Consider the following 144,179-nt stretch of genomic DNA (forward strand, 5'->3'; position numbering starts at 1 on the left):
ACATCGTCTGTAAATGCAAGCCATTGCAGTCGTAAGTCACCCAGTGTGACCGGAAAGACCTCAGAAGCTTTCCATAAGGGATTGGTATCAGCAAGGTAAAGATTGAATAGGGTGGCTGCAAGATTGCAGCCTTGCTTGACACCGATCTTGGTAGGAATATGATCTGACAGGAGCCCTGCAGCATTAATCCGGACTCTAAAGTTGGTATTGTGATGCAGTAGGGAGATAAGAGCAACAATGTAAGATGGAATCCCATAAGCCAACATCTTTTCCCACAGGTGCCGTCTGATGACACTATCAAAGGCTGATGATAAGTCAAGGGCTGCCATATAGATAGGCCCAACGTAAGAGTGATGGGCTGAGGAGATGAGATGAGCTAGTATGGTAATGTTTAATTGTGTCCCCATGGCCTTTCTAAAGCCAAGCTGTGCTTTAGACAGAAAAGCCCCATAAAGATTTCCAATTCGTTAAGTATGAGTAAGGCAAAGATCTTTGCTGCTACATCAAAAGCGCAATAGGCCTAAAGTTGTTGGGCTCATCAATTGGTCCATTTTTTATGAAGAGGAATAATAATAGTATATAAGAAATATAATAGAGCTGAGCCATAAAAACGGAATTTTCTTGAAGTGAAATATATTCTGAAAGATTTGCAAAATGAACATCGCCCAAAAGAGCGGGTCGTCTTTTATCACACAAGATGGAAGTCCATCAGGCCTAGTAGCCTTAGAGAGTTTTAATTTGTGTATGGCCGAAATGATATCTTTTATGGACCATGGGCATACTGTCGGAATGTGATGGCGCAAAGTATCCACATCAAAGGGCGTATATTGCAGAGGTAGAATGTATTTAGATTTGAAGAAGATTTGCCAAGACAGGCCATCGATCCCTGTATCCAAAATAGAACGCAATGTTCCCATGGGCTGCCTCAAAATTGCCCATATATCTTGAGTTTTTTGTTTGCACAGCAGCTGCACCATCTGCTAATTGTCTTGTAGATGTTTCCGAAAAATATTTTTCTATAGCTCCATTTTATGGTGGGCAGTAATTTTTTTCTTGACCTGCATTTACGCCTCTAGGTTATAAGATGTAGCTTTAGCTTTTCTTATTTCACGATTTTTAGAGCTCTTAAGAAAGGCAATCGAGGAAAGATGAGCATGTATGTGCTGAGATCTGGGCAGAATGCAACAAGCTGCGATAGGCTACGCAGATGACCATTGATCATTTTCATATTCCATTCAACTATCCTCTCCATAAATTGAAAAGAACGAGCAGAATTGGAATCAACCCAGCGTTCACGATTTATTAAGTAGGCAAAGTCTCGGGTTCCAATGGATAGAAAATGCATATCTGTCCGTTTGCAACAAAGAAAGGAAAGGCATAAGTTGAAAGCTAGGTAGCCTATGGTGAATGACAGTCGATAATATCCTGTGATCATCCAAAAGGGGATTTGTAATACTCACAGGATCCATGAAGCCTGAAAGCAACCTAAAAACAGCCATGTAGTCAATCGAATAACAGGCTGCCCCTATTTGCCAAGTAATATAAGAGGAAGGTGAGGGTGGCAAAATAAAATGAATGTCCCTTTCTTCAAGGAACTGGGCCCATACGTGCCCCCTGGTAATGAATTGCTTATTGGAGGAGGATGAACTAGACCTCCTACGGGCAAGCTTGTCAGCCAAGAGAATGGCATGAAAATCGCCACCTATGATCATCTCAAATTCATCATAAAGTGCCATTGCATCAGAAAGAGCAGCGTTAAGGTCGAAAATTGTCATGTCTACAGTTAATAACTGGGAATTCCAGTATAGAGACGTGAGTAATAAATGCTTACAGGGAAAATATTCCAGGTGAAGTATAATGATCAAACAAAGATCAGATGAGTGAGAGTATTTAACAGAACATTGCATAGAGTTTTTAATTAGGATCGCTAGTCCTCCGGAAGGCCTCCCCACTGGCGCTCGTTTGGCAGGATGTATAAGGATGAAAATCCGACCAATTGAAAATCGGAAGGGCACATAGTTTCCTGTATGAGAATGATTGAAGTAATGTGGGGTGGCAAAAGCAATTAATGCCATGAGATAAGATTTTGTAGGCCACAGCAGTTCCAAGAAGCTAAGGAAAACAACAAGGGTTAAGAATTAGCAGCGGATTCCCCACCTTGCACGGCAGCTTTAATAAAGGGTTCAAGCCAGGCCAGACATTTTAGAGCACTGGCAAATGAAGTTAGTTGTTCAAGCATTTCGGTCTGAGTGTTAATGGAAGCAGCACCCTTATTGGAAGCTGTCACAGGTTCTTGTTTCGACTGAGGCATAAAGTCCAAGAAGAACCACGCGTCGTCCATAGAAAAGAAGACCTCCATCTCGAGACCGAGTAATTTCCGATCAGAAATGTGATCCAATAGAAGCTTTGTAATTATGTGTGATTGCGTTTGGCAAAGCATACAGTGATTGTTGTGGTTGGCGAGCTTGATCCATTCCACATCGCTGGAAACTAAATTACATAGAGATGGAATCTTAAAAAGTGTAGACATTAGGAATGAACGGTTTATTTGTGAATTGCCATTCAAAAGGGGATTGCTCAACCAACCTAAAATGGTTGTCATCTCATTTGGAATTTCCCTAAATGAGGGCGAAGCTCTCTTCCCAAAGGATATAAGCACAGTAGGTGTACCAGTAGTGGGGAGTTTGTGCGAATAAGGGAGTGTAGATGAAGTAAAAGAGCCATCTGGCATAGTAGACTGTGTGCCATTTACAGGATAATGCAATTAAATCGACGAGATACCAACTTTCTCTGTACTAAGTGAAGGCTGCGAGGAAGTTAGCAATTCGATATTCAATGGAGCAAGGGAGTGTATGCAACGTTCAGCAGAAGCACAGTCTCCAGATGACGCAGTATTTATAATGTTGTCTGAGTCAACAAGTAGTGAGGTAGTTGAGGCTGTTTTATTACCAGTAGTAGGAAAGAAATTGGACTTTTGGGATTGAACCAGCGATGTTTGAAGGCCAGTGTCATGGATAATTAACAGCGCTTACGAAGCTAGGCTTAGCTGTATGCTGGGAATCTGTGTTAGAGACGAGTTAGCCTAACAGAAAAACCCTTGGGGGCCATGGAACATATCAAAGGGCCTTCCTTTGATTTTATCTGAAGGACTATTTTGCTCTCTTCGTTTAACTGATTAAGGTTTAACACTTGATCCTCGAGAGAGATATTACAAAGCTTTTTGATGTTGAAAATGTGCCCTTTGGCTTTCTGAGGTGGTTGATTTTTGGATTTGATTTTGGGACCACTGACCCATTATAATTGATAGTAGTTTAGCAAGCATTCTTCTTTTTAAGGCTTTCTGAAAGGATTTGTTAGCTTTACGTTAATGTAAAGACTTGCGAGGTCAGGATTTCTTCTTGAGAGATGGAATTCTCTAAAGGCAACTCTTTAGCTTGTGCGATATTCACTTGCATGTCAAGTATGTCCATCAAAGCCGAGGGGCTGTCTGAGGTATCTGTAGCCGAGGTGTGATGGGCATCCATTAAATTCAATTCGGATTGGGGGACTAAGTTGGCCTTGTAGAGGATTTGTTCAATATAAAGCAGACGATCATGCTGCAGTTTTGCAACTTCCACAAGGTCAAAATCGGATGATTCCATCTGCATTTTTGAGGCTAAATTGGCCACTTGTGCTACGTAGGCAAAAGATTTGGGCTGCCTATGAAATGGAAGTAAATCATCGCAAGTTTGAGTGGATGCAATAGAAGAAGCTGTTTCTTTGTCATACTGGCACAAGGCAGTCTGGAATGCCAGAAGGGACCTTTCTGCACAATTAGCATGAAATTGATTACACGTGTCCAAGGCCAGTATGAAGCCTTCAATTTTGCACAGTTTAGTATTAGTAATTAGCAGTGCATCTTTTAATTCTCTTAAAGCGGTATGAGTGAAGTCATGGCTCTTATCAAGAAGATTCAGAATGCGTGTCAAAACAGGAAAGTTTTGAAATGCTTGTTCCGAAAGATTGTCCATATTGTTGTCATGCAGAGGAGGAGATGTGACTGGATGTAAGGATTCGAGGTAACAAGAAGCCTCTTTTGGCAAGTCCAAAGGAGAAGAATCATAGGCACCAGAGGGAGGTAGGTGAGCTGAAGCAAAAAATGAAGTTGGGGCAGACGGAGAACTTGCCGTCAAGGGTGCTGAAGGAGAAGTATTAGGTAAAAATGGTAATGAGAGAGATGCAGGGCAAACAGGGAGTGACAGTGTGCCTGATTTGTGAAAGTGGGCCTGTTCATGATGGTTTGTCATTTTAGAAATTGGCATTGAAGGACCCATAGACAGATGCCCCGTTTGTTGAGTTTGGACATAACAACCGGGGCAAGTAGAGAAGTATCAGACAGAGGGACAAAATGACCTTCTTCTAAGATGCCTGTGATTGCCGTTTCGAGTTTCAACATATCTGTGGATGGAAGAGTGAAACTTGAGTTGGGTATGTTTACCTCTTTGAGCGAGAACAAGCTCTGTGAGGAAGGTGGAGGACTTATCTCATTAGGAAGTTTGGCCATCACAGGTGCTGCTCCAGAATCTGGAGCTGATAGATTATCACCAAGTTTATTATCAACGTAATTGTCAAGATTTTCAAAGGACAGTGAAAGAAAAGAGCGCTTTCCTTGTAGGGGAATTGGTAGACCATTTGAGAAACTTGCTGTGGCAGCGGGAGGTGCAGCTTTAACAAGATGATCCCCCGAGCGCTTGCCACTTCTAAGGCTAATATCCATTATAAAGGGGGAAGGAGAAAAAAATCAAAAATAAGAGAAAAGGAAAGAATAAGAAAAAGGAAAGTAGAAAATTAAACATCAACCCGTGGCGATTCACAAAGAATTTGGCATATACTTCAGCGCAAAGCACCAGACGTGGGGGTCGTGGTTAGTGAGTAAGTAACAGCAAGACACAAAAGATATATTGTATGGCAGAATAGCAGAATTTCGGAAGAGAAAACAAAAAGAATGACTAAACCGTGCAAATGTTAATCTAACAAAAACTACACAAAGAACAGAAAGAAGCTGTTATAAAAAGGAGAGCAAGCGTGAAAGATAGCAGCACCAAGGGGCACAGAGGTGTAATAACGAGTAGTGCTCTTTCGGCTAATTACAATACTAGCAGCTTCTAGGAGATGTAGTCTGTTCAGTCGGGTGGTAATAACGCACCTTTATATGAGACTGAGCTGGCACTGGGGAAGTCAGCATATGTGGACTGACAACATAACAGACAACGAAAGTACACAATAAATGTCCCGGTAGTACCAGGAGCTAAAGCGTACCACAAGAGTAAACGCCAAGTCTAAATGCATGTACTGCACAAAGATGAAGCGGCGCAATGGCACTCCTCGTGTGTGAAAACAAGTAATGAGGGAAGGGAGCAAATTAGCAGAGCGTGCCCAGAGATAACGTTCTACATACAAAGAGAGAGGCAACTCAAAAATAAATACCAGCGTCTCACCAGCCTCTCATGCCTATCAGGCACTTCTGCTCGGGCGCACGTGGTTAGGGCGCGTGGCCAGTGTATTTTGAGGATACAGTTTGTAACAGGGGGCGTGGCCTGCAAATTAAATGTAAATATAGCTGTCAATTATAAGCCAACACAGTATTTACAAGGGAAATAGCAAAAAAGGTTGAATGACAAAGTCCATAGCAGCCTGTAGAGACTTCACCTTGTGTTGTAGTCCAATTGGGTTAGAAGCTGCAGGACGTGTCGAGGGGCAGCAGAGTAGATGTCAGGCTATCAGGCACTTCCTAGGCTCTTCCGCTCGGGCTCGCGCACTTAGGGCATGTGGCCACTGCCTTTTGAGGATGCAGTTCGTAACAGGGGGTGTGGCCTTGTGTTGTAGTCCAATAGGGTGAGAAGCTGCAGGACGTGTGCAGGGGCAGCAGAGTAGATGTCAGGCTATCAGGTACTTCTTAGGCGCTTCCGCTTGGGTGTGCAACCTTTATAGGTCAACCGATTTATATTGGTTGTGGTAGACCATGCTACCAGGTATCCTGTAGCAATACCTATGAGGACTGTAACTGCTCAGGCAGTTGCTAAGGCCCTACTTGGAATTTTTACCAGAGTAGGTTTTCCTAAAGAGGTTATCTCTGACAGTGGATCGCATTTTATGTCCCACTACATGCAGGCCATGTGGAAAAACTGTGAGTTACCTACAAGTTCTCAACAGCCTACCATCCCCAGAACAATTGATTGGAAGAGCATGATAAGTGCTTTAAAATAACCCTTTAGAAGATGTATGCATATAGAGAAGTCCCTCAGGATGGCGGTGGATACAGTCCCTTTGAGCTTCTCCATGGTCATCCGGTTAGAGGTCCATTGGCCCTAATCAAGGAGGGGTTGGAGAGTGCTCCTTCTCGAAGCCAGTGAGAGTCATTGACTATGTGTTAGGTCTCCAAAGGAGAATGACACACATGATAACAGGAGCTTCAGAAAACCTGAAAGCAGGCCAGGCTCTGGTGAAGCATTGACATGATCAGAAGGCCAACATGGTTGCGTTTACTCAAGAACAGCTAGTTCTTGTTATGGTGCCTACATGGCAGAGGGCCTTTCCGGACAAATGGATTGGACCCTTCAAGGTTGTGGGAAAACCTGTAGAGGTCAATTATTTGGTGGACTTAGGCAATCCTAAGGAGGCCCCAGGGTCTTTAACACCAACCGACTAAAGGCCTATGGGCCTCATTCTGAGATTGGAGGTAGTCATGGCGCTATTTGCGCTATGACTGCCTCCAATAACGGTACAGGCACCGGTCTCGTTCAATTGGGAATTACCGGTGTAGTCCGACCTTTGAGGGACTGGTAAGTCCCCATTGAAAAAGCCATTCCCCATTCCCATTTGAGCCCCCATAGGGCTTAATGGGAAGGGGAAAGGCGCTAATAACGGTACCATAATTTGCGGTACCATTATTAGCTCTGAAGTCCCTTAGCGGGTCCCATCCATAATGCCTGGTAAAACCAGGCGTTGAAGGAGGGACCTGCTAAGGGAACTCGTAGTTGGGCGGTAAGGTATTACCGGCACCGGTCTCCTTAATGGTGCCCGGTATCCCTTACGGCCCTACTCGTAATGAGGTCCTATGTCTCTAGACCAGACAGAGTATCTTTACTTTTAGCCTATGATCAGGAGGAGGAGGAGAGTGAGCCTCTACCTGACCTCCTCAGGGGACAACCTTTAGATGGAAAAATAGGAGTTCATCTCTCTTCTGATCTGACACTAGAACAACAGGAGGAGTGCATAGCTCTGTTAAATCAGTTTGCCCCTCTGTTTTCACTATCACCATGCAAGACCCCTTGGGGCCAGTATGAACTTCTCACTGGTGCCTGTTTCCCTGTTAAAAGCAGAGGTTACAGGATGTCAGACCATGTAAGAACCGGCATAAAGGAAGAGGTCAACAAGATGTTTGATCTCGGGGTAATATAGCCATCTACAAGTCCATGGTCTAGTCCAGTTGTGCTATTACCAAAGGCAGGATCCAAGGAGTTGAGATTCTGTGTGGAATATAGAGCCCTTAATGCATTCACCACGACTGATGCCCACCCTTTACCTAGGACAGATGAGCTGGTGGACAAACTTGGTTCAGCCAAGTACCTCAGTGCATTTCAGCTAACCTCAGGATATTGGCAAATAGCTCTTACTGGCCATGCCAAGGAGAAAACTGTATTTTCTACCCCAGGAGGCCTCTACCAGTTTAAGATTATGCTTTTTAGACAATAAAATGTACCTGCTACATTCTGAATGGGATGAGGGACTTCTGCATGGCATACTAGGATGAAATTGCAGTGTTCAGCCCCACTTGGGAAGAACATCTTGACAACCTGGGATGTGTAGTGCAGGCTGTTGAGCAGGCCCATCTGACCATAAAGGCAAGCAAGGGTCAAAGTGGTCAGAGTAAGTGGTCTACCTTGATTGGTCTTGAGGTAAGAGAAGGTGATATAAGGCCATTGCCTAGCAAAGTACAAGCTGTACAAGACTGGGCCACCCCTACTACTCATACCCAATTGAGAGCCTTTCTAGGTCTATCAGTTTACTATAGGAACTTCATTGAGAACTATCGGACCATAGCTTCTCCCTTGAATGTGATCTCCTCACCCAAATACCCCAAGAAGGTCAGGTGGAATGAGGAGTGCACTAAGATATTTGAAGGACTTAAGAAAGCCCTTTGTCAAGCTCCATTCCTGAGAGCTCCTGACTACAACCAATCCTTTATTGTACTATTGTACAAACAGATGCTTCCAGTACAGGACTAGATCAGTTCTGAGTCAGCTGGATGAGAAAGGCAGGGAACACCCTATCTGCTTCATCAGTAGGAAACTGAAGGACCCTGAAACAAGGTAGTCAACAATTGAATGCACATTTTTTGCAATTGTGTTGTCTTTGAAGAAGTTTGGACCATACTTGTATGGATCTACTTCTATTATTCAAACAGATCACCAACCCTTGAGATGGTTAATGCAGATGAAGGGGGAGAATCCTAAATCATTAAGATGCTGAATCAGCCTTCAGGGGTTTGATTTCTCTATAGAACACAAGTCAGGGTGTAATCACCAAAATGCTGATGGTCTCTCCAAAAAGTATGACCGACTGGAGTAAGGAGATTCATCCGGAAGTGGATTAAATCCTCCAGTTCCTTAGTCTGGGCGGGACAAGAGGTAGGGAGAATTCTCAGAACTGTGCTAATTCCCTTCTGCCTTAGAGGCCCCCAGCACTTTGGCTGGAATTTAGGACTTTTAATTTCTAGCCTGGAGAGTGTGAGACCTTTTTTTCCACTCTCTCATGTAGTTTTCATTGATTTGAGCAGTGTGTTTCCTTTGACTTTGGAGTCTGACAAATGCCATAGGCATCATCTTTTTACATTGTGTTGCACAGCACCTTCAGTGCAGTGACACAGGGAATTCTTCCAGATTTACCAAAGGTTTAAATACCTTCTCTTGGTTAAACTACTGTTTCCAAGAGCAGTGAAGTGAAATTGACTTTACTTACATTGTATAACTTTTTAAATCCAGCACACACTATCTTACAACAGGGTTCTGGAAGGGTTACTTAGTATCCCCTTTGTCTAGTTTCTCATGCAACATTTTTATGTTACCCTTTCTACAATTAATGCCTGGTGGCGGCGGTTTACAGTTCCTACCATTGTGTGTTTCTACCACGGGCTGCAATTGCAGCTGCAGTAAAGCACCCATGGGTGCCCATTTTATCAAATTTGCCTTGGTCTTCTTTTTTCTCCATTTCTTGTTAGAAAGTCCTTCTTGAGATTTACTCCATGTGCCAAACCAGGTTTGGTCCCTTTGTTCAGTTTGTCTTTGGCGGGTTTCACTGCTGAAGCCTGCCTCTGGCTCCAGCGTGTCTGGAAGGGCAGGAAGTGAGGGAGGTCCCCGAAACCCCCTGTGCTTAATCCCCTTGGTTACAGGAATGCACCCAAAGGTGATTGGCTGACTGGCTGTCCTTGGAGGACAGACACCTGGCTGTGTGAGTGACAGCTAGGCTGCAAATGAATTGGAGAAACATGCACAAAAGGCAAGGATTGTTGCTTGAAAGGCAGAGTCGACCACTGGACAAAGGAATTTGTAGAAGAGCTTGGAAGAGACGCTTGCTGCAACTCCAGGACTGTTGGTTTGCCCAGTTGTCAGGGGCAGGATTGGCCATGGACCAAGTACTGTTTGGGCTGTGGGGCCAGAGACCATGAAGAAACCCATGTCCAGAAGGATACAGTATTATACAAGGCTGCTGTGCCCTTTCTGTAGACAAATTGCACTTAAAAACTACAAATCCCAGAATTTGACTCCCCGGGACTACATTTCCCAGCATGCTTCGCGGGCCCGCGAGCCAATGGGAAGCCGCGCTGGGTGTGGCACGTGAACGCGCATGCCCAAGGCACGGGGCTTGTGCTTAAGAAACCGAGGAGAGAGGACGTGTGCCCAGCAGCTCCACGGAATTCACACGCGAGGGGCCTAGAGCCTCCGGAGCAGCGATCCGGCACCTCGCTTCAAAGAGATAAGTACCGCTCAGCCCAAGCAGTTCCTGGGATTCATGGGGAAAGCGCAGGGGGCATTTCCCAAACCCTCCAGAGCCCCTGCGCCACCACATAGAAGCTAAGTGGGCGGGTTTTCAGGGAAGAATCATAGTATTGGTTACTACTTCAGTGAATGTGTGAAGATAAAGATAGACTGTTTATTGTTTGATGTTTCACGTGTTTTCGTCTCGTGGAACGTATGTCGGGAAGGCCCATGAGACGGAAGTGCATCATTTAAAACACTCGGTCTGAAGGAAGACCGTGTTTGGGCAAACCGCAGACTTTGGGAGTTAAAGGCCACTCGAGAATCTCGAATGCACAGAGTGTTGGATGTGTGTAGAATGTATTTGGGAGTGTGAGTGACCGACAGAACTAGAAAGCATATGCTAATGCTTGTCCTTTGTTTTCTTTTAGTTTGCACCTGATCCTCAGACTTCAAGGACGTGGCACAGGATTTAACAGCCTTTGCAGGACAGGACTTAAAGACTGAAGCAAAAGCTAAGTGTGGTAGTGCATGGAACTATGCTCATGAAAATGTAAATGGGCTCACGCCAGTAATTGTTTTTCACCAGTGAAAGTGGGGTATAACTTTGTGTTCAAAGGAACATGTGCATGTTTTGTTTAGAAGAGAAATGTGAAGGGGAACACCTTTACGTGTAAAGGTGTTAAGGCAGTTACAACAGCCAGTTTAAGGAAAAGTGTGCAGTCATCATTTATCCTAAAATCCCCAGTCCCATCCATAACCTCTCCCTAACCCTCAATCCGGTTACCCTAAAATCCCTCTACCTATCCACTCATCGAGACCCTAACCCTCCTTCCCCTCTCTGGTCAAAGAGGTCTGTGTAAGCCTTGACTTGCAGACACTGAGACCATAGAGGGGGTGGTTGGTTCTGCATCGCTCCTACGCCTTGGACCTGGGTATCCCGACACCAGTGAAGCCCTGCTTCATTGCTGAAGCTCTGAATTTGCCTCAACTAAAGAAGCCATACAATGGACGACTTCTCCTCTTGGGTTGGTGGGACAAACCGACCCCAAAGAGAACTTGTCTGGACATCCTCTCGGAGCTGGCTATACTTCCATGAAGCCGGACTGAGCAAGCATGAGCCACCTCAACAGAGTGCTGGACCCAGGGTGCGAGGACAGTCCATAAGGTATCCGAGAAATGCAGTGGTGCTATTGGTGAGAGCCGCAAGAAGCTGAAACCGCAAAGTGCTGCTGATCTGAAGTTTGCCCATTGCCGCCGCAAACCTTCAATTCGTAGTGCAGTAGTCCCCAGATGTCCTCCTCATCTTCCCATGACTGAGGATCAGAAACAACTGGATCTGCAGACCTACAACTGGATCAGAAACCAGCTGAAACCAATTTCTTCAAACCAAAGGTACTGTAAAACCAAGGCATTGATAAACTCTTGTTTTGTAGCCTTGCTACCTCTCAGTTGAGACTTATCTGGGTTGCCGTTGCAGAGTTGCTTGCAGCTTTGCCCGTCACAAGCCTCCCAGCTTGTGGCCCTACAGTGATTTCATTTTCTACAAAGATGTCTAAAACATTGTGCAAGACTTTTCTACCTTCCTGCAAGAAGTGCTTCAGCTCACCTAGACTTTTGCACAATTGACATTGGTGGTCCTGGTCCTCTGACTTTGTGCTTTAACTATCCCTCAACAAGAGTCACACATCAGATAACTTGTGTAGCTGTGAAAGGGTTAATTTACTTTGCATTGGAGGGTTCAAAGAGTACTTACCTGCTGAAGAATATTTGTTAACCATTGTTTTATTCCCTCATCTTTTCCTTTTGACACTAACCTCAGTATTGCTCTAAATGTGCCAGTGATATATTAATGTCCACAGTGTCCTAGTTATTTAAGTCACCTCAGGCTGTAGGAATTCTCTGTGTGCCATCCTAAATGGGTATCTACTGATTTATTGAAACTGATAGTGTGTAGTTCTGTAGTATATTATTGTGTGATGATATTGTTGCTCCCTTATAAAGAAGGCTTTTTCAACTTACTGCTTAATTAATAAATAATTGCTTAATCAAGACACCTTGAGAGTAAGTGTTTATTTGGATAATTGTCACTGTGAATTTCTGTGTTATAACCCTAGAGCTCACATTGAAACCTCTTGAGATAAGCCCGGCTGCTCAGTCACTCTACCAACCTGTGTAGTACATGCTTAGACCAAAGATTGGGTTAACTATTGCCAAGATGGCAAGGCTGGTGCAGTATCCCACAGGGTACTGCATACAATCTTGCCTAACATGGCTCTTATCTTGGCACAGATGGAGAGTCTGTATTGCCTTTGGAGCAGACGACAGGCCAGTTTGTCAGAGTATGAGCCTGAAGTTTGCCACTTCCATTCTGATGCTCTGCACTTTCGTTTCAGGGCACCAAGATAGGAATCGTACTAGGTGTTGTGCTTAGAGGGAGGTTTCAGGCAGAGCCTCATGACTGGGGCAAGAATGTGAAGAGTATGGGTGATGAAAAGGTGGAGGATGCTAAAGGTAGAGTCAGAAGTAGAACCAGAGGTAGGCGGTGAGCTGGGATGAAGGTGGAAGCGAAGGCAGCAGCTGACACTCATTTCATTGGGCGGATGTTAGCAGACGACATTGTCAGGGCTTTTACCGGGGGCAGTCAGAGGGCCAGAGGGACCCAGGTAGGAGGAGAGGAGAGAATGGTCTGACCAGGAGAGAGGGGTAACTAGTGGGGGGAGAGAGAGAGGATGGAGTGTCTGCGCTCGTCCAGCATGTGGCCAGCTGAGTGGGTTGGCCCAGACGGGAGAATGGAGAGGGAAAGCGAGGTGCAGAGGCCAGTGAAGATTATGGATGCAGAGCCGGGGAAGTTCAGTTGGATGTTGAAATCATGCAGGAGGAGGAGGTTGGAGGTGGATGGAAGTAATAAAGAGCAGAAATCAGTCCATTCAGAGAGGAACAGACTGGTGGTGCTTGGAGGCTGGTAAATGGTAGCAACGGTTAGGGTGGAGATGGGAGAGATGCCCAACTTGAAACCAGGCTTTCAAAGGAAGAGTAGAGCTGGGTGTGTAAGATGGAAGTGGGAACCCACTAATGGAAGATCAAGGCAAACCCCCCACCAGTGCAGTGAGGTTGAGGCTTGGTGATGATCTTGAAGCCATCAGGGATTAGGGAGTCAAAGCAGTGACTGAGCTGGCACTGAACCATGTCTCTGTAGGAGCGAGAATGTCAAGGTCAATGTCTTCAAAAAGGAGGCAGATGTCAGTGGAGTGTTGTCTGAGCGGAAGTTTAGAGTCACCAGGTGGAGAAGGTCTGTGCCTTTGAAGAGTTTATGAGGTGGTGTACAGGGGTGTGGTACACCAGTCAGAGCAGGGAGAGAGAAAGAGTAGAAGGGGGAGATGCAGGAGAAGGACAGAAGTTAATGAAAGAAGGCAAGATCCGATCAAAGAGAAGGAGGGGTGTTGTGGACCGTGTACAAGGATAGTGCCTGTCTGATAGACATTAGCAAAGCAACATGAGGATGAGTAGTCGGCCAAGAGGACTTCCTACTTTGGGCCACCATTAATGGTAGATGTGGAGGAGTGAGAGTTGAAATGAGATGGGGGGTCCAAAGATCTGGAGAGGAGACAGAGAAGAGGATATCATTGAAACCCTTTCTAGATGAGGCGGTGACATATGTGTCTGTGATGGGAAGTCCAGGGTTTGCACTCAAGATTTTGTGTTTTGTTTAACCAGACTTTGTGAGAGAGTGGGGATATGAAATAGTGTAGCAGTTAGAGAAAATAGAAGGGATGGAGAGAGCCATCGGGGTGGCAGAGGATATTTGAAGAATGAAAGAGGAGTAGCTGCACAGCACAGTTCTAGCTGAACTCACTAGTTGACCGAGTAGAAGTAGCCACAAAGTCAAAATGCAAACAGAAAGGAATAGAATTTCAACAGACAAGAGGTTCACAGATGTAAAGAGTAAAACACACCTAGATTTTTTTTTATGAAAAGGAGGCACACATGGAATGCAAGAGGCTCACGGATATGAAGAGTGAAACACACCTAGATTCATGTTTTTGAAAATGAGGCACAAATGCAATGCAAGAGGCTCACAAATTTAAAGAGTAAAACACACCTAGATTTGTTTTTTTTTAAAAAGGAGGCACAAATGAAGTGAGAGATTATGTAGGTTAGTTGAGGTGAGGAAGGCAGGGTACAAAGGCATGGTAGACAGTTCAGAAGAGGTTAGTGGAGGAGTTCAGCCAAACTCACTAATGGAGGCAGCATAGATGTGAAAGGATCCAATAACATGGAGAAGCAGTAATTAGTCTGGAGGCTGAGTCATAGTTTGAAAAGGGATAAGGCTCAGACAGGGGCCTTGGAAGTGGGCCTTGGGACGGGGGTTGGCGTTAGCCTGCCGGCAATCCTGATTGTCCCTAATGTTTTACAGCCCTCAAGGCGACAAACCCACCAAGGCACTCCGGTGCTGAAGTGGTGGCGGCCATGTTAGAGCTTACAGAACAGCCATTGCAAGGTCTGATAATGAGATGAAGTGCCCAAGATGTAAAATTTGCATCAATTTGCAATTGTAATGAATTAAAAAGGATTGCCTTTAAAAATAAATTCAAATGCTGGTGAAATTCGGCATTTGTGCTTCTCAAACACCTGTCCGCCCCAGTATTCGCTGGCCACGTATTCCACATATTCAATACTGAAAAATGCAATGGGATCAAACAAAGTCAGCGACTTGGTCTCTTAAATTTGTATTTGTATTTGTATTTGTTTTATTTGTATAGCGCAGACCAGGCACAAGGGCAACTGGGTGCATATTTTAGTGGAGCATTACATTACAGGTAGTAGAGCATTACATTACAGGTAGGACATATCATCACAGTAGTCCCAACAAATTGTAAACAAAGTATGCAATTGACATTACAAATCAAGGCAACAAACAGAACGGAGCAAAGCAGGATTAGGTTCCGCATGGCCCGTCCAAAAACAGAGGAGCGGTTGTTAGTGGGATGTAGCTAACCAAAGCTTGGTTTTGTGTTTGAATTGGTTAAATGAAGGTAGCGTTCTGATCGTGAGTGGTACGGTGTTCCAAAACTTGGCTGCCACGACATGGAAGCTGGCGCCCCCGGCAGAGTGAAGCTTGAATCTAGGGATCGCAAGACCTTGGGTTTGTGCAGATCTGAGTACTCGTGCTGGTGTATATTGAGTGAATCGCGAGGCTAAGTATGAGGGGGCCTGGTGGTTGATGCATTTGTATGTGAGGGCCAGTGCTTTCAGAGAGATCCTTTGGGTGACTGAAAGCTAGTTGAGGTTCTTCCTGGTTTCTGAAATGTGGGCAGATCGGGGGATGTTAAGGGCTGCTCTAATGGCATTGTTTTGGGTCGTCTGAAGTTTGTTAAGATTGCCATGGTTAGTGCCTTGGTACAGTGCATTGCAGTAGTCCAATTTAGACATAACCAAGGTGCTGGCCAGGGTAATGCAGTTCTGGGCAATAAGGAATGGGCGACAGGCTGAAATCAATTTGCATGTGTATGCAGACACAGCGGCCATTGAGTTAGTTTGTCTGGTGAGTGTCAAGGAGGCATCCAGGTATATACCCATATACCCAGAGTTTTGGTTTCTTTAGATACTTTAATCAAATTGCCGTCAATGTTAAAGGAGCCAAACAGGGGACTCAGTTTGTTAAGTCTCTGTTGCGTGACTAAAATGAGAAGCTCAGTCTTGTCATTGTTGAGGCACAGCTCGTGCTGGGCCATCCAGGCTTGTATGACAAGGTAAATGTCATTAAGGGTTTTAGAGTCAGCAATGTAGTCACTCGTGATGGGTATGAGTATCTGGGTGTCATCAGCGTAATTCATGTAGGTGACACCCAGATAGTCAAGCACATCAAATAAAGGTTCGGTGAAGACATTGTAGAGAGTTGGGGAGACACAGGACCCTAGCGGGACTCCACAGGGGACTGGTGTGGGATTGGCCGACGCAGTAGGGGAGAAAACTCTCATGTGCCTATTGTCGAGGAATGACCTAATCCAGTTGGATGCATTGTCAGAGAAGTGGGCCGCTGACTTCAAGTGCCGACATAGTATTTGGTGATTGACCAAGTCAAAGGCAGCGGATAAGTCCAGAAGTAGTAGAAGGGCCAGTTTGCCGTTGTCTTTAAGGTCCTCAATTTGAGTTTTGAGATCAAGTAAAGCTGTTTCAGTCCCATGCTTAGGTCTGAAGCCAGATTGTCTTGAGCCGAGGAGGTTATTGGTTTCTAAGTAATTCTGAATCTGCAGGTATGCTGCTCTGTCAAGTATTTTGAGTAGGAAAGGTACGGTGGTAATCGGTCTGTAATTAGTTGGTGTTTCAGGGTATAGGGTTGTTTTTTTTAGGAGAGGGATAACCTATGCGTCCTTTAAGTTGTTGGGTACCTTACCAGTTAGGAATGAAGAGTTAATGAAGGTGGTTATAAAAGGAATGAGGTCATGTGCTGCTTCCTTGATGACGGGTGCTGGGCAGGAGTCACCTTGGCAGTTAGAGGGTTTTAAATTGCGAATTATGTTTTCGACCTCAAGGATGGTTAGTGGGGTGAAACTGAAGGGGGTGTGAGTAAATGAGGCCGTCGGAGTATTGGGAGGTTTAGTAGGGGGGTTGGTGAGTAGGGTAGTTTGTTTGGCGTTGATTTTCGATTGCAGGGTGGTGATTTTGTTGAGGAGAGCGTTTTGGATGTTGTTACACCAGTTACTGTCTTTGGTGCAGGTGTCGGGCGCAGGGGATGGGGATTCCAATTCTTTAAGGATTTTAAATAACTCCTTTGTGTTAGATTCCGCTTGAAAGATGTGTTGGTTGTAAGTCTCCTTTTTAGCTTGTAGTATCGCTTCCTTGTAGTTGTAGGTGGTGATGATGAGACGATCTTTGTTAGAGTCACATGAGTGGCTCTTCCAAAGTGATTCAGCCTTACGTTTTTCTTTGCGTAAAGTTCTTAACTGCGGGGTGAACCAGGAGTTCAAATGGGCTTGTTGTTTGGATTTCCGTAATTTGAGCTGTGCTATATTGTCAGTGGCTTTGAGCAATGTTTGATTGAAGATATCTACTAAGACTGTGGGTTCGTTATGTTGGGACACGCATTTGTTCAGGATAGGAAGGATAAGAGGGAGGAGTTTATCCTTGGTGATGTCTTTTTTATTCCTAGTGGGAATGGCTGGAGCTATCGTAGGAGTGATGTGAGGGTTGGTCGCTGGTAGGTGGAAGATGATGATGTGGTGGTCAGACCAGGCACAAGCGTGGTTGGAACTTATGGAGGTGTTGCAATTAAGGTCAGTAATCCAATCAAGCATCCTGCCCATAATATGGGTAGGTTCGTCAATGCGTTGTTTGAAGCCTAAATTAGCTAATGAGGTAGCGACCTCAGAGGACGAGTGATCCTTGGTGTAGAGAAGGCCCAGGTTAAGGTCACCTAGAAGCAATATCTGAGAGTTAGGTTTGGTATTGACGGTAAGAATGGCCGTGATCTCATCTATGAAGGGGCCAAGTGGTCTTGGAGGTCTATAAATAAGGTGGAGAGTAGCAGTGTTAGTTGGAGATAGGGTAAGTTTCACGGAGAGGGATTCTGCAGAGCTGAGCTCAGTGTTGGGGATGATTCTAAGTGTGATGTTATTTCTGTGTATGAATGCGACTCCGCCTCCTTTGGATGTTGATTGTCGGTCAGCTCTAATGATAGAGTAACCGTTGGGGATGGCGAGGGCAAGGAGTGGGCCAGAGGCTGCTTGTAGCCAAGTTTCAGTAATGGCTATAAAATCAAGGTTTTGAGTGGTGATGAGGTTGGAGATGTCCAGCGCGTGGGCCGTGATAGATCTAGCGTTAATGAGGGCACCCTTGAGTTCTTTGGCGGGAATGGTGCTGAGTGATGGTAGTGTCTTCTGTGTAGTAGTGGTGTTGAGTGTGTGCTGTGTGCCAGAGGTGCGAGGGGCACGAGGCAGTCTGGATCCAAGTCTAAGGTTCCTGAATTGGAGTGTACACGGTTGATTGGGTGTAGGTTTGGTGGCAAAGTGTTGGAGCCAGAGGGCAGGGTCATTGAGGTATGGGTTGCTAAGGGGCATTGTGTGATAGTGTAGGGTGGAGTGACGATGGTCGGTCTTAGCAGTGCTAGGAGTGGAGGGACAGAGCAATGTGGCAATGATGAACCCTACGATGGTAGCAAGAATAGGGTGGCTTGCAGTTGGCAATGGCCGCATATCGTGATCCAGGTGTCCTAACCGTCTGTGCGATGGGATAGGAGTGCACTGGAAGGTACGTAGAGGGGTTCTGCGCTGGGCCGAGGTGGGATCAGCTAGGAGATGGCAGTCCAGGTACAATTTGCTAGGTAAGTACATGTGCAAGAATGTAGTCGATGACTAAAGGCAGAGGTTCAGCTAATCTGACTAGGTGGGTACGTGTGCAAAATGCAATCAATGACTCAAAGGCAGAGGTTCAGCTAATCTGACTAGGTAGGTACATGTGCAAAATGCAATCAATGACTCAAAGGCGGACTAGGTAGGTACATGTGCAAAATGCAATCAATGACTCAAAGGCAGAGGTTCAGCTAATCTGACTAGGTAGGTACATGTGCAAAATGCAATCAATGACTCAAAGGCAGAGGTTCAGCTAATCTGACTAGGTAGGTACATGTGCAAAATGCAATCAATGACTCAAAGGCAGAGGTTCAGCTAATCTGACTAGGTAGGTACATGTGCAAAATGCAATCAAAGACTCAAAGGCGGACTAGGTAGTTACATGTGCAAAATGCAATCAAAGACTCAAAGGCAATGGTTCAGCTAATCTGACTAGGTAGGTACATGTGCAAAATGCAACCAATGACTCAATGGCGATGGTTCTGCTAGTCTGGCTAAGTGAATGCAGCAAGTAGCGAGCAGTTGGATTAACGTCGAGCGCTATGCAAATATTGAGCATGGAGGATGGTGTGGGTACATATGAGCATTTAGAAGGGGCGGTGAATCGTAACTAGAATGAAAATAAAAAGGTGATACTAAATTGGTGAGTGTGCTCCCACACGGAATGCGGTGAGCGTCCTTAATATCCAGTCTGTGCGACTAGGGCGTCCGGCAGGATGACTACAGACATATTAGGTACTACTAGGTTAGTGCAGTGAAGAGTCTTACCGCGTTTCTTTTTAGGTGAGCAAGTCCCGTACGTGTTCTGCGGTCAGTAGTGCATCAGCAGCCGGGAGAGCGTGTACTGAGGAGCTGCTGCGGAGCAGTATCCAGCGCCGTAGCGGACCAGTGCGGACAGGGGCAGACAGGAAGTTCCCTTGGACACGGTGTGCCTTAGAGGAGGTGGGCCGGCTTCCGCCTCCGGCTCGCCTCCGAGCCTATAGGCACGCGTGTGCTCTGGTTGCCTAGCAAACAGAATAAACAAAAGGCGCGCTTAGGATGCGGCCGCCATTTTAGGAGCAGGAAATGTTGCGGCTTCGGCGGCGGTCCCTCGTGAGTCTGCGGGGCATCTGGCCTGATGGTATTGCCACAAAGCAGTGCAGCATAAATGTGGTGGCACAAAGTAGAGATGCAGGAAGCTTACTTATCATGGCAGTCGGCGATCGTGAGGGAACAAGGCAGCATCAGCGGCATGTTGAGCTGCTCGGTCGAGTATAGCCTCCAGCTCTAGAGGGATGAGCAGGCACGGCTGCTAGTGCAGCAGGGCTCCAGCTTTTTCCAGCCGTCCCCACGCCCGTGCCCCGTCTCCTCCTGCCTGAAGCTGTCTTCGCTCTTATTAATTTAAAAGAGCAATGTTGCCGAGTGCAACTCATCATTTAAACTAGGACTGTGTGTATCAAGTCAATGGATCCAGATTTGTTCAAGTCTATATAATCGAGATGTCATAGAAAAACTAAAGCGGTCCAGTTTGAGCTGGTCAATAACAAACCATTTAATATCATCTGAGCCATGGATATGTCCTATAAAGTGCTGGAGCAGGGGAGCAGAGACCACAGCATTTATGATGCTTCTACGGTGCTCGCTGATTCTCATTGAGATTTCCCTGGTGGTCATACCAAAATATATCAATTGCCAAGAGCACAGAATGATGCATATAACATTCATCAAATTACATGCAGTAAAATTCCTTAACTGCCAATATGAATGCACTGTCTACAAACCCTGTTCTTTTCTTAGTGTACATACAAACCACACAGTTTCAACATGGGTGTAGGGCCTTAACTCCAGTTCTAGAGATCTGTTCAACTGCTGAAAGCGTGGTTTGTTATTAGGGGTAGTCGTGAGTGGAAAAGAGTGCCCCTGACATTGAAGCCAAGGTTTAGAGCAAGTGGCATTTGAGTTATGCATCCAGACCTAGTGACTAAACGCCAATGTTTCGTGACCAATTGGCAGATTTTGTTGGTGTGTGGAGAGAAAGTTCTTACGTACACTACCATGTCTGTCAGTTTTTGGGAATCCCTGGGAGCCAAAAGCATTTCCCGATTTCATATAGCATTGCCACTTTGTTATGTTGGTTGCAAATGGGTTGTTATTGTATACATAAAGTTCTTCGGACTCGGACAGGAATATTTTTTTCAGGTTGGAGGCAAATGTATTGCCTTTTCTCTGTGAGTACATATCCACTTCAAAGACAAAAACGTTGTTGGAAAGCACCAGCTTTATCCAAGCCACTATAATAGTAGTAAGTACCACATGTGGCACGCCTACTTCTTATAACGGTAAGAGCCTGATCCTGTGGTATATTTGTTTATAGGACAACAATATCATATGAAAATGGACCCATCCAGGTTTCTGGTGGTTGAAATAGCTGGCAGCCTAGCGCGGTGAAAAGCAATACTGGAAATTAGATCTTCCTTGGAAAATGGTCATCTTGGGAAGCAGGACAATCTTCAAACTGGTAGGGAGTTGACAGTGATCCTCTCAGCCTTTCTGAACTTTGTCCAACTGATTAGGGGATCAGCAGTCCTAATTTGGACAGACAATCTGGTTGCAGCATCATATGAGGTCAGCCGGGGAACTCAGTGCAGCTCTCTCAAACTGCCCATGTGTTAGACCCAACAACTTTCTCTCCCTCAATGTGACCTTTCTTACAGGGAAGCAAAATGGGCCTGTGGATCTACTGAGCAAGGTTTTTCAGATGGTAATAAGCCAATTCAGGGGGACAATTTTGACAAAATGACAATGTGTATCCAGTAGTACAAGGAGGAATGGATACATGGCCTACCCAGCCCTCACACTACTACAACCAATAGTGATACCAATCAAAGCTAAAACAGACATAGCTAGGAGATATACCTCATTTACATTTTGTGATAATGTGTCTAAGTGCAGGCTCCACTTTTATATGGGGTGTGAATCTGATCACAGTAGCAACCCAAACAGCAATGGCATAACCACCTAATATAACAGAATGTCCAACCAAGGTTCTATAAAAAAATACTTTAATTAAATACATGGTATGCAATATAACTGTAATGTAAAAACACTGCAAAATCTCACTCCTGTGAAAATAACACATACTATGCCAAATGTAGATGATGCAAGCACTATGGGTAAGGTAGTATTGGTGAAAGGAAATACATCACAAAAGTATCACCCAAAAAGATATGTCTTGGTTGAAAAAGGTTCAAATGGGTGGCTTAGCAGTCTTCAGGACCCAAAAGTAGACCAAGGGAAATGGGCCCTCACAACAATAACATTCTCAATTTTTGGTGGTTCGACAGCATTGAGGCAGGCCTTTCGATGCTGTAGATGTGGGTGGAACTAGGTTCAGATTTGGTAAATTGTGCTGCCAAGATGGGTATCAAGTCAATTTGAAGGTAAGCTCCATGCAGACCAAAGGCAGAATTTGACAATGCAGTCGAACAAAGGACCAGCTGGTTCAAGACATTGGTATCCGCTGGGTTGGGTTGACATGTAACATGATTCTTCCAGCTCTTTCAGTCAATGTCCAGATAATTCGATGCCTTGATCCTGATGTTAGCGTGAAAGAGGCAGCAGTTAAAAGCAATATACAGCAGAGAGATGTGTTCAGGCCAAACAGGTAACGTTCTTCGTCAGTTCAATGAATGCAGCAACAGTGGTTCGAAGAATGTTTGAAGTGGCAAAAGCAGCACAGAGGGTCTCTGTGTTTCAAAGGTGTTTGGACACAGTCCCTGGTTCTGGTGTTGTTCAACGCTGTAGAATTGAAGAAACTCAGCTGCTTTACTACTTCTGGTGTGCTGTGAGTCCCCACCTAGGAGCTAGTTAGCAAATGAAGGAGTCCTTCACCTCCTCTGAGGAGCCAGGATACCAGTGCAGCTGACAGAGAGGCAAGTGTTGGTCCAACAGCAGTTCACCTCCACGGCGTCCTGGTGGTGGGCAGGGGTGGGGAGAAGTGTAAACCTCTCACTTGGAACACCTGTCTCTGCATCTGGACTTTGAGAAGACTGCTCTGCGACACGGCCAGCGAATTCTTCCTGATGTCCTTGAAGGTCCAAAAGTGAATCAAGGAAGGAGGGGAGAGCTCTTCTTTTTAAAGGTCAAAGACCACCCAGGATTGCGCAAAAGCAAGCTTCCTTTAAGGACTGCAATCTCTTTTAAGGTAACAAGTGACATCTGCCTTCTGGCAACATGCCCAAAGTGCTTTGCTGCGTAGGAAGTGTAGGTGTAGGTGCAGGAAGGAAAAAAATGCCCAACAAAAAACAAATGGTGTAATGCTTCCTCTCTTCTGTTCTGCCTGACTGACTAATCCTGCTCCTTTCCCTGAGCCTGACCTTGAAAGGACAATTGGTATCAAACACTTTGGAGTAAGTCTGGCTATTTTGCTTAGGTTGTGCCCCTTGAAGCTTGTTTCCCAGAGAGCTTCTGCTGGGAACAGCCTTGCTTGAGAGACGTTTTCAGCTACCTCAGAGAGAATCAAAGAGAGGTCCAGTCTCCCTTCCCATTGCTCTGCTAACTGAGCAGAGACAGACCGTCTGACTAGAATAGATACAACTATTGCCTGACTGGCGCAAGCATCACAGTGCTGCCTTGTGCATTCTACAAATCACAGGTTGCTTTAAAACTGAGCAGAGCGAGACAGTCTGACTAGAATAGATACAACTATTGCCTGGCTGGTGCAAGCATCAAAGTGCTGCCTTGTGCATTCTACAAATCACAGGTTGCTTCAATAATTATGTGAACTACAAGTGTACATAGCACAACCTATGTATGTCTTAGATTTCAAAATGACCCTGACATGAAGGAGTCGTTAATCTTAATTATTATCATTTGGGATCAGAGGTACAGAGATAAATGCAATCTCTCTCTGCAGTGAATTTGCTGTCAGCTGCACCTGCCAAACAGGGCACATGTGAACTATGTACCTGCTCTGTGCCACTGAAGAGCTGGAGCGGAAGATCTAGGAGACTGATGTAGCACAACCCAGGTGCTTTTATCATGGAGTTTAATAAAAGGGGGGTCTGGTTAATACATCAAATGTATTAACAATTAGCTCTCCTTGGCTATATCTTAAAACAGGAAAACATAAAATAGAAACATATATTTTTGGTTGATATGCATCAGTGGTGGGGAGTCCCCTCTCACCAAAATCCTGCGCCTGCATGAACATGTTTTGCTTCTTATTCGTAACCTGTAAGTGAAAGCTTTGCATATTCTGTACTGCTGCGCCTGGCTACCTTCGGGTTTGGTGCGCATTATAAGTGAATAAAACAAACAAAAACAAATATAATTGCATTCTTGCAAAACTCAGTTTCTGGAAAAAGCTCCCATTTCATCATAGGTTAAATCCCTCAACAGGAAAGGAGCTTTTACCAGAAACTGAGTTTTGCCAGTTCAGCTGCTGTGGCTGCAGATCAGTGGGCTGCTCATCAGTTTAATGAAAAATAACAGGACACCCAGAAATACAAGTGTAATCCCAAGTAATTAGCCTGTAATAATGTTCTACCAGGGGGACCGGAAAATAGTATTAAGTCCCCAGTGGGTGGGTATCACAAGCTTAGTAAGACAAAAGTTGTGGGTGGTTTAACAATCAACAACCACCAAAGTTCTAAATTGTGTTGGAGCTGCAGGGAGGTCAGAAACTACAGAGGTGACGACAATTGCAAGTTTGGTACCATAGAGTACAGGCTACTAGCCTGAGCTACCATTGTGAGGAGGAAACATGAGGGTATCACTCTTTTTGTGTAGCGCTGTGTGCAGGTCTTAGAGTTACTGGCCCACAATTAAGCCTTCTCTAGACCAGCTTTTGGCAGTAATGACTGATCATTTAAGGTCAACTCTTAGGAGGGATTTTGGGATTCAGCATAGCATAGCACATCTTTGAATTGGGGGATATCCATAAAGTGAGGTTAACATTATGAGCTTGTCAGCAGTGGCAAAACATCCAGTATTTTGGAATGGTAGATATCTTAGCAGTCTGCGAAATTCTGGGCTCATGAATGATGTGGAAGGAACATTATTAATATGAGCTTATTAGTTTGGAGGATGAAGGAGTGCTAACACATGGTCCATCAATGATCTGCAAATGGTGTGTGTGTGCATTAGGATGTACAGGCAATTATCTGAACAGGCCCCTTGCATAATCATTGCTTAACAGCATCTTCAGTAAAACAGAGATACTCCCCTTGACCCCCTGTCCTCCTCACCCACCCAGTACATCAGGAAGTGCTATCCAGACTCTTGCACACATCGTTTTTGTGCCATCCAGGTTATTCTTTTACCTGCATCGCACACCATTTTGACAGGAATGACTTCCCTGCAGGGTTTCCAAGGTGAATATCATGTAGCATGTAAGCACTGCAGTAAAACAATAATTTGCCAGATAATGGACCAGATCAACTTGCCCACATGCTTGATTAAGGTGTAAACATTTCACCTGGTGCAGGAAAACCAAGAGGGGAGATATTGAGAAGGAGAGTCCTTCAGATGTATAATCGACTCACAAAAGCCAGTCATCCGCAGGGTTCCCCTCGCTTCCCTCGATCCTGGCTGCAGAATATATTCAATGAACCTAACTGAAATGTCACTGCAAGACACTTTTCATCTCATAAAAGGGGCTGTAGAGAATTGGACTGCGGAACATGCTGCACTAATCAAGCAGCTGGGAGAAACAGACGTGGGCTAGAAGGGTCACCAAATTTGATATACAGAGTATTTTGAAGGAAGAACTGTAAAAGGAACACCGTATGCATTCCATGACTTCTAATCCTCCTCATCTTTGGCTGTCCTCCCTATAGTGCGATCTACTCCCCTTGACACACTGCTCTCCAAACCTGACCATGACCATTGGCCTTTTCAACTTCACCTCATCACTCATGACATCTTCCCACAAAGGACTACTCCACAAAGTGCCAAACATGGGAACACATTTAACTAGCATTGCTTCCGGCACCCACCCTTGTGGATGCCAATGGAAGCTGACATTCCTCATCCCTTCCTTAAGGTTTCAAGGAAAAGGAATATGGGTGCACATTGACTGCTTGACTGCACAGTGAGAGACATTAATGTGGAGGACGAGCATGTCAGAGTCATAATCCTCAAACAGATAGCCGGCAGTCTATTCTGTTCTGTTCAAATAATTTCATAAAGATCAAGATATTCCTGTCTCTCAATTAAACGAACACCATTCTGTCCTTAGTCCACTCAAGAATCATTGGTAATCATACCCAGCACTTCAATAATAAGATACATTTTTCTTTAGGATTGGACAAAAAAATATTTTCATCCCTCATCAATCCGTGACAGTACCCTTTCCCCCCAAGGTTATATCTCACCCAACTGCATCCAGCAGACGTGTCTCCAGTATTCATGACCTCTCTATGGCTTTAGTGCTACAGATCAAAACAGCAGTCCCCCTAACTCTAAACACCCCCCAGGTTGCAAGCAATAAAGTCATATATGTGTCCATGCATTTGTGTATAGCAAAATACATGTTGAGGAAAAGATGTAAACGAAACGTAAAGCGAAAAGTAAAATTTGATGTGTGTTCTTTCTCTGCTGAAAAAAAGAAACAGTGCTCTGGAGCAGTTCAGTGCAGAGACTGTGCCCCACAACCCATGCATCATCCACAGGACAAAGGAAAACGCATTGCATTGATGTAGTAGCCTATGCTTGCAGACTCACGCTGCTCTGAGGTACCTATACCCATCACACCAGTCTTGCCACTCAAAACAGCTATAAAAGGAAATACCAGTGTACACCGTCTGTCTTCAGTAGGCACTGTCTGTTCAAAATGACAGAATACGAGTTTTGCTAATTATCATGAGGGCACAGTGAGGGCAGAACAGTGCATTTCCAATGTTACGTGGCTAAGGTGTATCTCATTGAGAGTTGTATAAGTAACATGTTGCACACCATCGGCAGGTGTGAAGATCCAACAACATTGAAAGAACAAGAGTGCTTACATGGAAAATGCAAAAATGTTGCATTACAGGTCAGTACAACAGGGCTCTACAATGAAGCTATTATATGGAAGCAGATATTGTGATATCTTAAACATTATATGGTGAAATGCAGTGCCTCTCTCCTTGTTAGAAGGTGCATAATTTGCCACTTCCACCAAACTGAGAAAACGATTTGCTGTTAGATTAGCTTTGTTGATGACACATGTGCCTGGAGAGACATTTTAAGCCTCCCTTACAGGCGAACTACTGCTAACAACAGATTAATCTTATGTAGAAGGGACTTTTCCTTCTCCACCTATATTATCATGGAGTCAACTGGAAAGGTATAATTACATCACACTGACGGTTGTTCTAGGTGCGTCTAACTATGGAATTGCAATCAAAAGTTGTATTTTTCTGGTCCATAGGAATACTCAGTTTGGATTTAGAAAATAATATAGACTATTGAAGTTTTGCAGGTTTAACAGATTTATCCTGAATACCATACCCACTGGGCATCTCTTCTTTATCATTTCTGGTAGCCCATTTCCCATTGGTAGCCCTGTTCTTATGGTTGACATCATCTAGCATCATCTAACATCATTTTCACTGATCAGAATATTAACCACTTTTATTGGAGTAGTCAAACAAGAAGTTATTTTTGAGCCATGAACAGGACAGATTTGGTATGTCACTTAGAGTTCCCTCCAACTGTGAAATTTAGTAATAGAACACACAATGAGGCCGCAGAGGGGGCATGCCTGACTGGGTTAAGGGGCTGTTTTGAACCGTCTCCCACCCACCTACGATGCGTTGACCTTAAGGATGTGCACATTGGACTAAATAAATGTGTTGTCCATTGGATGAGCGATCGTGTAAGAGAAAAGAAGCATACAGAATGATAATGGCATTGATTTGTTACTACCCTAAACACAGTATACTGAGTAAGAGACACATATGATTATTTATTTGAGGGTGGACAAAGGTGTGTTGGGAGGTTGATTGAAAAGAAAGGAATGTTGACAATTAGACCCAAGCTGGTGGCCCCCTCATATATCAGGTTGACATGCAGATCTTGATCTTTGGTGGATAACCAAAAAACATATTGGGTTCAAATTGTGAGAAAACCACAATCCCACAGTATGGTACCGCCTTAGCAGCCTCTTTGAAGGTCCATAGAAAATTGACTGGTATATAATAGAGGAATAGAGTGGGACATCCAGTACAGCACAGTAACCTACCCTCTGCATTAAAAAGTGCTTTGTTTTTCGCCACCGATATTATATTGCCTTTTGACTCTGTTGGAATAAATATCTTCTCATTCTCAGTTCTTTCTCATTTCATGGTAGGCTTCTGATGCCTCAAAACTAGTCTATTGATGATTCAGATCATTGATGGACCAAAGATTAGGACACCTTCATTCTCCCAACGAATCAATGCATACAAATAATTTCCCTCTGCAAAGGATGCTGCAGCTGTTTGTGGCTGTGCTATCGTAAATGCCTGATTTGACTCGCAAGTCTTTTATTTAAAGGTTTGAACCTGCACATACCCACAGGAAACCCTTATGTTGCTGGTCGGACAATGATAAAAGTAATGCAGTTTATGCTGGTGTCTCTCTGTCCACAGGCATTGCTGCTGTCCTTCCCAACACCTACATGGGATGCCAGAGTATGACAGAATGTGTGTCTCTTGTGCCAGGATTCCTGTTGTCCCTATGTTTCTGTCACTGCTGCCAGCAGTGTCTGTAATGCTGTTCACCTGCCTTCTCGCGTACCGTTCATCCTGTTTTAAACATGATTTATCCCCAGCTTTGCCTGCTTGAAATACAAAAGAGTTTTCTGATGGCAAAAAATAAAATATGTTTCCCCCCGAAACTGGGGCTTGAACTCAAGCCACTGGCACTTTAAACCTCTTTTGCATGATTTGTTTGTTTCTTTGTCCTGGAGAAGCAGGGCAAAGAATAATGGTACATAGAAAAAGAGATAGCCCAAGGTATGGACGAGTGCCATAGTAGTAAAAGCCAGGGAGACAGAGTGCAGCCCTGGATAGGGACGAGTGCATCGAGTGGGTGAGGCAGTAGCAGGGTAAGCAAATTGCAAGTGGCATGGAGACAGTCACCAGGTTGAGGAGGACTGATTGAAGTTATAAGTTGGTGCATTGCATGAGGCAGCATGATGGGAGTTGAGTGTCATGTGGAGGCTTGGATTGAAATGTTGGATTCGTGTGTAGAATGCCAATGAGAAGTGTTGTTGAAAAAGACCATTTAGCATACCTCTCTTATATCATGCATTATACGGGTGTCAACTGCCCTGGACTCAGTTCAAACTCATGGCAGGCCCATACCCTGGCCCGGTACCAGCAGGGAGGATAGGGGTGGGAGGATCCCACAAGGCCACCCCCTGCACCCCCTAGTAAAGTGCCCTTTGGTAGTGGTGTTAAACATGACTGGGAAGGAGGGAGGCAGAGCAGGCAGGGGTATTTTGCTCCTAACATACAGCAGCAACCTCACTGCAATTAGCATTTCTGAGGGACTACAATGCAGTAGGCCCGGACAGAATTTTGTTGTATGCCCTGGACAATGATTTATGCCCCACAGCCATGAAAGCACAAATGAAAAGCGAGATGAAGGGCCATTTACACCACTAAGTGAGGTATCTGACTCAAAAAGGCTGCCTACAACTATCTAGCAAGACCCTACAGCTCATTTTGATACAATGAACAATTTGGCAGTGTGGACACACTGTGTGTTGATATATACGTAGGCGCCGGCAAATTTTGGTCATTTGCACTGCGGGGTGCAACTTTAAGGGGCAAAAGGCGGCGTATGCTCTCCTTTATGCAAGAATGTCGGACATTGTTTATTTGTAATTGTAAACATCACCTGCCAAGCCGAGAATGGCAGCCAGCATTTACAATGGATTCCTATGGGGTCTGCCTGCTTTTTGTTGTTGCATAAAGCAGGCAGACCTTACAGGGATCTCCAGCATTTGCGACGGTATGAAAACCCATGCCAGCGCCAACGTTGAAGCATTTGTATGGCGGAGACAAAGGAGGGGGCAGAAATGCAAGTTGCGTTACGCCCCTCCCCTCCACCATACAAATTATTAAAAACGGGTGTCAATGTTAGCGGAAGGCATAAAAGCCTGTTATGCTTCCCATTAACGTTACGCTCCCATTGAACATAAGCCACCATACATTTTTAAATGCACTGTTCATCTTACCTACATTTCCAGGATCTCAGCTACAGGATAGCTATCTTCTAAAACCTAAAATCACAAATTGATTTCTGTAATTTAAAGTATGCTTATTTTTTGTGGGAATAGAACTGTTATTAAGAAAACACTAATTGGAATCCAAAAAGCAGAATGGATATGCTGCACTTTTCACTAGGTTATTCACCCTTTTAACTTTTTTTTATGCGACCTCAATTTATGTACATTTTTTATGTTTAATTCTAAATTCTAACCAGACTTAATGCAGATAATGTTTATATATGTAAACATACTTTTACTATGTGAGATTGTTTAACCTACTACAAAAATACATTCAAATATATATGATTTACAACTTTATATGCAAGTCGTTGAACTCCTGCGATCAGTTTTCCCACATTCAAATACAACATGCAACAAATGGTACAGATCAATTTCCCGAATTCTTAATGAATCAAGATAGGGTCTGATTGAAAAGTCCAATGCGTTTCGAATAATACAACTATTCTTCATCAGGGACATCAACCTTCCATGATTTCTGATTAATTCACCCCACTTCAAGTGTGGCATAGCTGAATTCCTAACGCTCCAACTTCCTAATGCAAACTACATTTCCAAGTATGGAGTTTCGTCAGTCAGCATTACTGCTCAGTTCCTATTGTTCTAACCTCTTAATGCATTCTAAACGGATCTTGCAGTTCCAAATATGAAGTTTCGTCAGTTTCAGAGATATGTAACCTTTAGGATGTAAAAGGGACATAGCGCAAGCTACACCTGTGCTGTGCATGTGACAGAACAGAACAGTTATTCCCATCATGCTTAATAAAATGGTTAACTGTATCAAGCAATCAATGACTGATGATGTTGCTTGCATGCCGATTTCTGCAGCAGGAGCATCAACTGACTGAGGGTCCTTACAAATTACATTTAAGGTGTATATTCTGCTGCATTTATTGAGTATAAGTGAACAAATAAGGTTGGTAATACAAAATATTTAATTCTGGAGGGGAGAGTGTTGTAAAATCAACAAGTGATAGATGCATGGCTTTACATTAAACATTACCACTGTAATTGCTCTAGGCACCCTTTGATGACATAATCCTTTGGTATCTCTGTGCCATTGCAGTAGGGAACCAGTAATCAGCAAAAGAGTCTTGGCTCTGCCACCAAACGAGCAGTCAGTCTCAGTTGCTATGCCATGTCCCCCTCTGAATTGGAACGCAAGCAACCGCAGGCTTCTTTAGGCACATTAGTGACAGGTCTAAGGCTGGTTTGCAAACAGTGGTCAAGAATGCTGACCAAAGAAATGCTGGTGGTTATGATTGATTCAGAGACTTAAATCCACACATTTATATGTTTTGACTGTTAGGTGTAAGTCAGAACTGTTGCATTGGAACACAGATAGGATGGGGATTAAATGTGTGGTGTGCTTGGTCATTTCCACCAACTGCCTGCCCCTCCCTGACATACCCTCCTGGGAAATCTTTGAGTAATTGTTCTCACAAAGTAACACCAAATGTTGTGCTGTATAGGGACTGTCCGTGTTATATCTAGCCATTCTTTTGAGTGTTTAATAACTTAAATGCCTCTATAAAGGAACTCCTGGTGTAAAACAAATCTTCTAAAAATGTGTGTCTATAGCCTGATCATTTATGAGCAATGTGTATGTTGTGCATCTGTTCCTTGCACTGGAGTCCTGTCTAAAACAAGCTATCGCAAAGCTAACAGTTTTGGGTTTGGGTTGCGTATAGGTATTAGACAGACATTTGATAGATAATTAGATCATATGCCCAGGCAAGCACAACAGTATCCAGCTGTAACTATCTCAAGGCCAGGTGGTACCCTTAAGGCGGTGCCTGGAAAATGCCTATTCCATCCTTACTCAAAAGCCCAAGCTGGTGGCTTATGTTTAAGTGAATGTGTTTATGCCCAGATGTGGGTGCCTTGTTTTCTATGCCTAGGGAATCAAGCTGCACCTCTCTGTTAGGCCCAACAGGGCACGACCTGAAAGGTTTCAAGGCTAAGTTGACAAGTAGGGCCCAGTTTCAGATCTTCTTCTCATGCATACTTAACAGTGCAGTTCTGACCATAAGAGAACATATCTTTGTCACTGTGGAAGCCTAGCCTGCCCTGCTAGAACTTTTCATGATTCATACTGATAAGTACTGGCTGGATAACCTCATCCTGTTTAAATAACTATTACCAGAGTTTGTATGCAAACAGAATGTATCATGTTTATTGTGGGTCGTACTTAGAAGTTATGTGCTGGGAGTTTGGTGTTTAGGCAATGCCAACATGGAAATGATTTACTCTGGGATCATATAAGTGACATGAGGCGGGGAGAGCGGTACAAGAGGATTGTTCCCATCCCCCAATAAACATTTGCCTCTCAGAAGATTCTTCATTAATAACTGGAAAAGAACACAAGAGTGGAACGTTTCCTATAATGTTGCTGGTAAGGTATAAAAGGAGCACATCTTTTAAACCTAAAAAGCAGTATTTAAATATTATCTGCAGAGTACAATCAGAGATAGATTGAACAGCCAGACAATGGGCAAATGCCCATGGGCCCAGCTGCTCTGCCTCTCTCCCCTGAACGGCAAACATCCAGGGCTGCACAGGCCCTCCCAGTGATGTATCGTCTAATGTGTCTCAGCAGCAGATTATTTACAACAAAAAGTGATTAGAGATGGGACTGGGTAACTATCAGTGATCATTGCTGTGGTACAATTTTCTTAAAATGATGTAATGTTTTAAAAAGCTATATAAGTGTGAATGTTGGGTGATTAGAAAGTTAGTAGTACAGAAGTCTCTGGGTGAAGCAATGACCATGGCATGCATTTCATTTCACTTTGTGTTTGTATGAGATTGTATTGTAAATTCTTATTTAGATTTTATTTACAATTTCAGCTCTTTGAGCCTTTGATGACAGCATAAAATATACAAGATAAAAACAATTAGTGTTAAACAGCAGTGCAATTGAAACACAGCAACAATCCTAAAAGATCTTAAATAATAACTGATCGATGCCATCCACCTAGTACAGCCCTTTTAATACAGCCCTTAGTACAGTATAGAATTGCATCATCATAGATTACATACTTTTAAGATTAAAACTAAGACTGGGGATCACTCTTGGCAAATGGGCAGAGTGTGGAAGGGCCAGAATAACACAGTGTTTCACATTCTCTGTCGCAGCCCCAAAATTACATTTTACAAAATACCACTCTGCCATCCGCACCCGCTGTCTCCTCTCCTCGGTGACTCCATCTCTGCTTCCCTTGGCTGGCTTCCCTTTCACTCCCAACTTAAATTTCAATTCCTCTACCTAGTCTTTAAATCTCTCCATGGTCTTGCTCCCCCTTATCTCTCCTCCCTCCTCTCTTTCTACACTCCCTCCCGCTCCCTTTGCTCTGCTGACCACTTCCTTCTCACTGTTCCTCCTTCCCCTTGTGCCACATCCGTTTCCGCTCCTTCCATCTCCTAGCCCCCCTACACTGGAACTCCTTACCTCTCTCACTCTGCTCTATTTCTACCTTTTCCTCATTCCGCACTTCCCTCAAATCTCTCCTTTCCATTCCCCGCCATGAAACCCCTCCCCCCTTTGTTCCCCCATCCCCCCTTGCCTTATCTCCTTGATCATCTCCCTCCCCTCCCGCCTCCCCCCATTCTCACCCTTCACCCCATCCGTTTCCCTCCTCTTCCCCTCCCCTCCCTCTCCCTCTCAGTTCTACTGCACTACTCTCCTTCTCCCCTTCAGTTAATTGCTCTACTTACTGTTTTGTTGGTCTGATTCTCAATTGTAAATTGCTTCTATCGTTACTGTTTTAAGGGTAATTGTCATATGTATCCTGTTGTTAAAATGTGCAGCGCTTTGGTGTACAGCGCTATATAAACTAAATAAATACAAATACAAAATTACCTACATCTTGAACGCTTATGCTCAGAGGCTACTGATCTTCTTTGCTCCAAGCCAAGACCCATAAATAAAAATTGCAGTTGATTTGGTGATGGTAATATCAATGTCCCCAAAAAGAAATGAAAGAATGGCGTTTGGGTTGTCTGGGAATCGTTCTCTTCTTACGCATGGAAGGATGTGGTACGACCTAAGGAGATCATAATTGTGACGTATGAGAATAAAATGTGAGAGATTTTCCATCACTTCCTAGCACATTTTGCATTTTGGGCTCCAATGACCATTTCATTAGTTAATGATAGAGGGTAGAGGTAGAATGTCAGATCTAGTGAGGGCAAAGAGACATCAAATCAGAGGATCAGCAAGCGTTGACAGATATAATTGATGGCCTCTCCCTGCCACAAATATGTCGGGCCAACATATATGGGCCCAAGGTGCCAACTCCGCCTCTCTCACCCTCCTTCATCTTGGGCTTCATTTAGTTTTTGCAGTAGAGGCCTATGCTGATCTAAAAGGGGATAATAATGATCCAGAATGTAGCTAAGACCCAGTTCTGTGAGGTCTCCTGACAATGTTTTCCTATATGGGCAAATGAGAGATGGAGAGAAATGTTCTTGCCATGCCAAGTCGACCAACTCATTTGCATGAGAGACCACCCTCTTAACAGCATATCTGGCCGGGCAGTCCATAATCCTTCTGGCCTGTTTCTTGAAACCAACATTTGCATAAAAAACAGCTGATGGGAAGCGTTTTGGTAGATACAGATGTTGCTTCCAAAGGTGATGTTCACAGATACTGACTTAGCAATGGACTTATCAAGACCCCATAGCTGCTCTTCGTAAGCAATGGTGGCTCTGAATGTCCCAAAAGAGAGTGTATTCATTTCAGGAGCTATATTATCCCTGTGTTTATGCACAAGGTTTATTATAACTCCCCCTGCTATAGATGCTTTTCTGGAAACAGACTCAATTTGGGTTTCCAGGAGAGATTTCAAGTGAATGCTATGCACAATTATGAACATCTATCCACCACTTCAATGGATTCCCCATCCAGCTAGTAGCTGGGCTTTGATTTGCGCCTGTGCAGGTTGTTGAGAACCATTACTTTGGATTTTGAGTTGTTCAGGATTAAATGGTTAACGGAGCAATAGGATGATACAGCATATAATTGTGCTCTGAGGACATTTGGTGTCCTGGCAAGGAGAAAAGAATCATTTGAATAGAGGAGCACAGCCACATACCTCCTTTCGATGCTGGGGCAAATGTCGGCATGACATTTATATATAAACAGAAAGGAATTGTGTATCGAATGAAAAAAGATATAAAAAATATGTAGATAAAAAAAACGATTTAAAGACCGCTCTGGTTGTTTTTCTAAATCAAATTGTCATGTCCCTGTCTCACACAAGAGCGCAATGGGGCTGAAAGGCACAGCCAGGTGAGGGAAGTCGGGGGATTGAGGTAAGTGTCATTGTGTGTGTGTGTGTGTGTGTGTGTATCTGTCTGGTGGTGTGGGAGAGGAGGGGGAATTTTTGTGGTGGGAAAGGGAGGTGGCGGGGGAGAGGGTAAAAGTGTGTTTGTGTGTGTGGATGATAGAAAGTTAGAGGGAATGTTTTTGGCTGGGAGGGGTGTTGCAGGGGTGAAATGGAGGAGTTTGGGGGGACAAAACCACCTGAATTCTATGAAATAAAGCAAACATGGGAGAGGGTGGTATCAAGGTGTTGACAGGATCTTCTTTCCATGGGGCCGAGGGTTTGGGAGTGTAATATTTCATCACTTGAAAGCCACGCAAAATCAACTGAAAGAAATGCGGAAATATCACATAGAACCAGAAACTGGTGTGAGCAGACAACCATGTGTGACACACACCTCACAATGTTTGAATTTTCTGCGTGAGTTGTCCCTGAGAACCAAACCCGATATTTGTTGTGGTTCTGTTATTTAGAGCTCTAATGATGTCATAGGACAAAGGATTGATATAATGTGGAAATCCCTGATCTAAATCCACTTTGAGCCCTGTCCAAAATTACATTTTCATCAATCTGGTTCAATTCTTCAAGTATAATATATGAACATTCTTTACAATCTATGACAATGAGATTCGCCGGTCAATAAGACGTAACCTTGTTTGTAGGCCCCTTCTTAAACGGTGAAATTATAGTTGAGTTAGACCATGATAATGGATATAACCCATTTCTGACAGAAATGGAACAAACACTCTAAAAATCTAAACCCCCCAGTCCTGTAGAAACTTAAAAACTTCAGCCGGAATCATGCTCAGGCCTGGCACTTTAACACTTGCCAGATGGTCAATGGACTTACGAATAGTGTCTTCTGTGAAGAGTCTGGTTTCGAATGTGCCAGTTTGGCTGACTACAGGATTTCGTATCCCAATGGGTAAGGAAGAGGACTCACTACTCTAAGCATCGGTCAGGTAAAATGTTTGACCTCGGGGCATGTGATCTCCACCCCTACACCCCCAAATATCTGCAAACAGTGGTTCACCCACCCTTCCTCTGTGATGTTTGTGTTTCCCTAGTCCCTTTAATACCGCTCTTCAGAAGGTTTTCAAGCCGCTCTCATTTGCTGTTCTTGCCAGGTTTTGCAGCTACGGTTCCAGAACGTTGTCTTTATTTGGGCAATAAGGGAGTTATATGTTTTCCTAATCATGCCAACCTCCACCACCCTGTCCCCTTTTGCCTGACCATAGATTGCAACATGCCGTTCAAATCTGCACATTCTTTATCAAACCAGCTCTCTTGTATTTGGTTACCCACGCTAGCAGCAAGGCAGTCAGTTGATCATACAACTCACCAATAGTCACACCAATAGGAAACCCAGACTCAGACGGTACCCCATGGGCACTGAAACTGTAATGAAGATCCCCATTTCCAACGGTCTGTTCGAAACCACTCAGATGTGATCTCCTCCAATCTAGGACCCCACCTCACTCTTACTTTATTTGACATGTTCCTTTCTGCCACTTGCTCTCAGGGCCCTTCCGGGTTACTTCTGTATTGAGGAATTTAGTTAAACAAAGAGCATTATGATAACTTTCCACCCATGGACAGATTACAAAATCATCACAGGAAGCCCATGTATTGATATTCATTCATTAATAATTAATCATTCATTTGTATGCTGGAACGTTTAGGCTTCCATTCAGGATGGGGAAAATAAAGCTATAATCATAGGGGGTTATTTAATGGAAACATGAAGAGTAAAGGCGATTTTGCATGTGTTTTACTATTTACTTTTCCGGTATTTGGTGGAAACAATTGAAATTGCATGGAGGGACCCTTGTGCAAACAAGTGCAAAGAGGACTGGTGACCTCTGTGAAATTTAGGATTCAAAACAAAATAGCCTGCTTAATCTTTTTCACCAACACGTTTCTACAGGTTGATTCATTATATCACTTGTGCATTTTTTAAGTAATCTGTATAAAACTGAGTATTACTTTAATGTATTCAAAACCTAGCTTCAACACATATGTCTACCAGCTTGAACAGGGAAGATGACTAACATTAAGGCTATGCTCAAATTCTGGCTTTACCACTTAACCAAAATGTATGATTCTGGGCAAATAATTTGCTCTCACTGTGCTTTACCAGCCAAAAGTAGCTGCCCCTAGTATAATCTATTCCAGAAACACCTCAAGCATGGTTTGATAAATGAGCAGCACTGGATTAGGGTCCCCCAAGGAAACACATCTATCTTTGGAAAATATAAGACTGCATTTATTGAACAAAATGGAGACATTCAACAGCAAATCAAAGCAAACATGTCAAATAGGAAGTCCTCATGGATACTTAAATACCATAAACAGTATACAACAGACAATAACATGTATCCCTCCTCCCTGCCATGCCATACCTGGAGCTATATCCAGATCCCAGAAACCCCTCAACCTGTACCATCTGCCTCCTAATCCAGCACCCTCCACCGTAGCTCTCTCACCTGCCTGCTAGAACTCCTTCCAACCCCCAAATCAGTTAAAATCTGCTGCAAAAATACAACACACATTACAATTTTGTTCTTCAAAAAATCCTTTTGTAAGAAATAAAATGTCCTATTCCTTGCTTCAGTATTCTGGAGAAGGGGGTTGCATTTCACATCAAGAGGACAGGATCACAAGCACATTTTCTGTGGCCTGCTGGGATTAGCCACTGTGTTCAGAGAGGTATTGTTGAGTGTATACCATCCGAGATTCAATAAGTACTGGCAGCCTTGTTGCTCAACCCTCACAAAAGAGGAAGAGGAGGCATCATCCTCGATTCTTCCCAGTAAGGCAGGTCAAGAAGGCATGGTGGGGGTTAGTGGCAGTGGTGGTAGTTGGGAAAGGTGGTCAGGCGGGGGCAGCTGGATGGTGACAAGGGTGAAAGGTGAAGGAGGAGTAGATAGAATAAAAAAGGGAGAGCAGATGGGAAGGTAAGGGAAGATTGGTAAATTGATGTTGCCACCCAATTTCTCTTGCTTCTCTTTCTCTCTGTACTGTCTTTATAGCTCACTAGCTGATATACTCTGTGTTGCCCAGGCTTTAATTCCCCTAAAGGTATAGGTAACTGTGCAGAATTTGGTGCAGATTGGTGGAGCTGTGTGGAATTGTATAGGGAATATATATACAAATCCACAAACCCACAAAACCACACCCACATTTTCACTTTTACTGAAATCCAGGGAAAGGGGTGGGGTGTCCAGATGTCATCCAGCCAGTAAAAGCCTGAGGGTTCCAAACACGTGACTGTGCAGAATTTGGTGCAGATTGGTAAAACGGTGTGGAATTGTCCAGGGAACATATGCAAAGCCACACAACCACACCTACATTTTCACTTTTGCTGAAATCTGGGGAAAGAGGTGGGGTGTCCATATGTCATGTAGCTAGTAATGTCCGGAGTTTCCTAACAGGTGAGTGTTCAGAATTTTGTGCAGATTGGTGAAATGGTGTAGACTTGTATAGGGAACATACGTGAAGCCACACATCCACAAACCCAGAGACGTTTGCCGAAAGATGGGGAAAGGGGTGAGGTGTCCAGATGTCATGTAGCTAATAATGTCCAGAGAGTCCCAACAGGTGACTGTGCACAATCTGATGCAGATTGGTGAAGCGGTGTGGAACTGAATAGGGAACATACGCAAAGCCACAAACCCATAAACCAAGAGACTTTTGCAGAAATCCAAGGAAGGGGGTGCGGTGTCCATATGTTGTATAGCCAGTAATGTGTGGAGAGTCCAGCCAGGTGACTGTACAAAATGTGGTGCAGATTGGTGAAACGGTGTGGAATTTTAGAGGGAACATATGTGAAGCCACAAACGGACAAACCCACACCCAAATGTTCACTTTTGTTGAAATCTGGGGAAAGGGGTGGGGTGTCCAGATGTCATGCAGCCAGTAATGTCCAGAGAGTACTAACAGGTGAATGTGCAAACTGTGGTGCAAATTGGTGAAACAATATTGAATTGTATAGGGAACATACACAAAACACAAACATACAAACTAACACCAAAATGTGCACGTTTGGGAATATCCAGGGGAAGCGGTGGATTTTCCAGATGCCATGTAGCCATTAATGTCAAGAGGGTCCTAACAGGTGACTGTGCAAAATTTGGTGCAGATTGGTGAAACAGTGTGGAATTGTATAGGGAGCATACATGAAGCCACAGACCCATTCATTTTCACTTTTATATATATATATATATATATATATATATATATATATATATATATATATATATATATATATATATATATATATATATAGAATTATAGCATGAAGTTAAAAAAGATACATAACTTTTGTTCTTATGACATGATTAACTGGGATTCACTTCTTAGGCTCTTGTTCAGGGTCTGCAGTAAACAGTTTTCATTTTTCGTTCTTTGGCAATAGTTTTCCGTATAGAGAAGGGGAGAGTGGACAGATGCTGAATTGTGTAGCAAATGGAGGGTGAAAGTAGTGTGGGAGTTTATGGAAGGCAGTAAAGGAGCAGACACATTTTCAAGAAGAGTAGAAGACTGTTTCAAATGGGGTACTGGACAGCATGTGATTTTGGAAGGGATGAGCATAGGAGAGCAGATTTCACACTTGAACAAATTGACTGATCCTGGGCAAATCACTTTATGTCAGGAAAAACTATTAAACATGGATCATTAGTTGTACTTGTAAAAGAGGTTAAGTACTGCCACTCTAAGCCCCACCCCCATGACCAGCCTACACAGGTCCCTCTATCGATCTTGCCCATGAAGCAATTTTTCTTAAATCTGATTCTGAGTGCAATCCTAACCAGCATCCTGATCAGACATTCAAGTAGTGTTAGGGGTAAGGGTCTTACACCTGGTGCTAAAAACCTGGGTTTGAATCCCGGCTCCTGCACCTTTTAAAGCAGACTGGACTAAATTGAAGGTTGGGAATGGATTTTTTCGGATCCGGGAAGACATGTTTTGCTGGATCACGGATCTAGGAAATCTGGCTCAATGTGTTTATGGTACTCTTACACCTACTCCCAGTGAAAATTGGACTCCCTGATCACAAACCTGGCCCATCAAGATGAAAATTCCCAGATCTGGGCCTGCCTGTACCCCTCTGACTTCAATGGCACATCAAAAGTCATCTCTTAACTAGAGTGCGTGATGGGCAACTCATTACATCCCCCTTTGACTTCTCTAACAAAAGTGGGACAACAGATTTGAGGTTTGTATTTTTGGAATGAGAAAGGAGGATGCAAAGTATTCTTGTTCAGCTGAGAATTGTGAACCCCTAGAGCTGGGGCCCTTAAAGACAAGGTAGCTACACTTAGAGATGGATGGGGATGCAGAACTTACTCATACCTCAATAATCAAACCGATTCAGGAAGTTGCAAAAATGAGTACTGTTTTATTAACAATGATCTAAAACAGGGAGTTACAACAGACATCAACGGGCGTTTGCTCGATTTCTCGCACTCAAAGCATTTCATGAAACAACAACATTCTTATACTAAAAATATGTCACTATTGACATCATGCCTATGTGGCAAATAAGAAAAACCTACTAGGGGATGTGATAGGCTTAAAGGGTACATCTAGGTATACGTTACGTACTGACGGGGGTTGTCATTGGGTCTCTGAGATGATGTGGACAACTAAACCCATCCCAAGATCAAGTCATCTTCTGACTAATACTTGACACACTATTGGCTGCACAAACTATAGAGCTCTTTGATATGTGGCCCTATATAATTGGTTGGCATGCTCGTACCCTTCTGGAATATTCCACTTGCTAGCAGCATGCAAGCTGCTACCCCAGGTGCTAGGAGGGTCGGCCTGGTCATGTCTTCCCACCCAATTAGCCCAACATCTATCATCACTCCTGTGGTCTTTCATTCAATTAGACTTTGAAATTGGCCTTGCAGAGGCTCACTGTGCCTAAGAATAAAAGGGAGTGTGGCATGCTCTTATCTTCTGGTTTCGGTGTAGCTCAACCCAAACTCTATTTCCATCTGACAATGTGACTGGAGACCACGTTTTTGAGCTTTTCGTTGCATAAAATACTAATAAATGATGAACTCTTGGCACCTTCAGTGTTTTTCCATGTCACCTCAAACAGAAGTTTGTTTCTTTCTCACGTTCATGTAGCTTCTTGACAGACAACCAGGCTCACAGTGGCCTTGACTCTTGGTGCTTGGCCAGCCATCCTTTCTTGAATTCACCTTCGCCATCAGATATTTTCAACTGCGCCACACTCATGCCCTTTCCATTCACGGGGTTCAAGTTTGCTAAAGTGCATTGTGGAACATCCAGATTGCATACATTCCAATGTGTGTACATAGGCGCATCGCTGCAATCTATTCACTATGTAGCCACCCTCAGGATTACTTTGTCTAATTGCGCCACAGCATCTGTACAATTGTAAAATGACTTTACATTTTCTTCAGTATTTCTTCGCATGGGCAATCTTCATTTCGATCTCAAAATGTTCCTTTACTTCGAAACCTGTAAGTGCTTTCAATCCAGCACTCCAACCAAGTCAATGCCTAGTATGGGATGCCCAATGGAAACCCTTATTTATATATTTTTATGTCAACGTTCTTTTAATTCTGGATGATGTACCCTTATATAACGCCCCTCTCTTTGAATCTCCTCGACTTCACTGAGCCAGGAAGAAGGATTGTTTTGCAAATTAAAAGATTTATTTGAAGAATTGAACAATATATAGATTACACTTTTACGAATATGAATAATATCTGAATATCGCACTTATTACTATGAACAATGATCAGCAATGGATAATATTACAATATCAACAATCTCTTTAATCAGTAGGAGCAGGAAAAATAATATATCAAAGAATACTTTGTATGGTTCAAGGAAATGCAATGATAGGAAAGAATGCAACACAGAAATAAAACTTGATATGACTTCAATCAAAATACAATATAATCCCTCTTACCCCCTGTTATTACTCGCTCCCCCCAGTATGCAATATGAAGAGGTGGAAGAGAGCACACAGGTTTCAGGAATAACAATCAATAATGCAGTTCAATCCTGATTCCCCCATCAAGCTTAGAAAGAACAGGAATGCTTTAAAAACAGGTCAATTGCTTTTAAATGTGGTATGAATTGAATGGGAAAATGCTAAAATGACTTTAACTCGCTAAAGGCGATTCAGCACTTGTGAGAGTGGCTTTGGATTTCTTCAGGTCAACACTAGCAATGATTGTAGAATGATTAGCAAATGGAAAACGAAATTCAGAAGTTGAAATCAAGAAACAGCTGTTTTTCTATGAAGTGAAATTGAGGAAAATGGAAAATGCATGGTTTGTTTGAAAGCTGCGGATGTTAGCTTCCAAATGACATTTAAATTACGTTTCTAGGACGTGCAGTTCAAAAGTTACAGAGGGTTTGATAAAGGTCGATTTTTCTCAATAAGTCAAGATTTCAAAATGAAAGATGCGCTGTTGAAGATTTGGAACAAAGCTTTCTTAACACTAATGAGTCTAAGGAGCCGCAAACTACACGACAGCCCAGCCACCTATCCAGAGGCGCCTCCGGATGGTTTCTGGCTGTACGAGACGATTGCCTTTCTCCAGAAAATATATATTAGCGCCAAGATGATTATCACTACAATTATCAAGGATTACGTGGAGGAGAGAAGAATTTAGGATAGACAAAATAGATTCAATAATGCAGTTATGGATATGTTTGAATGGTTGGATTGGGTTACTTAATACTAAGAGGTTAGTTATGGACAGTTCTACACTAAATACTTACAACTATGGCTTTGGAATGGAATGGGCCCGTCAAAGATCTGGTCAAAGGTTTGGACTTCACTCGCTACCGGACAGGTCTCAGGCACTGGGTTCTGCTCTCAGCAAGACCCTCTGGTCTGCGCGGCCTCTTGGACTGGATATGATGGGTTGTTTCTGGGTACAGCTCTGCTCTATGGGTCTGGATCTTGGTTCTAGCACGAGGTTCTTAGCTAGAACAGCAAAACAGCTCAGCCAGGCTGTTGAATGGATTAGGTTAGGCCCCGTGGAAGTTTAGGGGTTAGAATCAGGTTGCTTAAGATTCTGAAGGCCAGCTGAGAAGAGTTCAGCTTTTGGGATTGGGCCCGTCTGCTTCAAAGTTCTCGACTCTGGTTTCTGGATCTATGTCTGGAGCCTGGATCTTCCTGCAGGGTGCTTTGCCAAGGAATCAGTTGATGAGTCAGAAAGTGTGTGTGTGTCCTGTCTGTCCTCAGCAGTCCCTATTTATCCATTTCCAAAGTGGGTGGGGAGGCTGATTATCTATGCCCAACCCACTAAGGATCTGATAGGTCAGAGAATTTCCCCTCTCCTGATTTGAGACAGGAGCAGTGTGTCATATGTGTCAGAGTGGCACCATCTTTATGGTCCAAAGGAAATCCCTCCCTTTTGCTTTTACTTAGGAAATCTATTTTACCCACAAAACATTGCAGCTTAGTTTTAAACTGTGAACACATTTTTCATTTTAACAATCTCTAATTTTCATATTTTTGTCAGTTCAGTACACTTTGCTATAAGCATTTTTCTAAAACATACATTTACCCCAACTTCAATCCACATTTTCAGTCTGGCCCGCCCCCAGAGCTGGGCTGAGTCAGAGGGTCACATGGCGTGCCTTCCTGCCAGAGCAGTTGTTCTTCAGTTACACCCGAATTAGCATTTTCTATTCAGCCCAAGGAACTCAATTTTTCTTTCTCCGGGCAGCAGAGGAAATCTCCTCCCCTCCTGATTATATGCCAATGCGATATCCTCCTTTTGGTGGAAATGAACAAGGTGTGAGTTTCTCAGGGGAAGAAGGCCTCTTGGAAGTTTTAACTGCATCAGGTTACCTTCTGGTCAATTGTAACATAGTTCCTTGTGAAAATAAATACATTTATAAATTTAAAATAAGCAAACATATCTTTACTTCCAGTCTTTTTCAACATGAAAATCAATGTGTGGCACTCTTATATGGCATTTTGATGGAATTCTCTTCTTTGGCATATTTAAACACCAGTTCTCCTGTCAAAATTAGAGATCACCAGCACCTATCGGAGGCGAGTAACAGTACTGCACCCATTTTTGACAGCTTTCTTTCCATCAAGTATCTTTAAAAGAGGATTTTGTTCTGATAACATATGATTCTTGCTGACATTGTATTTATGTGGATTCTTGCAGTAGAATAATGTGGAACACCCAACAAGGAGGTTGGATCTTTTAGGTGGTTTGTGAGCCATGATTTTTGCACATTTTTGACAATCAAGAAAACGGATTTCCAAACAGCTCTATGTTTCTTTTTGGCAATCAGCATTGTTTTTTCAAGTGATTTCAGGCTACTTTGTGGGTAGCCCAATGGTGGGTTTTGGCAGTGGCCTCCTGTGTTACCACTGAAATAGGCAAAAGGGGATGGCGGCCTATTTTTCATATTTTTACTGCGCACTTTCTGGTGATTTTTAGCGAGCAGCATGCTTTTCGGCGGCCATTTCTAATGCTTCTGCTGCCAGCAATGCACAGTAATGTTGCAGGGCCTGGACTAGTTGGCTGAGACATCCCACACAGCTTATCCGCAGCATAGAATGTATATATTCTTTCTACATTTGTGTCTTTTCTGGGGGTGTCAGTTCTGTTTCATGTGACGTCAATAGTCTTCTTCTCATTCTTTTTCATACTTCTTCCATAACCTTTTCCAGAAGTCCATTACTTCTTCGTGAATGCATATAGGGTTTTCTCAGTGTACACCTTGTCTTGAGGATTCTTTGCAATATAGGCATCCTCACTGGTACTGCGCATGTCACAATTTCTGGCTACCAAAATATGGGCAACATGGGGACGGAGCTTCTGGTAGCGGTATTTGGCTCTTCCTCTTCAATTGCCTTGCATTTCAGTGCTGGATTGCCCTTGTGTGTGTGACAAAGACTAATATGCAAATGAATATTTTTCCTCCCTGAAGGGTGCCGTGAGCTAAAACATGGTTGTAGACGCTCCTGAGTGGAACACATTCCACACAAAAAGACATTTGACCCATGTTTGTTCTCAGTAGAGGGGCCACCCCAATCCTGTTCAATTTTTAAACACTTGGGTTTTCAGCCTAAGTAAGCCAGGGTAATACAGATGTGGACCCCTTGCTCACTGTGCTTTAGGGAGTCTCAACTTCACCTCACTGAGGCGGCCCAGCAATGCCAAAACATCTGTCTGGGGTTGCTGCTGGTATTCTTGTTCACAGGAAAATCACCTAGCATTTCGGTTTGGACTGCCCTTCTGGATGGGACGAAGACTGATACGCACATGGATATCTCTCCTCTGTGAAGGGTGCAGTGAGCTAAAACATGGTTGTAGACCCTCCTCAGTGGAAGAAGTTCCATAGAGCAGGGTATTTGACCCATGTTTTTTTTCTCAGTAGAGGGGCTCCCACACACCTTTTTAAGGTATCAGTTTTGTGATGAAGGTTTTTGGAGGACGGGTATAAGAAAAGTGTCTTTTGACTGGTTAGCTTGTGTTTGGCTCTGAGAGCCAAGTCAGGCCCCCTGGCTGAGATCTACCCATTAATCATTTGGCTCCTTCCCCTCTAGCATGCTTTCACTTTCTGCGTGTGGCTGCTGGATGTCTCTCTCTACCCTCCTGAGTCTGTGATATTCTCTCTCCTTTCCTCTAATTGGTGTGTTTCTTACCCTGTGTTTCTCTTCTGGCGATGTCTATGTAATAGTGTCCCTTAACATGCCCGTCAGTGATGCTATTTACTCCTGTCATCCTCATTCCATTCAATGCAGATGCAGTGCAAATATACCCAGCAGAGAATTCAACTGATTTTCACTGGATTCAATTAATTACTTATCTGCACTGGATGATTACACATGTGTTTGGGAACAAGCCCCCAAGTTGAAACACTATTTGTTGAGGCATAGCTACCATGGTTATGGGAAAATTGAATGATCTGCGCATATTGTGCTGGCTCTTTATAAACTCGCACACACTTGCATAATTTGTTATTTCTTTTTTTAATTCACTCTGTGTGGGATGGTGCTCAGATAAGTGAAATGGTTAAAGAGAAAAAACATCATGGTGAAGTTGGTGTTTGTGTGTGTCGTTAAGATATACTTTTAGAAACTGTTGCAGTCTTTGGTTATCAATATGGCCATGTGTTAACAGGTGCTATGCTAAGCATGGTATTTGTGTGAGAGATGGTCAAAATAAAGCATGAGCATGGAGGTGGTCTCAAAGAGACGTGTGGGCTCATAAGCTAGTGAGGTCCCACTCTGTTGGTGTATATGTGTATATACAGTAATACACCATGATGTGACCCATGCATGGGTCAAATACAACTACAAATACAGATGCATGGCTTCAGACAAAGATTGCCTATTCAATGCACATTGTGTGGTTTCACTAAGTGCTTTCATGTTCTACTTCTGTCAAGCCAGAAGAAGGACTCTTCTGTTGTCAAACACCAGAGATTCTGGGGTATACAAACTGGGCATGTTTCCATTTGATTATAAGCATACAACTATTATGGGTCTCATCCTTGTATCATGTTTTACAGATCCCACTTTTACACCATATGTGGCTAGCCAGAAGAAGGACTCAGACCAGAGTACAGTTGTAGTATATTATATATATTATTTAACTTAAATGAAAATGCCATTCTAGCCATATGCATACGAGGGGAGTTCCATTCCTACCAAACTATACTAAGGTGCTTGTCAACAGTCAAAATATAAAAAAAACAATCCTCTGTCCAAATGTATCCTCTAAACTGGCCCTAGCATAATATATATTAAAAAAAAAACAAGTAGGTAGTATGCCCTGCCTTCAGAGTTGTTCACCCCAAACAACCTCAGGCTTCCCTGAATCCATCCTGGTTCCGGATCCAAGGATTATTCATAGAAAATCATTTCCCCTGGTTTAACAGTTGTAGACCCTCTGTCAAAATTCTCAAGTTTATAAAACAACGTATCAAGATCTTGAAAGGACCACATGTCTAGGTTGCCTTAGGTGGAGGGATAGCTTCCTCATACCTCTCCACCACTTGGGTTGTTTTCTCCTCACTTGGTTCACATCTTGGGTGTCTCTGTGCTACCCTTGAATCTGTCCTTCACTTGGTTTATTGGGCCCATCTTATTTCCATGGGTTTCTCTGCCCCAATCAGTCACTTATCTCCCCACATTACTGGTAAACCCTCTTTTCATTTGCCTCTCTTTGTTCCCAGGAGTTTCTGTGAGCCGTTTGACTGCTTACAATATTCAGGTTTCTTGCATTCCTCTAACCATTCACGTTACTTGCTTCTTTCTCTCCCCAGGCCTTTATGCCCCTTCTGTGGATTTAGGGTAATCCTTCCTACTTCCACTTTTTCTTTCTGGTCTCATCGCCCCCTCCACTGTGAACAATCCAGGTAAATTATGTGATGTAGGGTTTGTCCCAGTGAGATCGTTTCTGCTCAGTAGCAGTGGAGTTTTTCACAGCTTTCTGGCCTTCCCATCTGGATATGAGCGTGTTTGTGTTCCTCTCGTTTTAGTGTTTCACTGTTCCTTGGCTGTCGCATTGCTAACGGACGATTTGTTCCACTGTTGAGTTCTGGCTTCAGCATTGTTTCTTTGGCACAGGGCCCGCCATATCATCTACATGGTTACGCCTCCAGGTAAGGCCGACTTCATTCTACCTTGGCCACGCTGACTCTGCACGGCTCTGTGGAATGCTCCTTCGCTCCTGCTTTTCTCTGCACCATAGCTGGCTCCACTGTGTAGCGTGGTTTCGCCCCTCAATGGCATGCTCACGCCTCTGCTTGTTGTTTCTTCTCCTCCATTCAAGGGTGAGTGTGCCTTTATTCTTGCTCCGTGACCAAAAAGTGGTGTGTTGGTTATGCTCAGCAGTGAAGCCCACTGAGAGACAAGCATTGTCTTGAACCAAACATCCAATGGTGCTTTCAGTATTGTTGTAACTCCCACAGCTGAATGAGACTTCAGTTTCTCTGATTGCAATGTATGCAGATAAAGCCTACAGTATAGAGAGGTACCCATGGGAATGGGAGTCCTTGTCCCCTTGAGTGGAGTCACTCCCAGTGAGGTCCCGTTTTTCCAAATGCCTAGGGAGGGTTTTGTTGAGTGAGCTCACGTTCATAGCCTCAAAGGGGGTGGCTTCCCACAGGGAAGAAAGGGCAAAGCCTCCAGATTTTCCACATACTGAATATGCAAATGAGTGCAGGCTGACAGGTAACTATTGCTTTTGGGGGTATATCACTGAAGGATGTTTACAATAATGCAATCTGTGGTCTGTGACCTTTCCAAGTACTTTCAATGTAAATCATTATCAAGATGCTTAGGCCGCCACTTTGAAGTTGGGGAGGATCTGAAATGTTATTTTTGTGTCCTGTTCTCTTTCGGTGGTCATTTTTTTTACAAAACTCTATAGAGTGTAAAAGTAAGGTGTACTCATGTCAGGCAGCATTTTCTTCATTTGCACAGCAGAGTGAAAATGAGGACTATTTGGCAGCAGGGACCTGCTACGCTGAAGTGTAAACGTACCAGGCCCTCAGCATCGAATTATGGACACTTGCAAAATGAGCCCCATTATTTCCCTTTTTTATTTGATTGGGTATTTATAAAGCACCTTCACAGAAAATGGTGTTTCAAGGTGTCACAAGACAAAAAAAGGTGGGGAAGGAAGGACAGGGAAGAAAACAATAATAATGGTCCTACTAGGCCTTGTGTCATTCGGATCCTGCAAGTGCAGTAACAAGAAGTACAAGAGGGAGGTGAGAGTGGAGAGGGGGAGTGCTGGTTGGGGCAGAAGAGATAATGATAGGGTGGGAGGAAAGTGCAGGCAGAGTGGAGGCATAAAGGGCAGGGGGGAGTAGGGGAAGAAGAGGGCCCCTGGAGCTAGGCAAGTGCTAAGGGGTTGCAAGGTGGGCAAGTGCCAGGGGATGCAGAGAGTGTAGGGGGTGAGGACCACATGCTAGGTGCAAGGATCCAACTCAGTATGGATGCACACCCCACCAGACTTGTGAGGGCATGGGGGCCCAGAGGGGCAAGTGCAGGTTTCGGGGGCAGGGAAGAAAAGAACAATAACGGTCCTACAAGGCCTTGTGTCACTTGGATTGTGCAAGTGCATTAACAAGAAGTGCAGGGAGAGAGGAGCGGGGAGGGGGAAGTGCTGGTTTGGGCAGAAGGGCTAATGATAGGGTGGGAGGAAAGTGTGGGCAGAGTGGAGGCGTAAACGGCAGGGGGGGAGGAGGCGAAGAAATGTATCCCTGGGGCTCGACAAGTGCTATGGGGAGCAAGGTGGGCATGTTCGATGGGATGCAGGGCATGCAGGGAGTGAGGACCACATGCTAGGTGTAAGGACCAGACTCATTAGGGATTCACACCCCACCAGGCTAGTCAGGGGAAGGGGGCCCAGAAAGGCAAGTGCAGGTTGGTGGGGGGTGGCAGAGAGACCAGTGTGCTGGGGTAGACTGGGTGAGGATGGCCTGGTGTCCTATAGGACTCCGAAGGGACCAGGTAGCCAGTCAATGCAACATAGGGGGGGCATTAGTAGGGGAGGGGGAGAGAGAAGGAAGAAGAGAAAAGGAGGGTCTTGAGAAGCTTCCCGAACTTAAGGAGATCAGGCTCAAGCCTGATAGGGGTAGGGAGGCCAATCCAGAGGGAGGCTCCTGCTAAGGAGAGAGATCTACCTCCCACTTTCTGCTTGGAAAAGAGTCTGATCTGAAGATAGTTGGAGACAGAAGACGAAGGGCTCTAGAAGGGAGGTATTTGGGGAGAGAGTTGGATGTAGCAGGATCCCAGAACCCAGAAAGCCTTGTGGATGATGCTGAGGGTCTTGAACTTGATCCTCGCAGCCACTGGGAGCCAGTGGAGAGATTTTAGGGCTGGGAGATGTGGTCCCTGGGCTTGAGCCAAGGATAAGTCTCACAGTCCTATTCTTGATTAGCTGATGGGCCGAAGGGAGGATAGAGGCAGATTGAGGAAGAAGCTGTTGCAGTAGTCCAGACAGGAGAGGACCAGAGCTATGGAGACATTGAGTTTCTGGGGATAGGTGAGGAAAGGGAGAATGCCTCTGAGGAGGTGCAACTGAAAGTTGGCCTACTTTGCAAGGTCGGAGATGTAAAGAAAGAAGGAGAGAGAGGAGTCAAAGATGATGCCTAGGTCTTAAGCTCACAAGATGGTGAGGAGAGGGGACCCATGGAGGGCAGCCAGAAAGAAGGGGGGGAGGAGAGTGCAGGGATACCAATGAGAATGATCTCAGTGTTACTGGCATTAAGGCAGAGATTGTTAGCAGTGCACCATACCTGAATAGCAGTCAGACATTCAGGAATGAGAGAGGAAGAAGATGAGGCAGTGGAGGGAAGCTTGAAGGAGAGCTCTTTGTCATCCACATAGCACTGGAAGTGAGGAGAGAAGGTGGAGATCAAGTGGGCCAGAGGGACAAGGTAGATGTTGAAGATCCACGGCGAGAGGATAGAATCACAATTTGAGAGCAAGTCTTACTGGGTGAACAGGAGAGCAGTTTTCATGTCTCTGGCTGCGCTGAACCCAGTCTGGTGATTGTGGAGACAACCAAGAGATCCAGTGTGGTGGATCAGTTGGGAGATGACCAACTTCTGCAAGAGTTTGCCGCAGAACGGGGTAATGGAGATAGGGCGGTAGTTAGCCAGGCAGGAAGGGTTGGCAGAAGATTTGTAAAGCAGTGGGTGCACAAGGGAGTGCTTGAGGGGTAGTGAGTAGGAGCGTGTGGCAAAGGAGTGACTGCAGAAATCAGCCAAGACTGGAGCAAGGGAGGCAACGTTGTCCTTGATAGTTGTGGAGGATCAGGGGAATACCAGTTTGGAGGAGACTTTTATAGAGAGGCCTTGTTTAGAAACCTCATCCAGTGCTATTGGCGAGAAAGAGGAGAGTTGGAGGGAAAGGGGGGATTCCTGAGAGTGGGTGAGGGAGGAGGTAGGGGAGAAGAGGAGAGTGAGGACAGGGTATCCTGTGTTTTGGTTGTAAGGTGGGAGGCCAGTGCAGTGCAGAAGGCCTGAGATGGCAGAGGAGAAGTGGAGACTGCAGTAAAATTGGTGAGTTCCTTGCAGATTTTGAACAGTTCATCCATGTTGTTGGTGGCTCCAGAGATGTAGGCTTGGATATGGGCCCTCTTCTTCAAGGGGATAGTCTGTACTGCCTTTGGAGCAGGCAGCAGGACAGTCTGTCAGTGGATGTCCTTGAAGGCAGCCACTTCCGTTCAGCAATTCTGCACTTGCATTTCAGAGAGGCTAGGTCGGAATCATACAAGTTGTTGTGCTTGGAGTCAGGAATCATGCAGATCCTCATGACATGGGAAAGGATGTCCTGGTTGTTGGAAATGGAGAGGTGAAGGTTAGCAAAGGCTGTGTCAGTGTGAGCATCAGTGGCAGAAGTGGGAGGGGGAATGAAAGTGGCTGCAAAAGCAGCAACTGACACTCACTTCATCGGTAAAATGACAGAGAAGGAGACTGGCAGTGCGGGCAGCGGCTTAGCTGGGGGACCCAGGAGATCCAGATGAGAGTACACGAGAGCATGGTCAGACCTGGAGAGAGGTGTAGTGAAAGTTTTGAAGATGGGGATGTCTGTTGACATGAGAGAATCCAAGGTGTGTCCGGCTGAGTGGGTTAGACTGGAGTGAAGAATGGTAAGTGAAATAGAGTCACAGAAGCTGCAGAAGAGCCCCAGAGCTTGTAAAATGAACAGCCCCATATCAGCCTGTGAGGATAAGGTCATTTCTCAGACATAACCCAATACAGCCATCTTTGGATAAAGACACACAAAGTGCAAGAAATAGAAGAAATAGAGACATGTGTTTCCCCATGGCCAGATGGGAGTGTTTATTCAGTCAACTATGGTATAAGCTGAAAAAGAGGAACATCTCAAGGCCCTCCTATCTAACATATATTTATAGCCAGAAGAGCATCACATATCAGTCCTGTTCTAACATGAATCTTACAACCAAATTGGTCAGGTTTCTATGAGTAAAATACAATGCCCTTTCTTATTGGGTAGAAATGCTTCCTGAAATGCATCATTATGTCCTCTTCCACTGCCCTCATACTCTACTGACCAGCATAACAATGTCTTTCCCATTTCAATGAGTCACAGAACTTGTTTTGTAACTTAGAGACTGAAATGCAGTTTTGAGATGATGTGGGCTGGCCAACCTGCCAAGGACATAAGAATGTATGTCACATTCTCATTGGATCATCTGTCTAGCTTACCTATTTCTCACTGCCAAGTCCATTTATAAAAAAGAATCTTGGGACACACTGTGTTTTCTGCTGTTTGATGCTGTCATGTTTGTGTGCCTGGGTCTGTTTGAGCAGACCCTCCATTTGACTACTTTCTCAAACCTGCCTAAACTACTATTTCCCTGGCTTCAACCATTCTAACTTCTACAAGGCATAATGCCTGTATTCATTTGTATTGCATGCTAAGGCATCCAATTTTAAATAAGATGAATATATGTTGCCATAGCATTTCTATGTTAATTAAATATATTCATATGTTATTCATGTTGAAGGCAAATGCATGCATTTTCCTATATATGTGTTTTCCTACATGAATGATTGCAGTGTAATATTCTTCATCTCTCTCGAATGTGTACATATGTACTCCTTTCACCTATTCTTGCCACTTTCAATTTACATGGTGTCTATTCCCTAATGCACCTGCAGGGCGGGGCATGGCCGCTGAGTGACATGTGCACCTGTCCATCACCAGAGAGGGGGGGGGGCAGTAGCATTTGGTCTACTCCTCTTCAAGCCTTTTTCGTCAGATGTTAAATGTATTCACTGGCTACCCAATCATTGGAACATTCAGTTTAAAGATTTCCCGGTACATAAAGGTATGCATAAACAATTATTCCCTTCATAGCCAGTCAGTTCCCAAAATCATTTCTGTTTGACTTGTCTAGGTCTGTTGGAAGTTGAAAGATCCAGATTTGTTAGAATCCTAGATGAACTATTTATCTACCAGGGGTCATATTTATTAAAGGTGTAAATTGCATGCATGGGACCAGCAACGTTATTGCATTCATGCATGTTGTTGGGTCCCTTGCATGAAACTTCCTACTTTTTCAAAGTAGATTGCAAAACTAGAGTGTAAACACAGGTGGAATTGCCTGAACTCAACAGTGTTATGCTTCGTGTGATGAAACATTGAATTTATACTGGCAAGTGATTCTTTGCAGACAGCATTCACAATGGATCCTTCTTAAATTATGTGCTAAAAATCAAGCAGATTCCATAGCAATCCATTGGACTAATGCTTGCTTAAGATTGTCATGTAGGCGTTAAACCATACAATCTCTGCATCATGTGCTCTTTCACATGTACCTTCTCCACCTCCAAAAGGCACTAAAATGTCCAACAGTGTAAAAGTAAGGTGTAAAAGAATAACACCTTGAATGTTTGCCTTACTTTTGAACTCCACCATTTGTAAAATTATCCCATCTGTCCTTTTCGGAAAAGTGGTGGCCATTCTTCATGTGCTCCACTTTCTGAATGCTAGCTTTGCCATGCTTTAAATCTTGGTAAGTTCCTTGGCTACCACTGGGTTCATATTTTCTTATTGGATCTTGAATTCTCATGTTTTCCTGATTGTTTTGTATCTTTTTTTGGCAGAAAGCTATGATGCCTCTCGGGCTGGAGGTTTAAGATTTCTATTTTTTTTTTTTGTTGTTGATTAAATGTGAGGCATTCCATTGTCTCTCGTTGATGTGCCAGTCATTTGAGGGCGGGGGATAGTCAGTGTTTGGAAAATGAATGCCACTCAGCTGTGGTTTCAAAAATGCCATCTCTGATCATATTCTGGAAATAGTGCAGAACGTGCAGTATCTAACTGTACACAGATGGTAGGGTGGCATACCCTCAGAATAAACAGCATTTAGGCATGTGAAACGGTTATCATGTGTTGTTTCAGAAATGCAGGGAACTTCCATTGTGGAGCAGTTTTTGTTAAGTACCAACCAATCTCCTTACATTATGGAAGTGTTGCCTTTAGTCCATTCTTCAGTATCCCTTTTCATAACATAAGAAAAGGGTTTGCATTTTGTAACAGAGCAAAAGATGTAGCAGGCCATGCGATATGGTCTTAGCTTCTCCACAAGATTCCTGCTTTTGAGGTTATGTTGTAGGCATAACTCTTGTGTGTGAGAGATAGTTTTTTTGTATAACCTAAAGGTACTAATAGGTTGAACATTTGGAGGAAGTGGAAATGTTTTAGGGCTCCCAAGAAGTCCTATAGGAATTGCATGGTTATACTTAATTGGTACAGTTCAAGCTATGTTTTTATTCATCTTGATGACATGATATTCATGTTCTAGGTACCATTTTAGGATGGTTTACTGGGTGTCATGCTAGTTTGCCTGGTGTGATCCAGTTAGCAGCCAGGATTCGAGAGATTTTATGAAGACTAGGTTATTGTCATCTGTGTGAGGTTGCCTCAGCATTGAGTAACACAGGTTGGTGGATAGAAAAGAGATGGGGGATAGTCAAGGTGCACATTTGATCAACCTCTGAAGGATTAAGTTACAAGTCGACTCTGCCATAATTAAATTGTGTGACTACAGGTTGCACACAGATGTCAGAGGTGAATGACTAATTAGTCTGAAAAAATGCATCCAGATATCCTTGGTTTGAAAACACCAGCCCGCACTATCGCTACACTGAAATCCCTATGCTGGCTCCAGATAAACAGTGAGGGGTCTGTTTTCAAACTTAGGGCTTGATTAACTCTGAATACTGAAGTCCATCTTGGAAAAAATAAATATTCAGGCATCATTCAAGCATAAACATTTAGGAGGTTAAGTCTTGGGTGTAGATGCGTTAGCTGTGTGGAAATAAATGTTACCAAATGAGGAAAGAACAATTTAGATGGGTGACATGAGTGAAGTCAGCGGGTGTTGAGGGAGAGTGAGAGTGAGAAGGGTAAGATGTAGGTTTAGGTATAGCTTGCAATTTCTGAACCTCTTCTGCATAAGGAAATCTTTCACTTCTATTGCCCATGCACCCATGCTGCCTGTCCTGCACTAAAACTAATTTTGTTCTGTTGGGGCCACGTTGGGTACTTGCAATAATCCTGCCTATTCATCAATAACTGTAATTGTTTCTTAACCAGTTCCTTCACCTCCCAGGCTACCCTTAAAGGTTTTAGCTTGCATGTTATCTGTATATTGATTGTTATTGCAAATGGGCAGTTGTGTGTCAGTGGAGGGTGTGGGATAGTCAGCTAGAGTGACCACATAACTACATGTCACTGAGATATCTTTTTTCCAGCCCATTTTTTGTCCTGGAAATAAGCCAGCTATCTGTAGGAATGGCAATGGCGGCTCAGGATTAACCCAGTGCTGCTTCATTACATGATATATAATAATATTCTGAAAAAGACTCTTGTGTTGTGCCCTGTAAGGGCTTGGATGTTCAAGTCCTTGCTTTGAACACACTTCATTTAGTAGTTTTGTACAATTGTTGCAGTTTTAGGTTCAGGCTTTAAAGCCATGTTTATAAGTACCAACATGCAAAGAGATAACTGGTTTCTAACATCACACCCGACATGCACTAATTTGAAATCTCTATAGTCTACCTTTTTGGTTGTACATTTGATAGTCACCCGCCTTAATCATTTGTTGATGGAGGTATGCATGATGTACACATTTTGTCACTATGATAGTTTGCCCCTGTCATATTGTGCCACAGTGATGTTATGCCTCACTGATAGTTTGCCACACTTTTGATTTGCGCTGTTATGTTCTGTTGCTGTGACAATGTGCCTTTGGGATGTTTTGCCTATGTGATATTTTGCCACTGTGATATTTTGCCACTGTGACATTTCACCTCATTGATAGTTTGCCACACTGATACTTTGCCATACTGGTAATCTGTCAAAGCAATGTTTTTTCTGCTGTGATATTGTGCCAATGTGATATTGTGCCTCACTGGTGTGCCACACTGATAGATTACCACACAGATAGTGTGCCAATACAGTTGTCAGCCACACTGATAGTTAACTGCTACAATGTTCTGCTGAGGTGATAGTTTGCCCCTGTGATATGGTGCCCCTTTGATATGGTACAGCTGTGTTATTGTGCTCCTGGGATATTGGGCCCCCTGTGAAACATTGTCACAGTGATATGCTCCCACCATGATAGGCTGCCATCCGAATAATCTGCCCTGTCAATAATGTGCCAATCTGACACATTTGATTACTGGTTGATTTAGAAATAAATTGACTACAACACCCTGTCCCAAATGGGGTGCTTTCCCACTGGGAAACTTGCCCACTTGGACACGTGTGCACTAGAATACTTGGCCACTTGGTTGCTGTGCCACTGGGTGGCTACTAATATTCTACGCTCCCATTTAACACAATAATAACTGTAATATCTGCCCATGCCAACAAGCTGCCACTGTAATGGTACTGGGCGCTGGCACAACCACCTATATAGACAACCAACCAAGGAAATACTGTATCACTCTTAATCTCACCCACTGGGTTACATTCCATTTGATCCTTTCAAAATACTAAAATGGACACTCTCCATCTTCATTAGTGGTGTTTTATATCTCATGATGGCAATGCTTGACAACCCAAAGTCACAAGAACTAAATTAGCCTTTATATAGCTTTGTGAATAATTCAGCATGGCCCAATGAGTAATTAAGAAAACATGTGTTTAAATATTATATTTGAAATAATGGTATATTTCAATGATACTCATTATTTTTTTCTGATTTGTGTCACCCCTACCCCACAATTCAAGTTGAAACTATAGGGATATTAAGTCATTCAACTGTTATTAATGTGCAAACATGCCCTTAATGTACCCTTTTCTGTGTACAGTATGCAAGGCTTTAAATAGTCACTCGATTTCAAATATTATCAAGCTAAACCTGTCCAAAGCAGATATTAGGGTTGCAATGAGTCACTTGGATATTTGGTATGTCTCCTGCTTCAAGTTCACAAGTCAGAGTACTTGGCCTGCATATTGTCCACACATGGATTTCCCCCCATAGTAATTGCTACTGTGCTTGGTCTAGTTTTTTCTAATAATCATTATGAAAATTGAAAATAGTTGGTCCTGCTATTGACTCTAGAGATTGCAGAACATGGCAGCTAAAGTCTAGCCAAATCTCTCCAGCTGATGCTCTGTGCACTGGAAGCAGGCTCTGCAGTGTATTCATTTCCAAGGAATGTTCATGGTCCATGAACAGTGAACAAATCGAAGCGATAACGTCTGAAAAAACAAGGTCATACACAACCCTATCCTTGTCTCAAGTTCCTTCGGCCCTCCATTACTGATGATATCATGGTGCTGGAGAATATGCCTGTTCTTGTCCTCCAGCTTTGGAATGAACTGCCGGTTCACATACCACAACACAGTGGATGAAGATCCCTGCCAAGTTCAAAGATCTAGACCCGGAAGTACTCTGCCCCACTCCTCCGCCCTCGCCCCAGCAACAGTTGTATCGGATCCATCAACAAGGGCAGCACCAAGAGACCATTAGAGGTACATGTTCATTACAAATGCCGAATACAATAGCATAACGTAACAAAAGGATGTCGCATTAAAAAGTCAAGCCAAATTACTGAACCACACTGAATTCCTACATACACGCTCAGTGGTTGCAAGCTCATCACGTGCATTTATTGTTGAAAACGTCCACGTAAGTGTCCACCCTGGCTGACAGTACCAGCCAGTGACGTTCACTATTCCGCTCTGCTTCTGGGGGTCTCTTTCTCTGTCTTCTTTGTCCGCTCCCTTGTTCACTATTCGTTATGTTACATTAAACCAGCTTTTTATTACACCTCTACAAGTAACAGCAAAGCATATGTTCAGCCGCAGGCACTTAAAACACAACATGGTTTTGATTGAGAGACAGCAGTCTCTGTGCACTCGCTGTTCAAAACGTAATTAGAATACGATACAAAACCCGCTGTGAAAACATGCATCCTGCAGTCTTGTTCAGAGTATACAGCCTTCGAGTGACGGTTCCCTCCGCCCGACGCTCATTCAGTGACGCAACGACGCAGCCTTCAGAGGCCCACCTGGAAAAGTTTGTGGAACATTCTCCCTTCACTGCTCCATGACGGAAAGTTTTCTGAGCTTGTCGTGCCTTGTAGGATCGATTAGCTCTGCAGGATTTAAAATTAATTTAATCTCCACAAAACGCTTAGAAGTGTTTCTGTGATGAAATTAGCGTGGAGCAGTGCTGTCATCCAAAAGCCCCAGAGTAAGGCTGTAATTCACATTGCATTAGCAAAAGGCAGCGTAACTGAAAGGTTTGTTCCAGGGAGACTTTCTCTGTGTAATGGCTGCTCCCCAAGCACCTCCTGGGATGCTGCTGCTGCAGTACAAAGCAAAGTGATTGTGAAGAAACAAAACAGCCAACCCCTGCTCGTTGCACTTTGTTTCACACCTGTATACATTGGTTTTTAACAGAAAGACAACTCCCCTTTTGAAGAGGGGAATGGTTTGTTCTGTGTTCTCTAGCCGTACATATACTTTCTATTAAGAGTGTGCCTTGCTGATGTTGGGTGCAGGCTTTCTTTTAGGCCATACTCCCTCTAAGATTCCAAGACATGAGGAATCTGTCCACAGTTACAAAAAACCCTTAGGGGCAGACCTTTTTAAAACAAAAAGATGTTTGATCTCGCTACATAGAGAGTTGTAGGAGGAGACTCCCTGTCAAGTGTCATCAAAGCAAAGCAAATAATCTACTGTCTCTTGAGTGGAATCATAACCTGTGCATCCGTCCCTTTGGACCCATCATATAGCATGTGCTGTGCCGCAGATTTATTTTCCACAACACATTAAAACCACATTGCACACATTAGTGGAAATAACTCTGAAGATGCAGAGACTGCTCCGTGTCCAACAACCTGCTTCCCCCTTTCCTTTCAAAAGTCCAGTGTAGGCCCAACTCTCCCAACCCTTTGCACCCGAGCCTCGCCTGCCCATGCAGGTGTTCCTGGACGGGGAGAGCGCCGTTTCTTTGGGGGAAGCTGAGCCCTTATTGTTACCCCCAGATGCCCCTGCCGCTTAGGCTCCCAAGGGGTGCTCGTCTGAGAAGAGCGAAGACCCTTCCGGCTTTCTCCTGGCTCATCCGGAGTCTGTCTCTTGTGCTTAGTCGCCCAAACACCACCACGCCACAGGTGGGTTACCACCAGCCGTGGCTCCCTCTTTTTCCTTATTATACATTTCCAGGAGTTTAGTGCATACATTCCAATAGAAGAGGTCCATCCCCATTGCCAACAGATGTACACCATCCTTTAGGTAATATTCCGGAGGATTCAAGTTAATCAGGCCGTGCCTGATCTGTACGAAACCTCTGCCCCTGCAGAATTTTGACATTGCACAATTCAATTTTCTTTTAGACTTCTCAACTGCTGCGTGGTTTTCTGCGCCTCTCCACTCCTGTCTCGGGATTATTTCCAACCAGATGATTTCCGTCTCTCCCAATTGCCCTGCCAGCGCCTGTAACGAGAACATCATTTCCCTCATCAAAGCCCCCCTCCCCAGGCTTGTCAAATCATTGCCTCCCAGATGTATGACCAATACGTCCTGTTTTTGCTGCTTACCCAGCAAGTTGCGCTTGTGCCCCTGCAGTTGTGCCCAATTCATCCCTGGCACCCTGTGCCACCAGATCCTGAACTTGCCGGCCGTTAACTCTTCCTGGTCCGCCGTCCAGCTTGCCCCAGTCCTAGACACAAATGAGTGTCCTATCACCCAGACGGATCTCCTTCTCCTCCGGGCTGGTGCTAATGGGATGAGAAGGCAGTCTGTCAACCTTACAGTTTCTCGGGTCTGATGTATCTCTTAAAACACCCAAACCTCCATCTCCCTATCTGCTTGATATCTTCCGCCCCCAGGCCCATGTCTGTGGTGGACGTGGCTGCCCCATCCTAAAGGAATGTGTCCCGAACACTCCTTCTGTTTCGCCAATTTTCCCCAGCGCCATGTCCGTGACCCTTCTAACCTGGAAGCGGCTCAAGGCGGACCCATCCCCGTGAATGAGAAGTGGAGTTCCCCCCCCTGACGGTGGCTTCTGCTCGAGGAAGGCCATCAGTGCCCTGACTGGGCATACTATGCTCCCTGCGATGGGTTGGAGAGACACTGTACACCCTTTCCCTTCCTGGTCGGTTTTAGACTTTTTTAGTAACATGCTTAACCGACCCTCTGTCATGCGTACATCACCTAATTGCAGAAACCCTGCTCCCTTGGCAACCCTGTTCTCCGGGACCAGTTTGAGCACCCTAAATGCCCCAAAGAAAGCTAGAGTGAAGGCCGCCCTGAACAAAACCACCTCATATTCATCATGGCAAATTTACCTTAAACATCCAACCAATCTATGCAGTTTAATGATGTCAATGGGCCGACTTTCATCAGGTTTTTTCACCTGCTTTGCCCAGCCTTTCATGGCCATTACAATGTAGTGTTCCTTTGTGGGGTCACCCTTACCATCCAATTTAGAATAAAGGGCGATTGCAGCCACGTTATAGGCCATCCATGCTCTGGTCTTCCCTGCCTGCCAGCCCAAGCCCACAAAGGCCCTTACCGGCAGCTCCCTCTGCCCTTCCAACAACACCTCCTCTTGGAATGCCAAGAACCGTTCCCAGCATGCCTTGTATCTTCTTGCCGTGCCTGGTGCTAGCGCTGTGTGAATCAGGGAACTCAGATTGCCCCAATCAGATCCCACCGCTGAGTTTTGAATGGGGTCATCACCTTGTTTGCTCCTGAACAACTCCCTCTGAACTTTTTTCCCTCATCAACCCCTTAAATGTACTCATGAGGGAACCGCACTCCTTGGTCCTTTGTTTGCCAATGAACAGAAAATCATCAAGGTAATGCAATATACCCCCCTCCTGAAACTCTTGCTTTACTGCGAACTCCAAGAAGGTGCTAAATGCCTCAAAATAAGCACAAGAAATGACGCACCCCATAGGAAAACATTTATCATAGAAGTACTGGTCCTGTACCTTGAAACCAAACAAGTGTTGACTCTCTTTGTGAATAGGCAATAAGCGGAACGCCGACTCATTGTCGCCCTTTCCCATCAGGGCCCCCTTCCCGGCCGCCCTCACCATTTCCACCGCATCATCAAAAGAGGCTTACTGCACTCGACACAACTCTACGGCTATGCCATCGTTCACTGATTCGTCTTCAGGAAAGGAGAGGTGGTGGATTAAGCGATACTCCCCCTCCTCCTTCTTAGGGACCAAACCTAAGGGAGATACCACCAAATTCTCCATTGGTCAACACGTGAATGGGCCAGCCACTCTCCCCAGTTTGACCTCTTTGTCTACCTTAAGCGCCACCATCTCCGGTATCCCCAATGCTGACCGCAAATTAAGTGCCTCCTTGCCCTTTTTAACCTCTGTGCATGGAATTCTGAAAACCACCTGAATCCTTCCCATAGCAGTTTTGCATCACCACTGTTGTGGTATGTATTTAACCAGGGAGTCATTGCCTGGAGGTTGACTGGTGTGGGAATACAATTTTTAATCACAATCTGAGGCACCTGCAGGTATGTACACGTTAACATGAGCGTTTTTCCATCATTCCCTCTTTCCTTTCTCTTTTTCTTTGGGGCTGCTCCTCCGCTTCCCTTCACTGGCTGAGGAGTTGCGCCTGTGCCCCTCCCCCGTCCATGCCTGAATCGGCATGTTTTGACAAAGGGGCAATCCCCCTCAGCATTAAAACTCGAGCATTCCGCTTGCTCCACCTGGTAGCTGGCTCGGCTGTTCCAGGAAGAGTGCCTGCGAAAGGACGCCCTCCCCCGTTGGGAGTAACCTCCTCTGCCCTTCCAGACTTGTGGTTTTTCCCCTTGGGCCTTGTCCCCCCTTCACTTGTGGGCACCATTTTATCTATGAATCCCCCGATGTCCATCCCATCCTAAGACAATGCTGGCCAGACTTGCATTTTTAGGCGAAAACCCCGGTCATACGCTAACCAACCTTTACCCCATGCTTCAAATACAGAATGTGGATATACTGTTCAAAAGCAGTCATTGACAATGCATCCTGAGGGTATCTCTCTAGCATAATTGTGTACATTTTGAATGCCTTTAGCCAGTTGTGTATAGTTGGTTCCACGTTGGGTTTCTCCCTGTCCCTCTTCTCCTTCTCTTTATACCGTCCCCCAAGGGTTCCATTCCCACTAAGTCTAAGATTTCAATAAATTCCTTCCTCCACACCTTCTCCTTGGTAGTCCCTGGTATGTGCCACACCAAGGAACTTACTGACACCCGGACTGGAGCGAAGCCTGGCATTGGTCTCCCATATTGTGTCATGTTGGGACCCCACAATCCGCCTTGCACGCCATTGGTGCTACTGACGGAGTTCACCCCAGGTTCTGCTGACCCTTGACCCCACCAGGCCCATCCCTGTGGTGTCCCTGCTAGTGCTGCACATTCTTAGGGCATTGTATTACCCCCCCCCCTAAGAAGTCTGAGTTATTCAATGCTGAGACCTGATTACCACTTAATAACTGACCATTTCCCCTGTTGCCCTATGCCTTCATATATTGCATGATCATTTCTTTCACTCCCTCTAAGGATGCAGGCCCATCTCCGTACACTGCCACCGGTCTGGCTGCAGGTGTGCTGGATGGACCACGGTTCCCTGGAGCCTCCACAGGTGTAGGTGCTGGTACGGCTACAACCACCTGTGCCCTTCCTTTGCCTCTTGGCCCAGTTGCTTTGGGCTTTTTGCCAGTTCTGGTCTGTTCCTTGCTTGCTCTGGCTTTCTGTGTCATGGTTCTTTTCCTCTTTGTGGCCGGCTCTTCTTCTGCTCCGCCCTGTCCCTCTGTTTCTTTTTCACCATCCGTCCATGCAATTCTCTCAACATTTCCTCGTTGTCAGGAAACATAAGAGGCGAGTCTGACCGCTGACTGGGCCCAGCTTGATCCTCCCCTGGCTGTGGGATCATGGCCTCCATCCAGTTGGGCCCGTGTTTGGCAGCAGCCAACCTGGCCATTGCCATGAAAGCCTCCCAATCCATGCTTGTATTGCCGCAAAAGCCATCATTATCCAGCTCCTGTTGTGCAAAACTATCACACGTGCAAAGCGTCCCCAGTGACAGCCTGTAGTGTCCCCAGCCGCTATTCGCTCAGTTATGGCAAAGCGAGCACCAGTTACCTTGGCAGGTGCTTGTGCAGGGTTATGGGAGCCCAAAAAAGGGGGGATCCACGTCAGTCCTTTGCCAGAGGGTGGCTGCACGGACAGGTTCCCCCATTGTCCTAGATCTCCTGAATTTGTGTCCTTGAATTGGCTAATACGGGGTTTGAACCCACGACCTTGTCCTTATTAGAACCACGCTCTGCCCAATTGAGCTATCTGTACCGCCAACTGGTTTGGCTGCCCAGCTGTGTCCTCACAGTGTTATCACCCAGGCAGGCCCGGGCCTTCTTCACCCTTAGGCCGGGTGGATTCGGTTCCGACAGGCACCGTGCGTTTCTCCCCTGCGACTGCTCCTGTGTCTGCCTCACGATCCATGCTCCCCTCCTGCTGCTGCTCCTTCCAAGCGACTGCGATGCCTGCCTGAGGGTATTTGTTGGCCGTACCTCACTTCTCAGAAACTCTGGCACCTCTGCTGGTCCTGTGTCGCTCCTTCCCGCTCTTCCTGTGCTGTTCGCTGCTCCGCTGTCACCTCAGTGTTCTGTCCGCCCGACAGGTGCTCCAGGCTCCCGAGCCGCGGCCTCACAGCTGGTCCCTCGGCTCGCCTTCCCTCCTCGTGGCTGCTCCTGCTCCTTTCCACGATGGCTGCTCCACGGCTTCCTCTGGTCCTGCAACGATACGAAAACGAGATCAAAACGAAATCCTCCTCCATGGTGCGGGTGGGCGTCCTTCTGCAGGGGCTGGATGCTACCTGCAGTAAGGAGCCCGCCCATTATAAAGGGGTATCCCTGCCCCTTTTCTTTGTTGCCCTTCGCTGGCTTTTTTGTTTTCCTGCCACGCTTTGGCCGGCTCCTCCCCCTTGTCCATGGGGGAGGGAGGAGGAGGATACCGCCCGGGTTATCGGGGTGCCTCCCCCATTTTCCTTACCTTTTCCGTCGTCACTGGCACATCGCCTATCATTAACACTCATCAAATGTGATGGCACATTTTAAGTTGGCCAAACACGCGTACATAGATGTTACCATTGTTCTTCATGCTCAGCTTAAACTATGGACCTTCTCTGTTTTGTTATTTACATTTTCGACTATCTTTAAAAATGTCACCGTTTTCCATTGTATTCATGATCTAGCACTTGCTGTTTACAATATTAGAAAATGCCCTGTTATGTGCCAGTTATAATGCTTACTGAAACAGTGTGCAAGATTATTTACTCTGCTGCCCTGTTGGACTCTTCTGGGACTCAGGGATGGAGAAACGGTTGGCCTCATCTCCCTGTGTTTCTAAAAACTATCTCCACCCTGTCATAGTTCAGCCACAATCTGACACTGGATGTGGTCAGCCTTCACGTTTCTTTTTGTCTGGGGTAGCACACCTGTTCTCATTTGCAATGGAACTATACACCTTAGGGATTGTTGTCATTTATACATTCCTTAGCTCTTTCTCAGATCTGTCCAATAAGATCTGCCAGAGATCCGTAAATTGTAAAGGGCCACCAGTGATACTGCAAATACAATATTAAAGTGTTGTTGGATTGCCAACTTACCCCCACCCCACATCTACCTCTCAACCTCCTTCCTTTCATTGTCAGTATGCTTCTCTTCTGCAACCAGCTGCAACACCATTCATGAGCAAACCGTACCTCCTCATCTCCTCAACCTTCATGTGCATACCTTCACACACGATTTAAGCATCCTTCTGAATTCATATGTATAATACTACCTCAACACTAGGTGAAGGAAGCAGGCTAGTATGGGGATTTGTGTTGGCTTGTGACTGTATGCACTGTGAGAGATGGGTTTTGGGATTTTTTGGAGGCACCTAGGTAGTCATTCAGGAGACAATGAGGGAATTTCCAGATCCCTTGATGAAGGTCTGACAAACACAGTTTGTTGGCCAACGGGTCATTGCCCTGACAAGAAAAGGTTTTAGCAGGACCAAGAGAGCTCATCACATTAGCATTTTAGAGCAAAAAGAGATTACTTATATTATTGCTGCGACAGGCAAAAGTCTTTGCATTTTGAAGTGGCAAGAGGATGCCTTTATTAAAAGTGCATGGACAGGTTACACCACAAACATTGGCCTTGTGGTGAGATTACAAATGGCTAGCCACAACTGAAAAGCCTCCATATCAAAAGTCAAAAGACTCACTAGTCCCTACCAAGGCTGTCATCATATGGTCTGTTTTCTTCAGTGATTCATTCTTGTGCTTGTAAACAGAGAATCTAAACAGCTACTTTGCTAATGTCTCCTCTGCTTTACTGCACAAGTCATTTAATTAGAAAATATAGCTTTTGTTACAGACTATTTAAACTGATTTACAGGGATAGGCATGGCATTGGTGCTCTAGGGGAAAAGGCTGGGGTAACATTTAACCAGTCCGATCCCATTGAGGCAGCAAATGCTCGTAGGTGGAACTGGGGAACCCACATATTTAGAGAGATAAGAAACGAAAAAGTGAAGATCCCTCTAAATGACCAATAACCCTTTCCTTTACCCTTTGGAATCTCTGCCTCACCAGCAATAATTAATCATTTATTATTTTGTTATTTTGTATATGTGTCAAGTTATTTTTACTTGGTCTTGCATTGGGAAGGCTGTCCGAAGAGGGGTTAAAAATGAGGAAGAGAATTAAATTGCCAACTTTACAGCTAGCTCACATCTGAAGACAGGATGGATTTTACAATGCATGCCCGCTTCTTAATCAGCAGACTACACTTTCATCCTTTGTCCACTCGAGAGTCATAGGAGATCAAACCCAGCACAGCAAGAATAGGATCAATCTACTTCTGAGGGTGGTGTTATAGCATGCTTTGTTCCACTGCAGCAGACCTTGCAAGCACCAGTACCCCTTCACTCATAGGCTCTGTTCGTCCATCTCCACCCACCACACAAGCTCATACCTTCAACACTTCTCCCCATTGGAGTCCTTTGCAGGAGTAGATTGAACTAAAATATAAAGTCACAATCTGGAACAATCTGTGCATAACAAAAAGTATTGTCTGTCTACCCTTTCAACTGATCATGGCAAAATACTGATTTTGGCAGATCCCATCGCCAAATTCACTTGAGGTAGACGAGCATTTGTTAACCAACAGAGGCTACACTAAGGACATATTTGAATTCAGACTAATAGCAGAGCCCGTCTACAGTATGAACGTCATAGAGTAGAACAACCACACAATCATTTGTTAAGTATAAATGATCAAACTGGGGTTTAACTGAATTTAATACATTGATCAAATTATTAGTGCTGAGCCACCCCAGTGAGCCAACCAGGCTCTGTTGAATATGTGCACCAATCAAACCAAAATCAGTGAAAAAAGGAAAGGCTGGACAACATCGCCATTTTGGCATCTATGAAGCGGGTAACAATTAAAGAATAGAAAATAAGCAAATCTTCAACAAAGTATAAAGTAATAATTATGTAGAGCTTCATGCTTTAATGATTGATGCTATTGAAATTGTGCCAGATGTGAACCAGTGCCTTATAAGGCTGGCTGTATGTGATGTAAAATATGTCTACATACCTGATCTTTGAAGTTAAATGGAACAACATTATATGGAAGGACAAAAGTACTAGACATATCTATTGATCATTTGAGATGTTCATGTATTAACAGTTAGACATTTTTATGGGCTTGAAAAGTATTCCCAGATAAATTGTGATATCTATAAAATATCAATAAACGAGTCTGGCAAATGGACTAAGTTATTGTCGCTTCAATGCATTATGGTGTTTGGATTTTCAATGTTGTTTTTTTTTAATGGCAATCTGTGCTTAAACATAAACGAAACACTCACTCTGCATTTTTCTGGTTTCAGGTTGGAGTAAAGTGATGTCTTGAATTATTATTTCTGTGTAATACCTGAGAGGACATGCCTTACTGCAAACAGGTGTGTGTGTGTGAGGGGGCTCACAGTGCCTCTCACAGAATGGACGAAGATATACACATTACTATTAAGGACATGCTTTTCTCTAGATGCATCCCTTCCATGCTGGTTTGATCATTACCTAAACACATCCTGCATGGGATGTGTTTGATAATTAGGAATCTCAAGGTAATTGACTTGCGCGACTTTGCAGTGTAGGATTTATTTATCCGTCCAGCTTTATGTTACTACTGTGTGCTAGGAACTATGCATTGTAGTTAGCTTGAGATTCCAACCAAGGGTTACCTAATCCATTGGGACATTCACCTTCCCTGAAGATTGATTGGACATTGGGCCCAATTCATGCAATTGTACGGTTCAACGTGACTTTGCATTGCTGAAAAGTGACTTTGCACTGCTGACAAAAACTGTACCAAGTGTATTTTTGCATTTTGGGCCTCATCACGGGTTGGGCTGTATTCCCGGCTGTAATACCGCCGACTGTAATAGCCCTAGCACCGACCGGTCCGGCTGTATTACCGCCGGATCACGAGTTGGGTGTTAACGGTAAATCCCCATTCCCCATTGGGTCCATTGGATTCAATGGGGTACTTTCTGCGCTAATTATGTGGGCTAATACAGCCGGCGGTAATACAGCCGAAAACAGGGGATTTTCACCTCCAGAGAAAGGCTGGAGGTAAAACAGCCCATTTAGCGCCCAACTCGTGAAAGGGCCAGCCCTTAAATGCAGCTGTAATACCGTTACCACTGCATTTAAGGGCAACAGCCCAACTCATGATGAGGCCCTTTAAAGTCATTGTATACTGCAAAAATGACTATGTACTGACTTTGCACAGACTTTGCACTGCAAACATACACTTCACAGTTCCATGAATCAGTGTTTGTGTCGGCAGTGCAAAGTCACTTTTCAGCAGTGCAAAGTCACTTTGATCCGTGCAAATTGTTCCATGAATTGGGCCCATTATCTTTGGATACACTACATATGCAGGTGAAGATTATCTAAAAATCAGATTCTGAGCTCCTAAAAGCACGGTCTGCCTCAGATTCAGCCAACTCATGGATGTGCCAAACTTATCTGAAAGCCATACACATCTTCTCTTTAAACATTCCAGAGCACTTCACAAATTCCCACTCCAAAACCAACACACCTTGGGCTCATTTAGATCTGAAAAGCAATTCTCCAAGTATTGATCTGCCAAAAGTCAATTGAGCTGATCATTCAGTTTGCTTTACAGACCAACCTGATACCATACTCAAGTCTTTACACAAGTCCATCTCCAACACCCTTGAATTGCTTACCCTGTAATACATGAAAAAGAAACCACATAGAAAAAGCTTACAATAAATGTTTTTGACAGGCACTCAAAAGTAAAGTTAGAAACCTGCAACTAGCTTGGATATCTTTTAAGAACAGAAAAAGACACTTTGGGCCTCATCAGAAGGTGTTTGGTGCGGTAGAAATGCAGTGGTAATAGTGCTACCGCTGCATTGCTGCACCACCCAATCACAGGTTTGGGGGAAAGTTGGAGGATTTTCCCTACAGCTACGAGCTGGGGGTGAATGCACTGACTTTCCACCCCATTTTGGTGTAGTTATCATGACACAGTTACCACCATGCTAGATGCGCCGAAAATGCCCCAATGAGTCATATGGTCTAAAACAATGGGGATTTACACGTCCACCACCACTTGTTATCTGATGCCAATACCGCCGGACCAAGTGTCGATAACGGTAATTGCGTTGAGCGTTTTTCTGGTGGATTTACTACGGGATACCACCCAAGGAGGCCCATTATCATATCAGGTTCAAGCTAGAGGTTATCTGAAAGCCAGCTGGCATATAAACACGGAATGCTTCTGTACCAAAATACAAAGTTTGTTTAACAAATCTGGAATAGCTTTCCAAAAGTGATAAGCTTTGTACAATCCGACTTCCGAAATGCACAACCTTACTCTGTCCCAAAACAGGCAAATGACCTAGAATAATAATATTCATACAAGACTACTACCATCAGTTTGAGAATACCAACCCACAGCAAACTCCCCCAAAGCAGTGATTCCAAATGTTTCCATATCATCCTTCGAAGAGCGTCCACCCACTACATGAGAAGATACTCACTTATTTGGTTGTTAGCATGAAAGTCATTAACAGGCCCGTTGTTAGCATGATCCCCATTCCCATTGAGCCCTATAGGGGCTCAAATGGGAATGGGGATGGACTTGGTCAGGGTTCCCTGAATGAGGAAATACCAGGCCCCCCAAGGTCAGAATGGCCCGGTATTTCCCCATTCAGGGAACCCGGACCCTAGTTTGGAGGAGCTACCTCCAAATTCGTAATGAGGCCCTATATCTCAACACTCACCCTGAATTATACTTGTAATGTAACTTCCTTCTGGGCAGCTTGACTCTTTGCAGTCATCAAATCACCCACTATCACTCCACTGGAAAAACAAAAGAATCTGTAATCATAAACCATTTGCCAATCTCCATTATGAAGCTTAGATCTAAGCACTCATGGGCAAAGTACAATGGAAGAATTGTACCCAAGACATCTTCCACGTTCATTTCCAAAATCTGGCTTTTTAACCTTTTGAAAAAAGAGTTGACTCCTCTATTCCTAGGGAAAGACAGTCCTGACTCCTTGGAGGAAGAACAACCCACTGTACTGATCCTGCCAGAGCTGACTGCCATTAGTATTTGATTGTCCGGGATACCTTATTGACCCAACTACAATTAACATAGACAATTCAGAACCTGACCCTTTCTGCAGAAAATCTTCCCAAGCGCAACCCTGTGAGTTTCTGTCAAACTACTTTCCTTTACCACATGCTGCCCTCAAGGGGCACCTTTATCCATTTGCTGTTCAATGCCAATATGATACCCTTAGCAACCTGAACCTTCAGCCGTGTGCCAACAATTCCAAGCTATTGGCCCAGTTGGATAATAAAATCAATACCAGCTCAATCTTCATCAGCACCTCAAAACTATCCAAAGTTGGATGGTAGACATGAACTCCTACTTAAACGGTTCCTACATCTATAGAGAGAATGAGGAGGACAAGTGGCTAGCCAGTCCATCCATAGCTTCTTGTGGTGATTAATAATTGTATCAGGTTGCAGAGAGTATGCTTTGATGATAGAGAAATACAGCAATGTTCCATTGAATTGTAGCAACCAAAGACGTTTCCTCAAAACATGGTGCACTCGCAAAGTGCTTAGCAATTTACTCATTAATGATTCAAAAGTAATTCTATGTAATGCATATTCTGTGGCATCCACATGAAAATACAAATACACTTTTTCAGCATCAAAACTGTTATAGTACATGGCACTTGACTAGAGATTGTTCTTTCGAATAAATGCTGAAGACAGCAGTTATTGAACATTTAGCCAAACGGTTAAAATATATATTGATGTGAAACTCATTTCGGCATCTGTACCTGTATAATCAATGACACATTAATATGTTTTGTATTACTTCTTGGGGGGTCTAATGTTTTGAGGAAACCTTTTCTGTTAAATAGTTTTCATCAACTCAAAGTTGTCCTCTGTCATGGCATGTGCCCAGGCTATACTTTAGAGAACCTGGATTAATCACCACTCCCCAGGATCTAGCCTGGAGTAAAGGGGAGTTCCCAGCAGGCAGGGCCACTTCTTGACACACCCCTATGGATGGATCAAATACGAGTCCACAAAGTGTACAAAATAGGGCAGGTCAAGGATTGATGAGTTCCGAATCCCCTCCCTGATTTATCAAACAGATTCCCCTTTGCATATAGCATATGAGAACTCTCTTGGAGTCTTATTGTGGTGTAGCAGATAACACAGACTACACTGTTAGTGGGATTGAAATCAAGAAAACACAATAGACAAAACAACAAAATAGGAATACCTATAGGACCCCAAAAACAATCTATGGTGTGGTTAAGAGGACTGTCGCGAGAATGCTGTGTTGCCGGATGACCCTTTCCTTCTATAGTGCGGCTGAGTGATGTCAGCATCATCAAGTTGATGAGTTTTTGAAGAAAGATACATTGGCCGTGTGACCAATGTCCTCCTACTTTCCATAGACATCAGAAAGAATGTCCCTGAAATGGACGCTGAGTCTGTAATATCATGCCCAGGGAGCCGCGACTATGCATGACCGGACCTCGGTTTGCCCGTCCTAGGTGCCAAGGAATAAAGTTGAGCTCTGTGCTAGTACGCTGGGAAGGTGCGCAAGCACCTATCATCCTGTTATTCCGTAAATATTTGCATTCCTATGGACCATACATGCTTTTTTATGATGCCACAGCATTTACAAGAGCATGGACATGTCCTGCTGGTGTAAATGCCAGAGTATATGTATGGTGGAGAGGAAGGGGAATTCAGCATTGTAAATTGCGATCCATGGACCCTTTCTGCCAAACACATGCTTAAAAATTAAGAGTAACGTAAATGCATAAATTGGCTTTTACGAAATTATTTTACATTACTCCAAACGTGAGCCCCACTGAGTATTGGTTATTGGTTGCGCATGCAAAATGTAATACTATTTATTCCATTTTATTTTTACGTTTGTGTAATTCCAGACCCACGGGTATCACAGCATTTGTACAGAAGAATAAAAGGTAAACAGACAATCAGGTAGTAAGGCAATAATCAATTCATTAAGTAGAGATGCCGATTCAGAGTGAATTGAGTCATACTTATTGAACAGTCAAGTTTTCAAAAGTCTCTTGAATGCAGGGTGTGAGAGTGTGTTCCTCAAATGAGGAGGAAGTGAGTTCCAGAGAGATGGAGCAGTGTTACTGAAGCTCACTCCTCCTGCTATGGTCAGTTGAAAACGTGGGACAGCTAGGGTGAGGTGGTTAGAGAATCGGAGGCAGCCACAGTGGAGTTTTCTTGCGATGTGGTTGTTCAGGTAGTGAGGGGCTTTGTTATATATGCAGCAGTGCACAATGGAGGATGTTTTGAAGTCAATCTGCACTTTTATCGGTAGTCAATGGACCTCACAACGAGTTGCAGATATTTGGTCAGATCTGCGGTGGCCCAGGCCACATGTAGGTCTTTGTTTTGTAGCAGCTGCAATTTAGCCAGGTTGGAGGCTGACGTTCCTTTAAAGAGCATGTTACAGTACTCAAGTTTGCTCAAGATGATGGACCTACAGGAGACCAGACAGTAGTTGGGGCTCAAGAAATGTCTGTTTAGTGATATGAGTTTTGCATTGTGGGCTGTTGAAGAGGGAAGGGCATTGACCTGCCTGGTCATAGATAGTTCGGCAACAAAGTAGACCCCCAGGGATTTGTCATGTTTAAGGACTTGGATGGTCGTACAATCAAGGAGGAGTAGGATGGATTGAGTGATTTAAGGCAGGAGGGGGAGCCCACAATGAGTGGCTCTGTCTTCTCATCATTTAGGCAGAGGTTGTGGGTAGCCATCCAGTTTTAGATAGTACTGAATATTTTATTGATAGTGTCAGAGTCACTAGAATATTTACCAATAATAGGGACACACATTTGCATGTTGTCCGCAAAGTTGGTGTTGGTGATCACCAGTGCATCAAGTATGCTGAAGAGGGGTTTGGTATAGGTGTTGTATAGTATTGGAGACAGACAGGAGCCTTGGGCGATGCCTACGGGGACAGGGATGGGATCAGCTGAGAGGTTGTTAATGAATACTCTGGAAATGCAATCGATAAGCAAGGATTTTATCAAACAGACTGCCTCAGGGGAGAAGTGGAAGAGGAATGAGAGGTTATAGCAGATCTGATTGTGGTCCACCAAGTCAAATGCCACTGACATGTCTTAAAAAGAGAAGGAGGGCGAGATTGCTAGAGTCTTTGATACTGTCAAGTTGCATTTTTATGTCAAGAAGAGCCGTTTCAGTAATGTGTTTCGGGCAGAAACCAGACAGTCTGGCGCCAAGGGGTGAGTGCTGTTGAAGGAATTGTTGGGATTGGAGGTTAGCAATATGATCTAGGATTATGAACAAAAAAGGTACTGTTGTAATGAGCCTGTAGCTGGTGGGTACTGCTGGGTCCAGAGAGGTTTTTGTTAGCAGTGGGGTGACCCAGGCTGCTTAAGTACTGATGGGTACTTCACAGGATTTAAAGGAGTTGACAAAATAAGTGATAATGGGGCTAAGAATCAGGGCACAGAGCTTTATAATGAAAGTGTGTCAGGAGTCTCGTTTACAGTTAGAAGGTTTAAAGGATTGGATGGTGTCTAGAACAGTGGCTTGGGTAACAGGGAGGAAGGAGAAGCATGGGTGCCACACATACAGGGTGTTAGGCTTACTCAGGTCAGGTTGCTCAAAGGAGTTTTGTGGAGTGGGTTTAGCAGCTAGTAAGGCTTTCTTGGCCGTAATTGTGCTGCATAAAAAGTTGATGGAGTGGGCGATTTGTATTGTGGTGCACCATACTTTTTTAGGTTTCGCCTTGGTGGGGGGATACCTGGATTTTCTAATTCTCACAGGATGGAGAATAATTCATTTGTGTTGGAGCTTGTGTTGGTGATTCTGTGGCCATAGGAGGCAGCTTTAGTGGAACAATATATGCCTTGTAGGCTTTAGAGGTGATGGCGAGGAGGGTGGCATTAATAGGGGTCAGTGTTTCTTGTGCAGATGTTCAATGGCTATTTTCTTCCTAAGGAGCGTGGTTAGTGCATCAGTCAACCAGATGTTGGTAGGCTATAGGTGTTTAAAGGTTTTGTTTTTTAGTGGGGCATGTTGATCAGGAGAGGCTAGGAGGCTCTGATGCTTATGGTTGGCGAGTGCATTAGGGCCCTTGCAATTGGAACGAGGTACTTCAAGGAGAGTGAGCAGGGTTGGCTTAAGAGTTTCGCGAGAGAGAGATTACGTGTGCCTCTGACCAGGATATGAGTTGGTGCTGAAGGGGTGCTGGTAGAGTGGTTAGTGTGATGAAGTTTAAATTCAACCAAGTGGTGATCATACCAGGGGACTAGGCTGATGTGAGGGATGTCGATAGTAGAATTGGTTATCAATATCCAATAAAGGGTGCGTCCTTTGACATGGCTGGGGACAGAAACAAGTGGTGTGAAGGTCAATGTCGTGAAACGCTTGGATTGCTGCCTCAGCTTTGTTATCCTCAGGATCATTGAACTCCAAGTTGAAATCACAAAGGATTATACATTTAGTGGCTTTTTTGAGGAAGGGAGAGATAAGAAGCGGAATATCAGAGTTGTGTGTGTTGGAGGTGTTTGGTTGTCGGTAGAGCAGGAGGATGTTGAATGAAGTCTGGGGGTTGGTTTTTACTTTTAGTAGTAGAGTTTCACACCCCATGATGGGAGGCAGAGGGAGGGTTCGGATGTGATGGCCAGATATGGCAATGAGGCTGACTCTGCCACCAATGACATTGGTCAGACCAAGTAGTTACAAGGTATGGCCATGCTGAGCATAGAGCTGGAGGCACTATGTAGTCAAGATTCAGTCAAGGCTAGTAAATCAATCTGGTTATTGGAGATCAGATCATTGATCTCTATAGCGTTGGGCACCCAAAGAGCATGCATTGATGAGGGCACAGTTGAGTGGCGTGTTCTGGGTATGTGAGGGAGAGGCCACTGGGTTAACTGGTAAGAAGGAGGTGGTGGGGAGGTGTTGGGGTGGTGGAGGCTGTGTGGTTTGGCTGGACAGTCTGTGTAGTCTGAACGTGGCTACTATAGGGTAGGAGAGTTATTGTAGGTCAAGGGAGTGCAAATAAGTTCAGGAGCACAGGTTGTAGTGTCTTTGGTGGCCCAAACAGGAGTAATATGGCAGTGGAGAGATAGTGGTGGAGGGATGGCCTCCACAAGAAAGGGCGTGGAGGGTGGCCTACTGTCACTAGTGGGGGGCCTGGCCAAGAAATTGGGGGTGGTGCAGTATCCCATTGATAGAGGGAAGGAATGGTGTGGGTTTGGGGTGGTGTGTCCCAATGTGACTCACTGGAGAAAGTGAAGTAATTGGTTACAGGTAGTGTGGCTGGTGGCAGAAGGAACGTGGTCTTGTGCTGCATGACATCTAGGCAGAGAGATCGTATGGGCTGTTTTCGTAGTGGTCCATCCATCACATTACAGTGCTGGTCAGGGCAATTAGGGGGGAGTGGTTCTGAGGTGGTGGGAGGGAGGAAGTGGAGGGCAGGATATGAGGGTCAGTTGTCATAGCCACAAGATAGTGGTGTGGCATAGGTAGGCAAATGGCGCACAAGTCAGCGCATAGACTGGGTGCAGCAGGTAACATGGCTGCTACTAGGAAGGGGAGGGAGGGATGCGTGAGAGGCTGGCAGCGGGTCTGGGTGAATGGGTCCCTGGGCTGCAAGGAGCATTGAAGGTAACTGTGGGGGGACATGATCGGATGGTGTTAGCATCATTGTAAACGCTAAAGAGAGTGATTTTCTTACCTCCCAGTAGGAGTGTGCAGGTAGGCACCACAAGGTAGGTAGGAGTTAGGATAGTGCAAAGCAGGATTTGCAGATGGTGGAAGTTGTTGCAGGACAATGGCATTCATGGGTTTAGACTGGCACAGGTACAGGTCCGGACAGGGCCAGAAAGGGGTTGCTGAAGGCCTTAGTGCATGGCCTTTGTGTGTGGCTGGAAAAACAGAATCAGAAAAACAAATGGAGAATCTTTTAGTTAGTTATCGTGTTGTCATGTAACACCAACCTCACAGAAATGTTTACTTTTTGTGTAAACATATCTGCTTGTATGAAGTGCAGTAACAATGTCTGCACTGAGAGCCTGGTGCCTGTAGCAGGCTTAACATCATGGGAAGACATTGTTGATGTTGTTAGTCTTTGGTTCATCTTGTCAGTACTGTGCGATTATCCAAGCATGAAAGTGTATACTTTCACAATCTGTACTACAACTCTATTTTAGAATCAGAGCACTGAAGTAGAGAATCAGGATATGGAAATACTGGAATATGACAAAAAACGGCTAACCATAACTATGCAGTATTAATCGAATTTCAGGAGGTGCCACAAAGCAATTCCACACTTCCAAAATATTTTCATATAAAAGAGATAAGGGGGGCGTGGCTTGGTGCCGATGGCGAGCGGTAGCTGATCTGCCGAGCTCCGGCCGAGACGCCGTTTCCTGATCCTTTTTCTCCGGCTCACGTGCGGCCCCAGCCCTTGCAGAGGGATGTGCGGTTGGGGGAAGCGGTTCTGCATCTGAATAACTATTCGGCCCGCCGAGTTGGACCCCCGGACGCAGCTGCGGCCCCAAAACGGCTCTTCCCCCTCCCGCTCTAGTCGGATCCAAGATGGCGCCTCGCATTGCATAGCGGAGCCTACGAGGGGTATCCCTCCCCCAACGGACTTCCAGGCCTGATGGGGAGAAGCGGAAGCACGAGAAAGTAAAACGACTCCCCCCGGTGCCGCCCGTCTGACAGAGGACTGGCCTGGCTCGGGTCACTCTACCGATCCAGCCCCACAAGAAAAGGCGCGCGGCTTCCCGCCCACCCTTACTCTTCTAAAACTCGCCTCTGTGGGCCGCACAACCAGACACCGGGGCAAAACACAGCTCACGGCCCGAAATTCGGCTAAGCAGAGGGCCCCACTAGCAACTCCGCAAGCGATCTATCCTTTGAGGCCTAGGACATCCGCAACCATCACCTCAAGATGGCCGCCAAGAATAAGTCCAGAGCCGCCACCATGGACTCCTTTGTTTCCGCTAAGGTGAAGACCCCCGCTCTGGCCGGGGCCGGCTCCTCTGAAGCCGCCCGGACGAGCGAGGGGGTGGCCGCCAATAACCACTCGCAGATACTTGATGCCATAGCCTCATTAAAAATGCACATTGACTCTAAGATCGACGAATTCAAAGTTGAAATTCAACTGATCCGCCAAGACGCTCGCAACTTAGCGGAGAGGGTTGCGACCGTCGAACAGTCGACGGAGGAAACATCCACAGCCACCACAGCCATGAATTCAGAAGTTGCCCTCCTGAAGAGGAAAGTTGCCTTCCTGGAGGAAAAGGCGGAGGAGGCCGAAGGTCGGGCCAGACGGAGCAACATCAGGATCCTGGGTGTCCCGGAGGGGAACGAGGGGGCAAATACCACATCCTTCGTTGAAACCCTTCTGCTGCAAGAAATAGGGGCCGGCAAACTGACCCAGGGATTCTCAGTCGAGAGGGCCCACAGATCCCTCCAGAGGCGCCCTCCCCCTGGATCGCACCCCAGACTTCTAATCGCTAAGATACTGAACTTTCAGGATAGAGAAACTATCTTACGGCGATCCAGGGAGGGGGGCCCCATCGAAAGAGGGGACTCCAAAATCTCTATCTATCCGGACTGCACGCAGAAGGTTCAGAGAGAGCGGAATTCATTTATCCCGATAAAAGCTAGGCTCCGACAACTGAACCTAAAATACAGATTGCTATATCCATCACGCCTCAGGGTCGTCTACAAAGAGCGGCTGGTATTCCTTGATAATCCAGAGGCAGCCAACATGTGGCTAGAGGATAATAACCTGGCGGATGGCAAGGACAACTCACGGAATGAGGCCCAACCCCCCCTGATCTCACAAGCGACCCCCAAGTAACAGTAAGAATCATTGTACATGACGCTGGAACACAGAAGGTAATCCAACTTCAGTTTTTCACTCGGAAACGGCCTCGCTCGGCTCCGCCGCCAGGCCCTCGCCCCACCCCCAGCGTAGAATTCACCCGGTCTAGGCACCCGCCTGACCCAGCTCGCGCCCGACTCCCGGATGGGCTCCGACGGCTCGAGAGCGCCTGAGCACCACGACAACGTTGTAGACGCTGGGCGCACCAGTTTGAGTTCTGTTATTAGTTTTATTAGTTCTACAGTCTTCACGCTTCTTTCGCCAACAAAGACCGAGATGGGTCCGGGACGTGACCCCGACGACTGGAACTTTGTGTCGTTCCCCCCGCAGCCCGCCTACGGAGGACTAAAGCAGAGCCGGACTCCGGAGACCGAGTCCCGCATTAAATCCGAAACTCAGACCCGATGGCGGCACAGTTCACTGTGATGACATGGAATGTGAGGGGTATGGGCTCATACCTCAGACGCAATCGTATACAATCCTATCTCAAGAGGAAGAAAGTATCGATTGCACTCCTTCAAGAGACTCACCTCACGACAGAGGCCATGTCCAAGATTGCAGACCGATGGGCTGGGACTGTGAGAGGGTCCCCCTATTCCAAATATGCCAGAGGGGTGCTAATATGGATAAGCCCGGATGTGCCCTTCCAGATGGAGGGGAGTGAACAAGATAAAGAAGGGAGATACGTAGTGATTTGGGGCACAATGGAACAGACCCCAGTCTGCTTGGTCAACTCCTACTTCCCACACCACGGAATACCGGCGTACCTCGCCACAATGATTACAAAGCTGATTCGGCACCGGGACCGCACCTTCATATGGGGAGGGGACTTCAATTGTGTTGCTGACGCAACCGCGGACAGATCGCTGCCCCCCCCACACCCGACCAACCTTGCTTCCCGTGCCCTGAGGGAAACTCTGGAGCAGCTCAATCTAGTGGACATCTGGAGGGAACATCATCCGGCTGACAGGATTTACTCCCACTACTCAGCCCCTCACGGAGTCCATACAAGAATTGACTACCTGTTCATCAACAAGGAGCTCGCCCCACATGCTGCAGCTACAGAGTACCTGGGGCGAATGATCTCCGACCACTCCCCACTGACCATGCTATGGCAGTTGAGGGGCCCCAGACCCCCGATCCCCATGTGGAGGATGCCGACTGCAGCACTTGAAGATCTCGAGTTCAGGGAAGACCTTGCCGAAAAATTGGAAGATTACCTGGAAATCAACATGGGGTCGGTATCCTCCTGGGGCACATTATGGGAAGCTATGAAGGTGGTGACCAGAGGTGAAATTATATCGAGAGCCGGTGGTACTCGCAGGCAATTGCAGAGAACGCTTGAAGCACAAGAAGCTGAGATCTCCCGGCTAGAGTCTGCTCACGACAACTCCACAGAGGCCGAGAACAAATTGAAGGAAGCCCGCGCAGAATGTCAACAAGCATGGGAAAGACTAGAGAAATTTGATTTCACCACACACACCACCCGATCCCACAAAGAATCGGATAAACCAGGGAGATTACTGGCCTGGCTCTGCAAGCGGGAACACCCCAAACACCTCCCAGTGGCGATACGGGACGCCGATGGGACATCCCACACGACCCAGCTGGGGATCAATGAAGCCTTTGCCAAACTTTACACCGAACTGTATGCTCACAAGACGCAAATTCCTACTGAAGACATTATAGACACACTTGAGGAGATAGAACTTCCCCGCATCTCACTCGAGCAGAGAGAGGAACTGGAGATGGAGATCACTCTTGAGGACGTACAAGGGGCGATCAGGTCCCTCTCTAACAACAAAGCCCCTGGTAGCGACGGCCTCCCACCTGAGTTTTACAAGGCGTATGAGTCCATCCTCACCCCAGTTCTCCACGAGGTCTACCAGGAGGCATACACGAATGGGATTCTCCCCAACACCATGAAAGAAACCATAATCGTCCCTATGCTCAAGCCGCACAAATCGCCCACGGATTGTGAGTCCTACCGCCCTCTGGCCATGCTAAACTACGATGCCAAGATCCTCACATCCATATTGGCTCGCAAGCTGGCCAGAGTGGTGGGATCCATCGTCCATGAAGACCAGAACGGATTTGTGCCTGGGCGCAACACCACTGCTAACCTCAGGAGGCTACAGCATGTAATGGCTGAAACATACGAGAGGGACGAGGACCTGGCGGTGTTGTCGCTCAATGCTATCAAGGCCTTCGACTCCATATACTGGGAATGGATCAGGGAGGTCCTGAGAAGATTTGGCTTCGGAGGGGGCTTCATCAGGTGGATCGAGGTCCTCTATAATTCCCCAATGGTGAGAGTGAAAACGGGAAGAACGGTATCAGCAGCCTGGGAAATACAAAGGGGAACGAGACAGGGGTGTCCGCTATCGCCCATGCTGTACATACTGGGCCTGGAACCGATTGCATTGTACTTCAGGCAGCAGCTTTTCGACGCTGGTATCAAGGTGGGCACTGTACACCACATAATATCTCTATACGCAGACGACGTCCTCCTTTACCTAAGCACTCCCGAGGTTAATGCACCGACAGCACTGGAGGTACTAGATAATTACGCGAAGTACTCGGGGATCCGATTCAGCAGAAGAAAGTCCTCTGCCTTTCCCCTGGCGGGCCTACGCAACATTCCAGAAAGCAAACTTCCAGTGATAGGACTAGGGTGGCAACTGGTCAAGTTCCGTTATCTGGGGATCAACGTAAGCCATAACCCGCTACTCACGCACGAACACAACACTGAGGTCGCCATCATGAGTCTTCGACGCTCTATAAAATTCTGGTCCAAGCTCCCATTGGCCATGGTGGGCAGGGCAGCGATAGTCAAGATGATCGTACTCCCCCGATTCCTATATTTCTTCGTGAACATTTGCCATTACGTTCGACCGCCCTTCTTCAAGAAGCTGGAGGCTATCATCAGGGACTTCCTTTGGGGCCCCCACAGGCACAAACTGTCACTATCTGTTCTCTCCCTGCCACATAAAGAGGGTGGAATAAAGCTGCCGGATCTCCAGTTATACGACCTGGCCGCCCAGCTGAGTCACATAACGAAATGGCTCTCAGACGAATCTTCGGCTGAGACGGAACTACTGAGGCAATCCTCGAACAATGTGATCCCCAAGGAGACCCTGTGGCATCCTACACGGCAATCCCTGGTCACCTCACAACTGATTGACCTGGGAAGGAAGATATGGGCCAGGTCCTGCTACATCAGGAGAGTACAACACCCATATTCTCCGGATAACCCCATCTTAGCAGACACCTGCCGAACGGATGCAGACCTCTCCACGGCAAGGAGGTGGGAAGAAGCTGGCATATACACATGGGGCGACATGTACGAGGAAGGGGAATTCAGGGACTTTGAATCTCTTAAGGCCGCCGAAGGAATACCCCCGGGCCAGTTCCTCTGGTACCACCGCCTTAAACAGACTGCCAAGAAACAGTGGACCGGCTGGCCGGAGGAACCCTCCCCTGACCCTCTACTTCAAGAAATGCATGACCTCTCGGATGGCTGGAAACCAGTCTCCAGGCTCTACAGCAGACTATGCGACAAACCTAACCCTAAAGGCAAAGATCTGAGAGCGAAATGGGAAGCGGACTTTGGGACCCCGATCACGGATAAAGAATGGGAGAGAGCGCTAATATTTCCCAAAAAAGTGTCCAGGAATACCAGATTCGGTCAGATTCAACTGAACGTCCTGTACAGGACATACATGACCCCGCATAGGGTCGCCTCCTTCAATAAGACATCCTCCCCTGCATGCCCATGGTGTGGGAACGATAAAGCGGACATGATCCACATGTTCTGGACTTGCACTAAGGCGATGACACTATGGTCCAAAGCCAAACAGACTTGCATGGACGCCGGAATGACGAGGTACAAATGGACCCCCGGCGAGTGCCTCCTGGGGAATTACCCCAGACCTAGCAAGTCCAAGCATGCTGTCAGACTAATGGACATCTCATGTATCCTGGCTAAGAGAACAATTGCAATGGCCTGGAAGACGCCGTCGGGCCCCAGGCATGAACGATGGCTCAAAGAACTCGAGAGATGGACAGTAGCAGAAACCAGGGCCTGGCAAGAAGGAATCACGTCAAGCGGCGAAGCCGAATGCGGCACCCTGGAATCATGGAAGGCCCTCCTCAGAGACATACGCTTCAGCGCCGACTACAAACCCCCCTGAAATCTCGCAGCATCACACTGACACTATCCCCTGATGCCAGCACTGGAGGGACAGCCCTCATATGCGACCCCCCCTGCATCCTGAAACTCTGGGTCGCAGGCCCTAACCCATCCATCTACTGTAAGTTCGCTGTAACATGAAGACTGTTGTTGATTTGTTTGTTCCCTCCCCCTCCCCTGTCCCCCTTGCACCGTCCCCTCCTTTGTTTGAACCACCGTTTGATTTCTCGTTGTATTGCACGTTTTTTTCCCACCAAAATCAATAAAATACGTTTTTAAAAAAAAATAAAAGAGATAAGAAAAAAATGATTTTTAGAGAGAATGGAGCTGTCTGTATTACTAAATTGAAAACATACCATAGTGCACAATACACACAAAGGTTGTCATCTTTTCTCATTATTTGGGTTTCAAAACCTCCGGTTGATTTTCTCCCTTTTCAATTCAAATTCAATCTGTTTTTCACTGAAATGAGAATTTCAGCACAAGCAGGTGTTTCCTTAAATGTGCATTAATATATCAAAATAGTCTTTTCCTTTAACAGTTGCTCACATGGCAGTAAGAAATGTGATGGTTGTTTTGCATGTAACATACACACTTGAAAACATTCCAATTGAGGAGTGGAGTGTGTGTGCAATGAGATTGTTGTCTATCGCATTTTGGTCGGCATTATACTGAAAATAAGATACTGAGGGGATACTTTTATATTAGGCAGAGTAGTAAACCAAGGGATAAAAGCAGTGTCAAGCATTTACAGCTTTATCTACTGCTGTGGCTCATTACCTTCTCTTTGACGGTAGACAAGGGGCATGCAGCAGAATGAACATATCACCAGTGCAAATTGTTATATGCCTGCATGAGATTGTCATTCCTATGAAATTCAACTCTGTTTAGCACGAGCTAAAAGTAAGCAGGTTCCATAAAGGCTGCCTGCTAAGTGTAATTTGCAGGCGATCGTATCAACATTTACAAAATGGATAGTAAAATCAAGCGTAAAGGTGGTTTCGCACTTTCTGCTCTTCCACTTAACACTCCATTTTGTAAAAGTAGAAAATTGAATGCATGGGACGCAACAGCACATAGGTGGTCCCATGCATGCAATTAACATTTTACAAAATGTTCCTCTAAGAAGGTGGAAGAGTGAGCATTCCTTCTGTGGTACTGCTGATCCTTGTCTGTTAACACTCACATGACATCTGTAGTACGTGTTCTTGATCTCTTTCTGCTAAAAAGATGTAAAAAGAAAATGTTGAACATTTTCACAATCTTGGACCTTAACGACCCCTTTCAATCATATTTTACTAAACGGCCCTTCATGTGGATAGGTAGCTTAACGTTTATTGTACTCGATCACATTTCCATCTGCTGTATTCCAATAGGTGTTATTTATTGTTCGTTTTTTAAAAACTTTTTTATATCTACCATTATCTCGGCATGTTTTCCATCAGTAACACTCTTTACATATTCAACATCACCCATCAGCCCTTGAGAATTAAAGCTTGAGTCTGACCAAGGTACCTACCTTCTGAGCTCTGGGTGCCTTATTGAGTCTTGTGAATCAAGAGTCTACTTTCTCTTTCACTCCCATCTTGCCTGTAACTTCCTCTTACTAAGAAACGTTTACAGCAGTTACAACCAGAAGTCTGGGAAGGAGAGCAGGAGGAACCTGTGTTTATGGGGACTGGGAGAGTAGGAGGGAATTTTCACAAGTGCCACTAGTTCTGAACTTAATCATGCTTGCCACACGTTAGTGGGATTGGCAGTGCGAGCATGTCCAGGCTAAACAGGGTGAAAGAGGCAGAGGTTGGATTGCCCTTCCTGTGTTGGTTATGCTGCTGTACATTAGGTTTTCAGTAGCCTGCACTAGGAACCCTGTCCATAGTTCATACTTCATTTCCTCTACAACATGGATCAAGAGGTAAGCACTTACACTATATTGCACTCTGACTCCTGAGCCTGGTGACTGGAGGTCTTTTGACTTGCAATCTGGCATGTCAAGTGAGTATGAGTCATTGTTGCCTCTCAGCTGTCCTAGTGATCAGGAATCATCAAGCCAACACCCTCACAGGCGCTTCCCTGGTCTTCAGTTGTCTATTAATGTCAGACTTCGTCAGACTTCATGCCCGCAGCAACTCTAGTATGACGCACCGTAATTCCCTTAAACATCTTCATATAATCTTCAAAGTGCAGATGAATGTCCAAAACACAAAAAGGGGCACAGGAAAGATTATTAATAAAACAAATTATACCAAAGAAGACCATGGCAATTCATCATCAAAGCCTCAAAGCCAACCTGCATCACCTGATCTTAGGAACTTCCACCCTACAGGCAGCAGCCCAGAGATCACTTTAGAACAATTGCAGGACATAAATAGAAGAACACTAACAAAACAGACTATTACGGAAAATTCCCTTGTACTCCACACTGTTAAATTGCTCACGGCTATCGATTCAATAATGTTATGTTATCTTGATTTATTCCATGCATCGCTATTATTAGCATGGTTTCCAGGTGCTCACATGGCTCAGTAAGAAAGTGGGTGAGCGCAGACAGATAGAGGTTGTCCTCTTCTGTTTGTGCTTGCAGAACCAGAAGAAACTGGGGACTGTGTGTGTTGACTTTCTAAGTGTGCTTGGATTGTGTGCACTGGGGTTATTGTGTGTGGAGGGGGTAAGGTCCAGTGTGTGGGTTGTTTGTTTGCACCAGTATGTTCTTTTGGCAGATGTGTGGGTTGTGTGTTATGTGTGTAGTAAGGCTGGCCCAACCCAATAGGGTGTATGAGGTATGTGGGAGGTATGCTGGAGTGGAGCGAGGAGCTAGGGTGTTTAGTGGTTAGTACAGTGTGTTTTTTTTGCCCAACCCAGTTGAAGGACAATTTTCCTTGGAGAGTCCTATGCAAGTACATTTGGCTTAATCAAATGTAAGTAGGACTATTCAAATTGCAAGCTAAGTGGAAGAGTCAAAAATATCAAATTGCATACAAACAATCTCATCCTTGCTGACTAATGAAAACCCATTTCATCCAGGACCTCTCACTAATGATTCAAGTAAAGTTGGCTCATGCACAACCACCATTCAATGCATTCCTTTAAGTTAAATGAATGGTAAAGCTTGTGAGCACAAACTAAACAAAATCTATGTCAAAAAAGGCTGTAGGCATAGTTGGGCACTTGAGTTCCACAATCATCACTCATAGGAAGGTTAGATTAAGTGTGCCACCCCTAGACATTTAAAAAAAAAACATCTAGAAGAAATTATACAATAGATTGCAGAGTTTAAAGTATTCACTACCCTTGAAAGAATTTGTAGAATGAAAAAGATGTATAAAACTTTGCAAATGAAAAAGCCATCACCTGTACTGCTAAGGATTATAATCGTACACGACAAGTAGTAAGTATGGTGGAATGATTTGATGATAGAAGATGCATGACATTTTGGTCACATTGTTTAGCACTAGTAAAGACACTTCCTACAAAGGTAAGAGTAGTAGCAATAACAGAAATTTTGAAGAGCAAATACGCAAACAAAAAGGCAATCCCAATTAAAGAAGGTCTGGTAATTGAAGGAAAAGAGGTTGTAGGAGTTGCACTTTTGTAAGAAGTGGACAAGAGAGGCAACCGGATTGGGAGAATGAAACCACGTTGACATGCAGTGGAAGAGTTTGGTCATCAATATATCAAACCATGTGTTGACCTATTGTGAAAAGGATATATTGGAAATGGTATTAGGTTTTGTTATGATTTATGCACATGTTACATTTCAGTTTAGGTTAGAATTTCAGCAGACAATGCACAAGATATACTTAAGACAGTTTTTGTCACGATAAAGAAGGTATTGTCACAGGGAATAATAATTCAGTAATAAGTAATCCATCTGCTTTCAGTGCTTAATTTGTAGGGGTGTTTTGCCGCAGCGCTTATTTTCTCAGTCTGACTATGAAGAGATTTTTGAGAAACTGTATTATTTCAACTCTTATTCAGTAGTTGTCAGACAACAAGGGACAACAGTGTTCACTGAGCGCAGTCTCTTCATTCTGGGCCGGTTCATTGTTACTCCTTAACCTAATGGCCCAGATGGGCAGGGCAGCGCTAGTTGTCATGGATAACAATGAGTTGGAAGGTGACAATGCTGGGTGCTCCAGTCATCTTGCATGACAATGGTGCAGCTCTGCTACTGCAGTGCGGGTTGGCAAAAAGAGGACTGTCCCCAGCAGCACCAACACAGGGGCAAAGCCATGGAAAAGGCCACTACCTGAGAGGAGTGTCTTCCATGAGCGCCAAAGTATACATAACGATTTAACTGCAGTGTTTAATAGGCAAGTTCATCAGTTCAGGAATGACTTTTCCTGCATTTGCCAATTAATTTTCTATACAAGGAAAGCATGTTTCCTTTTCTGCTGGATAGATGGCCAACATGTTCCACTTGCCACCTATTGAATCCAAGCAAAATGTTAACAATGATGATGTGTTTCAAGAATCTCGCAAAAATGTGCCTTAAACTAGTATGTTATGTTATTTTATGTTGATTGGTATCTATAAATTGCACATTTGCCATGGGCAGTGCATCCATCATCCACAATAGCCGGTAGGAATTGCAGGTTATATCCTAATTATGCAGAGACTTTGGGGCACTGCCATGAATGGTGGCACCAGCGGGCCGGGAGTTGCCTGCCCCGATAAGTCCCAGATGTGCAATATTTGGGCTCTGGCACATTTATTTTTACAAATTAAGCACTCTCTGCTTTCACTCCTCTTGCACACAGAAGTAATGGGGTTAGAAAGGAGATATTTAACAGAGGTTTATCATTGGGAAGCCAATATTAAAATACCTTATCAGAATGTAAGTAAATTAGAAAGAGAAGCCAAATTACAATTGGCTCACATGTAACATCTTTATTTGCAAAGCTGATAAAGGAGGGGCGATTGTCATCTTAAACAGGGCAGATTACATCGAATAATTTGAACAACAGCTTAATCATTTGATTTCTTAAGAGAGGTACAATCCTGATCCGACAGCAAGACTTAAGATTTTGATCTCTGAGCAAGTTGAAAAAGCACTAAATAGAGGATGGATTAATAATCAAGGAGCCTCGTTTCTGTTCAAAGATTAGTCCATAATCCGGAAGATTTCCATCTAGCCAAAGATACTTAAGTCAATAACAAACCCAGCTGGTTGCCCAATAGTTTCTGGCATTGACTCTATCTTAGTGCCACTATCCAAGTGTGCAGGCCGAGTACCTCAGACCGTTAGTTCGGACTATGAAAATGTGTGTATATAGGACACTATTGAGGCCATTTGGATAGTTGAAGGACTGGACTTTTATCGATCTAATGAAGTGTTTAGTGGACTTGTTATCACCTTATTATTTACTTTTTTTTATTATTATTTATTTATAGAAAAACTACAGTTTGAACACAACATTTCAAACTTTTGTTTCTAGAACAAGAAAAAAGAATAGGACCAGCGCAGCTACTCCAAAGTATTAAACATCTGCTTTCAAAATCATATCGAGGTAATTCATAGTAGCACAAACGAGTTTTATGTTGTTTCCGGAGATGATTTTAGCCCACCAGCCCTCCATATCTTCATCTATAGAAGCAAATTTTCCGAGGTCTAATGAACGTTGCTTGACAGTCTGACAACATTCAATTAGCAGATGTTTAGATGTTTCGATCGACTGGCCACAAAAGCGACAGAGATTGTCATGCAGAGATTTATCTTTTATTTGCCAAAGAATTTCTTTGGTTTTTAGAGTGTTTACTCGAAACCTTAGAAATTGCTCTCGATGGTGACGAGACGGGCAGTTCAATAGGTAGCCTGCTGGTTCATTTAGTTTCCTATGATCGGCGCCCATCAATTTTATTGATTTCAGCTTTTGTCTTGCTTCGTTGTTGACAATCCAAGCCGAGTTATCAAATTTCTTTTTGGCATGCTGTGGGCGAGTTAGGAGATCGTAGTTAGTTATGTCAGCTGCCGATAGAAAAGCCATTATTTTGTGGAACCATATGTTAAGTAAGGTTTGGTTGTTTGTAGACTGATCATTGGCAAAGATTTTGTATGCCGGTGCCGGTGATTTTAAGGCTATTTTGCGCATTGTGGCAATCGAATTCCAAACCACTCTCATATACAAAGAATTTAAAGCTAATTCATGTCTCAGTAAGGTTGTCAATTTTTTATGGTGGGAGCCTCAAGACTTTCCGCCAGAAACAGCCTTCTAATGTATGCCAAGTTTGCTCTCTTATGTTCCATCCAGCCTCGGCTCCAAAGATTATCATTGGGACCACTTTTTGTTGATAAAATTTGAGGACAGGTTCCATAGACAACTTTCCATAGTTTCTGTTGATGTTTGCGCCTTGCAAAGCTAGCTTCGTCATTTTTGATGTTATTTCATTGACCCAGTGCTGTTCGCAGATGGAATTATTAAATTGTATCCCCAAGTTTCTTATTGAGTTGACAGAGTCAATATTGGAGTCAGCGATGTTCCACTTGAATGCTTTGTCTTTTTTGCTTCTTACGTTTCCGATTGACACGATTTTTGTTTTTGAGGTGTTTATTGATAATTCATTCAGAGCCATGTACGATTGTAGACATGTTAGTAGACGCTGAAGCCCAATTTGAGTTCTATCCATCAGAACCAAATCATCTGCGTAGATGATGCAATTGATCGGAATTTGATGTATCTTGTGTGAGAAGCAAGGAACTTGTGCGAGGTCATGTGGTAAATCAGCCAGAAATAATTTGAATAGTTCCGCAGCTAAAGGGCATCCTTGTTTAACACCTTTATGGGTTAAGATGGTGTTGGATAGCACACCGCTGTTGTTTAATCGGCCTTGATTGAAGTGTGGTCATGGCGAGCGATAATTGGCTCTAGAATGGATGCCGGACAGCCCCATTTTGTCAGTTTCACCCATAATCTACTACGGTTCACACCATCAAAGGCCTGTTTCATATTGATGAAAGCAAAGTGTATCTTTCCAATGTTCTTTATTATTTCCAGTTTTAGAATCGTCAGAATTAGTAGATTTGCATCCACTCTGACACCCTTCTTGAAACCAATTTGTCGTATGTCATTTATCTGTGAGTCTTCTGCCCATTTTGCAAGTTTGATACGCAGGTTGGACCCACAGATTTTTCCAATCGTACCTAGCAGGTCAATCGGGCAACAGTTGTTCGGATCGTCCCAGCTGCCTCGCTTATGAATAGGTACCACTATTGCAGTCTTCCATGATTCAGGCAATTTTTTGGTCAGACTGATTTTCATGAACAGTTTTCCAATAAAGTCTGCCCACTCACTTAGATGTTTTTTTAAATCCACATTTGAGATCAGGTCTGGACCGGCTGCACGTGAGATGTTTAAGGCATTAATAGCACAGACGATTTCATCGTGCTCCATCTGTACGTCCCACTGTGTGAAATCGGTGCCGATCGTTGACGAGACCTCAGCTTCAGGTTTTTGAAAAACCAAGGAAAAGTGCGAGTCCCATACGTCACCTGGTATGGTGTTTAATAAGGTTGGAGTACATTTATAAAGGTCCATGTTCAGAATCTTCCAGATGTCACATGTATTCTTAGTCACGATAAGGCGTAACATGTGTTCAGCGCGATCTTGCTTGATGATAATAGCGTGAGACTTTGCCCAATTACGATAGATCGTGCATCTTGATTCTATCGCCTTATGAGCTTCCATTGTTGGTAAACATTTTCTCAATTCTCTCAGTTCTTTCCGCAGGACCTTTTTAGCATCATGTAGCACCTTGCTGTATGTATGTCTGTGGGACCGCCCAAGTTGCATTGAGGGTTTGCCTGGAATGGTGAATTCAGTCAGCAATGGGATATATTCGGGGCCTTGAGTTACTGAGTTATTCATTAACTTCATCCTAAGGCAATGAATCCGATTGCTACTTAGTCAAAGTCGGTTACCACTTGAATTTGTTTCCAGAGTGACCTTAGTAGGACTCATTGGTAGATTTGATTCAATCATGAAACGAATTTGCAGGAGACTGTGATCACTATATTTCATTTTCTTTATTTGTAGGTCGACTATCTTGGTTTCAAGATTGTTAGAGATCCGTATATAGTCGAGAATACTGTGTTGTTAAATTACGATGCCATGTTGGCTTGTCGGGCACGTCTCCTTTTGTTGCTCCATTTAACATGAATAGGTCGCGCAAGCCCATGGCGGTCAACCAACTTTGCCCTCTTTCATCGATCGCATCAATCGGCAACCGCTGATACTTTCTCAAGGAATGATCAAACTGGAACCAAGTGCAGTTTAGGTCGCCACAACAAATAACTGACAAGTTATTATGAACTAACATCGCATCGTCAATTAGCTTTAGGATTGCAGTTATTATGGCCTCTATACTGATCTTTGCCGGGTTCCAGTAAGTGTTTATGATCAGTAAGTGCTTCTTTGCTCCAAGAGTGTTTTCCATTGTGTGCATGATGGTAGCTTGCACGTATGGATTAGGATTTGTTGACACAGGAACTGACCATGTTTGTGTGATTCTCACCATGGTTATGAGGCCTGAGCTTGGACGACCTTTGGCATTTTTAACTGCGGCATTTAATAAGGTGGTAAAACCATCACAAATGGGCGGGGTGCAAAGCCATGTTTCCTGCAGACATATAATAAACACACTTTCCAAAGATGTTTCAAAGTCGTTGAATAAATGTTTGTAACCACGTGTATTCCAGGATATGAATAAGAGTGGATGTTCGCTGTAGGTTAGTCATGGCTAGTGCTGGTTCCTACTTTGGATTTGGTTAGATTTTTTAAATGAAGCATTTTTTTTCGAAGATTGATCAAATTGTGGAATCATGGTGGCGCCCATGGACTGCCGTAACGCAGCCAAGTCAACAGGTTTCATTTTGGACTTGCTTCCTATGTTTACTCTGTCGGATTGAGTTAATTGCTGCTGATCTGGTTCAGGCAGGATTTCAAAGCCAAAGAACAGCAGCTCCTCACTAGCTTTTAAGAGTGTGCTGCGTACGCTTGCTGAATTGATATGTAAGAGCACCTGATCCGAAGATCTTTCTGTGGCATATTCGACAATCCGTATGTCGTCTGAATTGATTGTTCGCAGCAATGGCACACATTTGAACAGTTTCATGATGTTTGCTCGATTAAGATTTACTTCGGCATCATCACTTAGGATGTTTTGTAGGCGTAGTTTACGACATCCACGTGAATCTTTGATGGAATTGTTCTTGTGTACTCTTGTTTTGAAGTGATCCCGTTGTTTCAGTTGATTTTGTGTAAATTTCGGGTTTAACTGCGGTTCACTTGCAGGATCTTAAAAGGACCTTGTTGAGCCTACAATACTAATTTGCTGACGCTCAACCACTGGTTTCATAACTTTTTCGGGCCAATTGTTTGGGTTTTGAGTAAAATCCTGTGCTGATACCACAGGATTGCAGTTTGGAGTGCTTGCGGCGTCTTGGTCGTCCTGCATCGAATATGTGGAAAGGTCGCAAAAGTTTGTTGAAGTGGATGCACTTATGGTACAGCTTGAATCAGAATCAGATATTATTCTTCTTCGTTTTACAGACGGTTTGAATTTGTCTTGAGTCGAGGGAGCATAGGTGGTCTTGTTTAGTTCCGGTTGTGGCTTGGTCTTTTTGTGGCCATCGTCTCGTTTGAATAGGCTTAGTTTCGGGGGCGTGGATAGATTCCTTATGAATGCCTTAGTCTTCGAAGTGCCAGCCGTTTTAGAGTTCTTTGTTGTTTTTCCGCTTGCTTTTTTTCCGACTGCTTTAATTGCATCCTTAAACGGAGTAATTAAAGTTGTTTTGGCTGTGCCAGTAAAAATGCCAAAAGAAGAGCATTGCAATCCGGTCGGAGCTGTTTGTGATGGCAAATCGACCTGTGTAGATTTTATAGTGGGAACATTAGATCTTTCATCATGGGTTTGACTTCTAGATGCTCCAGTGCATTTTGACTTTTCAGTGTTTGAATCCGGGTCCAGCAGAGTGTGTGTTAGGCTTACGCCTTCAGCCATGATGGAATCGTTGGTGTTATGTCGACGGTCCACAACATCGATACGTGTTCCACTATCAGAGACCGTTGCTACAAAAGTCGGTTGTGAAGTAATTTGGGCAGATTGTGTGTTAGAAGTTGTTGTGTCAATTTGCCTAATACAAGGATCATCACAATCACGGGTCTTAGAATGTTGGCACTTGTTTGTTGTCCAGAGAGCTTCGACAAGGCTATCGACTAGTTTCTCCTGTTGGCAGCTATTTCGCATGGTCAAGTCGTATTGCCTGCGTTGCCACGCTGCAGTAAGTTCGGCCTCTGCCTGAATTTTGTCTTTTAAGTACATGTTGGACCTTTCAAATTGTTCCATTTTCTGGGTCAAGTTCACTAGCATTGCGCCTTGATCCTGGATCCGTTCACTTAGGGCTTCATATAGTTTTACAAAACGTATCATCGCCAGCGAGGAAGCTGCTAGAACGTTGTTATGGATTTGCATCGCGGCGGCTGAGGAAATGCTGGCCTTTGCTGGTATTTGGCCGTTGTTATCAGCACCACTTGTCGAAAGGCACGATGAGTCCTTGTTTTGAACATGTGTTTCTATTGTAAGGTCGATTTTCCTTGCTGACTCAAGACCTTTGGTATTTTTACTTTTTCGCGTAGGTGCCATCGGGGTGCTTGTATTTGGCTTGGCAAGCTCGAAAATTTGAAGGCGGCAAGCTACTTTTGAAAGGATTCGTTGACGCTAAGTTCGTATTTTTGGCATTTGCTAGTTCCAAGCATGGTGACGCAAGTGGACCCTGTTGCGTCGGAGCTACATGTTGCTGCAAAGAATTTTGCTGACCATCCTGAACAGAGGGAGTTATCGGTCTGTGGATGGATTCACAAGCTTGAGACCTTCCATTCACATGAATGGGAAAATTAACCGAAGACAAGGGTACAGAGTTTATAACTGATTGCAAACCTCCACTGTTGTTGTTTTCATGAGACATGTCAGTATGTTTGCCAAAGATTATTGTATCGTCTGAGGACGATACTAGCGGATTGGAGATTTGACTTGCTGCTTTATCAGAACAGATTCTGCTAACTGTCGCGTGATAGCGTATGACCTTGTCACCATGAGGTGCCAGCCCTTCATGGGTAGCGTGAAATTGAGTCCGATGCAAATGCTTTGTGGAAACCTTTGAGGAGTCACACAAAAGATCTAGTTGAGTTCCCATTCGACCTATTGACACCTTTAGGTTGCTATTGATAACACTCTGGCTGCCCATGGGCTTTGCAATTTCGAGCTCCGCTGACTGACAATCCTTTTGACCACCAGCTGGAAGATGGTTCTGCACATGGGGCACGGGAGACATGTTCCCATTTTGCTCGGTGCCGTTAAGGGATGTCTGCCTTGTAGCTTTTAGTAGTTCAAGGTCGTTGGTAGCAGAGCCAACATATGATGCCGCCATCAGGTCGGCATCCGTAATCTCAAATGGAGAATAAAACATCTCTGAGATTACAGGACTGGAGGTCTTCTCCCGTGACTCGCACAATGATTGTGAGATCGGTTCCAGATTGGTTAGTGATAGCAGAGCAATTTTCGGGGGTGCTGTCGTCGGTCGTACAACAGCATGAACCGGCTCAGATGCAGTCAAGGAGCGAGGTTCTGCGCTGCAGTTTGTATCAATTGAAGAAACATTGTTAAGTACGGCACCCGCAGAGTCCACTGGATCAGTCAATAGAACAGTCAATAGAAATAGGCGATAAACTTGTGGTCATGTCCTCAGTTGGACCAATATTAGGGTTACAGACAGCTCCGACACCCGTTGAAATGGCCATGTTAGGCTCATTTGACATTTCCGCCATGACTGACAGCTCACTGACAGAATCAGATGTTGGCAAGGCAACAGTATGTTTGCTTACCTTGCCGTCAGGGGTTGTAGCCTTGTTCAGGGCAGTCCATGGGTTCAGCATGCAGCACTGCTGCAAGTTTTTGTGGCGAGTCTGGGGCCCTGATTTCTTGTTCGTAGAGTCAGCCATGGGTCGCGCTCACGATCAGATCACGATCAGGGTGAATAGGCGACACAAGCTCAGGACTTCAGCAGCAGAGCACGTCGTGCAGCTCCTCTGTAGGAATATCACAATGCAAGTAGGGCGGACTATAAACTGGAGATGTAATTCAAGTCTCCTTTGAGCCAACCAGAGCCAAACAGCGGCTCAACAGCGCAGTAAGCAACACAAAGCACAGCCCTTAACTCTGCGCTGGGCTTCACGCCGCAAGGGTGCTGAGCCGTGCTTTTTGTTTCTGGGTCCGGGTCCCGAAAGCAGAGGGGCGTGGCTTGGCCTCCGAGATCCGAGAAGTCTTTAAAGGCAAAGGCACCTTTTACCTCGGAGCAGCAGACAAACAATGGGAGTTCCAACAGCCGTTGGTAAGATATTCTTCACGAAAGTAGCTGTCAGCAGAGCCACAGCGGCTCAACAGCGCAGTAAGCAACACAAAGCACAGCCCTTAACTCCGCGCTGGGCTTCACTTATTATTTACTATGATTCCCCAAGCAACAACATGAAATATGCTGGAAGACTTGTTCCTTAGAAGTGAGCAGAAAAAACGGCCAATGACTACATTCTATGATGTGTTGAAATGACATTGACAGAAAATGAGTTTCTATTTTTAACGTTTTTACTGGCACATTCACAGCATTGCCATTGGTGTGACAGTAGCACCAAGCGTTGCCAACTTGTATCCGGGTTTTAAGGCGCTATATAGGTGATGTCCTGATGATTAGGAAAAGTAGTCAGCAAGAAGCATTGTCATTTATTGAATGGCTAAATATTTAAGATAGATTTTTACAGTTCCCCTTTAATATGAGCAACATGAAGTCGCATTTTCTAGATTTTACAGTCTATGTGGATGATCAAGTACAACAATTATTTGTTAACATTTTTCATAAAGAAACACATACAATTCTTGTTTTACTGTACAGTATATTTACTCTCAACACAGCTACAAATAAAATAGTATGTGTGAACACCTATACCAATTTATCTAATAAGATCAAGAAGATGTTCTTAAAAATTGGAAAATCTCCAGCAGGGCAATGTCCATTAGAATGCCTACATTTGCTTTTAAACAGAGTAAAGCTTTGAGGGACCAAATTGTTAAGAAGGATGTGAGTCCTAGAGAAGTTAATTCTATGACATTACCCCAGATGTTAGGCTTGGCTAAAGTAGAGGAGTAAACCCTGTGTGGTCATTGTAAATGCTGTAAGCAGACCAGTAGAAACCAGGAGATTGACATTGGAGACAAAATTCACTTACAAACTATAATTTAGAGATTTTTGAATTTGCATTTTTGCATGTTTATGTCTAGTGGCAAAATAGAAAGAAACATCAAAACATGCATCATGAACATACGTATTGTATTAGGAATTAAGTGTTGAATGCCCCATCTTTTGGGTGAACAACATACATTTGATTGTTTCACATGGACTATTTGTTTAAAGTGCATAAGATTTGGGGGCATGCCAGTACACAGGGAATGTTATTTAGGAAAGAGCAAGAACTGATTATGTTGATGGGCTGTCTAAATGACAGTGTTGAATGACATACAATACAATGTTATCAATATGGCAGATGCCAACAGTGCCAATTCGAGGTGGGCTGCCTTATTAGTTGTCCTTTGTTAGTATGGTAGTAAGATGGATAACATCAGCCTGTAGGTCGTAATTGTGGACTAGTGACATGAAAGCAACATAAGCTATATGCACACATTTGTGCAAGTGGTGTGGAGAAATTGTTGTATCCCAAAACCATTTCCACCTGGTAAACGCACCATGATTACGTTTGCCACATGGACGCCAGACTTCAGCGTCAAGGATGTTCAGAGATATCGATATTAGTACTAAGTAATGTAAGAATCGCGTTTACGGTACATAGGTGGAAGCCAGGCACCACTGCCAGACACTGGCGCTGCCTAGAGATTGTAGTTCCACAGTCTCGGTGTTATGACAAAAAACACAATACATATTTGTGTTTGTATTTATTTGAAGAACAGGGATGTCAATTTCAATTAGTAATGACTTACAATAAACCATTTACAGATGGTGGAAACATTCCCACAAAGGTTGCCTGTACAGTAGCATAAAGATGAGAACAAGAAATGAGCCATTTTATGATGGCATAAAAGTAAATAGGACACATGCATGGGACCACGAAAAAACAAACAGATACAAAATGTAAATAAGAAAACAGGTGACTTACAAAGGTAATATCAATTTAAGGGGACATTAGCTTCCAACTGAAGAGGATTAACCATTACATTGATAAAATGACATTATTAGGAGTCACTGGTGGCAATAGTGGGGTGGAATTAAAATAAACTTTAATTTTCATACACAACTAGCCAAGGTGGACTTACTTGATACCCTATTAACCCTGCATGTTGAATGAATCACACACCCAGTACCATTGTGACTAGGGTTCTCCCGATGTTGATTGTTGAACCCAATTGATACGGTAGGGCACTGTCTCTCTCGAACCCCATTACAAACAGCAGGGTATCCACACATGCATTTAATGATCAGATCAGTTCTCCACACATTCTTGTGCCCTACCTTGTTCTTTTGGGCTGTGGGTTTCAGTGGAACGGGATGACAAAGGACAAAGAGCATAATCAAGAGGAGACATAGGAAGAGTATGCAATATTCAGTTTGATTGCAGCAAAGAGTGGAATTAATGATATAATGATTAAATTGAGATGCAATCACACAAGTACTGAGGAGCAAGACCGTTGATAGCTTTGTAGACTAGGAAAAGCAACTTTAAAAGAGATTGGTTGTACATGGAGAGCCAAAAACCAGGTTTTCTGTGGGTAGAAGGGGGGATCTGGGAAGGGTGTAGAGAGTGTGGGTAACAAAGTTGAGGACTTTGTCTAGAGGGAGGAAGGAATAGAGATAATGCCAAGGAGTAGGCTTGATCAGTAATACAGTTTGCTTGGCACACAAATGGAGGTTAGAGATTTTGTAGAGTGGTTAGTAAGAAAAGGACACATATTCTGAAAGTTGAGGAGGTAAATACGAGCAACAGAGGTAGTGGTTGTGATAAATTGCTGCAGTTGTAGGTCACCATCAAAGAGGTTCCCCAAGATTGTGAGCCTTTGGTGTGGGTGCAAGAAGGTCAGGTGTGAAGAAGACAGGAGAGGGGAGGGATGGTATTGGAAGCTGAGAGAAAGATGGCTTTCATTTTTGATGAATTAAGCATTATGCAGTAGAGAATCATCAAGTATTGAATTTCAGTAAGACAGTTTGTAATCGTTTGTGAGATGGCTGGGGTGAAGGTGAGAAGGCAAACAATATTTGAGTCTCATCAGAAAAAAGGTGATAGTGTAAACCAAATGATGCAATATGTCTTCCTAGGGGAGAGGTATATAGGGCGAAGAGCAGAGGCCAAACAGAATGATCCTTGGGGAACACCGACAGAGAGAGTGGTGGGGTTAGATGCTTGCAAATTCCTAGAGATTTTAAAGGTTTGACCTTCCAGTTCGGGTGCGATCTAGGCAAGAGCATATTTACACAACCCAAGGTCCTGGTGAGCGAGGAGGAGAGATGAGTGGTCAACAGTGCCAAAAGTGGCAGAAAGGTCAAAAAAGATTAGTATAGAAGAGTGTTTGGAGTGGGGAGCATTAGAGTGAGAGTTGGAAACATGCATGAGTGCAGTCTTGGTGAACTGTTACTACGGATGCCATAGTGAAGTGGTTATCCAAGGCCATTATCCTGAAAGTGCTTAGTGATCCGGTTGAAGAACACACGCTCAGAGACTTTGAAGAATGGGGAAGGTGAGAAACTGGGCAATAGTTTGCTGGGATGTTTGAGTCAGAGGTTTCTTCAATGGGGTAAGACAGCTGCAGAGGGAGATAAGAGTCCAACAGAGAGAGAGGTTAAAGAGCTCATTCTAGACCTGTCAGCACAGGGAATGGCAGCTTGATTGCTGTGCTCCTGTCCTAGGCCTTAACTGACAACCCTACTTGAAAATGTCTGTGCCAGGTACTCCTGTACCTGCCCAGCCAGCTAAAAGGCAGAAGGGAGCTTCACAAGAAAACAAGGAGAACAAAGGAGAAGGCAGAGAGGACACGCTTTTCGATTTGCTTAATGACTTGAAGCAGGACATGGCTGAGATAAAAATAGCCCTTGTTAAATCAGAGGAGAGATTTGAATCAGTCACCAGGAGAGTGGATTCTGATGAAGAACATCTTACAATTGTGGATGAGAGGACTTTGAAACTGATGGATCAAATCAGAGATCTGAAAATGGGTAATGAAAAAATAACCTCTAAACTGTCAGAGCAAGAAAACTTCTCCCGAAGAAACAATCTCTGTCTGGTTGGTTTTCCTGAAAATGCTGAAAGGGGTAACCTGATAGATTTTCTGCTCAATAACCTACCAGAAATACTGAAACTGGATGCTGCTGTGAACTTGGAAATTGAAAGGGCACATCGGGCACTTGGTCCCAGACCTTCGTTGGGTGAAAGGCCAAGACATATCATTGTGAAGTTCTTGAGGTTTCCAGTTAAGGAACTTATATTGAAGAAAGCACGTGAACTCAAGGATCTTGCTTGGGGTGGAAACAAGATTATGAGTTTTGTGGATTTCAGTAAAGATGTTCTGGAAAAGAGGAAGGCGTTTGATAAGGCTAAGGTTAAAGCTAGTGCAAAAGGATTGAAGTACTACATGGTCTTTCCTGCCATCTTGAAGGTGGTAATTGATGGTCAAGTACATGCTTTTAGTGATTGTAAGGCTGCAGAGGATTTTTTAACTGATTTGGATCTTGATCCAATGGAAGGTACTTCTCATGATACTAAAACTGCTAATCTGATGAGAAAAAAGAATGGGAGACCTATCTACACTGATTGAAGACTGGCTTTTTTTAAAAAAAATAGTTAGCATTTTATTATTATTATTCATTAGAAATTGCTTAGTGTACTCTGCTATTTTAAGATGGCCGGCAGCTTTTTTTGCTATTTACAATGTTTTAGAACCTCTGACTCCCTTTGAAAGTATACGGTAAATTCTTGCCTAAACTCTCCGTAAGAATGCCTCCCTCTCATTGTGTTTCGGAGTTAAGCACCTTGTATGATGTGGTGGCTACGTGTATTGTCAGGAAGTACGTTTCTTGATGGCAATTCGAGTGAGCGTGTGCTCTACGTACTGCAACGGGCTCTGTAAGGACAGTGTATGCTCATCGATCTCCAAACATCTGTCACCCGCAGCACTTTTTGCGCGCACGTTGAGAGTGGTTAGCCCCACCCTTGTGTGTTTCGTGCTGAGTGAATCACCCCCACCTATGGGGACGGTGCAGCGACTACCGGAACAGCGGACTGCCACTCCTCATGCATAATTGGATCTAGGAGCCCCCACCCTCTGAAAGGCGTGGCTTACAGTGGAAACCCAAAAAAAAGAAAATAGCAACGTGTTTTGCCTCGTTACCCACGGAGCACGGGAGGCTTGAGTTGGTGTTATTGTCTTTCCTGATCCACAGGGCAACGATCCGGAGCCCCTTGGGCTTGTGACTTAACTCTCATTGTGCACAGTACTGGTGATACTAACTGCTCATCCAGTCACGTTTCTCATTATGTGGAGGTGTATCAACTGTTGCTTGCAGCATGGCTGCTGTGGGGCGAGGAGACTGAATTGGGGATTAAAGAGCGGCGTGTGCTATGTGCGCAGATTGACAACCTGTTGGAACATTTACACATGGAATGCTTGCATACCTCCTCTCTGCTTCTATAACTGTTTACTGGCTTATTACTCAATGTACGTGTGGTGTCAGCATTCCCTGATCTCCCCTCTTCATGCCGGCACGGCTTATCCACTTTATGGATGTAGCAAATTATACTGAAGTCTGGACAGTTTGTAGGACTCTGCAGGGGTTCTACCACGTCATGCAGTTGGATGTAAATGGAAGAGTGGGAGGACTGTTTGGATATCCTATTCACTTCCTGTTTGGACTGCCAGTGAGCCAACATTGGACACTCACTCTTTGCCAACCAGCATGCACCCAGCATGGTTCCCCGTTGCCCTTCTGGGGTATGCTATTACATTGCATGATTCCAGATGAGTTGGTTTGTGATATGTATCTACAGTTGATTGATCTGGAAGGTTTTGGGGGTCAGGCCACATTGTCAACTTTCTGCATTGGTGGACAACTGACTATGTAGGCTGCAGTTGGTACTTGAATACATTTCTGATTTATGTCATTGTGTACCCTTACTACTATATGGCCTACACTCTTCGTGGAAATACAATGGAACTAGATTGTAAGTGAAGGGTTCCAATGAATAGGTGTGATATGGCCCATCTTCGATATAGCAGTGTCCAAGATTAATACAGAGTGCCCCACTTGCTGCCTGCGCTTTAGATGAAGGAACATTACATCATATGAATCTACAAGTCTTAATATGCTCCATGTTGTTGGTTTGGAATTCTGAACTGGTTTACACGTCCACATATGCATGGAGTAATTGACAGTCAGGTGGTTTGATGGGTCATGCATATATATTGGCTCACGTACTAGATGCAAAGATCAACTGGGTGTCAGGCTTTATTAATAGTATAGGCAGCTTAACTATAGCACTGACAGTCCAATGGTGATTAATGTTCCTTCATTTCATTCTGGAACAGTCTGTGATACGATGTTTCGCTTCATTGGCTGGTTTACTGAATCAGGGGTCATTCATCCTGGCTTCTACTATTTCCCCCACTGTTATGGATGTGACGTTCAATATCTTATATTTAAGTGTCATTAAATGGGGGTTGAGGGAGTATTTAGGTAACATGCCTCTCATTCTAATGTGTAGGAAGCTCCTGTTGACTTGAGAAGATCTATTACATGACCTGAAATTCATGGGTCCTGCCCTGTATACCTTATGTCAACACTACCTGTGATAACACGGGTCACAATGTATGGGTCTTCATTTTATGCCAATTGAGACAGCAAGAGAACCAGGCAGATATTGTCCTTGTTTTTACTATTCTTGGAACTTTGGGTCTGGGGTTAATTATCTGGGACTGTACTGAATTAAGAATAGGGTCAGACAGACCTATTGTTTTCTCATGGGATTGCTTGATTGTTCTTGTGGACTGGTCTGGGGCTGACCCTTGTCAGATAGACTGGAATGGCTTGGTTGTGGGAGTCATTGTATGGTACAACATGCTTTTGATAGATATCCTAATTTAACTGTCCATTTGGTCTTTGGGTTCATTATATGCATTCTCTGATCAGTGATTCATTGTTTAGTTTGGCCATCATTAATTATTAGCGGTTTTTTGCCTTCCCTTTTTTGTTTGGTTTGACATGTTGGGGTCGGCTCTAGACTGGTCCACTTTTGTCATGATGTATTTATGTTTATTAGCAGATCAATGCACTGTATGTTTTCTCCAATTGCCTTCATTGCATTTATTGTTGAATTCTTGTTAAATCGTGAAATATGTGATAGATGGTTGTGTGTGGGGAAGGGTTCACTTTGTTTCTGTGAGGGATTGCAACAAATGATTTGGATATGGGATATTACTTTGATTGTCTACAATTTGTAGATAGTTTGTGGGCCTTTCACGATTGGTCTTGCACAGCATATTAGTTGTAATTAGCTTTTATGTTTGATATCCTGTTGCAGATTACCTAAGTTTGTGATGGTTGAGTGGTTGGGGTTGATAAGGTATTTGTGCTTTTCAGCAGTTGCTAACTGTTTCTCAGAAACATAATATAATGTTTGTGTTGGGCTTCATAATGGTGTGATGGGTTGGCTGGAGTCATCATATCTGATATTCAAGATGGCTTTTTGGGAGTTTTTGTGGAATTCTTGCTTTTTGTAACATGCCTTGACCTTGTTGTCTTGGTGTTGGTGAATGCTATGTGTCATGGGGATATGATTTTGTGATTGTTCTAGGAATTATATGGAACAACCGATGTCTAATTGACATGTCTGGAGATGGGTGTGTTTTCGTGTGCTGGATTATTATAGAAGATTAATTTCTTGAATTAGAATTGGTTGGTGGCAGGTGATTGGGAAGGTATGGGTTGGAAGTGATTTTGAATTTCTGTACTTGGGTGCAGTTGGATGAGTAGTCTGTGAGTGTGTTTTATGTAGGATAGGTGTGGTAGTGATGGATAATACGTAACAATGCAGGGGTTTCTGATTTTAAGTTTATTGATATGATTTATGGGGAGGGGAGGGGGTTTCCTCTTGTATTTTTGAGGTGGAGGTATTGTGGAATTTGTGGATCAATGGTCAAAAAGATGTTAGTTGATTGGTCTTACACTTATGGTGATAGGTTCTGCGGCTTTAATTTAATTATTTTGGAGTACACTTGGTTTCTTATGGCTTAAAGTAGGGTAGGATATTTATTCATAGGTTGTAGAATTTGGCCTAGGATGCCTGGTAGGTATAGTTTTGAATAGGTATTGTTGTGTATACATTTTTACTTATTATAAGCCTGATGTTGGTTGGGCCTCTGGTACTGGTAGACGTGTGTGTTTTGTGTGTCTTTTGTTGTCTTTTATGTGTTTTGGGGTGGGGTTTTCTTTCTTTAACCCACATTTTTCTATTTGACTTTTTATGTTCTTAGGTTGGAGGATTTAATTTCTCTTCCGCTGAAAGATTTAGTGAGACAAGTCTGTGTCAATAGATGGGATGGTAATTATGTGAATTGCAGATAATTCTAGGGGTGAGTTATTGATGCTTTAATCTTTGTTTCCTGGAATGTCAGGGGTATTGGATGTGTGTTTAAAAGAAGGAAGGTTTTGGCACGGATATGGAGGAGTAAAGGTGATATTGTGTTTCTTCAGGAGACTCATTTGAATGAGAAGTTTGGGGATTATTTGACTACTCGCAATTACCCACAGGCGGTATCGAACTATTATGATACTAAAAGGGTAATTCATAGAAATTCGCACAAAAGTGGCGCACGCGGCTGGCGCACAGTGTCCCCGTGCGATACACTGCGCCAGCCGCGTGCGAAAAAATCCTTTTCATTGCACAGCGAATTCATGGATTTTAGCCTCCGAAACCAGCCGTGGCGCAGAGTGGCGCAGCGACCCTGCAGCAGCGCCAGTTACGCCCCCAAGAACGCCCTCGCGCTAGGAAAAGCCTTCAAAATTCCCAAATCATCGCAAAGGGCTGCGCTAACCCTGGACCAGTTCACAGGGCTGCCAAACAGCAAACGCCAAGCAGGGAACGTGTATTTCAGTGGTTCTCGGGAAGTTTCATATGCGATTGTCCTGGGTAAGTGTACATCAGGGGTGCGTGGGAAGTAACACACGCGATTCCATCAGGGCACGTGTATTCCAGGGGTGCGCGGGAAGTATCACACGCGATTCCATCATGGTACGTGTATTCCAGGGGTGCGCAGGGAGCACCACACGTAAATTGCACATGTGGGTCCTCCCAGGTGAACCCTCTACACCCTCCACGGCCCCTGCAGGCGGCCCACACCACAGGGGCCTACCCTCCACCAGGCCCCCACTCATGTCTCCCACCACCCCCACCCCCCAGCATCCAGGGGCACACCTCCACCAGGCCCCCACTCATGTCTCCCACCACCCCCACCCCCCAGCATCCAGGGACACCCTCCACCAGGCCCCCACTCATGTCTCCCACCACCCCCACCCCCAGCAGTGCAGGGGCACCCTCCACCAGGCCCCCACTCATGTCTCTCATCACCCCCACCCCCCAGCATCCAGGGGCACCCTCCACCAGGCCCCCACTCATGTCTCCCACCACCCTCACCCCCAGGCAGTGCAGGGCACCCTCCACCAGGCCCCCACTCATGTCTCCCACCACCCCCACCCCCCAGCATCCAGGGGCACCCTCCACCAGGCCCCCACTCATGTCCAACTCATGTCTCCCACCACCCCCACCCCCCAGCAGTGCAGGGCACCCTCCACCAGGCCCCCACTCATGTCCAACTCATGTCTCCCACCACCCCCCACCAGTGCAGGGCACCCTCCACCAGGCCCCCATTCATGTCTCCCATCACCCCCACCCCCCAGCAGTGCAGGGCACCCTCCACCAGGCCCCCACTCATGTCTCCCATCACCCCCACCCCCAGCATCCAGGGGCACCCTCCACCAGGCCCCCACTCATGTCCAACTCATGTCTCCCACCACCCCCACCCCCCAGCAGTGCAGGGCACCCTCCACCAGGCCCCCACTCATGTCCAACTCATGTCTCCCATCACCCCCACCCCCCAGCAAGCATCCAGGGGAACCCTCCACCAGGCCCCCACTCATGTCTCCCATCACCCCCACCCCCCCAGCAGTGCAGGGCACCCTCCACCAGGCCCCCACTCATGTCCAACTCATGTCTCCCACCACCCCCACCCCCCAGGAGTGCAGGGCACCCTCCACCAGGCCCCCACTCATGTACAACTCATGTCTCCCACCACCCCCACCTCCCAGCAGTGCAGGGCACCCTCCAACAGGCCCCCACTCATGTCTCCCATCACCCCCACCAGGCCCCCACTCATGTCTAACTCATGTCTCCCATCACCCCCACCCCCAGCATCCAGGGGCACCCTCCACCAGGCCCCCACTCATGTCTCCCACCGCCCGAACCCCCCAGCAGTGTAGGGGCACTTTCCACCAGGCCCCCACTCATGTCTCCCATCACCCCACCCCCCAGCAGTGCAGGGGCACCCTCCACCAGGCCCCCACTCATGCCTTCCTGCACCCCCACCCCCCACCAGTCAGGGGCACCCTCCACCAGGCCCCCACTCATGTCTCCTACCACCCCGACCCCCCAACATCCAGGGGCACCCTCCACTAGGCCCCCACTCATGTCCAACTCATGTCTCCCATCACCCCCACCCCCCCGGCAGTGAAGGGCACCCTCCACCAGGCCCCCACACATGTCTCCCAGCACCCCCACCCCCCAGCAGTGCAGGGCACCCTCCACCAGGCCCCCACTCAAGTCCAACTCATGTCTCCCACCACCCCCACCCACCAGCATCCAGGGGCACCCTCCACCAGGCCCCCACTCATGTCCAACTCATGTCTCCCAGCACCCCCACCCCCCAGCAGTGCAGGGCACCCTCCACCAGGCCCCCACTCATGTCTCCCATCACCCCCACCCGCCAGCAGTGCAGGGCACCCTCCACCAGGCCCCCACTCATGTCTCCCACCACCCCCACCCCCCAGCAGTGCAGGGGCACCCTCCACCAGGCCCCCACTCATGTCTCCCATCACCCCCACCCCCCAGCAGTGCAGGGGCACCCTCCACCAGGCCCCCACTCATGTCTCCCATCACCCCCACCCCCCAGCAGTGCAGGGCACCCTCCACCAGGCCCCCACTCATGTCCAACTCATGTCTCCCACCACCCCCATCCTCCAGCAGTGCAGGGCACCCTCCACCAGGCCCCCACTCATGTCTCCCATCACCCCCACTCCCCAGCAGTGCAGGGCACCCTCCACCAGGCCCACACTCATGTCTCCCACCACCGCCACCCCCCAGCAGTGCAGGGGCACCCTCCGCCAGGCCCCCACTCATGTCTCCCAGCACCCCCACCCCCCAGCAGTGCAGGGCACCCTCCACCAGGCCCCCACTCATGTCTCCCATCACCCCCACCCCCCAGCAGTGCAGTGCACCCTCCACCAGGCCCCCACTCATGTCTCCCACCACTCCCACCCCCCAGCAGTGCAGGGGCACCCTCCACCAGGCCCCCACTCATGTCTGCCAACACCCCCACCCCCCAGCAGTGCAGGGGCACCCTCCATCAGGCCCCCACTCATGTCTCCCATCACCCCCACCCCCAGCAGTGCAGGGCACCCTCCACCAGGCCCCCACTCATGTCCGACTCATATCTCCCACCACCCCCACCCCCCAGCAGTGCAGGGCACCCCCCACCAGGCCCCCACTCATGTCCAACTCATGTCTCCCACCACCCCAACCCCCCAGCAGTGCAGGGCACCCTCCACCAGGCCCCCACTCATATCTCCCATCACCCCACCCCCCAGCAGTGCAGGGCACCCTCCACCAGGCCCCCACTCATGTCCAACTCATGTCTCCCATCACCCCACACCCCAGCAGTGCAGGGGCACCCTCCACCAGGCGCCCACTCATGTCTCCCACCACCTCCACCCCCCAGCAGTGCAGGGGCACCCTCCACCAGGCCCCCACTCATGTACAACTCATGTCTCCCACCACCCCCACCTCCCAGCAGTGCAGGGCACCCTCCAACAGGCCCCCACTCATGTCTCCCATCACCCCCACCAGGCCCCCACTCATGTCTAACTCATGTCTCCCATCACCCCCACCCCCAGCATCCAGGGGCACCCTCCACCAGGCCCCCACTCATGTCTCCCACCGCCCGAACCCCCCAGCAGTGTAGGGGCACTTTCCACCAGGCCCCCACTCATGTCTCCCATCACCCCACCCCCCAGCAGTGCAGGGGCACCCTCCACCAGGCCCCCACTCATGCCTTCCTGCACCCCCACCCCCCACCAGTCAGGGGCACCCTCCACCAGGCCCCCACTCATGTCTCCTACCACCCCGACCCCCCAACATCCAGGGGCACCCTCCACTAGGCCCCCACTCATGTCCAACTCATGTCTCCCATCACCCCCACCCCCCCGGCAGTGAAGGGCACCCTCCACCAGGCCCCCACACATGTCTCCCAGCACCCCCACCCCCCAGCAGTGCAGGGCACCCTCCACCAGGCCCCCACTCATGTCCAACTCATGTCTCCCACCACCCCCACCCCCCAGCATCCAGGGGCACCCTCCACCAGGCCCCCACTCATGTCCAACTCATGTCTCCCAGCACCCCCACCCCCCAGCAGTGCAGGGCACCCTCCACCAGGCCCCCACTCATGTCTCCCATCACCCCCACCCGCCAGCAGTGCAGGGCACCCTCCACCAGGCCCCCACTCATGTCTCCCACCACCCCCACCCCCCAGCAGTGCAGGGGCACCCTCCACCAGGCCCCCACTCATGTCTCCCATCACCCCCACCCCCCAGCAGTGCAGGGGCACTCTCCACCAGGCCCCCACTCATGTCTCCCATCACCCCCACCCCCCAGCAGTGCAGGGCACCCTCCACCAGGCCCCCACTCATGTCCAACTCATGTCTCCCACCACCCCCATCCTCCAGCAGTGCAGGGCACCCTCCACCAGGCCCCCACTCATGTCTCCCATCACCCCCACTCCCCAGCAGTGCAGGGCACCCTCCACCAGGCCCACACTCATGTCTCCCACCACCGCCACCCCCCAGCAGTGCAGGGGCACCCTCCGCCAGGCCCCCACTCATGTCTCCCAGCACCCCCACCCCCCAGCAGTGCAGGGCACCCTCCACCAGGCCCCCACTCATGTCTCCCATCACCCCCACCCCCCAGCAGTGCAGTGCACCCTCCACCAGGCCCCCACTCATGTCTCCCACCACTCCCACCCCCCAGCAGTGCAGGGGCACCCTCCACCAGGCCCCCACTCATGTCTGCCAACACCCCCACCCCCCAGCAGTACAGGGGCACCCTCCATCAGGCCCCCACTCATGTCTCCCATCACCCCCACCCCCAGCAGTGCAGGGCACCCTCCACCAGGCCCCCACTCATGTCCGACTCATGTCTCCCACCACCCCCACCCCCCAGCAGTGCAGGGCACCCCCCACCAGGCCCCCACTCATGTCCAACTCATGTCTCCCACCACCCCAACCCCCCAGCAGTGCAGGGGACCCTCCACCAGGCCCCCACTCATATCTCCCATCACCCCACCCCCCAGCAGTGCAGGGCACCCTCCACCAGGCCCCCACTCATGTCCAACTCATGTCTCCCATCACCCCACACCCCAGCAGTGCAGGGGCACCCTCCACCAGGCGCCCACTCATGTCTCCCACCACCTCCACCCCCCAGCAGTGCAGGGGCACCCTCCACCAGGCCCCCACTCATGTCTCACATCACCCCCCCAGCATCCAGGGGCACCCTCCACCAGGCCCCCACTCACGTCTCCCACCACCCCCACCCCCCAGCATCCAGGGGCACCCTCCACCAGGCCCCCACTCATTTCTCCCACCACCCCCACCCCCAAGCAGTGCAGGGCACCCTCCACCAGGCCCCCACTCATGTCTCCCACCACCCCCACCCCCCAGCAGTGCAGGGGCACCCTCCACCAGGCCCCCACTCATGTCTCCCATCACCCCCACCCCCCAGCATCCAGGGGCACCCTCCACCAGGCCCCCACTCATGTCCAACTCATGTCTCCCATCACCCCCACCCCCCAGCATCCAGGGGCACATTCCACCAGGCCCCCACTCATGTCTCCCATCACCCCCACCCCCCAGCATCCAGGGGCACCCTCCACCAGACCCCCACTCATGTCTCCCACCACCCCCACCCCCCAGCATCCAGGGGCACCCTCCACCAGGCCCCCACTCATGTCCAACTCATGTCTCAAATCACCCCACCCCCCAGCATCCAGGGGCACCATCCACCAGGCCCCTACTCATTTCTCCCATCACCCTCACCCCCCAGCATCCAGGGGCACCTTGCACCAGGCCCCCACTCATGTCCAACTCATGTCTCCCACCACCCCATCCCCCAGCATCCAGGGGCACCCTCCACCAGGCCCCCACTCATGTCTCCCACCACCCCCACCCCCCAGCAGTGCAGGGCACCCTCCACCAGGCCCCCACTCATGTCTCCCACCACCCCCACCCCCCGGCAGTGCAGGGGCACCCTCCACAAGACCCCCACTCATGTCCAACTCATGTCTCCCACCACCCCCACCACCCAGCAGTGCAGGGCACCCTCCACCAGGCCCCCACTCATGTCCAACTCATGTCTCCCACCACCCCCACCCCCCACCAGTGCAGGGTACCCTCCACCAGGCCCCCACTCATGTCTCCCATCACCCCCACCCCCCAGCAGTGCAGGGCACCCTCCACCAGGCCCCCACTCATGTCTCCCATCACCCCCACCCCCAGCATCCAGGGGCACCCTCCACCAGGCCCCCACTCATGTCCAACTCATGTCTCCCACCACCCCCACCCCCCAGCAGTGCAGGGCACGCTCCACCAGGCCCCCACTCATGTCCAACTCATGTCTCCCACCACCCCCACCCCCCACCAGTGCAGGGCACCCTCCACCAGGCCCCCACTCATGTCTCCCATCGCCCCCACACCCCAGCAGTGCAGGGCACCCTCCACCACGCCCCCACTCATGTCCAACTCATGTCTCCCATCACCCCCACCCCCCAGAAAGCATCCAGGGGCACCCTCCACCAGGCCCCCACTCATGTCTCCCATCACCCCCACCCCCCAGCAGTGCAGGGCACCCTCCACCAGGCCCCCACTCATGTCCAACTCATGTCTCCCACCACCCCCACCCCCAGCAGTGCAGGGCACCCTCCACCAGGCCCCCACTCATGTACAACTCATGTCTCCCACCACCCCCACCTCCCAGCAGTGCAGGGCACCCTCCACCAGGCCCCCACTCATGTCTCCCATCACCCCCACCCCCCAGCAGTGCAGGGCACCCTCCACCAGGCCCCCACTCATGTCCAACTCATGTCTCCCATCACCCCCACCCCCAGCATCCAGGGGCACCCTCCACCAGGCCCCCACTCATGTCTCCCACCACCCGAACCCCCCAGCAGTGTAGGGGCACTTTCCACCAGGCCCCCACTCATGTCTCCCATCACCCCCACCCCCCAGAAGTGCAGGGGCACCCTCCACCAGGCCCCCACTCATGCCTCCCTGCACCCCCACCCCCCACCAGTCAGGGGCACCCTCCACCAGGCCCCCACTCATGTCTGCCACCACCCCGACACCCCAACATCCAGGGGCACCCTCCACTAGGCCCCCACTCATGTCCAACTCATGTCTCCCATCACCCCCACCCCCCGGCAGTGAAGGGCACCCTCCACCAGGCCCCCACACATGTCTCCCAGCACCCCCACCCCCAGCAGTGCAGGGCACCCTCCACTAGGCACCCACTCATGTCCAACTCATGTCTCCCACCACCCCCACCCCCCAGCATCCAGGGGCACCCTCCACCAGGCCCCCACTCATGTCCAACTCATGTCTCCCAGCACCCCCACCCTCCAGTAGTGCAGGGCACCCTCCACCAGGCCCCCACTCATGTCTCCCATCACCCCCACCCCCCAGCAGTGCAGGGCACCCTCCACCAGGCCCCCACTCATGTCTCCCACCACCCCCACCCCCCAGCAGTGCAGGGGCACCCTCCACCAGGCCCCCACTCATGTCTCCCATCACCCCCACCCCCCAGCAGTGCAGGGGCACCCTCCACCAGGCCCCCACTCATATCTCCCATCACCCCACCCCCCAGCAGTGCAGGGCACCCTCCACCAGGCCCCCACTCATGTCCAACTCATGTCTCCCATCACCCCACACCCCAGCAGTGCAGGGGCACCCTCCACCAGGCCCCCACTCATGTCTCCCACCACCTCCACCCCCCAGCAGTGCAGGGGCACCCTCCACCAGGCCCCCACTCATGTCTCACATCACCCCCCCCAGCATCCAGGGGCACCCTCCACCAGGCCCCCACTCATGTCTCCCACCACCCCCACCCCCCAGCATCCAGGGGCACCCTCCACCCGGCCCCCACTCATGTCTCCCACCACCCCCACCCCCCAGCAGTGCAGGGGCACTCTCCACCAGGCCCCCACTCATGTCTCCCATCACCCCCACCCCCCAGCATCCAGGGGCATCCTCCACCAGTCCCCCACTCATGTCCAACTCATGTCTCCCACCACCCCCACCCCCCAGCATCCAGGGGCACCCTCCACCAGGCCCCCACTCATGTCCAACTCATGTCTCCCAGCACCCCCACCCTCCAGCAGTGCAGGGCACCCTCCACCAGGCCCCCACTCATGTCTCCCATCACCCCCACCCCCCAGCAGTGCAGGGCACCCTCCACCAGGCCCCCACTCATGTCTCCCACCACCCCCACCCCCCAGCAGTGCAGGGGCACCCTCCACCAGGCCCCCACTCATGTCTCCCATCACCCCCACCCCCCAGCAGTGCAGGGGCACCCTCCACCAGGCCCCCACTCATATCTCCCATCACCCCACCCCCCAGCAGTGCAGGGCACCCTCCACCAGGCCCCCACTCATGTCCAACTCATGTCTCCCATCACCCCACACCCCAGCAGTGCAGGGGCACCCTCCACCAGGCCCCCACTCATGTCTCCCACCACCTCCACCCCCCAGCAGTGCAGGGGCACCCTCCACCAGGCCCCCACTCATGTCTCACATCACCCCCCCCAGCATCCAGGGGCACCCTCCACCAGGCCCCCACTCATGTCTCCCACCACCCCCACCCCCCAGCATCCAGGGGCACCCTCCACCCGGCCCCCACTCATGTCTCCCACCACCCCCACCCCCAAGCAGTGCAGGGCACCCTCCACCAGGCCCCCCACTCATGTCTCCCACCACCCCCACCCCCCAGCAGTGCAGGGGCACCCTCCACCAGGCCCCCACTCATGTCTCCCATCACCCCCACCCCCCAGCATCCAGGGGCACCCTCCACCAGTCCCCCACTCATGTCCAACTCATGTCTCCCATCACCCCCACCCCCCAGCATCCAGGGGCACCCTCCACCAGGCCCCCACTCATGTCTCCCATCACCCCCAACCCCCAGCATCCAGGGGCACCCTCCACCAGACCCCCACTCATGTCTCCCACCACCCCCACCCCGCAGCATCCAGGGGCACCCTCCACCAGGCCCCCACTCATGTCCAACTCATCTCTCACATCACCCCACCCCCCAGCTTCCAGGGGCACCCTCCACCAGGCCCCCACTCATTTCTACCATCACCCTCACCCCCCAGCATCCAGGGGCACCCTCCACCAGACCCCACTCATGTCCAACTCATGTCTCCCACCACCCCCATCCCCCAGCATCCAGGGGCACCCTCCACAAGGCCCCCACTCATGTCTCCCACCACCCCCACCCCCCAGCAGTGCAGGGCACCCTCCACCAGGCCCCCACTCATGTCTCCCACCACCCCCACCCCCCGGCAGTGCAGGGGCACCCTCCACCAGGCCCCCACTCATGTCCAACTCATGTCTCCCACCACCCCCACCACCCAGCAGTGCAGGGCACCCTCCACCAGGCCCCCACTCATGCCCAACTCATGTCTCCCACCACCCCCACCCCCCACCAGTGCAGGGCACCCTCCACCAGGCCCCCACTCATGTCTCCCATCACCCCCACCCCCCAGCAGTGCAGGGCACCCTCCACCAGGCCCCCACTCATGTCTCCCATCACCCCCACCCCCAGCATCCAGGGGCACCCTCCACCAGGCCCCCACTCATGTCCAACTCATGTCTCCCACCACCCCCACCCCCCACCAGTGTAGGGCACCCTCCACCAGGCCCCCACTCATGTCCAACTCATGTCTCCCACCACCCCCACCCCCCACCAGTGCAGGGCACCCTCCACCAGGCCCCCACTCATGTCTCCCATCACCCCCACACCCCAGCAGTGCAGGGCACCCTCCACCACGCCCCCACTCATGTCCAACTCATGTCTCCCATCACCCACACCCCCCAGCAAGCATCCAGGGGCACCCTCCACCAGGCCCCCACTCATGTCTCCCATCACCCCCACCCCCAGCAGTGCAGGGCACCCTCCACCAGACCCCCACTCATGTCCAACTCATGTCTCCCACCACCCCCACCCCCAGCAGTGCAGGGCAGCCTCCACCACGCCCCCACTCATGTACAACTCATGTCTCCCACCACCCCCACCTCCCAGCAGTGCAGGGCACCCTCCACCAGGCCCCCACTCATGTCTCCCATCACCCCCACCCCCCAGCAGTGCAGGGCACCCTCCACCAGGCCCCCACTCATGTCCAACTCATGTCTCCCATCACCCCCACCCCCAGCATCCAGGGGCACCCTCCACCAGGCCCCCACTCATGTCTCCCACCACCCGAACCCCCCAGCAGTGTAGGGGCACTTTCCACCAGGCCCCCACTCATGTCTCCCATCACCCCCACACCCCAGAAGTGCAGGGGCACCCTCCACCAGGCCCCCACTCATGCCTCCCTGCACCCCCACCCCCCACCAGTCAGGGGCACCCTCCACCAGGCCCCCACTCATGTCTGCCACCACCCCGACACCCCAACATCCAGGGGCACCCTCCACTAGGCCCCCACTCATGTCCAACTCATGTCTCCCATCACCCCCACCCCCAGCATCCAGGGGCACCCTCCACCAGGCCCCCACTCATGTCCAACTCATGTCTCCCACCACCCCCACCCCCCACCAGTGTAGGGCACCCTCCACCAGGCCCCCACTCATGTCCAACTCATGTCTCCCACCACCCCCACCCCCCACCAGTGCAGGGCACCCTCCACCAGGCCCCCACTCATGTCTCCCATCACCCCCACACCCCAGCAGTGCAGGGCACCCTCCACCACGCCCCCACTCATGTCCAACTCATGTCTCCCATCACCCACACCCCCCAGCAAGCATCCAGGGGCACCCTCCACCAGGCCCCCACTCATGTCTCCCATCACCCCCACCCCCAGCAGTGCAGGGCACCCTCCACCAGACCCCCACTCATGTCCAACTCATGTCTCCCACCACCCCCACCCCCAGCAGTGCAGGGCAGCCTCCACCACGCCCCCACTCATGTACAACTCATGTCTCCCACCACCCCCACCTCCCAGCAGTGCAGGGCACCCTCCACCAGGCCCCCACTCATGTCTCCCATCACCCCCACCCCCCAGCAGTGCAGGGCACCCTCCACCAGGCCCCCACTCATGTCCAACTCATGTCTCCCATCACCCCCACCCCCAGCATCCAGGGGCACCCTCCACCAGGCCCCCACTCATGTCTCCCACCACCCGAACCCCCCAGCAGTGTAGGGGCACTTTCCACCAGGCCCCCACTCATGTCTCCCATCACCCCCACACCCCAGAAGTGCAGGGGCACCCTCCACCAGGCCCCCACTCATGCCTCCCTGCACCCCCACCCCCCACCAGTCAGGGGCACCCTCCACCAGGCCCCCACTCATGTCTGCCACCACCCCGACACCCCAACATCCAGGGGCACCCTCCACTAGGCCCCCACTCATGTCCAACTCATGTCTCCCATCACCCCCACCCCCCGGCAGTGAAGGGCACCCTCCACCAGGCCCCCACACATGTCTCCCAGCACCCCCACCCCCAGCAGTGCAGGGCACCCTCCACTAGGCCCCCACTCATGTCCAACTCATGTCTCCCACCACCCCCACCCCCCAGCATCCAGGGGCACCCTCCACCAGGCCCCCACTCATGTCCAACTCATGTCTCCCAGCACCCCCACCCTCCAGCAGTGCAGGGCACCCTCCACCAGGCCCCCACTCATGTCTCCCATCACCCCCACCCCCCAGCAGTGCAGGGCACCCTCCACCAGGCCCCCACTCATGTCTCCCACCACCCCCACCCCCCAGCAGTGCAGGGGCACCCTCCACCAGGCCCCCACTCATGTCTCCCATCACCCCGACCCCCCAGCAGTGCAGGGGCACCCTCCACCAGGCCCCCACTCATATCTCCCATCACCCCACCCCCCAGCAGTGCAGGGCACCCTCCACCAGGCCCCCACTCATGTCCAACTCATGTCTCCCATCACCCCACACCCCAGCAGTGCAGGGGCACCCTCCACCAGGCCCCCACTCATGTCTCCCACCACCTCCACCCCCCAGCAGTGCAGGGGCACCCTCCACCAGGCCCCCACTCATGTCTCACATCACCCCCCCCAGCATCCAGGGGCACCCTCCACCAGGCCCCCACTCATGTCTCCCACCACCCCCATCCCCCAGCATCCAGGGGCACCCTCCACCCGGCCCCCACTCATGTCTCCCACCACCCCCACCCCCAAGCAGTGCAGGGCACCCTCCACCAGGCCCCCCACTCATGTCTCCCACCACCCCCACCCCCCAGCAGTGCAGGGGCACCCTCCACCAGGCCCCCACTCATGTCTCCCATCACCCCCACCCCCCAGCATCCAGGGTCATCCTCCACCAGTCCCCCACTCATGTCCAACTCATGTCTCCCACCACCCCCACCCCCCAGCATCCAGGGGCACCCTCCACCAGGCCCCCACTCATGTCCAACTCATGTCTCCCAGCACCCCCACCCTCCAGCAGTGCAGGGCACCCTCCACCAGGCCCCCACTCATGTCTCCCATCACCCCCACCCCCCAGCAGTGCAGGGCACCCTCCACCAGGCCCCCACTCATGTCTCCCACCACCCCCACCCCCCAGCAGTGCAGGGGCACCCTCCACCAGGCCCCCACTCATGTCTCCCATCACCCCCACACCCCAGCAGTGCAGGGGCACCCTCCACCAGGCCCCCACTCATATCTCCCATCACCCCACCCCCCAGCAGTGCAGGGCACCCTCCACCAGGCCCCCACTCATGTCCAACTCATGTCTCCCATCACCCCACACCCCAGCAGTGCAGGGGCACCCTCCACCAGGCCCCCACTCATGTCTCCCACCACCTCCACCCCCCAGCAGTGCAGGGGCACCCTCCACCAGGCCCCCACTCATGTCTCACATCACCCCCCCCAGCATCCAGGGGCACCCTCCACCAGGCCCCCACTCATGTCTCCCACCACCCCCACCCCCCAGCATCCAGGGGCACCCTCCACCCGGCCCCCACTCATGTCTCCCACCTCCCCCCACCCCCAAGCAGTGCAGGGCACCCTCCACCAGGCCCCCCACTCATGTCTCCCACCACCCCCACCCCCCAGCAGTGCAGGGGCACCCTCCACCAGGCCCCCACTCATGTCTTCCATCACCCCCACCCCCCAGCATCCAGGGGCACCCTCCACCAGTCCCCCACTCATGTCCAACTCATGTCTCCCATCACCCCCACCCCCCAGCATCCAGGGGCACCCTCCACCAGGCCCCCACTCATGTCTCCCATCACCCCCAACCCCCAGCATCCAGGGGCACCCTCCACCAGACCCCCACTCATGTCTCCCACCACCCCCACCCCGCAGCATCCAGGGGCACCCTCCACCAGGCCCCCACTCATGTCCAACTCATGTCTCACATCACCCCACCCCCCAGCTTCCAGGGGCACCCTCCACCAGGCCCCCACTCATTTCTACCATCACCCTCACCCCCCAGCATCCAGGGGCACCCTCCACCAGACCCCACTCATGTCCAACTCATGTCTCCCACCACCCCCATCCCCCAGCATCGGGGGGCACCCTCCACCAGGCCCCCACTCATGTCTCCCACCACCCCCACCCCCCAGCAGTGCAGGGCACCCTCCACCAGGCCCCCACTCATGTCTCCCACCACCCCCACCCCCCAGCAGTGCAGGGGCACCCTCCACCAGGCCCCCACTCATGTCCAACTCATGTCTCCCACCACCCCCACCCCCCAGCAGTGCAGGGCACCCTCCACCAGGCCCCCACTCATGTCTCCAGCCACCCCCACCCCCCGGCAGTGCAGGGGCACCCTCCACCAGGCCCCCACTCATGTCCAACTCATGTCTCCCACCACCCCCACCACCCAGCAGTGCAGGGCACCCTCCACCAGGCCCCCACTCATGCCCAACTCATGTCTCCCACCACCCCCACCCCCCACCAGTGCAGGGCACCCTCCACCAGGCCCCCACTCATGTCTCCCATCACCCCCACCCCCCAGCAGTGCAGGGCACCCTCCACCAGGCCCCCACTCATGTCTCCCATCACCCCCACCCCCAGCATCCAGGGGCACCCTCCACCAGGCCCCCACTCATGTCCAACTCATGTCTCCCACCACCCCCACCCCCCACCAGTGTAGGGCACCCTCCACCAGGCCCCCACTCATGTCCAACTCATGTCTCCCACCACCCCCACCCCCCACCAGTGCAGGGCACCCTCCACCAGGCCCCCACTCATGTCTCCCATCACCCCCACACCCCAGCAGTGCAGGGCACCCTCCACCACGCCCCCACTCATGTCCAACTCATGTCTCCCATCACCCCCACCCCCCAGCAAGCATCCAGGGGCACCCTCCACCAGGCCCCCACTCATGTCTCCCATCACCCCCACCCCCAGCAGTGCAGGGCACCCTCCACCAGACCCCCACTCATGTCCAACTCATGTCTCCCACCACCCCCACCCCCAGCAGTGCAGGGCACCCTCCACCACGCCCCCACTCATGTACAACTCATGTCTCCCACCACCCCCACCTCCCAGCAGTGCAGGGCACCCTCCACCAGGCCCCCACTCATGTCTCCCATCACCCCCACCCCCCAGCAGTGCAGGGCACCCTCCACCAGGCCCCCACTCATGTCCAACTCATGTCTCCCATCACCCCCACCCCCAGCATCCAGGGGCACCCTCCACCAGGCCCCCACTCATGTCTCCCACCACCCGAACCCCCCAGCAGTGTAGGGGCACTTTCCACCAGGCCCCCACTCATGTCTCCCACCACCCGAACCCCCCAGCAGTGCAGGGCACCCTCCACCACGCCCCCACTCATGTACAACTCATGTCTCCCATCACCCCCACCCCCCAGCAGTGCAGGGGCACCCTCCACCAGGCCCCCACTCATATCTCCCATCACCCCACCCCCCAGCAGTGCAGGGCACCCTCCACCAGGCCCCCACTCATGTCCAACTCATGTCTCCCATCACCCCACACCCCAGCAGTGCAGGGGCACCCTCCACCAGGCCCCCACTCATGTCTCCCACCACCTCCACCCCCCAGCAGTGCAGGGGCACCCTCCACCAGGCCCCCACTCATGTCTCACATCACCCCCCCCAGCATCCAGGGGCACCCTCCACCAGGCCCCCACTCATGTCTCCCACCACCCCCACCCCCCAGCATCCAGGGGCACCCTCCACCCGGCCCCCACTCATGTCTCCCACCTCCCCCCACCCCCAAGCAGTGCAGGGCACCCTCCACCAGGCCCCCCACTCATGTCTCCCACCACCCCCACCCCCCAGCAGTGCAGGGGCACCCTCCACCAGGCCCCCACTCATGTCTTCCATCACCCCCACCCCCCAGCATCCAGGGGCACCCTCCACCAGTCCCCCACTCATGTCCAACTCATGTCTCCCATCACCCCCACCCCCCAGCATCCAGGGGCACCCTCCACCAGGCCCCCACTCATGTCTCCCATCACCCCCAACCCCCAGCATCCAGGGGCACCCTCCACCAGACCCCCACTCATGTCTCCCACCACCCCCACCCCGCAGCATCCAGGGGCACCCTCCACCAGGCCCCCACTCATGTCCAACTCATGTCTCACATCACCCCACCCCCCAGCTTCCAGGGGCACCCTCCACCAGGCCCCCACTCATTTCTACCATCACCCTCACCCCCCAGCATCCAGGGGCACCCTCCACCAGACCCCACTCATGTCCAACTCATGTCTCCCACCACCCCCATCCCCCAGCATCCAGGGGCACCCTCCACCAGGCCCCCACTCATGTCTCCCACCACCCCCACCCCCCAGCAGTGCAGGGCACCCTCCACCAGGCCCCCACTCATGTCTCCCACCACCCCCACCCCCCGGCAGTGCAGGGGCACCCTCCACCAGGCCCCCACTCATGTCCAACTCATGTCTCCCACCACCCCCACCCCCCAGCAGTGCAGGGCACCCTCCACCAGGCCCCCACTCATGTCTCCCACCACCCCCACCCCCCGGCAGTGCAGGGGCACCCTCCACCAGGCCCCCACTCATGTCCAACTCATGTCTCCCACCACCCCCACCACCCAGCAGTGCAGGGCACCCTCCACCAGGCCCCCACTCATGCCCAACTCATGTCTCCCACCACCCCCACCCCCCACCAGTGCAGGGCACCCTCCACCAGGCCCCCACTCATGTCTCCCATCACCCCCACCCCCCAGCAGTGCAGGGCACCCTCCACCAGGCCCCCACTCATGTCTCCCATCACCCCCACCCCCAGCATCCAGGGGCACCCTCCACCAGGCCCCCACTCATGTCCAACTCATGTCTCCCACCACCCCCACCCCCCACCAGTGTAGGGCACCCTCCACCAGGCCCCCACTCATGTCCAACTCATGTCTCCCACCACCCCCACCCCCCACCAGTGCAGGGCACCCTCCACCAGGCCCCCACTCATGTCTCCCATCACCCCCACACCCCAGCAGTGCAGGGCACCCTCCACCACGCCCCCACTCATGTCCAACTCATGTCTCCCATCACCCCCACCCCCCAGCAAGCATCCAGGGGCACCCTCCACCAGGCCCCCACTCATGTCTCCCATCACCCCCACCCCCAGCAGTGCAGGGCACCCTCCACCAGACCCCCACTCATGTCCAACTCATGTCTCCCACCACCCCCACCCCCAGCAGTGCAGGGCACCCTCCACCACGCCCCCACTCATGTACAACTCATGTCTCCCACCACCCCCACCTCCCAGCAGTGCAGGGCACCCTCCACCAGGCCCCCACTCATGTCTCCCATCACCCCCACCCCCCAGCAGTGCAGGGCACCCTCCACCAGGCCCCCACTCATGTCCAACTCATGTCTCCCATCACCCCCACCCCCAGCATCCAGGGGCACCCTCCACCAGGCCCCCACTCATGTCTCCCACCACCCGAACCCCCCAGCAGTGTAGGGGCACTTTCCACCAGGCCCCCACTCATGTCTCCCATCACCCCCACCCCCCAGCAGTGCAGGGGCACCCTCCACCAGGCCCCCACTCATGCCTCCCTGCACCCCCACCCCCCACCAGTCAGGGGCACCCTCCACCAGGCCCCCACTCATGTCTCCCACCACCCCGACCCCCCAACATCCAGGGGCACCCTCCACTAGGCCCCCACTCATGTCCAACTCATGTCTCCCATCACCCCCACCCTCCGGCATCCAGGGGCACCCTCCACCAGGCCCCCACTCATGTCCAACTCATGTCTCCCAGCACCCCCACCCCCCAGCAGTGCAGGGCACCCTCCACCAGGCCCCCACTCATGTCTCCCACCACCCCCACCCCCCAGCAGTGCAGGGGCACCCTCCACCAGGCCCCCACTCATGTCTCCCATCACCCCCACCCCCCAGCAGGGCAGGGGCACCCTCCACCAGGCCCCCACTCATGTCTCCCATCACCCCCACCCCCCAGCAGTGCAGGGCACCCTCCACCAGGCCCCCACTCATGTCCAACTCATGTCTCCCACCCCCCCACCCCCCAGCATCCAGGGGCACCCTCCACCAGGCCCCCACTCATGTCCAACTCATGTCTCCCAGCACCCCCACCCCCCAGCAGTGCAGGGCACCCTCCACCAGGCCCCCACTCATGTCTCCCACCACCCCCACCCCCCAGCAGTGCAGGGGCACCCTCCACCAGGCCCCCACTCATGTCTCCCATCACCCCCACCCCCCAGCAGGGCAGGGGCACCCTCCACCAGGCCCCCACTCATGTCTCCCATCACCCCCACCCCCCAGCAGTGCAGGGCACCCTCCACCAGGCCCCCACTCATGTCCAACTCATGTCTCCCACCCCCCCACCCCCCAGCAGTGCAGGGCACCCTCCACCAGGCCCCCACTCATGTCCAACTCATGTCTCCCACCACCCCCATCCCCCAGCAGTGCAGGGCACCCTCCACCAGGCCCCCACTCATGTCTCCCACCACCGCCACCCCCCAGCAGTGCAGGGGCACCCTCCGCCAGGCCTCCACTCATGTCTCCCAGCACCCCCACCCCCCAGCAGTGCAGGGCACCCTCCACCAGGCCCCCACTCATGTCTCCCATCACCCCCACCCCCCAGCAGTGCAGGGCACCCTCCACCAGGCCCCCACTCATGTCTCCCACCACCCCCACCCCCCAGCAGTGCAGGGGCACCCTCCACCAGGCCCCCACTCATGTCTGCCATCACCCCCACCCCCCAGCAGTGCAGGGGCACCCTCCACCAGGCCCCCACTCATGTCTCCCATCACCCCCACCCCCAGCAGTGCAGGGCACCCTCCACCAGGCCCCCACTCATGTCCAACTCATGTCTCCCACCACCCCCACCCCCCAGCAGTGCAGGGCACCCCCCACCAGGCCCCCACTCATGTCCAACTCATGTCTCCCACCACCCCAACCCCCCAGCAGTGCAGGGGCACCCTCCACCAGGCCCCCACTCATGTCTCACATCACCTCCCCCAGCATCCAGGGGCACCCCCCACCAGACCCCCACTCATGTCCCACTCATGTCTCCCACCACCTCCACCCCCCAGCAGTGCAGGGGCAACCTCCACCAGGCCCCCACTCATGTCTCACATCACCTCCCCCAGCATCCAGGGGCACCCTCCACCAGGTCCCCACTCCTGTCTCCCACCACCCCACCCCCCAGCATCCAGGGGCACCCTCCACCAGGCCCCCACTCATGTCTCCCACCACCCCCACCCCCAAGCAGTGCAGGGCACCCTCCACCAGGCCCCCACTCATGTCTCCCACCACCCCCACAACCCAGCAGTGCAGGGGCACCCTCCACCAGGCCCCCACTCATGTCTCCCATCACCCCACCCCCCAGCATCCAGGGGCACCCTCCACCAGGCCCCCACTCATGTCCAACTCATGTCTCCCATCACCCCCACCCCCCAGCATCCAGGGGCACCCTCCACCAGGCCCCCACTCATGTCTCCCCTCACCCCCACCCCCCAGCATCCAGGGGCACCCTCCACCAGACCCCCACTCATGTCTGCCACCACCCCCACCCCCCAGCATCCAGGGGCACCCTCCACCAGGCCCCCACTCATGTCCAACTCATGTCTCACATCACCCCACCCCCCAGCATCCAGGGGCACCCTCCACCAGGCCCCCACTCATTTCTACCATCACCCTCACCCCCCAGCATCCAGGGGCACCCTCCACCAGGCCCCCACTCATGTCCAACTCATGTCTCCCACCACACCCACCCCCCAGCATCCAGGGGCACCCTCCACCAGGCCCCCACTCATGTCTCCCACCACCCCCACCCCCCAGCAGTGCAGGGCACCCTCCACCAGGCCCCCACTCATGTCTCCCACCACCCCCACCCCCCGGCAGTGCACGGGCACCCTCCACCAGGCCCCCACTCATGTCCAACTCATGTCTCCCACCACCCCCACCACCCAGCAGTGCAGGGCACCCTCCACCAGGCCCCCACTCATCACCCCCACCCCCCAGCAGTGCAGGGGCACCCTCCACCAGGCCCCCACTCATGTCTCCCATCACCCCCACCCCCAGCAGTGCAGGGCACCCTCCACCAGGCCCCCACTCATGTCCAACTCATGTCTCCCACCACCCCCACCCCCCAGCAGTGCAGGGCACCCCCCACCAGGCCCCCACTCATGTCCAACTCATGTCTCCCACCACCCCAGCCCCCCAGCAGTGCAGGGGCACCCTCCACCAGGCCCCCACTCATGTCTCCATGTCTCACATCACCTCCCCCAGCATCCAGGGGCACCCCCCACCAGACCCCCACTCATGTCCCACTCATGTCTCCCACCACCTCCACCCCCCAGCAGTGCAGGGGCAACCTCCACCAGGCCCCCACTCATGTCTCACATCACCTCCCCCAGCATCCAGGGGCACCCTCCACCAGGTCCCCACTCATGTCTCCCACCACCCCCACCCCCCAGCATCCAGGGGCACCCTCCACCAGGCCCCCACTCATGTCTCCCACCACCCCCACCCCCAAGCAGTGCAGGGCACCCTCCACCAGGCCCCCACTCATGTCTCCCACCACCCCCACAACCCAGCAGTGCAGGGGCACCCTCCACCAGGCCCCCACTCATGTCTCCCATCACCCCACCCCCCAGCATCCAGGGGCACCCTCCACCAGGCCCCCACTCATGTCCAACTCATGTCTCCCATCACCCCCACCCCCCAGCATCCAGGGGCACCCTCCACCAGGCCCCCACTCATGTCTCCCCTCACCCCCACCCCCCAGCATCCAGGGGCACCCTCCACCAGACCCCCACTCATGTCTGCCACCACCCCCACCCCCCAGCATCCAGGGGCACCCTCCACCAGGCCCCCACTCATGTCCAACTCATGTCTCACATCACCCCACCCCCCAGCATCCAGGGGCACCCTCCACCAGGCCCCCACTCATTTCTCCCATCACCCTCACCCCCCAGCATCCAGGGGCACCCTCCACCAGGCCCCCACTCATGTCCAACTCATGTCTCCCACCACACCCACCCCCCAGCATCCAGGGGCACCCTCCACCAGGCCCCCACTCATGTCTCCCACCACCCCCACCCCCCAGCAGTGCAGGGCACCCTCCACCAGGCCCCCACTCATGTCTCCCACCACCCCCACCCCCCGGCAGTGCACGGGCACCCTCCACCAGGCCCCCACTCATGTCCAACTCATGTCTCCCACCACCCAGCAGTGCAGGGCACCCTCCACCAGGCCCCCACTCATGTCCAACTCAGGTCTCCCACCACCCCAACCTCCCAGCAGTGCAGGGCACCCTCCACCAGGCCCCCACTCATGTCCCCCAGCCAACATGTCATCACAATCTAGATCCCTGGCCCTTATGGTCAGCCTCCAAATTCCAAACACCCACCCGAGTATTGCATCCACCGACTTAGAAATGGCAATAACATGATAGAACCCCAATTGCAAGTTTGGAAATGAACACATGTCCCTCACATACACCCAATGGGTGTCAGTGAATGTCAAAACCCATATCATGATATGCATGAAACCAATGAGATGATACTACACATTGAAGTTTGACGAAAAAATATGTATTAAAAGCAACATAAATTGAATCAAAAATAAACAAACAATAATGGAAATTAAAAAAAAATAAACCAGCATGTCCGTGAAATAATGCAAAACCACAAATCATAATCCAAAGGAAAGGTGTCCAAAGTCACAGTCCGCAAAAGTAAATCCATTGGAAAATTAAAATCAAAAACCATTGCTCCATGGGTAAATAATAAAAAAAATGAAAATCCAAAAGTCAACTATGTACAGATAAACAATCCAGGGTCCATGATCCCAACAGAAGAAATGAAACCTATCTAATAACACTACCTAAAAAAAAAAACTATATACAAAAATGTGGCCCATTGTCCAAAAGGTAAAAAAAAAATGCAAAACCAAAGGAAACCTAACACTAACTACAGAACTATTTACAAGGGCAGCGGGCTAGTCCGACAGCTCACTTCGGGATGTTCCGGGCCAGGGCATCATCGAACTCCTGCTCAATGTCCCGGAGGCGGTCCTCCTCCATGGCCCCGAGGGTCCGCAGGGCCGTCGACATGTTCACCCCCAACTCCCTGCGGTTTGCCTCGAGGCACTCGGCCCGCCACAGGGCCCTCCGCATGGAGTTCTCCGCCCTGACCATCGTGAGCCGTGCCTCTTCCGCCTGCTGCCGCTCCACATCTATGGCGTGGCCCAACCGCTGCCACACGGAAGGCACTTCCCGTCCTGGTTCCTCCTGCCCTCCGGCCGATGCCTGCACCTCCGATGTCAAATGCCCCGAGCCATCATGGCCACCACGTTGCTGCTGCTGTTGTGCCTCTGCCCGTGCACTGCCTCCTGCTTCCTGCACATCCTCTGCTGGCTGGGGTGCAGTCGTTGATGTGGCCACCCCTGTTGGACGTCCGACTCCCGACTGTGGCAGGGATGCCTCCTCCACCAGCCTGGTCGCACCGTCAAAGGCAGCTCCACAGGGCACCCAGGTGACTAATGGGTGGGAAGATGGCACGGAGGACGACTGGCGCATGGGGGTTCAGTTGAGGAGGGGGTCTGAGCAAGCCCCATCAAACGGAGGAATCCGGCCTGGGTGACCTGTCCCAGTAGGCCGACGCGGTCAACGAGCCATTCGAGATGACGTGCAGTCTCCTCATGAAAAGACTGCAGGTCACCTTGCATGGCCCGTTGACGCAACGCCACACCAGTCAGGACAGGCTCAACCCGGACCCGGATAGCCACGTCTGCAGGCAGAGGAAGGCCAGTTGTCGTGAGCTCATCCCCTGCCTGAAAACGGGTCTGGACGTAGGCATCCCTGCTGGTGAAAGATGATGCAGTGACAGGATCAGGGACAGGATTGCACACAGGCACCTCCACGGCGACCTGTGCTGCCTCCTGTCCCTGGTCCTGCACTGCACCACTAGCACCAGTGGAATCCCCACCTCCAGACCCCATCTCTGTTGCTTGCATGGCCTCCTCCTCCACCAAAACCCCCACCAACCTGGATGACTCCGTGCCATCTTCCCCCGTTGGGCCCTGTGGGGTCCCAGCTGCCCTTTCTGCTGCAGAGGAGTCCAACTCCGACCTCCGCCTCTTGGACCTCCCCCCGGCAGCTGCGGCCTGGGACGCGGCACCAGACTTCTCACTCCCCGACGAGATCACAACCTGAGAGGGGAGCCGGGCCTTGCGTCTCCGGCTGGCGGTGCGATCCCTGCTGCTGTGCTCCACAGCACCTTCTCCGCCCTCTTCATCAGTTGACGCTGCAGACAGGGAGAAATAAAACACAGGCATCAGGGCACTGTACAATGGAAACCTACACACATGACAGTTGCACATGAGTGGCATTGGCAAACCTCAGACATGGCATCACAATCGGCAACACACATGTCATTTCAACTTGCACACATGAGCCATACCACAGCCATATCGCAACTGCCAGCACCATCCATACACATACAACAGCATGAGCAGGCAAAGGTGACCCAGACATCACATGCAACACAGAGAGTGCACTACACATGCACCCACACCACCACACTTGCATGCATATGTACACCTCAGCCAACTGTCGCAGTGTTCAGATGGGCATCCATGTCACATCTGCCAATCAGGCTTCCACATCCCGCTGTCACATACATCCATGTTGCATCACTGTTGCATCCTTGTCAAATACACACACATGCACATGTACACAGTGCAGATACATGCAGCTGAAAACAACATACATGCGTGACATCACGAACATGCCTACTTACATACACATTCATCCAAACATGTGTGCCCACACAACTGCATTTGGCATGCAAGCCTACACACATGACAGCACTCGCATGTGTTAGCTTCAGCGCCCTGTAACCCCCACCCATACTCGGCCCCATACAAACAGATGTGCAACCTGCACACTACTGGCACATCACCACACGCACAGCTTACAATCATGATGCATGTACACTTACTGCTCGACTCCAGACGGGTCTGCCTCTCAAGGACCTGGACGTGGAGCGCTGGGGATATGCGTTCCAGGACCCTCATCTGATCTTCCGACAAGTGGCCCCGGCGCCCCTTAGCATCCGCTGCCTTCAAGAGGCCCCGGGCCTTGTTGAGGGTCCTGGACCTGAAGTCCTCCCAGCGCTTCTTGACATGTTGGAAGTCAAGGACTGCCACCCCCTCCGCGTTGATGGCAGTCACGATGTCCGTCCAGATCCGAGTCCGTCCTTCCTTGTCGGCGCACACACTTCCGAAGAGGGCATCATACTGCCCCAGGACTTGCTCCACCATGACACCAACTTCCCTGGCACTGAAGCTGGTGCCCCTCTGTCTCTCTTGCCGGGGGTTGTCAGTGGTGCCAGATGTTGCAGTGCCCGAGGCAGAGGCAGGAGTGGGTGGGCAACTGGGTCCTGGGGATGGGCTGTGGAGCGATGGAATCCCAGTCGGGAGTCTTCGGTTCCAGCAGGGGTGGTCACAGCAACAGCACCCCTGGCTGATGTGCAGGCAGCAAATGGCAGGGCAGGTGGGCAGCAGGCAGTCAGGCAGCAGTAGATGGCAGGTGGGAGCGTGCTCGGGGCTCTGGGGGGCAGTAAATCGGCTTTCTGGGCAGGAGCGTGGTCTTCCGTGTGCTTACGCGTGGCCAGCTTGATACAGAGTGATTTGGCACGTGAAAATCCTGCACGTCTGCGTGTAATTCGAGGAAAGGCCCTTAGCGCGTAAGCGCATCTGCACGCATACGCGATTTCATTGGCCCAAAGGCCCCCATGCGCAGCTATGACGTCACGCGCATGGCCGTAGAGAATGGCGCATGTAAAAAAAAAGATACACGTCCGAGTTGTCAAAGCATGTAATTGGTGGAAATGGCCTCATCGCGTATGCGCGTCGGTGAAGTGTGTATAAATGGTACGTGTAGAACGCCATTTCCTTGTACGTGCTTTTCGCGGAGAGTGAGTGGGTGAAATCTGTACTTCTTGTCGGTTCACACGCGATTTACTTCACAGCGTTTCAAGTTCGTACTCCCTGTTACCTCTGACAGCTTTTTCTCTTTTCCTCTTTTTCCTGGGCCTGTTTCCTCAAACAGCATTCCCTTCTATAGTTGTCCTGTCTCCGCAGACAGCGTACAATTCTTCTTTTGGCAGGGGTGTTGCCAACGCGCACACGTGCATATTTTTCACGCTTTTGTTCCTGGCAGACAGTGAGTCGCGCACGTATTTAACATCTGTGCTTGCCCCGTGTGTCGCATACCCCTTCAGAGGTCATTCTAGGCTGTGTGTGACACGGATACGTTCATTCTTGTGTTTCTGGGTGCCACAGCGTATTGCAGGTTTATTTTTCCACCCACGTGGTCTAGGAGGGGTTGCGTGCACTTTACTTCCCTTTTTTGGGGTGCCTGTGCGTTGCGTGACCCGTCATCCTTCCCCAGGGGTGACATACAGCCTTGCTAGAGCACAAGGGTACGATTACCATCTGGTACCCAACCCCTTTGACCCCCAATTGCCCAGGACAATAGTTCACAGCGACTCCCATACGCACAATAACATCAGTGCTGGAGGCCAAACAAGCCGTAAGGGTGGCAAAGGTGGCCGAGCCCCAAGTGGTGGCCATGGTGGATCCGGTAGGGGACGTGGCCGTGACTTGCAGGTGCCCCTAGCCCCCATGTGTGGAGGAGCAGTCAGGGATACCCATGCCCCCCCCCCCTGGTTGAGGGTAACGTGGCTGACACCATCCATGCTCAGCCCTTGTTGGACCAGCCCACTGTGGAACCAGACCTGGCACAGGGTGACTCCATGGCTGACTTCCAGGTCAGCAGGTCTAGGTCACGTGCACCGGTGCACGTTGGTGTCATCAGGCCACGAGGATCAGGGGCAGCTAGGTCATCTGCTGCCTCGCGCAGACAGGCTGGGGAGGCTGCAGGGGCAGCGGCGGCTCCATCCACCCCACCTCTCACACACCCAGCCAGGACAGTGTCGGTCCAAGTCCATCCTGCTGACATTCCCCTGACACCATCAGACTTGAGCTAATGCCTGCACCAACTCCCATGCTGAGTGTGCAATCCCACACTCCTAGTACAGAGTCCACCGGGGCTCCTGCCCCTAGTGTCCAGAGCGGCGTAAGACACTCAGGATCCCCACCACCTTCCAAGCGGAAAAGGAAGAGTGCTCGTCCAGTACAGGCTGATGCCCCAGACACGGCTACACAGTCCGGCCCGTCAAGGAAGCCCAGCTTCAATGAGGCCGAACTGAATGCACTTGTAGAGTATGTGTCCGCACATGACCGTGAAATGGTGATTGTTGCAGGATCCAAGACCACACCTGCACAACGTCTGGCACACTGGCAGACCATCGCGGACATCATAAGTGCCCTTGGAATCGTGAGGCGCACAGCTAATGAATGCTACAAGCGCTGGAATGACCTGAAGCGCAGGGCAAAGAATAAGCTGGCCTCAAGTCATGCCGCTACTCTAGTGACTGGAGGTGGGTCTCCAGCAGAGCAGAGGACATAGAACTCACTCCACATGAGCATGTTGCTGGGACCTACGTCACGGAGGAACAGATCCAAGGCGTGGGAGAACTGGCAGATTACGAGGCATTGTCCGGTGAGTGCACATGCATGTGTGTGTCATCCATGTGCATGGTGTGTGTGTGAGGGCTTCTGTTTGGGTGCCAGGTGAGGGTGTGTGTGCCTGAGTGGTTTGGGTCACCCATGTGCCTCATCCAATACATTCTGCGCACCAGCATTTGGGTATAGCAGTATCCCTTCTGCCAACATTAGACATCTAGCCCAACACCACGCCAGTTGCCCTTGAAGTGTCATCTTGCGACAACATTGTTGCTTATTTTCCTCTGTTTATTCAGGCAGATTGTTTGCATACCACCACTTTTACTAGGCATTTCGCAGTCCTATTGTCACATGTCTCACATGGCTATGGTACAATGGACTGGCTTTGTTTCCTGGATATGATTTGTTTAGACATGTCCCTGTGCTATAGGACCATTTTGGACTGGCAGCTCCAGGTTAAACATTTGAGCAAACTAGACTGAATGAACAATTGGTGCCCTCCTCTCCCTCTTCACTTCATGGCTAGGGTACATGCCATCTGTGTGATAGCATGTGTATTTGACCTGCCAATCACAGGCCAATGTGTGATGCCACTGCTAGGCAGCATGCAGCAAATGTGTTCATCTTCCATCTTGGTGTCATCAATGTGTGCCATCTGCCTCCCCTTCACACGCAGTGACGGTGCATGCATGGGAGGGTTTTAGTCATGGGGAACATGTGTCAATCAAGTACTGTTTCTGTAGCTTCTCAGCCCTAATTGTGTGCCATAGTGCTAATGCCTGTTTCCATTTGTTTTCTTTTATGTCTTTGCAGGGGATGACGCACTTGATACTGCTGGGGTTGTGGAGATGGTGCAGACCCAGGAAGGGTCTCAGGCCTGACCGACCACCAGTGAGGGACGTGGTGTGGTGGTGGGTGAGAACCCACAACTGCTGCAGGTCGTGCTCTCAAGGGGCTCTCTGGCTGCACCTCCCCCGAGCTGTATTCAGGTGTCAATTCGGATGATGAGACCTATGTGCCGTCGCAGGTGAGTGTTCCTGGGAGGGATTCTGTTCTGTCCGACCCACCTGCACCAGGGTTAGAACCCTCAATGGGGATGTCAGTGTTGGCAGGTACGCCTTTGGTGGTTACGGATGCAGGGTCACACTCCGCAACATCTGATCCTGTTCATGGGCCAGCAGATCAGAGGGGGAATGCAGTCCTGCAGCCTCAGGCAGTGCCGGCACAGCAAGGCGCAGTTCGCCTTGCCCCAGACAGGTGTGGTGCCCGCCGACGTGGTGGCCGTACGCCACCTGGCAATACCGCATGGGAGCATTCCATATACGGTATGGCAACCCAACAGGCAGCATCATCAGAGATGATGGCTCAGGCCATGGATAGGGTGGCCACTTCCATTGTCCCCCCCGAAAGGCTGAAGGAGCGACTACAGCAGGCAACAGACTCCATCTGCCAGTCACACAGGGAGGACATGTTGGCGTCCGACAGGGACAGGCGGGCGGCACTGGCGACTCTGTGGGAAGCCATTTCCATAGAGTCCCAGGGCCACAGGGAAGCCCTGAGGGTGGAACTCCTTCACCTCAGGACGACTCTTGTTGAGCTTGAGGCTTCAACAAACAAAAGGACAGAACAGCAGCTGGAGCGTCTCACACGTACGCTCTCAGCTGAGATGCAGGCAACTAGGGCGGCGGTCCGGGAATCACGTGAGTTGTTGCATGGGGACCTACGCACAATTATCCTCCAGAAAGAGACCTTGCTTGCTGCCATGGAGGACCAGACTAGGGCTTTGCGTGGGCTGCCTCCCATAGTGCCACCACCTCCTGATGCAGCTGCAGAGGGTGAGGAGAGCGACAGCAGTGATTCTCTCACAATAGGGTAGCCGTGCAGGCCATGAGCCCATGCAGGTGTTTTTTTTCCGCAAGATCCACACAGGTGGGTTTTGGTGTGCACCCTGTCCTCGGACCTCCTGGGTGGCCTCCCCCACAACCCGGGCCCATTAATGGGCATTTTTTTATTTAAAAAAAAAAAGTTTTTTGGGGCAGTGTGTTGCCTTGTGTGGCTCCCGTGGGCATACGCTGTATTGTGGCTGGGCACATGCAGGCTTGTAATGAATTTGGTTCAGATGCTTGGGTTTGTGTGACACACACCCCTCCTGCTTCCCGTTTCCATGGGCTTGCAAAGGGTGTGCCCAAGTGACATTGACGTACATGGTGACATTGGACTCCCATTTGATGTGTGGGCAGTCTGTAGTCAATACTGTGTATACATTCATAGTGCATATTGTTGTTGTATTGTACACTGCATGGTGTATTGATATGTGCCTCTGCATCCATCTCATCCTCCTAATTTGCAGGTCAATTTCTCATGTCTTCACAAGGCGGTCTACCTTGGAACTGGAGTCCATGTTGTAAGCAGTGCACCTACACTCTTGCGTGGCGCTAACACTGTATACTTGGAAGTGTTCGAAGTGCTGGCATTATCAGGTAGTGAGGCTACCAAATTTTTAAGTCTGTAATGTCATGTTTAAGGTAGGTTGGAGGTTGAGTAGGTGATTGGTATTCTTGGTAAGTATTTGGTAATGTGTGTTGTAGGTCCTGCATTACTGTGAGCATTTCATGTGTGGCCAGTTTCCATTAGGGACACTGTAGTTGGTGACACTTGGGGCATGTTGTGGGGATTAATTTGTTTGCTCTCACATTGCATGACATGCCATGGAGTGTTGTGTGGTCGTGCCGGAGAGGGGTTGGGTGACATGGCACTGTTCTCATGTAGTATTTTGCAAGTGGGTATTCATTTCTGCAGCCTGGAAGTGTGTCTTCTGATGACACTGCATTGCTGGTGTTTGTGTAGGTAGGGATGCACATATTCTGACACCTCCACATGAACAATCTCAGGCTGCTATGGTTCTGACAGTTGACTGTCCCTTTGTTTGTCATAATTGTCAGGTCGAGTCATCATTGCTTGTCAGATGGCATGTGCCAGGGTTGTGTGCACTCCACCGGGGTGTGATTTCTATGTGAAGTAATTAGCCACCAGCTGCGTACGGGCTGCCTCACCCCGTGCCCTTTCCCCTCCCATGCACAGCGGGCGTGCATGTGGTTGGGGATGTAGGGGCACCACCATGTCCACAGCCAGGCCCCGGCATGTTGCAACATTGTGCAGGACACATGCTGCCACTATGATCCTACACACTACTGGGGGCACATATAACAGCTGCCCGCCAGAACGGTCAAGGGAGCGAAAGCGTGACTTGAGCACTCCGAATGTGCGCTCCACTATGCCCCGGGTTGCAATATGGGATGTTTTGTATCTTACCTCGGGAGGCGTGATGGGGTTCCGAATTGGCGTCATCATGTGGGTGCTCAGAGGGTAGGCACTGTCCCCTGGTGAGGAGGTGATGGGTATCATTAGTGGGGTAGTGACATAACTCTGCATCTGACATGCATGCATGTGCAGTGGCATTCATACTCACCAAGCAGCCATGTATCACCATGCCGCCCAGCTTCTAGGTCCCGGCTTAGGGTAGACATTCGGTAAATGAAGCTGTCGTGGGTGGACCCTGGATAGTTGGCATATACTGAGGTGATGATTCCCTTGGCATTACATACTACCTGCACGTTGATGGAATGCCAGTGCTTGCGGTTCCTATAGATGTGCTCAGATGCCCTGGGGGGATGTAGTGCCACATGGGTGCAGTCAATGGCACCTAGCAATTTGGGGAATTGTGCCACACCGTAGAAATCCAGGGCGGCAGCCTGCCTTTCTGCAGGTGTCCTGGGCAGGTATATGTGCCTGCAGACTGATGGGCGTGCAGTGATGATGTTCAAGACCTGGTGTAGGCAGCGTGACTGCGTGGCCTGTGACACCCCACCCACTATGGCACTTGTCCGCTGAAATGATCCAGTGGCCAAGAAGTGCAGTACATTAAGGACCTTCTTCAGGGGGCTGAGTGCTTCGGAGCACAGGGTGGGTGATGTGAGGTCATCCTCCCACTCACTGACCAGGTCCAGTATTATGTGTGGTGGAAACCTGTACCTCCCATACACCTGGTCATCAGGCATCCCAAAAAGGCTGGTTCTGGGAGTGAAAATTCGGGCCCTCACTATCCTTCTCCTCCTCCTTTGATAACCCACAGCCACTGCTGCTAGGAACGGTATATTCATCCTGGCGTCTGAGCTTGTTTGTTGCTTGCGTGCACTTTTATGCTGCGCGGGTCGACGTACGCCTGATTCATGCTGGCGTACGTGTTTCGGGATTGGACCATTTATTTGTCGGCGCGTTGTAGGCGACCGTGTGAATCTTTCCGCCCACCCCAGGACTACACGTAACACGCTCTCCCAGGCCCAGTCGCGAGTAAATATTCCCGCCCACCCCTGGAATACACGTACCCCACTCTCACAGGCCCAGTCGCGTGTGGAACTTCACACGCACACCGAAATACACGTACCCTGCAAAATCGCGTGTGAAACTTCACACGCACCCCGAAATACACATTCCCAGGGCAATCACGTGTGGAAGTTCCCGCGAACCCCGTAATACACATAGCCTGCTGGTATCGCGTGTGGAAGTTCACGCGGACCCATAATACACATACCCTGATGGTATCGCATGTGAAACTACCCGCGCACCCCAGGAATACACGTACCCAGGAAAATTGCACGGCTGGGGGATGAGGGTGCTGGGAGACATGAGTGGGGGCATGGTGGAGGGTGCCCTGCACTGCTGGGGGGTGGAGGTGCAGGGGGACATGAGTGGGGGCCTGGTGGAGGGTGCCCCTGGATGCTGGTGGGTGGGGTTGCAGGGGGACATGAGTGGGGGCCTGGTGGAGGGTGCCCTGCACTGCTGGGGGGTGGGGGTGATGGGAGACATGAGTGGGGGCCTGGTGGAGGGTGCCCCTGGATGCTGGTGGGTGGGGGTGCAGCGGGACATGAGTGGGGGGCCTGGTGGAGGGTGCCCTGCACTGCTGGGGGGTGGGGGTGATGGGAGACATGAGTGGGGGCCTGGTGGAGGGTGCCCCTGGATGCTGGGGGGTGGGGGTGATGGGAGACATGAGTGGGGGCCTGGTGGAGGGTGACCCTAGATGCTGGGGGGTGGGGGTGATGGGAGACATGAGTGGGGGCCTGGTGGAGGGTGGCCCTGGATGCTGGGGGGTGGGGGTGCAGGGGGACATGTGTGGGGGCCTGGTGGAGGGTGCTCCTGGATGCTGGGGCGTGGGGGTGATGGGAGACATGAGTGGGGGCCTGGTGGAGGGTGCCCCTGGATGCTGGGGGGTGGGGGTGCAGGGGGACATGTGTGGGGGCCTGGTGGAGGGTGCCCCTGGATGCTGGTGGGTGGGGGTGATGGGACACATGAGTTGGACATGAGTGGGGGCCTGGTGGAGGGTGCCCCACAGTGCTGGGGGGTGGGGGTGCTGGGAGACATGTGTTGGTGATCAGTAGTGCAATGTGACATGTGGGTTGGATGGGGGGCATGGCCATGGTGGATGGGTTGCCTGTGGGACATGAGCAGGGGTTCAGGGTAGTCCCCTGTGGTGTGGGCTGCCTGCAGGGGCCGTGGAGGGTGTAGAGGGAACACCTGGGAGGACCCACATGGCCAAATCATGTGTAGCATTCCCCGGCACCACCGAAATACACGTACCCTGCTGGAATCGCGTGTGAATCTTCCCGCGCACCTCGGAATACACGTACCCTGCTGAAATCGCGTGTGGGACTTCCCGAGCACCCCGAAGTACACGTACCCAGGCCAATCGCGTGTGGAACTTCCCGCGCACCCAGAAACACACGCACACGCTATTTTTCACACAGCGGGTGTCCGTGTTTGTCGGTACCCCTTTGCACCTCATTTGTCCTAGAGGGCCACTGTATGGACCATTCATCATGGCTGTATATGGGTGCTTTTTGTTAGTGCACATTTTGGCGCACATTTGTTTCAGGCGCAGGGACGCTACCGCCTGCTTTCTTGTGGCGTACTTGTTTGGCACCGTGCGCTGGTTTGCCCTATTCGATTCCATGAATACGGGTTGTAGGCGAGCGTGTGGGCGTTCCGCGCACTTGCCTCCTGTACTTCTCCCGTGACGCCCATATTTTCACGCGTTGTTCCCCATTCCGAGTGTTACGCCCCGTGTTCCACCTACTTTTGTGATGTGCGCTGCGCTATGTGCGATTTCGCAGTGGGCGTGGCGCACGCTGTTGGATGACCTGTGCGCTGGGATATGCGGCGCACTTTTTCAGCGCACATCCAATGTTTTTCTCGCGCACAGACTTCCATGAATCGATGTGCGCTTGTTTCCCTGCGATTTTCGCACTTGCACTTCGATTTTCGCACTTTTACTGCGATTCACACGTTTTGGCACCTCTGCGCAGGAATTTTCCGCGCACATTAATTCCATGAATTGACACCTTAAGTCTAGGGGGGTTAGTATTTTATTTAGGAGGGGATTGTCTGTCAAGATTGAGAAAACAGTAAAGGATCAAGAAGGTAGTATTCTTCTGATTGATATTTTACATAATGGGAAGAAACCTACTGTGGGAACAGTATATGCTCCATGTGCCCCGGATATGGATTTTTTCAGGAAATTGGATAATCTTTTGCGGGAGATGGAGGGAGAGGTGATTATTTTAGGTGGAGATTTTAACTTAGTGATAGATAGTGATGTGGACAGAAAGTCTGATTGTCGATATAATAATGGGAAATTAAGTGCAGAATTGAAACAGTTTGCTTTTAAGTATAATCTGGTTGATATTTGGAGGGTTCATCATCTAAGAGATAGGGAATATTTGTTTTATTCGCCGGTCCATAATTCATACTCTCGGATTGATTTTTTTTTTTATTAGTGATAGAATGGTTGGTCAGATGTTTAGTTCAAGTATTGGGGAGAGGTGTATTTCTGATCATGCACTCATAGATCTGAAAATCAATTTACATGGTTTTCATAAAAATAATATGAGATGCAGAATGCAAGCTAATTCACTTAATGACCCTCTAATTAATGTGGGATTGGATGAATTTATTCAAAAATAGTTTGAGGAAAATAATGGATCTGCTGACATTAAGATTGTGTGGGATTGCTTTAAAGCAGTTTTATGGGGTGAATTGATTTGTAGAACTTCACATGCTAAAAATAAAAATAAAGTAAGGATTGAAAAATTAGAGAAGGAGATTGTGGGTTTGCAAAGGAATTGTGCACAAGTAGGGAAGGTTTTGTATGAGACAAAAATTGAATAAATTGGAAGAGGAGTTAAAGATGCTTTTGTATTCACAAGCAGGGAAGAGTATATTTTATACGAAGCAGCGCTTTTGGATATGTGGGGATAAAAATGGTAGACTTCTGGCAAATAAACTTAATGGTCTGATGTCGGACAAGTGTATTCCATCTATTGAAAATGATAGAGGTGAGGTATTTCATAGGAGTGAAGATATTTGTGAAGAGTTTAGATTGTTTTATAAAGAGTTGTATAAGGAACAATTACATCCTTCTGAAACGGACTTGCAGTCTTTTTTTGATAAAGTTCACCTTTTAAGACTTTTAGATGTCATTAGAATACATCATAATAAAAAATTGAAAGGGATAATTGGGTTTTTTGATGCGGAGAAAGCATTTAATCAGGTTAATTGGAGGTTTTTGGATTGTACTTTATTAAAATGGGATTTGGACCAACCTTTATGACAATGATTAAGTGTATTCATTGTGAGGTTAAAGCAAGGGTGACTATGAATGGTTTAATATCGAAGTCTTTCTCTTTATCCAAGGGCACGATGCAAGGGTGCCCTTTATCGCCTTTTTTGTTTGATTTGGCACTTGAGCCTTTGGTGGCTTATAGTAGGCAATGTGGAGAAATTAAAGGTTTGTGTGTTGGAGGTGTGGAAGTTAAAGTATTGTCTTATGCAGATGATATGCTGGTCCTCTGGGATAAGACTGAGATATTCCCGTTGTCTAATGACTGTAGTAAAGATATTTTGAAGGTATGGAAATGCAAATGGTCCCCTGAGTATGTTAAATATCTTGGTGTGTATATCATTGGTGATTTGATGAAAATTATGCAATATAATATTGATAAACTAGTAGATAAAATTATATATCCAATAAGACGATGGGAAAGACTTCATTTATCATTATGGGCAAAGATAAATGCGATAAAGATGATTTTATTACCAATAGTGTTATATATAATCCAGTCGATTCCATTATTGATTTCCAAAAAACAGATTATGCAAATTGAAAAGATTTTTCATTGTTTCTTGTGGGGGTGGGGTAAGAAGTCGCGAATCCCTAGATTTCTGCTGATGCAAAGTGTGGATGAAAGAGGTTTTGGATATCCTGACTTATATAAGTACTGTAAGGCGTTCCTGCTCTAGAAGGGTACTTATTATTATACGAATTATGACTTCGCAGGTGCTATATAGCTACGCATGGAGAGAGGGGTTTGCAATCTGTATCGTTTAAATAGCCTTTATACCATGGGCAATATGTCAGTTAATAGATTCAATTTGAAGTCTATAGTGGCAACCAGGCAAACCTTGCAGGGGTGGTTTGGAGAGAATAGCCAGTCGTATGGTTTTAGTCAAGATGCTTCTCTTTGCACAATGAGGTTTTACAATTAAACGATAGATGTTTGATTTGGCAAAATTGGGTTTGGAAGGACGTTTTGACAATAGGTGATATATTGGATGGTGATGATCTTTTGGCATTTGGGGACATACAGAGGAAATATGGGCTGCATGAAAGAGAAAGACAAAAATTTGAAGACCTGAGCTCCCTGATCTATCTTAGGAAAAGGATGATTGGCAATTCATTGGGAATCAAACCCACACTGTGTCAATTGCTTACAGGACAGGAATATTCTGTGCGTACATATATGACCTTTATGCAATTGGAAGATAAACATGTTGCAACGTGGGATAAATTGAGAATGGTGTGGTCGGATGATCTAAGTATGTATTTTACGGACAAGAAATAGAAGGATATTCTTAGGGTTAAGTGCCAATGTGGGTACGGATATGAACTTGCGTCTGATTAGACAGAAGGTGGTGGGTAAAGTGTACTGGACACCAGTTAAAATGTATAAACTGGGGTTACAAACTGATAATCTATGTTGGGAATGTGGAAATGATGTTGGTACCCATATGCATCTTCTATGGGATTGCTCTTGAGTTCGGACTTTCTGGACTGATGTGATTGATGGAATTGATTTAATTTTGGATGTAGCTTTACAGAGATCGGGTGGGAACATTATCTTATTTCTACATCGACGTAGGTGTAGGCGTGCTTTGAAATATAGTGGTTGGATAAATAAGGCTTTATTGGTGGCCATAAGACTGATCCTTCGAGTTTGGAAAACTAGGAAGAAGCCTACAGTTGAAGATTGGTTAGTTGATTTGCGAACCTTATCAAATTTTGCAAAGTTCTCATTTAGAGTGAAAGACAAGGAAGAGGTGTATAATCTGTTTTGGGGTCCATTCAATGCCTTGTTTGATTGACTATATAGGCTGCAGATTAGTATGAGGAGTGGGTAGAAATGGTGTGGTGGGAAAAGGAAGAGGAAAGGAAAAGAGATAGGAAAGGGGAAAAGAAGAGGGGAAAGATTATTTTTTTCTTTTTTTTTCTTCTCACTATTATACTTTTTGGGGGATTTGGTTTGGTGTCTGTGTGTTGTTGGTGTTTGTGTGTATGTTCTATGTTAAATGTTTTTATTGACTGTTGTATTTTGCTCTTTTATTGTTTACAAAAATGAAAAATGTCTTAGTATGTCGGAGGGATCATTTGATTATGCTGTTTGTTTATTGATATGTTCTTTAATTGAATACATTTGATTTGTGTTCTCTGGTTCACTATTCCTTTCTGTATTTGATTCTTCTGTGATTTAATTTAATGACATACTAATAAAGAGATTTTTAAAAAAAGAGCTCATAGAGGTAAGGGCAAGTGATTGAGACTAAGCCTTTGACAATTTGGAGACCAAAAGGGTCAAGAGAAGTGCAAGCTCGGTTGGCACTGAAAAGAATGAGTGCTAATTCAATAGGAGAGGTAGGGGAGAAGTAAACTATCACATCAGAGGCAGGCGGGAGAGTTAGTGGAAAGAACGAGAGTTGGGAAGTGAGAGAAGGAGGGCTGTGAGACTGTCATACATTTTAAGGATTTTAGAAGTAGTGAGCAAAGTCATTAGCATAAAGAGAGGAGATGGTGGCTGTTGGACTTGGCTGTTTTAGCAAATATTGAAGGGTAGATGAACTTTTGTGGAGGTGATTTCGAAGGGCGGAGATTCTGTTTGTGAAATAGGAGGCGTTTGCAGAGTCCAGTGCAGAGTTTAGGGCAGCAAGGGAATTTTTGTAGGCTAAGCTAAGCATAGAGAAAGTATGCCTAATTTGCACCAGTGTTGTAAGTCACTGTGCATATTTTTTTTAGGGTCTCCATTTCAGAGGTGATCTAAGGCTGAGGATGGGGTCAAATGGAGTCATAAGTGGATAGTGAAAATCAGAGAATGCATAGTCAATGGAAAAGACATGAATAGGAGAAAGAGACATGAGAGAGGTCCTCATATCATCAATTTAAGGGGATAGAGATTCCTGCCCATATTACTTCTTAGAGATGGCAAATGGAGAGGTCAGAGGTAGAGAGTGAATTAGAGAGGAAGACAAGGGCAAGAGAAGTACCACCAGCGTGGGTGTACTAGCCGTGGAAGGAGAAGAGGGAGTGGTCAGACAGCGGGATTTAAGTTCAAGGCACGGGGCGGCAGAGGGCCTTGGGAAGGTAAACGTCCACTAGAATGGCAATGGAAATGTTGTTCCGGTCAGTGAAGATAGAGTTGTGAGGACCGGGAGCCGATATGGATCCAGAACAATTAGAGGAGTAGGCGGGAGGAATTAATTAATGGCATAATCAAAAGAGGAAGAATTGATGTCGGAGGGGTTAGGGGGACAATGTTGAGGTCTGTATTGATAGGGAACTCCACACTGCACACTTGCCAACAGGTCTGGGAGAGTGGAAGAAGGTAGCAGAGTCAGTGTTGAGAACTGCTACTTTAACAGAATCATGAGTGGAGGTCCAGGTGTCTGTGACAGCAAGAAGTGAAAGTTGAGTGTGATAAACGTCAAAGTGGTCAGTAATGTAGAAATACTAGTAGCAGAGGGATTGTGTATTTCAGAGACTACGTGAAAGCGTGATAGGAGGTCAGGAGAGGAGCAGGTGTGGTTTGGTAGGCTTGGGGTATAGATGAGGATGGAGATCCTTTGATAATGGGCCAATCTTATTTGAGGTGTTCGGGTCTGGGGGAGGAAGAATATGGGGAGGATATAGACTGTTGCAGAAGTTACACCATTTTCAGGCTGAAGGCTATGACGGAAGGGAAGGAGCGATGGAGCGAAATTAAGATGCGTAATGGAGGGTAGAACAAATAGGCAAGTGAAAACAGTGAAGAAAGGGTGCAATCCCAGATAGGGAGGGTAGGTGGGTGAGCAGAATAGGAAGGGTGGATTGTTGGCTGAGTAGAAGCAGGTGTACGTTCTGAGATGGGATCTAATGGGGGTAAAGATAACCAAATGACAGTTAACTGACCCAAAACAATATCAGGGGGTACTGCTCTCTGTACCGGAAATTTTGGGTGCTTTTGATGCTGGACGGAGAAATAATGACTCTCCTATATCTAATATGTGGGGTGCATTTCTGCTGGCTAGCATATGTATGGAGGCTGCATCCTAAATATTGTTTATTGGTGAATGACACAATGTCCACTGACTGACTAAATGAATAAGTACACTAGAATACCACTCAGTTTGGTTGAGCAGACAAGCATAGGTGGATGATTATCTGATTAGCTGTCTGTTTGGTTTAATTCCATATATTTACCAAGTGGTAGTTACATAAAGGAGGAACTATTGAAACAGTTTTTGAATCCTTCCTGGAAGCGGAAGACATTTTCTTTGTTTTTTTTTACAATTTAGTGTTTAGGTAATGGCAGAAATGGGTAATCAGAACAATATTAATGATGTTATTACATAACTTTTAGGTGGATTGCCATAACATCTGTAAATTAAGTGCCACAGCTAAAAGGAAGATGGGTATTGTCATAATGGAATGTAGGGACTGTTCAGAGGAAGAAAAGTGTATATCATCTGAGACACTTGATAACAAGATAATTTGAGACTCCATTGTGATTTCTGAATAGTCTTTTTGAATAATAATATTGTTTGTTGCAGTATTGTAATTGATGTAATAGTTTGACATGAGTATTTCAGACTATGGGCCTCATTACGACCCAGGCGGTAAGGGGTTAACGGCAGCGTTAACAGCGCCGACCCTTACCGCCTGATTACGAGGTCCCTTAGCGCCATGGAGGTTTTAACACCCGCTTTTAGCGGGTGTTAAAATCCATGGCGCTAAGGGACCATGGAGTTAATTACGCCACCGTAATTTACGGTGGCGTAATTAACGCCTTCCCCACTCCCATTATGCCCTATGGGGCAAAAATGGGAATGGGGAAGGGTAAATGGGGATTGGGGACTTACCGCCCCGCCAAGGTCGGAATGGGGCGGTAAGTCCGCCAACCACCATGGCGTAAACGTAGTTTACGCCATGGTGCCATGGTGGTAAAGTCACGGCCCAGGCGGTAACTTACCGCCTGGGTCGTAATGAGGCCCAATGTAATGAATGTAACATCCATATTGAGATCACTTTAAAATGATGTGCTAGTAGATAACAATGTTAATGCAGCTTTTCATTGAATACCTGATTAGAAATTGAGGACAACTTCCAAAACAAGGGATATGTGTGAAGTTAGTAAGGAAGTATTCATTTGGAACTCCATACTTAGAGTTTTTATGCTAATGTTCTATGTTTAAAGATTAATTATGCAGACACGTTTGTTTGTCTGAAGCTTTGCAATATTAGAAGATGTGTAAATATAAATAGATAAGGTGTTACAGTAAGTGTCTATCTTTGTGAGTCATATGAGTGATAGTATGTGAACAAGTAAGGTGGCGTACCATAAAAGCCTCCAAAGATACTCCATTTAATTGGTTTGAGTGGAATGAAACATTTAGGCATATTGCAATATATCACTGTATATCAATGCTCTAAAAAGGTTAGGTGGTGATCCCGTAAGAGCCACTGAAGAAGGTTCATGTTATTGGTTTGAATGGGACCAGAACATATAGGGCATTTTGCATTAAGTGAACTTTCGGTGTAGTTAAATCATGCCCTTCCATAAGCAGAAATGAAGTGGCATCATAAAGGTGGGATGTATACACCTCAGTTTAATGTCAGATCTGGATTTCCAAAGTGAAATTATCCTTTTGCTATGGAAATCCAAGGCAGACCTTTACATCAAAATTGAGACGTGTATGCCTCCTGTTGCCAAAAATGTTGTTCAGCTGCATGATTCAACATCTATATATGCATATACATTTGTATGGGATCACTGAACATATTTAGAAATGAACAATGATACATGATTCCATCGATGTACTGCCCCTTTGTTTTTGTCTCTAGCCCAACTGAAAGTCACCCGAAATGTACTTTTCCTTAGCCACTCAAATACTTGCTTTTTTATCTTTCTGAAATCCTTGGAGTTTCTAGATAACCAGATAAATGGCCTGTGCTATGTTAAGTGATTTATATCTTAAATAATGGCACTATTATTCTCATTTTGCAATACTTGGGAACTTCAGGCCACAGAGACATTGACTACCATAATATGGGTTGTATGGGAACCCATAGCTCTTGTTCACCTTAGCAAAGATCTCTTGAAACGCCACATTACCGCACAGCTTTTTTCCACTTTTTGGATGCCAGGGCTCTTTCCACTTCTTGAATTGTATTGTCAACTCACATTTTTCTTCAATATTCGGACCGCAGAGACCTCGATAGTCATGCTCATTCCACGTTCCCTTCTTTCATAGTGCTTGTAAAAGAAGGTGAAACAACAATTACTGAATACATTTTCCATGGTAGTGTTGGCACTAATGTTTTCCTGGCTACAATCAGCTAAATGTTTCCCAAACTGAATAAACTCTCTGATCTGCTCAGCCTCTAAAAGAAGGAGGTAATCCTCATTTGATATCATTTTCCCCCTACTGACCAAATCCCTCTAGTTTTTTCTTCTTTTGAGGCATCATTTATCCCGATATAAAGGGCACTGTTTGACAGCAGTCAGGATTGCATCCCTCTTATTCTTACATCTTCATCCATACCAGATCTTTTTTACCCCTGACTTGCCACACTTTATTCCTCAATCTCCAACTAAAACAATACATTAAGGACCCAAATTCCTCTAACCAACTTGTAATCGATCATGCATAGAGATATTCAAACGTGTGACCATTTAATGAACTTATGATCATTAACTAAAGTGCCCACCGACAGCCCCACTTCTATTTTCTCCTTTTAACCTCATCAAGAACCATTTCCAGAATATGTGCTTCCTGGATGCTTTTAACTTGTGTTTCAATGTTATAGCTGTTGGAAATGTTCCAATCCTCTAAGGAAATATGAATATAATATATAGTATTGTTCATCCTCCAATTATTAAATATAAAATAAGCAGGGATATCTTGCAGTCAATCAATACACAAATACAATTGACCTCAGAAACAACCCTGTATTGCATGCAGTCTAATCCATGTATTGCACCAAGTTGATATAACTTGCCAGATCATCTTGCTCATCGAAAGGAAGATCATCACCTTCTTCTAAACTTAAATAGAAATGCTCTGCTATAATTTTAAATGTATCCCGGACAATCGTCTCTCCCACCTCCTTTACTTTATCAAAAATAATCTTACATTTTCACCATCACAATCTTTTCCACTGTGGCTCTTTTTATTGTACATGTTAAACACAACCAAGCAAGAAAACAACTTTTTCATGAGCGTTCTTTTTTTCGAAATAATCTGCAGCCATCTAGTGTATGATGATTGTTAAATCTAACACAAATGAGAAACGGAAAAGCCCCTTATATAATCTGCCTTCGGCTTTCACTTTTGCAGCCGGAAACCAATTAGAAACATATGACAGCATGTCCAGTTGTGACAAAGTCCAGGTTTCTTGAAAAATCAGAATATTGCATTTGATCATAAAATCCATCCAATCTTTATCACCAACTTGACAATACCTGCCACATTGCAAGACAGCATTGTAGTGCTCTGACCATTAGTTTCCCCATTTAAGATCATTCATCTATTTAGCATAGCACATTTAACCTGATCACCACACTTCTCCACAGTTGGGATGGCATGTGGTAGTACTTTAAAATGTTGAACCTTTGCATGATCTAGAACGGTGGTCAGTCATAATATTGAGAAAAAAAATGTCGAATTACAATAAATTCGAAAACTTAATGTCGAAAAAAATAATCAAATTCTTTATTTTTTATTTATATATTTTTTGGGGGTTCCGCATGTAAAAAAAAGGTAAAAAAAAGAAAATAAAAAGAGGGGATGGGGGAACCCCCCCATTTCGAATAAAAAACGTATTAAAAAAGAAATTAAATATTTTTTTTTTTAATTATTTTTTTGATTTTTTGACTTTCGACATTTTTGCATTCGATTTTATGACTATAAACCGGAACATCATTGAAGGTTACTGTATCCGCTTGATTAGCAAGATTTTATTTATTGGGAAACACAAACATATGACCCGATGCTGGTAATCTATGTCTTCTAAGCCTTACAAATTCAAAAAAACGCTTATGGTGAGGGGCGTATACAACTATTTACTACTGAAAAAGTCCAAGGATGACAATTGTCTTTGGCCCAAAAAAGAATCTTCATACTTATGATAATGTTGGACCTGTTGCCACCATGTTCCAACAACATTGCTCGGTAAAGCCTTACAGAAAAGAGCAAGTGGCAGTATCTCTGTTCCAAACCCAACCAATTTGCTGCTTTG

This window comes from Ambystoma mexicanum, chromosome 6p (genome assembly GCF_040938575.1).
Source record: "Ambystoma mexicanum isolate Mex_15411 chromosome 6p, UKY_AmexF1_1, whole genome shotgun sequence".
Classification (NCBI taxonomy): Eukaryota; Metazoa; Chordata; class Amphibia; order Caudata; family Ambystomatidae; genus Ambystoma; species Ambystoma mexicanum.